This window comes from Talpa occidentalis, unplaced genomic scaffold (assembly GCF_014898055.3).
Source record: "Talpa occidentalis isolate TD23 unplaced genomic scaffold, MPIMG_talOcc4v2.1 talOcc4.14, whole genome shotgun sequence".
Taxonomy (NCBI): domain Eukaryota; kingdom Metazoa; phylum Chordata; class Mammalia; order Eulipotyphla; family Talpidae; genus Talpa; species Talpa occidentalis.
In genome coordinates, this window is record NW_023601433.1 from 23,809,309 (window position 1) to 23,953,487 (window position 144,179).

At 43.0% G+C, this 144,179-nt stretch overlaps 1 protein-coding gene, 2 long non-coding RNA genes and 1 pseudogene across 5 annotated transcripts; all 4 read left to right on the forward strand.

Annotated features, from left to right (window-relative positions):
- Positions 1-12,865: 12,865 nt before the first annotated feature.
- On the forward strand, positions 12,866-48,762 carry LOC119243975 (patched domain-containing protein 3-like). Its single transcript, XM_054695464.1, has 5 exons — positions 12,866-13,936; positions 14,783-14,904; positions 19,158-19,224; positions 27,598-28,532; positions 48,702-48,762. The coding sequence occupies exons 1-5, from the start codon at positions 12,866-12,868 to the stop codon at positions 48,760-48,762; spliced, it is 2,256 nt and encodes a 751-aa protein (XP_054551439.1).
- Positions 48,763-48,770: 8 nt separating this feature from the next.
- Positions 48,771-55,436, forward strand: LOC119243976 (patched domain-containing protein 3-like; annotated as a pseudogene).
- An 18,939-nt stretch (positions 55,437-74,375) lies between these two features.
- Positions 74,376-81,730, forward strand: LOC129145734 (uncharacterized). 2 transcript variants are annotated; one of them, XR_008551728.1, is made up of 3 exons: positions 74,376-75,322; positions 77,312-77,394; positions 77,999-78,569. It is a non-coding gene; the product is annotated as an uncharacterized LOC129145734 (long non-coding RNA). The 2 variants fall into 2 exon arrangements; XR_008551729.1 differs by lacking the exon at positions 74,376-75,322 and adding an exon at positions 81,615-81,730 and having other exon boundaries at positions 76,361-77,394; positions 77,999-78,484.
- A 12,203-nt stretch (positions 81,731-93,933) lies between these two features.
- On the forward strand, positions 93,934-95,937 carry LOC119245218 (uncharacterized). Of its 2 annotated transcripts, none has more exons than XR_005125213.2 (4): positions 93,934-94,050; positions 94,145-94,280; positions 94,954-95,078; positions 95,367-95,937. It is a non-coding gene; the product is annotated as an uncharacterized LOC119245218 (long non-coding RNA). The 2 variants fall into 2 exon arrangements; XR_008551716.1 differs by having other exon boundaries at positions 93,934-94,001.
- Positions 95,938-144,179: the final 48,242 nt, after the last annotated feature.

Below are 144,179 nucleotides of genomic sequence, written 5' to 3' on the forward strand. Positions count from 1 at the left end.
ACGCATGGATGGCTGAAATTTTGCTTAAAGGAATAGGTATAGATTTTTTGCTTAAAGGACTAGGTATAGATTTTTTGCTTTTGTGGTCTGTCTGTCTCACATCACACTCCCCCATTACCCAAAAGGAGGTGAGTTCTTGATGTTTCAGGGACTGCAGACAGTCTGGAGAGGTAGAAAAAATATTCAATTAGAAAAGTACAAGATGTTAACAATAAATTAATGCTTACATCAAGAAAAAAAAAATGTCACTGAATGAAAGGAAAAATAAATGTCCTTGATGTCAATTTGGACATCAATTCATTGTTCCATGTAAAAATTACCTAAAATTATGAATCAATATTAGAATTCAAGTGATCTCCTTTTGTAGATAAGTTTTAAAGGGTAATATATAGTCAGATATCTCACATCAGCTAATGAGAAGATTCTTGTTGGTTTTGTGAGTCATCACTTTCCAATACTTTCATGATCTGGGAGAAAACAAGAGGAAGCTTCTTGAAAGCCAAAGTATTCCCTTAAAATCCTTTCAAGGGGGAACTCAAGTTCTAATCTACCTTAAAAGGGTGAGTTGTTCGCCATAAAATTGCACCCCCCTTATTTTGACTCCAATTCCTCCTCTCCTACCCCCACCCTAGTGTGTCTCTGGTTTATAGTTGCTTGTTGATTTTTTCTTTACTATAATTAGTCTGTATTGGGTATGTAACCAAAATGAAAATGCATACATTGTGCAAAAATGAAAAATGTTGTAATAGTTATATAAAATAAAATATATTAAACATAAAAAAGGGGAATTTGTAATATACCTCTAATTATATTCCCCCCTCTTTAGATAGCACTTTAATATCCCAGTCCTGAGGTCATAAAAGCAATTTTACTTTTATATAACAATTCCCTGCCTATTTTTTCTAAACTTGCATTTCCCTGGCACGCAGGACAAAGACGTTTTGCTAAGCATCAGAACCAAAAGCTTAGATGGAGCCAATGTTCATTTCATCTTGAATCACCCACCCACTCGGGCCTGACTCAGGTTGGCAGTCCAAAGGGAAAACACTGCCCGGGCACATTACAACTGGCGGTTCTGGCCCCCTGCTCAGGTGCACAGACCCAGATTCATCTTGAGAGTCGACGTGGCAAATGTGACTGGAGGGGAATTCGGGGAGGCAGAAAGGTTTAGGGTAATCCAAACCGTTTGCCAAGGAGTAAATAAAAGAGACTTTTGAGTGGAACAATTTGAGAAAGAACAAGGTTGTTCACGATTCCAAACTATTGCCAGAATTTGTTGAAGCTTTTTAGCTAGAAATGTTTTGCAGACCAGACTTTTCTTTCTGGAGAAGCTTAAGACCTGAAAGTCAACCGTCTTTTGCTATTAAGTAACATCACAATATCTAAAAATGTTAAAATCAAGACTTGTTTTCAAGAATTTGTTTTTAAACAAGGAAACTAGAATTCATTTGTTCTTTGCTTCTGGAGATCCCTTTCAACTCTCCGTTTTTATATACTAAAAGAAGCATCTTTTTTTCAGATTGACTTTCAGTTTTATTAGACAATTATTGTTCTTTCCTTTCACTCATTGACCACATTTACCCAGGTGAATAAACAGTGTTAGCTGTTTCTTTATGAGTCTTTCTAGCTTTGTGTCGCTTTATCTCCCTTAAGCTTCTAGGCTATTTCTCATTAAGGGCAAGTGTCCATTTACTCTCTACCCAAGTACCTAGCAATATGGTGGGTCTCCAGAAGAGTTGGTGAGGAGGTGTTGTATACTTTATCAGGGGCTAGTCATGTACCCAGGAATCTTGTAGACCACGGGTTATAGAGGTTTTGAAGGTTTTATAAATATGACTTTTCAGAGAACCATGAAAGTATTTCCAGCTGCTGTGTGTAGGGGCTAGGTAGTTGGGACAAATTCCTTAATCCCTAAGGCCCATTTCCTCATCTGTAAAATGGGGCTAATCATGCCTACATCACAGTTGTATTTTAACAGTTAAATAATATATAAAGAACACATAATAAATGCTAAACATATGTTAGCCATAGTTATCACATATGTGTGTGTGTGACTCATGTAACTGCACTCAACCAATTTTCATTTGTGCCAGTAGGATTTCATTGTCACTTTTAATCAGATACACCCTGCTTTTAAACTTCTTTTGTGATTGTGAGATTACACACACACCAAGGAGCAGTGAGCTGCCAGCTGAAGCAGAGGGGCAACAGTGATCCCCTGGAACTGTTGCTCCCAGTGCCCTTTTAGCTCTTTTCACCATTGAAAGCTACTTTTTTGGGCCAGGAATAGGTACTCTTGGGAGCCTTGGGAGCAGGCGTTGTGATTTTTAAAAGCTCCTCAACAATTACTCCAGGTTATACTTTGGGAATAGGTGTCATATATCCACAAAGAGAAATCAGTAGAAAGAAATACTGTGGACCTAAAAGCCATCATAAGAGACTCACTAATCTGAGCTACTTGATACTGCTACTGTTTATGAAGAGACCCTTGAAATCACCCACAAAAGGAGACCTAAATGGACACAATAAGAACGTGCTACAGTTTTATTTCAAATAAATTAGCAATAAATGGAATCCAAAAAAGCAGTTTCCCCAAAGAATGGTTTTATTGCTTTTGCATCAGTTTTCCTGAGTACATTTTCAGAGGACAGCCTGGTACACCTGTGATAGTAAATATAACTGCTGGCTATTAGGAAATGAGTTTCATTGAAAAATTCTGCTTTTTGGAAATTTTTGTTTCTTTTCCTCTATTGCTAGAAATATGGAAGGATTCTTCATTTCACTCCCAGTTGAAATATTTGTAATCTAACCCTCTGGATTTGGATGCCTGTGCAAACATCCTGAGCTGCAGGGGGGGGGGGTTTCTCCTCAAAAATATGTACATTCACAAATTGGCTGCTGACATGATAGGGAATTATTTTTATTGTTCCATTGGCCAAATAGGGAAAAATTCAGAACTTCGTTTACATTTTCTGAGATGTTGTTCCAGATACAAATGTCTCATAACATCATAGGTGTCTTAATTTTACTCCCAAAGGCATAAAACAGAAAGGATTTTGTGCAGCCATTGTTGTGAATTTCTCTCTCTAAATCCCTGCCAATCTAATATTAGACAGATGTTTTAACTCTACCATAATGTAGACACCTCAGAGAAATGACAACAGTAAGCCAGGAAAATTGTAAATCCTGAAATTATGACAAAAATTATTTTCATATTGAACATATCTGTCAAAAATAGAAGCCTTAGGGGGCCTCCCCGGTGGTGCAGCACTTGTGCACTGGGCTGGAAAGCTGCCCACAGACTCTGCAGCACTGGTTTGATCCCCGGCCACCAGAGAGGGTCCCACATGGCACGCAGACCTCTCCTGCCATGCCCGCTGCTCCCCTCAGCAGTGTACCTTGTCAGTGACTGTTCTGGCCCCCGCTCTGGTTGTGGTGAATTCTCTCACCCTTACTCATTTCTGACAGTATCCAGTGCTTGTATAAATAAATAAATCTTTAAAAAAATTAAAAAATATAAATATTGTCATAGTCATTTTGTCATTTAGCGAGCCTTTACTCAGTTCTTAGAAAGTGCCAGCACTTTCTTAAGTTCCTTTCAGGCAGATATTCTAATATCCCCATTTAACTTGCCCAAGGTTACAAACCTCAGACACTGCCAAGCTGGGACATGAATACAGGGGCCAGACCACAGAGCCCTAACCAGTGCACAATGTTACCTCCAAATAATCCATGAAAGGACTAGAGATCCAGGTACAAATGATACAACGTGGCTTCCTGTTTTGCTCTGGATGAGGCTTGATTATCAGCAATGTAAGTAAGCAATTTTTCTGGCCCCATATTTCTTTTTGTCTTGTGTTAAAGTTTACAAATCCAGGCCTCCATGGTGGTGCAGTAGCTTGAGCACAGCATTGTGTGTCTGTCAGCAGCCTCTGTTGCGCAGGTTCGATTCCCAGCTGGCCAGGGAGATTCTCACACGGCACAGCAGACCTCTCCTGTTTTGCCCTCTACTCCCCTCAACAGTGTTTTAGGTCGTCTACCTGTTCTGCTCCCCACTCTGCCTCTGGTGAATTCTCTTTCCCTCCCGTGCCTCTGGCCTGTACCCCAGTTCTTTTATAAAGAAATAAATCTTAAAAAATAATAAAGTTTACACATCCTCCCTTATCACAATTCATATCAAACGTGAAATTCCACACAATGAACATATAAAGAAAAAACAAATCTTAAATCATATAGCTGTGTCATTTGTATTATTGGCAGCATAAATATTACTGGATTTGCTCTGCTTGCCCCTCATCAAACCATGAAATCAAGACTGAACTCCAGGGGAGCCAGAGAATCCTTAAAACAAGCACAAACTTGACAAGCAAACACAAACATTTTGCCTGGGAAAAGATCACATGCTTTTTTTAAAATCAGATATTCATATCCTCAAATATGTAGAATCACAGCAATAAAGAAATTAAAAATGTGAAATCTGATGCATAACTTTACTACATATAAAGAATATTAATCGATAAAAGAAAACCTGACCTGCTTGTTCTACTTCTCATGATAAAGTAATAATTTGTAAAATGATTTATGCAAAAGCAATGTTAGAAAAAAATCTAAAATGTTCCACTAAGGTTTACAATGTGCACTTAACACAGCTATGTGAAAGGATAAAAGCAAGATAACACAGAAAACACAAAATAGTATAATAGAAATAAATCCCAAAATATGTGATATAGAAGTTCAAATGGGTTGAACACACCTATTATGAGACAAATTTTCAGATTAGATTTTTTTAAATCTTGTATGTCACTAATAAGAGACATACCTAAAACAAATGAATACCAAAGTTTAAAAATAGACTTAACAAAATTACAAAAAAAATAATAAATCAAGATGAGGTAGTGATATTTTTAAGTATCAAATATTTAATGAGGCAAAGAGATATGTGATATATAAAAAAGGAGCAAGCTTGTAAACAAAGCAAACTTATAAGCAGGATTGTAACCAAAATAGCTTCTATCTATAAAGAAAACAAACAGAATTACAAGGTTAATTTGGCAAATTCAGACTTAGGGTAGGAGGTACATCTTTCCTGCTCAGAATCAGATAAGACAATCAGATAAAATTATTAAGATACACAAATGTGCAATGTACTTAGGAATAAAGAATCTTACACTCAACACAATAACTACTATTTTCATATACAAAAAAAATTACACAAATAACCATGTATCAGCCTCCCCAGGGGCCCAGGGGGTTGAGTGCAGAGCTATGAAACTGTCCACAGCCTCTGCAGTGAGGGTTCAATTCCGGGCCCGCCAGGGAGATAGTCACTTGGCATGGCAGACCTCTCCTGTCTCATCCCCTGCTCCCCTCAGCAGTGTATTTCGGTAGATCTGCCTGTTTTGCACGCCACTCTGTCTCTGGTGAATTGTCTCACCCTCCCGTGCCTCTGGCCAGTACCCCAGCTCTTGTGTAACTAAATAAATTAAAAGAAAACATATATCCAGAAAATACACCTCACCAAATTGAAAAGAATTGATATTATACAGAACATTCTCTGGCAATATAATGATAATATACATAATATATGAAACATGTAAACCAAATAGATTTGGAAACAATCCCACTTTTAATAATTCAAGATTTAAAAAAGTAAGGAAATGATTAGATTTTTGAAAATTTATAATTAGAACACTACCCATCAAAACCTGGAGAGTACGTAGCCCAACACTTAAGTAAAAGTTAATAGTTTTAAGTGCACTTATTGGAAAATAAGAAACTGTCAACCCAACAAGTCAGAAAAAGAAGAAAGCTGGAAGAAGGAAGTAAAGGCATAGGTAGAAATGAAAGAAACAGAGTGATCAAAGATTTTTAAAACAGAGTTAAACATATGATCAAAACCTGGTTCTTTTAAAGGGGTTGTAGATAGAGAGAGCTTTGAAAATCTGTTTAAAAAAAAAGAGAATAGGCACAATTAATGTTATGAATGGAAAAAAGAATCAAAAGTATAAATAAATAACAGATTTTTAAAAAAATCTTTCCAAACACATGAAAATGTTAATAATTTTAAAAGAAATGGCATAAACACATATTTAGAAAAATACAAATTATCATGTTTCCTGGAGAACAATTAAAAACCTGATTCACCCTCTGCTATTGAAGAAATTAAACTGAATGCTAAAAATGGCCATCTCCTAAAGTCACTAAACCCAGCTATTTCACAGAAGAAATTTAACTGCCTTTTCTGAAACAGGTTATTCCTCCCTTATATAATTTCTTGTATAATAGAAATTGTGGCCCTTTGATGCCTGGAAGGACCAAAGCATCTGCAATGTTTCTTCCCCCAAAAGGTGGCCACTAATCAGCCTTTGGATTTTTCATACCCTAAGTAACTTCACTTCAATGAAATGTCATGTCATTTTCAATGCTGGAGATCCATGGCAACTACCGCCCAGTCAATCCCATATAATTCATTCCCCTACTCCTTTCCAGAAGGTTCCCTTAGTTTTACAAATCTTATCTTGACCCCTACATCTTGGAAAAATCTATAAGCCAGCCATGATTTTTAGGACTGAGCTCTCTCCTTCCATTGCTTTAACTTGATTTGGGGATCAGATATGTTGTTGGTTTTTGTTTTTGTTTTTTTTTTTTTTTTTTTTAAACAAAGACCTATGTGTTTGTTTTGAGGCCAGAAATATTAAGTTCTGAATTATCAAACTATTCATTGTTTAATTAAGTCTTGTCCATCTTCACCTTACTAACTTAGATAAACTTATCCAAATTCCTTCTCAGGATCCTTGCCTCATGTACTTCAGGCATAGATTGATCAGTTTTTCCTTCTCAGTTCCTTCTGTGTGCTTCTTATTGGAGAAGATTTAACTCTAGAAATTCTTGGTCCACTAGAGCTCAGGTAAAACATGAATCTTTATGTAACTTTATCCCTCAAAATGTACTTACTAATACATGAAGTAGTCTAAACTAATGGTCCACAATCTTGGCTTAAACATCTATGGAATACTATACAGATGTGAAAAAGGATGAAATAGTGGCTTTGGGGACAAAATGGATGGTCCTCAAGGTAATTATGTTAAGTGAAACAAATCAGAAAGTGAAAGATAGCTATTGGATGGTTTCACTCATCTGAGAAGCATAAATAACCAAAAAACACTCAGACAAAATACAGCAGGAATAGATCTTAAACTCAGAGAAACAATTTAATGGTTACAGAGGAAACGGGGTGGGGGGAGTGAGAAGGAGGCCAGTGTAGAGAAGCCAAGGGGGTATTGACATGAGTGATTTGGTGGAGGGTGAGTGGAACATGTATAGATATGGAAAAATAAAATTAAAATAGAAATAGAAAAATCCATTGATTTTTTTTGTAACCGCTGACTGACTAGCTCTTCTATGCTTCCAGAGAACTTCTCCAACTATTCATTTACCTTCTGCACTTGGTTCCCCTTTGGGAGCATTACTACTATTTTCTCTGATAATTTTTTTCAGATTATAGTCACTCTCTGACCTAGTTAAATATTAAATTATTTCCCCCTTTCAAAGTCCTACCTCAACAATATTTCAGATCTCATTTCTTGTTTTACTTTTTGTGTACTGAGTACAACCTTCAATATCTCCTCTCTCCTTTTCTAATATTTCCATTAATGAAATCTCTATTTTTCTTTCCCTTAAGCAAGCTCCAGTTTGTTTTCTGCTATTTCTTTCTGGGTATCAATCTATTACAGAAAATGGGAAACTCACTTTGTTATATAAAAAGGAATTTAAGGTCAAGGTTAAAGCAACTACTTTAAAAATTTTACTATGAGTGCTGTGAAGCTGATCCCAATTCAGCAGGACCCTGTTTTCTCTTGTTTCAGAGCCAACAAGTTCCAAATGCACAAAAACTTGTCAGTCCTCTGATGTGTCAGTCTTACTAATGTCTCATTTGACCAAGTTAGCCAAACCCAGAGTCATTAAGGAAAGGGACCACGGAATATCACAATTACTGAGTCAAGATTCAATGGAGGCCTTTAATGTTAAGAGTTGACCACACTACCATGATATTGATACACAGCTTATCAATGTTTCCCCACATATTATATTCATGATCAGTTCTTGCTGTTGGCACTATTAATCCTGACTTCAGTTTCCTTCTGAATTATTCGTGTTTCAGCTTTAGAGCCCCTTCTCAATGTCTGGTGCAACTCCTATGATTTTAACCCAGAAAAAGAAAACTATGAGGAGTTCATAATGCCTAGGGGCAGCTTATTACACAAATTGGAACAACTCTACTGCTTAAATTCCTAACAAGGAAGAAAGAAGAAAGGAAAAAGTGCTCATAAGAAGATACAAGAAGATACCTCCTATCTCATTGAGCATAAAGGCATCTAAAAAAAATCCTAGAGGATCTACTTACTACAGAATCCATTTCAGTTAATGTGTCTACCACATATTAATTAAATAAAACTGCAGTACATAAAGCAGGAGGGCCATCTGAGTAGTGAGAATAAGCAGCTACATATTAGTCATTTGGAAGGTCCTTTCTTTGCTGCCACTGCTGTATTGTCACCCACTTTTGAATAACATTGGGTCTCCAATGGGTAACAAATGCAGGAATGAATAAGCCACAGTTCTTGTCTCCGAAGAGCTTATGGTCAAATGTAGGAAACAAATAATCACATTACTTACTAACACACAAATTTAGAAAGCCATGTTATAAATAGCAGTGGGCAATATCCCTTTTTTCCCCCCACCACACTAGCTCTAGCTAACCTGTTAGAGTGGGACTAAAAAGAAGGAGATGGGGACAGAGAATATGCAGTGCACATGTACAGTGTCCCCAGTTGAGGACAACTGGGGAACAGAAGGAGAATGAAACTACCTACTGATAAAGATAAGGATAGCAGGTGACTGAGCACTCGGTTATGCTTTGTCTGCTTGACTTGATCTAGACTGCTTATGCCTAAGAAGCAGACTATATAAAATGTTAAGTTCTAAACTATGTTCTTTAATATCCCAATTCCTTTCCTGTTATCACACAGATGGTATTTTCTAAATTATGGAGGATCCTCCCCTGGAAAAGTGTATTCCCATACTCAGATGAAAGGTCAGGGCGTTGTGTCAGTTGAAAGGAAGAAACCTAAGAAACAAACCAACTCCAATGCCATGTCATTTGCATGCCATCGTGTCTCAGTTAATATTTGGTGTGATCTCCAGCTCTGCAGCCAATACGAAAGAGTTTCACAAATCAAACATAGCAGGTAAACCCATAGAACAATTGGCCTGATCTTATTTCTTAGGAATTGTAAGAAAGCCAAATTCCTCTGCAGGTAAATGGTTTTTCAGGCTTTTCTGCCCTCCCACTATTGGGATAGCCCTGCCTGATGGGGCTCTGCCGTTGTTACATTGTTGCAAGCTGTCTCCTTTAATTCTGTGGGCCATGGGAGGAGTATTGGGATAGCCACCAAGAGAAGCAGCAGCAGAAGAGGCAGGAGAGAAAGACCTGGAGAAAGAAGGCAGAGAAGCCCAAAGTGAAGACTTGCTGGGGGCTTGGAGTCTTGCGGGACTCATGATTCCCAGCACGCTGCCTGCTGTGTACCTGTTTGCCATACTACATGTAAAGCTCAATAAAAGCCTGAGAAAGCCACGGAGGGCTCCAAGCCTCTCCTTTTCCCATCTGCTGTATCATAGACATTCTGCTCAGTGGCCCTACCTGCCACTATACTTCTTATAGTATAAAACAAAATTGGCAGGAGAAAAATTAAATAAAGACAGTCTTTTTTGACTGACATTCTAGACTCAAACAAATGTTAGTAATCTAGATAAGTAGATTAATAAAATAATCTAGAAGGCGAAGACAGGATAATATAGGATCCAGAAGCATATACTTGCTTTTCTATAAAAGTTAGTACTTACAGTGACTGATTTGTGAACTCTTGTGGACATTCAGTAGTTGTTTTCTGAGGGGAAAAATATGCTGACGTGATGCTAAAGAAATATCACAGAGATGGGCAGTGAGAGGCACTGTGCCTGGATTTGCTTCATGGTAGAGTACTTGTAAGCACCCTTTGACATTTCCTATTCAAATTTTAGGAAACCAAGCCATTCCCTCCATAATATGCATGTGGTATAACACATGGCATTCCCAAATCAGTAATTCCATCTACAGGCTAAATGTGATACAGATGCCAGTAGGTTTAAAGCATGTGAATAATAAATTCAAGAGGTGGCTATAATTAGGGGTTGAAACACAGAAGAAAAAGAAAAGGAGCCCTCCTGCTAATTTACTGTAACTTTTTTTTTTAATTTACAGTAACTTTTATTTATTTTTTATTTTTTTGAATGTTTTTAAAATTTTTTTTTAAAATAATAAATTTTATTTTTATATTCCCCATACAATTGCAACCCCCCATTCTGACCCCAATCCCTCCCCTCCCGCCCCCCACCCCCCAAAAAGTGTCTCTGGTTCATAGATTTTTGTTGATTTTGATTTTCACTTTCTTATAGTTATTCATTTTCCTGGTCCCTTATTTAAGTTTTCTAGATTCCTGCTATGAGTGAGACCATCCGGTATTTTTCTTTTTCTTTTTGGCTTATTTCACTGAGCATGATCCCTTCCAGCGCCATCCATGTTGCTGCAAATTGCATGTGTTTATCTTTTTTGAATGCTGAGTAATATTCCATGGTGTATATGTACCACATCTTCTTGATCCAGTCATCTGTTTTTGGGCATTTGGGCTGTTTCCAAAGCTTAGCTATTGTAAATAGTGCTGCTATAAACATAGGGGTGCAGGTGTTCTTTGGAATTGATGTTTCTGTGGCCTTTGGGTAAATACCTAGGAGTGGAATTGCTGGATCATATGGAAGCTCTATGTTTAGTAGGTCCAGAAATCTCCACACAGCTCTCCATAGTGGTTGGACCAGTTTGCACTCCCACCAACAGTGCAGAATAGTTCCTTTTTCTCCACAACCTCACCAACATTTGTTGTTGCTAGTTTTTTTAATATGTGCCATTCTCACTGGTGTAAGATGGTATCTCATGGTAGTTTTGATTTGCATTTCCCTGATTACAAGTGATGCTGAACATTTTTTCATATGCCTGTTGGCCATTTGCATTTCCTCTTCAGTTCAGCAAAGTGGCAGGATACAAAATCAACACGCAAAAGTCAGTAGCCTTCCTATACACAAACAATAAATCTGAAGAAGAAATCAAAAAAACCATCCCTTTTATTATTGAAACAAAAAAAAATCAAATATTTGGGAATAAATCTAACAGAAGAGGTAAAGTACCTATACAAATAAAACTATAAAACACTGTTAAAATAAATAGAAGAAGACACAAAGAAATGGAAAGACATCCCCTGCTCATGGATTGGAAGAATACAGTAACTTTTAAAATAGAAAACAGGTGCCATCTTGTGGTCTCCTTTCAACCATGACCTTATATAAAACCAATATTCAAAATCTATTTATCCTTTAAGAGATTGTGAAAGATATTCCCATAAACTCTTAGACAGAGTAGTCTTATAATCTGGAGATTTTATGAAAAATACTTTTTCTACTTACATTAAAAACATAATTGCTATTAATGCAAAGTGATTGCAACCATGGGAAAATGCCAGGCAAATTTCCTTATAAAAGGAACTGTACATCACCCGCCTTTCCAAAGCCCAGTTAAAGGCATGATCAAAGAGGCTTTTCTTTGAGTCATTCTCTTCCTAGAGAGAGGTCTGTCCATTTGGCCTTGGTACCGTTTCTATTCCAAGGAATTTGTCTGTTTCATCCACTGTGCACAATTTGTTGGCATGTCATTTTTCAGAGTAATTTCTTATAATTGTTTTAAATTTCAGAATGATCCATGGTAATCTTTCATTTTTGATTTTAGTCATTTGGATTACACTGATGTCTCTTTTTATCAAGTCTCTAATTTATGCACGTCCATTGTAATTTTCATTATTTTCTTCTGCTCTGGAATTTTGAAAACATGTTTTGAGACTACAATCTCCTCACATTTCAGGATTGTCCCATAAATCAAACTCTTTGTCACTATGTGGTCACCTGTTTATCTGCAATTTTTTTTTATTCTTCTGAATATCCACTTTTCGTGATTGTAATCTAACTACCTCAACTTTCATGACTAGCATTTTATTAGTATTCGATTTCTCTTCACTTTTAAATTGAAAAGTGGGGCCTCCCCAGTGGCGCAGCGGGTTGAGCCTCGCACTGTGGAGCTGTCCCCGGCCCTGGCCACCGGCGAGGGTCCCACATGGCGGGGCAGACGTCTCCTGTCTTGCCCACTGCTCCCCTCAGCAGTGTATTTCAGCCAGTCTGCTTCTTCTGCTCCCCGCTCTGTCTCTGGTGAAACCTCTCACCCTCCCGCGCATCTGGCCTGTACCCCAGTTCTTGAATAAAAATAAACAAATCTAAAAAAATAAATAAATAAAATGAAAAGCCCCCATAGGTCTTCACTCTGGGCTTCTCTAGCCTCCTTCTCCCTTTCTGTCCCAGCCTCTGCTTCTCTCCGCGGATATATCAACACCCCCGCAGGGCACAGGAGGGAACCCCACGACTGATAACAGTGTAGCAAATGCAGGCCCCTCAGGTGGGGGATCCTAAGGGCAGGAGCGCAGACCCGCCTGGAAACCACTTTCCCCAACTAGGCCAGCTGGAAAGACCCCGTTCTCCAGCAAAGTACCCCCCTGGCAGCCCCCCGCCGCATCCCAGCATGCACAGCGGAGGTCAAAGGTCGAGGGGCTGTGACCATTGGCACAGCCTCCCTGTGGATTCCTCCCGGAAGCTGCGGGGGAGGGGACTGGGTGCAACATCCAGTCACTGCTTTCTCGGTCTCCTGTTGAACAACTGGTTGGTCCTTCCGGAAATGGGTGTCCATTCCTCCAAGGCTGCACCCCAAGGAGGGTTCGAGCAAGGGGAGGCTTCAGGGGCTCAGAGGCCAGAGCAGGAGGACTGGCCCGAGCCAGAGTCTGAGAGCAGAGCAGATCCTGAGGCGGCAACTGGGCCCCAGCAGCTCCCCGCCTCCGCGGGGCAGCCAGAGCAGGTCCTGGAGGCCAGTGAGGGGCAGGAGCCCAACGAGAGCCAGGCTTCGGGGCCTTCCTCAGACCCACCCCGACAGCTGTCTGAGAGCGGGGATTCACCAGTCCCAGAAGCCCAGGGGCAGCAGCCACCCCCTGGGAGGCCCCGCTACCACACCAACTGCCTGGAGCAGCCCCTCGCCTGGGGATTCCAGAGGATGGGGCTAGCTGTGGGCTCGCACCCCTGGCTTTTCCTGCTGGCTCCCCTGGTGCTGACGGCTGTCCTGGGCACCGGTTTGATGTACCTGCCCAGGGAGACTGAAGAGAACCTGGGGGAGCACTACACCCCTTTGGGCAGCCCAGCCAAGGCCGAGCGGCACTTCGTGCAGGCACATTTCTCCACCAACGAGTCGCACCTCTTCTCCCCGTTGCGGTCCAGCATGGAGGTCAACTTTGCCTCCATCCTGGTGGTCTCCAACACTACCAATCTGCTGGATCAAGTCATCTTCTCAGAAATTAGTCAACTGGACAAGGCGGTGCAGATGCTGACCGCGCCCCTGGGAAATGGAACCTACGTCCTCTACCCTCAGGTGTGTGCCAGGTACCAGAGCACCTGCATGCCCTCCAACCCAGTCCTGTTCATCTGGCAGAAGAATAACAACATGGATCTGAAAAGCATCACCTTCCCTATTTACAACACCTCCACTTCTCCCGTCTACTTGGCCGGCCTCTTGGGAGGAACTGTCCTAGGTCCCGGCTCGGGGATAAGCCGGTTACTCCTGCAAGCCAAGGCCATGCTGCTGCAGTACTACCTGAAGACCGCGGACCCTGAGGACAGCGCGCGCAGCCAGAAGTGGCTGCTGGAGTTCCTGGACCAAATTCATGCCATTGAAAAGCGCCTGATCTTGAAGAACATCCAGGTGCCTTGGGCTGGGTTTAGAGGGAGGAGAAGGTGGGAGGGATAAGACCTGTCCAGGGATGTGTCCGCGCCTGGCTACTTGGTGGAGGCCTTGACGTGGAACCGGGTCTGCTCCACTCTCTTTGATGCTTAAGCCAGCTTTCTTCAAGGGACACCAAGGGAAGCCGCCAGCCTAGATACTGGGTCACATTCAAGTGGAAAACACTCATTTTACACCCCAGGGCTGGGTGTGTTCAGAGCAGACATTGATCTTCAGGGTTCCTTTTGGTTTTCTAGCCAGAATGCTCTCACTTCACGTCTGTACTGTTTCTGGAGCCCCCAAAAACTTGCTTGGTGTCCCTGGTGTTTTTGAAAAACATGGCTAGCTCATATTTCTCAAGTATTTTCTAGCATCCTGCCAGGCACCTTAGATGATGACCAAACCTGCTAACACTTTTGGCAAGGCCTGGTGAGAGACACCCGCTGGGAAAAGGCTTTGGATACCAGGCCTTGCTGAAATTATACTTTTTTATTAAATAGCAAAAGACAGCAACCTACTCGTCATTTACAAAAAGCCAAAATTTTGACAGTTATCAGTGATTACACAGTATTAGAGAAAATTGAGAATTTGTATACTCAGGAATATTAAAGATTGGATTTTTGAAAGAAATCTTAGAAAGCATGCCATGCATTGGTGGGGAACATTTTTTATTACCTTTATTCTAAAATCATAATTCACACTATTTTAATCTTTTACTGAACTGTAACATGTTTCAATCAATAAGCTATAATATTTTGATAGATCTTGTCACTCATACACAAATATTGGAATTAAAAGTTATTTTACCTGAATGTATTTTTACGACAGGTGGTCTACTTCACATCACTCTCTAAGAAACTGGAATTTGAGGCGACTGCTAGGTCAGTGGTCCCTTTGTTTTACACGGCATACCTTCTGATCATATTATTTGCAATCGTATCATGCTACAGGTAAAAAAAAAAAAAAAACTTTTATTAGTTTTTAAACTTAAAAATATTTGTTGTAAGATTTTTAACGTAACACGTGCCATTCTAACCATTTTAAGTGTACAGTTCACTGGCATCAATCACATCCCCTTGGCTGTGTACTGTCGTGACTGTTTCCAAATATCTTTCATAACCCAAAGGAGGAACTCTGTGACCAGTGAGCAGTGGCTCCTGCTGCCCTTCTCTCCTCCAGTCCTGATTAACCTTGACTCTATTCTTTCTATGAATTTCCCTTTCTTAGATTTTCATGTCAATGGAATCATACATTTTTTTGTGACTGACTTATTTCACTAATCATAATGCTTCCAGGGTTTGTCCTTGTGCACATGTGACATCTTCATTCCACTCGATGGCTCTGTGCTCCATTGTATGTGTGCTCCACAATTTGGTTACCCACGGTCTTTTGTGGGCACTTGGAATATTTCCTTCTCATGACAATCGTAACACTGCAAGGAACATGGTGTGCTCATGTTAAGAGAATCATTTACAGGTGGAATTGGTGGGTTGCATGAGAATTCCATAGTCAGCTATTTGAAGAACCATCACACTGTTTTCCAGAGTCTACACCATTTTCGATCCCACCAGCAGTAGATAGGGGCTCCAGTTTTTACACAGTCTCCCTATAAACCAACACTCATTCTTTTCCCTTTTATCGATTTTACCTGTCTTAGTTGGTGTCAAGTGGTATCTCATTGTGGTGATGATTCGCATTTCTGTAAATATCTGATCATGTTGATAGTCTTTTCAATTGTTTATTGGCTCTTGTATATCCTCTTTGGAGAAATGTCTATCCAAGTCCTTTGCCCTTCTTATAATTGGGTTGTTTGACCTTTTGTTGTAGATTCAAGTTTTTCCTTAGCACTTTGCATATTTCAGTTATTAAGCCACTTCTCAGCTATATGACTTGCTGATATTTTCTTACTCTTTATAGACTGTCTCTTCACTTTCTTGACAATGGCCTGTAACAATTAACTTTTTTTTTTATTTTTTTATGAAATCCAACATATCTAATTTTTTTGGTACTTGTATTTTTGGTATTATATCTAAGTGTACATTGACAAGTCCAAGGTCATGCACACTGAATCTGTGTTTCCCTCTACAAGTTTTTATGGTTTTAACTGTTTTATTTAGATCAATGATCAATGTCTAATTCAGTTCTGTTTATGGTATTTAGTTAAGGTCCCAGCATCATCCTTGTGTATGTGAAGATCTAGTTTTCCAAGAACCATTTATTTTTTTATTTTTTTTTTTAATAGAGGCATGTTCCATTTATTTATTTGTCTGCTTGTTTGTTTGTTTTGTTTATACAAGCACTGGGCACAGTCAGAAGCGCGGGAGGGTGAGAGAACTCACCAGAGCCAGAGCGGGGAGCAGAGCAGGCAGAAGGACCGAAGCACACCGCTGAGGGGAGCAGCGGGCAGCAGGAGAGGTCTGCGCACCATGTGGGACCCTCCTCCGGTGGCCGGGGAGCAGCCGGGGATCGAACCGGCGCCGCAGAGGCTGCGGGCAGCCTCGCAACCCAGCGCTCAACCGCTGCGCCACCGGGGAGGCCCCAAGAACCATTTATTGAAGAGACTTTTCCAGTTTGTTAGACTTACTACACTTGTCAATCAACTGTCTATATTTATGGATTATTTCTGGACTCCCAATTCTATACTGTTAGTCTGTATGTTTATTTGCATGCTAGTACCACATTGGGTTTGTTGTTTTTTTTTTAAGATTTATTTATTTTATTTATACCACCACTGTGTACAGTCAGAAGCGTGGGAGGGTGAGAGAATTCACCATCTGGTCAGCATCGCCAAGTTTCACTTGTTTGTGTTGTATATGTTTGTTGGTTGGTTTTTTAGCTTTTCAGCTCCAGAATTTCTGTTTGGTTCCTTTTAAATTTTTCGATGTATATTATTATTTCATTCATATATTGCTTTCCTTGTCAGTGTTCTCCTTTAGCATTCTGAGCATATTTAAGACGGTGCTTCTCATAGTATTTGTCTAGTATTCCTTCCTCCTTTCCATATTGCAAAACTACTTCCTGGGTTGGAGCACACACAAAGAAGAAAAGGACCAGGAAATTTCTGTCGGCACAGGTGCTGAGTATAGTCCTAATACTTGCCTTCCTTGGACTTGAATATATGTAACTGATTTTCCTGCTAGTGCTTTTGTGGATTCTTTTGACATCTTGCCCTCCCTCTCTCTGTTATCAATACGACTATCTTATGTTTGTTTAGCTCAGAGATTCAACACATTTGAGCATTCCATATTTTTTGGCTTGGAATGAAATCATTTGGACAACAGTAAGACCTTCCCAAGAGAGCATTGCCAAATTGAACACCATTCTATGGCAAGTAGTGGTATATTGAGTTTGTAGTCTATTTCAAATTTGGCATTTTAGAAATGACAAAACTTATTATGCCAACTATTAGATCAATTTCTGATAAAATCTGGAAAATCTTTCTCCTCTCAAATATACTTTAATTGTTCTTGTGTTTAATAGACATCGTTATCTTTTAGAAAGATGTGGCCTCCTCCCCGAACATACAGTTTTCTAAGTGTAATCATTTCCAATTCAGTCCGATGCTGTCAAGTTATTAGAATGTTCAGAAAATTGGCCATTTTGCTGCCAGGGATGCCTCAATTTGACTGACCATTGGAATCATGTGAGGAAAATTTTAGACACAATGATTCTGCAGCGTCATTGTAAAACTACTGAGTGAAGATCTGTTGATCCCGGGTCATAGGAAATCTAAAGTTTGATCATTCTCCGATCATTTTGATAAACTGCTTCTATCAAGTTACTTGTAGAGTTCTAGAATATCTGCAAGTGCATTCATCAGTCTCCTACAGTGTCCATTTTCATATCTTTCCTTCACTTACAATTATTAACAGTTGCTTAGAGAACATCAGCACAACTAGTCAAAGTAAAGTCACTGTAGACAACAATTTACCTTCCTACATCAGTGTCTAAAAAATTTACGTAAAAATGCAGAAACTTGTAAAAGGGATTGAGACTAAACATGTCCTGTGTAGCTCTGACTAATCTTTTTGCATTTGAAGTTTATCTTTGTTATGTTCTTATCTTAAATATTTATAAATATTGTTTTCAAGAAGTATTGCAAAAGGAAAATATTCATTACATTCAAATTTATTGTAACCAAGCGATTTACTTTTTCTCTGAAATTTGTGTATGTGTGTGTGTTTGTGTGTGTGTATTTGGGACACTACATTTAACTCAAGGCACCAGCAGTTTGAGAAAAAGTGAAACACATCACTGCAGAAACCTTTTAATAAAAACAAAGTTTTAGTATGTGAATATGGTCTGAAGAAGTCTTTTTGTCACATTCTGTTTTGGAATCAGTAGCTCCATTTCCTTAGTTGTCTCTCCTAGTCTTCAAACTTAGTTTCCTTTTCCTATAGAAGTCCAGAGAGACTTTTACAATCATTTGTTTTAAAACTGTTCACATAAAATTAAAATATAAAACCACAGATGTTTGTCAATATTTTAAAATGTAATGTAGTTATTGTGGAGGCAAAGTACTGCATACATGCTTTCAAATGCTCTCTCTATACTCCCATTTCTGGTTTTCCAACAGAGAAACAGAAAATTCTTGTGTTGATCCCAAAACCGTACATTTCAAAACATTTTTTTTTGGCAATTAATAGCAACTTTTCTAGAACCCACTTCATCAATAAAGGAGAATCTTGAAACTGTTTTAGCAGGATGCTTTCATGCATTTTATTAACCACACACTATCTCTGTTGTACGGGAACCCTTTAGGTTGGTGTTAATAGCTAGTTGGAATCAGGAAATGAGTGCAAAGATAATTGGATGTGGGTACTTTCTCAACTACAGCTGTGTGCCCTTTAGTGTTGTGTTCCATTCACACACAACTCCTTGAACACTAGAGTGGAATTAACCATCTGCTGTGCTCCAGTACATGTATGTGGTTCTGAAACACCATCAGGGAATTAGTGCTTGGCCTGCTGCATAAGACGATAGTTAAGTTAAAGCACAAAATGCCAACTTTTATTTTCCCTCTTTGAATTGGTGTAGTGGGTCTGGGATAGTGCATGGGAATTAAAGGTCTCCAGGAGACAGGTGTAGAATGGTTGCAGAAGAGATTTCAGAACAGGTCCTAATCAAGAATGTCATGAATTGATGGAATTTGAGTATGGAAGCTGCTGCCAAAAATTCATCATTTTCCCCTCCCTATTTACAGGTTTAGCTGTATACGAAACAAAATGTTTATTGCAGTCGTTGGAGTGATTTCTGTTGCCTTGGCAGTGGTGAGTGGCTTTGGCCTCATGTTGTATGTGGGGGTGCCATTTGTGACAATAGTTGCAAATGCACCATTTCTAATACTAGGTGAGTAAAGCAAATGTGAGGCTACACTATGTGTGTGTTTGGGAGAAAGTAGATAACAGAAAGAGTTTATGATAGATTAAGTAAAAGAACTGTGCTTAGATGACTACAGATCCAAAATATGGTGTCAGAAATTAAGATAAACATTAAATTGTGTCTTCAGAACTGGAAAAATTAAGGACCCCAAATGGAAAAGTAAAGAGAATGACATGAGCAGGCAGTTGTCTCTCTCTCTCTCTCTCTCTCTCTCTCTCTCTCTCTCTCACACACACACACACACACACACACACACACACACAGATCCCTGAAAAGGGAAAATACAATACACTGAAAATGTAAGGGGGAAAATATATGACCTCTCAATCAAGGGATGCAAATTAAACCAAAACTTAGATGCCTTGTCTTCTTATTAGAATAATAAATATTGCGAGACTGAAGCTTTTGGGGTGGTTGTATGTAATGAACACTGTCATCTGCTGCTAGGAGAAGATTATGAATTGGCTCATACTTAGTCCAATTTTTCTATCAAATCAAAAGGCTTACAAGGGGATTCAAGGTGCATGTCTTTCACCTCTCCATTCTACTTCTAGGAATTTGTCCTAATAATTGAAAAAAACACTCCAAAAAGTAGAGTAAGTATGTTCATTTCAGTGTGATTGAGAATTGAAAAAATAATTAAAAGCAATCTACCATATCCACATGAGATTGGTGAATTCAAACCTAGGAAACCTTTATATTCCCACCAAGAAAGTACTAGGGTTCTTTTTTCTCCTTATCCTAACCAACCTCTGTGGTTTCTGTTAGATACACATGTAGACCAATCTCACTGGAGTGAGGTGGTACATCCCTCTGCTTTTTTTTTTTTAAGATTTCTTTATTTATACAAGCACTGGGTACAGTCAGAAGCGCGGGAGGGTGAGAGAATTCACCAGAGCCAGAGCAGGAAGCAGAGCAGGCAGACGGACCGAAGTGCACTGCTGAGGGGGGCAGCGGGCGGCAGGAGAGGTCTGCGCGCCATGTGGGACCCTCCTCCGGTGGCCGGGGAGCAGCCAGGGATCGAGCTGGCGCTACAGAGGCTGCGGGCAGCTTTGCAACCCAGCGCTCAACCGCTGCGCCACCGGGGAGGCACATATCCTTCTGCTTTTGATTTGCCTTTCCATGATGATATGTGATGTTGAACATTTTCTTCATGTGCCTGCTGGCCATCTGTGTGTCGTCTTTGGAGAAGTGTCTATTTAGCTCTCCTGTGCATTTTTGATTGGCTTGTTTTCATTTGGTTGAGTTGTCTGAGTCCTTTGTAGATCTTAGATATTAGCTACTTGGCAGGTGTGTGATGTGCAAATGTATTCTCCCATTCAGTAGGGTGTCATTTCATTTTGATGAGACTTCCTTTCGCTGGGCAGAAGCCTTTTAGCTTGTGTAGTATCATTTGTTTATTTTTGCTTTTGTCTTCTTGAAGTTGGAGTCAAATCCCCAAAGACAACCATGAAGCCAATATTATGGCGTATTTTGCCTGGTTCCTTTTATGTATTATATGACTGCAGATCTTACATCCAAACCTTTAATCCACTTTGAGTTATTTTTTGTGTATGGTAGGAGAGAGTGGTCTAGTTCTTTTTTCTACTTGTGGCTACCCAGTTTTGCAGTACCGTTTGTTGAAGAGAACTTCGTTTTTCCATTGTGTACTCTTGACTCCTGTTTTGTACATTAACTGTCCATAAAATTATGGGTTTATTTCTGGGCTGTCATTTCTATACCATTGGTCTGTGTGTCTGTTTTAATTCCAATACGTTTTTTGGTCAATATCGCTTTGACTATTTGGGGTCTTTTCTGGCTCTATATAAATTTCAATTAAATTTGCTCTATTTCTTTGAAAAATTCCATTAGAACTTTGATAGGAATTCCATTTCATCTCTATCTGTCTTACTTTGGAGAAGGTGTACATGTTAACAATATTAATTCTTCCAATCCATGAGCGGGGAATATCTTTCTATTTTCTTGCATCTTCTTCTATTACTTTTAGCAATACCTTATCATTTTCATTGAATTGATCATTCACCTCTTAATTTTTTTTACTTTTATTTCTTATTTTTTAATTTTTTACATCATTGCTCATTTTTGAACAATATTTGCTTCCCCCCAGCCCCTCATGTGCAGTCCCCATAGAGTTTCCTTCCCCAATGCACTCGTGCACCATCACCTCAGTCCCCAGTGCTCCTCCCTCCCTCTGATCCCTCTCCTTCCTCCTCCCCTGCAGGATGTCTCTGATTTATAATATTGTCTTTATTGTGTTGTGTTTTGTGCTGTTATTATTTTTTTATGCTGATGTCTTATTGGGTTCCCCTATATTCCTGCTTTAAGTGAAACTATCCGATATTTTTCTTTTTCCTTCTGGCTCATTTCACTGAGCTAATTCCTTCTAGATCCATCCATGTCGCTGCAAATGGCATGAGTTTATCTATTTTGATTGCTGAGTAATATTCCATTGTGTATATTTGCCACCTCTTCTTAGATCATTCACCTCTTTTGTTAGGTTTATTTCTAGGTATTTAATACTTTTTGATGTTATTGTAAATGAGATTGTTTTCCTGAGGGCTTTCTCTTCTAGTTCATTATTTGCATACAGGAATTCAACAGAATTTTGCATGTTGATTTTGCAGTCTCTCACTTCCCTGATTGTTCGAATATTTTGTAAAATGTAGTGTTTAGGTTTTTCTATATGTATTATCATGTCATCTATAAATAGTGATAGTTTGACTTGTTTCCAGTTTGGGTTCCTTTTATATCCCTCTCTTGCCTAATAGCTCTAGTACCTCCAATACTATGTTGAACATAGGTGGTGATAGTGCACATCATTGTTGTGTATCTGAAATCTTATCCTATTCTCTCCCTGAGTATGTTACCTGTGGGTGTGGTATAGATGCCTTTTATTTGTGGAGATATGTTCCTTCTACCCCCTTATACTAAGAGTTTTTTTCTTACTGAGTCTAGCTAGAAGTTTTCTATCTTATTTTTTCCCTAAGTTCCAGCTACTCATTTCATTGATTTTTTAAATTAAAAGACTTTTTTTAACATTTATTTATTTATGCATACAAGGTGGGGAGTACAGGCCAGAGGTATGAGGGGATGAGAGGATTCACCAGAGAAAGAGCGGGGAACAGAACAGGCAAAATGACTGAAATACACTGCTGAGGGGAACAGCAGGCAAGTCAGGAGATATCTGCTGCAAAATGTGCGCAGCTCCCTGGTCAAGGATTGAACCCATGGCCCAGTGGCTGCAGATAACTTCATAGGTTGTGTCTTACCCTTGCACCACCAGGGAGGCCCTCAATGACTTTTTTAAACTGTCATTTTAAATCCTATGTCATTTATTTCCACTGTGATTTTTATTATTTCCTACCTTCAACTAGCTTTTTTGCTAATTCTTTCAGGTAATGTTAGCATATTTATTTGAGTTCTTTCTTATTTATTTGAGTTCTTTCTTATTTCTTGATGTGTGCCTGTGTTGCCGTGTTCTTCCCTTTTGGAACTGTTCTTGATCCTGGCCAGAGGTTCTGATAGGTTGTGTCTTCATTTTCCATTGTCTCCAGGTGTTTTTTAAATTTCTTCTTTGATTTCCTCATTAACCCAATAGTCATGAGTGTGGTGCTTTATAGTCACCACCTACTCAGGGTTTTTCCCACCTTCGTTTTGTGCTTGATTTCTATTTGATACCATTGTGATCAGAAAAGGTGCCTGACAATGATTTCAAACTTCATGAATTTATTCACACTTGTTTTATGATCCAAAATGTGATCCACTGTGGAAAATGTTCCATGTGACCTTCAGAAGAATGTGTGCTCAGCTTTTGGGGAGTGTCGTTCTCCGTAAATGTCTGGTGGGCTCAAGCGGTCTATTGCTCACTTAAGGCTATTGTTTCCTTGTCGATTTTCCCTCTGGTTGATCTGTCTTTGATGTAAGTGGGGTGTCAAAGTCTTCTACCATCATTGTGTTGTGGTCAATGTCTGTTTTTAGGTTTGTCAAATAGTTGTCTTATATATTTGGGTGCACCTTTGTTTGCTGCATGTATGCTGATGGAATATTGATCCTTTCCTGATGTGTTGCTCCATTAATCACTATGCAATGACCATTCTGCCTCTTGGTCCCCTTTTTAACTGCAAGGGTTTTTCTTTGTCTGATGATGAAATATGTCTGTCTCTGCCTTTTTGAGGGTCCCATTCACTTGCAGGATTTTTTCCCAGCTATTTGCTTTGAATCTGTTTATCTTCTGAACTCACATAGGTCTCCTGGAGACAACAAGAAGTTGGATTTGTTTTCAGATCCAACCATCATTTCTGTGCCTTTTGCTTGACAAGTTCATTCCATTCACACTTAAAGTGATTATTGATATAAAGGTATTAGCTACTGTAATTTTGTCTTTAGTTTTCTCTTCTATAGTTTAGTTTCTTGTGACTTTTCTCATGTGAAATTCAGATAGGAGTTCTCTTTTCAGTATTTCTTTTTTTTTTTTTTTTTTTATTTTTTTTTTTTTTTTTTTATATAGAGGCATGTTTTCTTTCTTTCTTTCTTTCTTTGTTTTTGTTTATACATGCACTGGGTACAGTCAGAAGCTCGGGAGGGTGAGAGAATTCACCAGAGCCAGAGCGGAGAGCAGAGCAGGCAGAAGGACCGAAGTACACTGCTGAGGGGAGCAGCGGGCGGCAGAGAGGTCTGCGCGCCATGTGGGACCCTCCTCCGGTGGCCAGGGAGCAGCCGGGGATCGAACCGGCGCCGCAGAGGCTGCGGGCAGCTTCGCAACCCAGCGCTCAACCGCTGCGCCACCGGGGAGGCCCCTCTTTTCAGTATTTCTTGAGGAGGAAGTCTAGTGATAGCAAACTCCTGCTTTCATTTGTCTGGGAAGTCCTTATTTTCTCCCTCACATCTGAACGAGAGTCTTGCAGGATATATATTCTTTGCTGGCAGTTTTGATCTTTGAGTGTTTCGAATACATTATTCCATTCTCTCCTCACTTGTTGAATTTCCTCAGAGAATTCAGACGTAAGCCTGAGGAGGGTACTTTTATAGGTTATCTGCTTTTTTCTGCCTGACTGCCTTCTTCGTTCTGTCTTTACCTTGAACTCTTTCTAGTTTCCTTACTGTGCATCTTAGGTCAACTTCTGTGCATAGGTCAACTTCATCAGGGGACCTACCTTGGTGGATTTGCTTCCAGGCCCTGAGGTCTGCCAAGGGCTACTTCCAGGACTGCCTCCCACCCCCCCCACTAGAGATCACTGATGTCTGCACCAATGCCTGCTGTGGCTGGTCTGCTTCCAGTCCTGCCCTGGCTCACTGAGAACTGCCAAGGCCTGCTGTCAATGGGGCTGCTTCCATGAGCCACTGCTGAGCTCACAGATCTGCACCACTGTCTGTGGGCCTGGGTGGTGGGTCTGCTTCAGGACCCAGTCTGGAGGCTTGCTGAGGTCTGCCAAATGTTTCTGTGTAAGCACATTGCCAGTTCTGCCAGGCCACTGGGGCTCACCTCACTGCCTAGGCAGGCTACCTGCTTGGCCTGTTCCACTGCTTGCTGGGGTCTCCCTCCTCTGGATGGGCACTTTACTTGTGCTGTAATTGTCTGTTTTTCCTTCAGGAGTCATTGGCCTTGTTCTGTTGCAATCTAGTTTGAACACATGGAGAGGGTGAGCCCAGCATCTTTACTCTGCTGCCATTTTGCCCCTTTGACATTGTTTTTTAAGTGAACTTTCTATGCCTTTATTTTTGTTACTTCTAGGACCCATATGAGATGGATGTGATTTCTCTCTGTTTTCCCAAAAGGAAAACATGATATCCTTTTTCAAATTCCTTTTTTCCTGCATTGCTCTATCGTGTGTTCGCCAACATGGTGTTTCTCGAGCTCATCGATTCTTTCCATTGCTTCTGTTTGTCTGCTACTGAGGCCCTCAATGAATGTTTTTCATTCAGTTATAGTGTTTCAGACTTCTGTGATTTCTAACTGTAGACACCTCATATTGCTTTGTTTGTATTCTCGTGCTGGCTCATGTTCTCTGTTATTGGAGTTCCATGGCTTTGTTAGAACTTTTGCCCTAAATCTATGTCAGTCATGTGCTGCAGTTTTGCTGGAATGGGGCTCCCATCTTCCGTTTTTCCCTCCAACATTTGTGATCTGTTCGTCTGTCCCCTCGTTTTTAATTTTGATGGGTTGTAGTAGGGACAGACTTTCAAATCGTTGTCTTTTCCCCTGTTGAAGTAACGAGAGAACTGGTGCTTATGAGGGGCAGAAGGTACAGTGAGTGCCAAGGCAGTGGGGCACCAAAGAATCACCCCAATGAATGCCAGGAATTCAAGCTTCCTACTGTGCTGTGGATACCAGAGGTGGTGCTGGGAAGTGCTCCCCACTTCTTTGCCCACTTCTCAGCCTTAATGTCCTTCATGGCTTCATGCTCACGCTAAGCTTTTCTTGAATGCTTGAGCTTGAGCTTGAGCACGGGGCACAGATTGCAGCTGACATGGGCTCACAGGCAGGGAGTTCTCTTCTCTTTTGACACTCAAAGCCTTATCCTGGGGTGTGAGTGCCTGTCATTAGCAGGCACTGAGCTCTAGTTTACCAGGATTCCTTTGTTGTTTTGGCTTTAGCCACATGTTGGGGTGGCGATTTCTCTGAATATCCCAGTCTCGAGTAGTAGCCTTTCCTATGGGGAGACGCATGTGACCTGACTCAGCTCTCCCTGTTGAGAGGTCAGGATCCAGCTGTTCTATACTGTGAGCCTCCACTCAAGCCAGTAATGCTCATGCTGAACTACCACCCCAAAGCTTTCCAGTTCCTGGCTGTCAACTTGCTGACTCCCTTATTCAGTGCATTGCCAGGTGTCAGGAGTCCCTGGTATTGCTGTGTGTCAAACCCACAACTGTAGGGGTTTCTTTTTTTTAAGATTTATTTATTTATGCATACAAGAGCTAGAGTAGAGGCCAGAGGAGAGGGGGCATGAGAGGATTCTCACTGACTGAAATACACAGGCAGACTGACTGAAATACACTGCTGAGGGGAGCAGCGAGTGAGTCAGGAGAAGTCTGCTCGCCATGTGGGTTGCTCCCTGGCCAGCCAGGGCATCAAACTCGTGCTGCAGAGTCTGCGGATTGCTTCACAGGCTGCGTCTCATCCCCTTGCACCACCAGGGAGGCCCAACTGTAGGGGTTGTTGCATAGCATGTGCCCACCAGCCACGAGTTTTGCTGCCCCAATCTCACTACACAGAGTTTGCTTCATGTTTTCCCTCCCTTGGGACTGCTGCTCCTCAGATATGCTGTGGAGGTCTGTTTTTCCTTCAGGGGTTTTGGGCCTTGCTCTATTGCAATCTAGTTGTGGGGTATCTGGAGAAGGTGAGGCCATCTTGCTAGATTCAGCTTGGGAAGTTCGAATGACATTATCTGGATATCAAAAACAGACTATCAGGAAAACTAGCGTGAGTGTGCATGTAAATGACGCTGTGCCTCACAAGTCATACTGCAAATATAGACTGATGCTGTTGGTGGTCAGATAGGTTCAGTAACAGAATGTTGGCTGAAAGAGTTTATGCATTTCTGTGAAATGGCTTATGAGAGAAAATGGTCTCTCAAGTAATCTAGTGGAATCAGAAACAGATTGCTAATCCTGCTTGAACTAACACATCCACCAGGTTTCCTGATCTCAACACTGAGGCACCACAAATGGAGAAGAGGAGTATACTGTGCTGTGTGGAAATAATAGGAATCCGTGCAAAGGACAAGCTTATTACAGAGAGAGTAGTGTGCTCTGCTGTGGACTCAGAGACAACCAAGGAGAGTGTTACCTAAGCACAGATTCTGCGAGATTAATAAAACCTGAAGGACCAAAGAATAAGACCTTAAGGGACAAAGGATCATTTCACTTAGATGTGGAATATAGGGAAACTAGACAAAGGGTCAGACAAAGACGATCTTTCAAAGCAACACTGGAAAGCTGACCTAGAGCTGAGACAGCCAGGAAGCAGAGGGAGGAGGGGGAGCGTGGCAAGAGGGACAGGGAGGAGAGCACAAGGACTCTGGTGGAGGACCACGGGTGCATTGGTGCTGGGAGAGTGAAGGTGGCCACACCTGAGGGGAGAAATCCTAGACTGTCAAAAACTCAACAAGGATGTAAAACAATGTTGCTTCATTCAAAGGAGAAAAAGGGGGAAACCTTTTGAATTATGCTATTTACACTTTTATGGATATGAATATGCATTAAGATTTTTCTTAACAGGTGTTGGCGTTGATGATATGTTTATCATGATTTCTGCCTAGCAGAAGAACAACGTCATGGACAGCGTACAACAGCGAATGTCTGACGTCTACTCCCACGTGGCGGTGTCCATCACCATCACCACTCTCACAAATGTCCTGGCCTTCTTTACAGGGGTGATGACCTCCTTTAAGTCCGTGCAGTACTTTTGCATTTACACGGGAACAACCTTGCTCTTCTGTTATTTTTATAACATCACCTGTTTTGGCGCCTCTATGGCCCTAGATGGTAGGAGAGAAGCGGCCTGTCAGCGCAGGCTGCAAAGCTCAGAGGGTAACCCGGACCAAAATTCTTCCTCGCTGATAAGATGCTGCTGCCTCCCATTTAGTTCTCTTCGAACTGATGAAGAATCGAGCATCCATCCAATGAACTTGTTCTTTAGAGATTATTTTGGCCCCTTTCTCACAAACACTAAGTCCAAGTTTGTGATAGTGGTTTTATACCTTCTGTACATCACATTCAGTATATATGGCTGTTTCCAAATGCAGGAAGGTTTAGACCTTCGACATCTGGCAAGTGACGATTCCTATATCACACCCTATTTTAACATCCATGAAGAGCATTTTTCAGATTATGGTCCCATAGTGATGGTTATCATGACTGAAGCAGTTGACTACTGGGATAAAGACACTAGGCAAACATTGGGGAAATGTCTGACCGCTTTTGAAAACAGTGATTATGTCATTCAAAATCTAACTCAGTTTTGGTTACAAGCATATATACAGTATATGGAAGCCAACAACTTAGCTGAAAATGACAAAGATAGTTTTATAAACAACATTCCTGGTTTTTTAGTGCATATTCCAATTTTTACATATGATATTAATATTTCATCATCACATGAGATTACTTCTTCCCGGGCCTTCATTCAGACCACGGGTGTTTCTTCTTCGCACAGTAAGAAGAACATGTTATTCCAATTACGAAGTATTGCCAAAAGGTGTGAGATTCCCCTAATGGTGTATAACCCAGCTTTTATCTATTTTGATCAATATTCTGCAATCTTAGAAAACACTATTCGAAGTGTCATTGTTGCAACCACAGCTATGTTCATTGTTTCTTTATTGTTAATTCCCCACCCATTGTGTTCCTTGTGGGTCACTTTTTCTATTGGCTCTGTGATTGTAGGAATAACAGGTTTCATGGGATTCTGGCATATCAACCTTGATTCCGTATCCATGATGAATCTTGTGATTTGTATAGGGTTTTCTTTTGATTTTTGTGCACATATTTCATATGCATTTGTTTCCAGTTCTAAACCCTCAGCAAACCAAAAAGCAATTGAGGCATTGTTTTTGCTAGGTTACGCAGTGTTACAAAGTGCACTGTCAACAATAATAGGAGTGTCTGTTTTATCTGCAGCTAACACATACATCTTCAGGACATGTTTTAAGATTATGTTTCTTGTCATGGTATTGGGGGCTATTCATGGCCTAGTTTTTATTCCAGTATTCTTAACTATTTTTTGAAGATTTGTTGGAATATCCACTAACAAATCAGAGGCCAATGATAGAATTCTTGACTGCCCCTACCCAGTCTGGTAAAAATGCTCTGTTAAGCACAGTTGATAAACTGAAAACAAATGCATGTTTCCTTGATTTGGAAATCTCATCCCAAGCTGTTCTTTATAATATCCCTAGAAAAATTAATTAGTCCTACATTAAAATATTTTTACTAAATTAGGAACTGTTGTCATCTTTATTTTAAACTATAAAAATTGGATGTAACCAGATATATGAAAAAAATGTTCAATGTCACTTGCAATCAGGGAAATGCAAATCAAAACTACAATAAAATACCATCTCAAACCAGTGAGATGGCACATATTAAAAAAGCTAGCAACAACAAAAGTTGGCGAGGATGTGGAAATAAAGGAACTCTCCTGCACTGCTTTTGGGAGTGTAAACTGGTCCAAACACTATGGAAAGCTGTGAGGAGATTCCTTAACCTACTAAAGATAGAGCTTCCATATGATCCAGCATTCCCACTCCTAGGTATTTACCCAAAGGCACAGAAACATCAATTCCAAAGAGCACCTGCACCCCTATGTTTATAGCAGCACTGTTTACAATAGCTAAGCTTTGGAAACAACCCAAATGCCCAAAAATAGATGACTGGATCAAGAAGATGTGGTACATATACACCATGGAATATTACTCAGCATTCAAAAAAGATAAACACATGCAATTTGCAGCAACATGAATGGCGCTGGAAGGGATCATGCTCAGCGAAATAAGCTGGAAAGAAAAAGAAAAATACCGGATGGCCTCACTCATAGCAAGAATCTAGAAAACTTAAATAAGGGACCAGGAAAATGAATAACTATAAGAAAGCAAAAATCAAAATCAATAAAAAACTATGAATGAGAGACACTCTATGGGGGTTGGGGGGCAGGGAGGGGAGGGATTGGGGTCAAAATAAGGGGGTTGCAATTGTATGGGGAATATAAGAATACAATTTATTTAAAAAATAAAAGACACATTTCCCTGTAGATTACTATGGTGATTCCAGGTTCAGCTCTGCTGGGAAGTCATTGTATGCACATTCTGAACAAAGTTTTGAAGTACCTAAATTATCTGTTCAGAAGAATAGAGACAATAACTCTACATGTGTCTTTTAAAAAGAGCAGAAGTAGTCGACCTCCCTTATATCATCCTCAAAGCTTACTCTCTCCCCATCACCTATTTTCTTGGCCATCTCCAGCCTCGGGCCTGCACAGACTATTGCCACTTCTTACAGAGACAGTGTCTATGAGTAAGAGATGAAATTATTTTATCTACTGCCACCGTAACCTGTTTTATTCCCTAAATACCTCAGACCATCTGGCCTAAAGACAAAACGGCAAAATCCAAAGGGAAGGACCCTCCTATGCTTATTCACAATCAGGAGGCATGGACCTCGACAGACTATGTGGTGTGATATTTAATCTGCAGTGTAAGAATCTCCTAAGGTGAGAGCTACTTTAAGCTAGACATGGGACATCTCAGTGGGTTTTAAGTGTCATTGGATATAGCTTTTTGAACACACATTATTACACTGAAGGTAACTGAAGATGAAGAAATGAGGAGCTATATGAAGATCAAAGCTTCTATGGCAGGAGCCTGACCTCCTTTTTGGTTTGGAAACCCATGGGGCCTGTTTGTGAAACACTGCATTTAAAATTAAAAGATGCCCTTTAGAGAACCATTCAGCACAAAGTTCGTTGTGAAAACAGAAGAAAATAAATGCTGATGCTGATAGCAGGAAAGGGGCGGGCTAGTGTCAGGACCCTTCTTTCCATAATGTCACACATTCCTTCCCAATGGGTCTGTTTGTACACTCCCCTCCTTCCTTGCTCTAGCAGAGGACTCCTCCTCAGGTTTCTTAAGGCAATAGTTATGAGCTCATCTTCCCACCAGGAGGAAAAGTCACCCCCTACTCACCATTCATCTCATCCGTGCATTGTCAGCACAATGTCAAAGAATGCATCAGAGTGAGATCAACATGGCAGAGGGGAAATGCTGCGAGTAAGTCCTCCCATTAAAAAAAAAAAAAAAGTTAATAGGGAGGAAAAATGGCTGGTCCCTGTGAGAACTGGGAAGCGGAAGATAAACTGTGATTGGCAAACTGCATGAAGAAGAAAGTTGTCATAAGAGGACAAGAAGGGAGGAAAGCTCAGAACCTGGCTACCCTCCCCCACCCAACAAAGTCAGCACTCTCCGACCAACAGAAAGGAGGAAAACAAACAAACAAGGAAAAACAACCAACAAGAACAAACTACACATCAAGCGGGACTGTGAGTGGAAAGGAACTATTTCAGGCACGGCACCCTGTGAACTGGAACTGTGGAAAACAGGGCAGGAATCACTGCGGAGGTGAGTGAATGGCTCTTGCGCCATTAGAGGAAGATAAGGACTCAGTGGAGACCTATAAATTGCCCAAGACCAGCCCATAAGCTTGTGCTGAAAAGCAGTGCACTTGAAAAGAATATGCAGAATGCGGATCCCAGCTGCCCAGGTCCCCATGCCTATGGGGAGATGCGCTGGAGCCCTCATTGAGGTGAATGTCCCTCACCGAGTAATCAGAAACCAAGCGCCTGGACATGGGAGCAGGGTGCAAAAGGCGCCATATCTGTGGATACTAAACTGGGCCACAGCCCGCATCCTGGATCTGAGGGCTTTGGAACTGAGGGCACAAAATTCGGGGTGCAGAATCTCCACGACAGTGGGGCACAGGTCAGACCCTGCACCCCCATGCCTTTGAGGCTCTCCACACCACTCTCACTCCTGTTCCCCTGGGCCCATGGGGGAGAAAGACAGTTCTGGAAGGACACTAGAAAAGATCTCTGGCGCCACCTAGTAACCAGAAAAAAAATCACCAACATTCTGAGAGTTGGAAACCAGGGATCCCAAAAACACCCCCAGGCTTCAAGAGAGGATGGGCAGCACAAACCGGGGTGAGGAGGGAAATAAGAGGTAGAGCAAGATCCCATCCTAAAACTGAGAGCCATCCGCAGGATCCGGGGCATGGGATGTGCCATAACAGCAGGCACTGCACAGGGTGACAGTCAGCATTTTGGATCTGATAGCCCTGCAACTGAGACCTAGAGTGCAGAAGTCAGGGATTGGAATCCATACACCTGTGGGCACAGCACCGGGTGAACACAGAGCAGACACAGCACCCAGCTTGAATAAGAGACCCTGTGTTGAGGTGCTCACCCTGGTAACCCCCCTCCCCCCATTTCTCAGAGAACCACTGGGAAAAAGCACAGGTAAGCAAGTACAGATCTCTGGCGCCATCTCCTGACCAGAACAAAATCACCAACTAGTTTATTCCTTGTTGGAACAGTAAATACAGACAGAGGGAACTGTAAGGGACAGAGCCCAGCAACACAGCATCAATACCCTGGTGGAGTTTTGGCCTACCAATGCTGGTCTCAGTCTGGTAAACAGTTTCCAGCAACCCTAAAGGAGCATTCCAGAGCGACGCCTGCCAACACCAGTGGCACAATGTCCCAATGCATAGAACTAATTAGAAAGCAAACAACAGGGAGAAGAAAACATATAAATAACCAAGTAAGCCCGCAGGAGAACACACCACACTCAACAATGACATGGAAGAACTCAGCCTATGAGATAGAGAATTAATGATCATCATGATTAAAAAGCAGAAAGAAAACAAAAAGAAAAAAAAATGATTTGAGAAAAATAATCACTGAACTTAAGAATGAAATTGAGATATTAAGAAAGGAAAGAAAAGAAATGCAGGAGATGAAGAGATTACTAGAGGAGCTAAATAACTCTGGGGAAAGCAATGAAAATGGAATCAATGAAATGGAAGAACAGATCAGTGGCATTGAAGATACAGAAATAAAAAAAAGCGAAAAGAGAAAAGGAGAGAGAAGTGCAAATGAAGCAGTATGAGGAGACTCTTAGACAATTATCAGGCTCCATGAAGAGAGGAAATGTAAGAGTCATATGCATTCCGGAAGGTGAAGAGAAAGACAAAGGAACTGAGAAATTATTCAAGAAGATAATTGAAGAAAACTTCCCAAGAATGAAAAAGGAGATGAGTATAAACATACAAGAAGTGAGAAGAACTCTCAATTACCACAATGAAAACTACAGCAAGACACCTAATAGTAAAGCTTGCAAGAGTCCAAGACAAGCCAAAAATAATGAAACTGGCAAGGGGGAAAAATCAGATAACTTATAAGGGAAAACCAATCAGGTTAACTTTAGACTTCTCTGAAAAATATTATGGGCAAGAAGAGGATGGAATAACATATTCAGCAAACTTCAAGACAGCAAATGCCAACCAAAAATACTTTACCCTGCAAAGCTCTCCTTCCTATATAAAGAAAAAATATGGACCTTCTCAGACAAACAGAAACTCCCGAAAGTCATTACAACTAAACCCCCCACTCCAAATAATTCTACAAGAAGTCCTAAAGCCAAAACCAACAGAGGAATTTACAAGAAGAACAGAGTAAAGCAAGGAATAAAATCACAAAAAGACAAACAAAATGACAAACACAGATGCCAACATACCAATATTAACTCTAAATGTAAAAGGATTGAACACATCCATAAAAAGACACAAAGTAGCAGGCTGGATTAAAAAACAAAATCCAACCTTCTGCTGTCTCCAGGAAACACATTTAGCCACAAAAGGTAAACATAGATTGCAAGTAAACGGTTGTAAAACAATCCTACAAGCAAATGGACCAAAAAAGAAGGCAGGAACAGCCATACTTATATCAGATGAAATAGACTTCAAATTAAAAAAGGTAAAAAGAGACATAGACAGACACTACATTATGATCAAGGGGACAATACATCAGGAAGATACAACACTTGTCAACATATACTCACCAAATGAAGGGGCACCAAAATTTATTAGACAATTATTAACTGCTCTGAAAACAGAATTAAATAAAATACAGATATACTGGGAGACTTCAACAGCCTACTCTCACCAATGGACAGATCAACAAATAAACAGACAATAAATAAACAAAAACACTAGAGCCCTAAATAAAGACATGGGACTCATGGACTGAACAGACATCTATAGGGCACTGCACCCAAAAAAATACAGGTACACCTTTTTCTCAAGTGCGCATAGATCATTCTCCAGAATCGATCACATACTGGGCCACAAGACAAACATCTGCAAATACATGAGGATCAAAATCATTCCAACTATCTTCTCCAATCATAAAGGCATCAAGGTAGAAATAAATCATGAAAAAAAACAAGGAACTCTCCCACTTCATGGACACTGAAATCCACACTAGTGGAAGAATACTGGACAAAAGAGGGGATCAAGGAAGAGATTAAAAAATACTTTGAGTTGAACGACAAGGAGGAGACCACTTTCCAGAATTTATGGGATGGAGCAAAAGCAGTAATAAGAGGAAAAGATATAGCAATACAGGCTCACATCAACAAACAAGAAAGAACTCAGAGAAACAACCAAATCTCACATCTCAAAGAGCTAGAAAAAGAACAACAAAAAAACCCTGAAGCCAGTAGAAGAAAGGAAATAATAAAAATTAAAGCAGAAATAAATGAATTGGGGATTAAAAAAACAATCCAAAAGATCAATGAAACCAAAAGTTGGTTCTTTGAAAAAATAAAACAAAAGAGACAAACCTCTAGCCAGACTCACAAAGAAAAAATGGGAGAAAACACACATAAATAGGATTACAAATGAAAGAGGAGAAATCACCACAGACTCAGTAGAAAACAAAAGAATAATCGAGATTACTATGAACACCTATATGCAAAAAATTCAACAACCTAGAAGAGATGGGTAAATTCCTAGAACGATATATCATCCAAAGCTGGACAAAGAAGAAATAGAACAACTAAACAGACCAATTACAAGCATAGAAATTGAGACAGTAATCAAAGCACTCCCCAAAAACAAAAGGCCAGGCCCAGACGGCTTCACAAATGAATCCTACCAAACGTTCAGCAGTGAATTAGTGCCTATCCTACACAAATTCTTTCAAAATATTGAAAAAGAAGGAATACTACCAAATACATTCTACGAAGCCAATATTACACTAATACTAAAACCAAACAAAGACAGCACAAAAAAAGAAAACTCCAGGCCAATCTCCCTAATGAACACTGATGCAAAAATCCTCAACAAAATCCTTGCCAACAGAATCCAACAATGCATCAAAGGGACAGTACACCACGATCAATTGGGATTCATCCCAGGGGTACAAGGATGGTTCAACATACGAAAATCAGTAAGTGTAATCCAACACAACAACAAAAAGAAAAAGAAAAACCATATGATCATATCAACAGATGCTGAGAAAGCATTGGACAAAGTCCAGCATCCATTTATGATGAAGGCCCTTGAAGTTTTCGGGATAGAAGGAACATACCTTAACATGATAAAAGCCATATGCGATAAACCCACTGCCACTATTATTCTCAATGGCGAAAAGCTGAAGGCCTTTCCTCTAAGATCAGGGATAAGACAAGGATGTCCTCTCTCACCACTGCTCTTCAATATAATACTGGAGGTCCTAGCCAGGGCAATAAGACAAGAGAAAGACATACAAGGAATCCAAATAGGCAAGGAAGAAGTCAAACTATCACTATTTGCAGAAAATATGATAATATACATAGAGAACCCTAAAAACTCCTCAGAAAAACTTCTCAAAATAATCAACCAGTTCAGTAAAGTAGCAGGATACAAAATCAACACGCAAAAATCAGTAGCCTTCCTATACACAAACAATCAATCAGAAGAAGAAGAAATCAAGAAAACCATCCCTTTTATAACTGAAACCGAAAAAATCAAATAATTGGGACTACACCTGACAAAAGAGGTGAAAGACCTATACAAAGAAAATTATAAAACACCATTAAAAGAAATTGAATACGGCACAAAGAAATGGAAAGACATCCCCTGCTCATGGATTGGAAGAATCAACATTATTAAAATGGCCATCTTCCCAAAAGCAATATACAGATTCACTGCTATTCCAATAAAAATCTCAATGACATTCTTCAAAGAAATAGAACAAATACTGATGAAATTCATATGGAACCACAAAAAGCATGAATAGCCAAAGCCCTACTGATGAAAACAAAGGAGAAAGGAGGTGTCACACTTCCAAACTTCAAGCTATACTACAAAGCCATAATAATTAAAACAGTTTGGTATTGAAACAAAAACAGACACACAGACCAATGGAACTGAATAGAGAGCCCAAAAGTAAAACCACACTGATATGGACAACTAATCTTTGACAAAGGAGCAAAGACTATGCAGTGGAACATGGAAAGTTTGTAGCGCTATACCTCCACATGCAAAAAAATGAAACTAGACCACTACCTCTCACTGTGCACAAAAATCAACTCAAAATGGATAAAAGAACTGGACATAAGACCTGAAACCATGAAATATATAGATGAAAATATAGGTATAACACTACAAGACATACATCTCAGAAACTTCTTTATTTTTTTATGATTTTTTTAGTATTTTATTTTTATATTAACCATACAATTGCGACCCCTTATTTTGACCCCAATCCCTCCCCTCCCCGCCCCCACCCCCCAGAGTGTCTCTGGTATATAGTTGTTTGTTGATTTTGATTTTTACTTTCTTATAGTTATTATTTTTCCTGGTCCCTTATTTAAGTTTTCTAGATTCCTGCTATGAGTGAGACCATCCGGTATTTTTCTTTATTTTTTCTGGCTTATTTCGCTGAGCACGTTCCCTTCCAGCTCCATCCATGTTGCTGCAAATTGCATGTGTTTATCTTTTTTGAATGCTGAGTAATATTCCATGGTGTATATGTACCACATCTTCTTGATCCAGTCATCTATTTTTGGGCATTTGGGTTGTTTCCAAAGCTTAGCTATTGTTAACAGTGCTGCTAAAAACACCCAAAGCAGTGATAGTGAAGGCAAAGATGAACACCTGGGATTACATCAAACTGAAAGGCTTCTGCACAGCAAAAGAGACATTAACCAAAACAGAGAGACACCCCACTGATTGGGAAAATATATTTGCACTCCATCCCACTGATAAGGGACTGATCACAATAATATACAAGGAACTCACATGTCTCAACAAAAACAAAATAAACAATCCAGTAAAGAAATGGGCAGAAGAACTCAAAAGACATTTCTCCAAATAGGAAATGCAAACGGCCAACAGGCATATGAAAAATGTCCAACATCCCTGATAATCAGGGAAATGCAAATCAAACCCACACTGAGGTACCACCTTACACCAGTAAGAATGGCACATATCAAAAAAACAGGCAACAACAAATGTTGGCGAGAATGTGGTGAAAAAGGAACTCTTCTACATTGCTGGTGGGAGTGCAAACTGGTCCAATCATTGTGGAAAGCTGTCTGGAGGTTCCTCGGTCTACAAAAAATGGAGCTACCATACGAGCCGGCAATTCCACTCCTAGGGATCTACCCAAAGGACACAAAAACAGTGATTCAAAAGAGCACCTGTACACCTATGTTTATTGCAGCACTATTTACAATAGGTAAAACCTGGAATCAACCCAAATGCCCAGAAATAGATGACTGGATCAGGGAGAGGTGGTGTATATATACATGATGGAATATTACTCAGCAATCAAAAAATATAAGCTCATGCCATTCACAGCAACGTGGATGGAGCTAGAAGGAATTATGCTCAGTGAAATAAGCCAGAAGGAAAAAGAAAAATATCGGATGGTTACACTTATAACAGGAATATAGGGGAACCAAATAAGACATCAGTGTAAAAAAATAATAATAACAGAACAAAACACAACAAGGCAACAACAGACAATTATAAACCAGAGACATACTGCAGGGGAGGAGGAGGGAGAGGGGTGAGAGGGAGGGAGGAAGGAGCACTGGGGACTGTGGTGATGGTGCAAGGGTGCCTTAGGGAAGGAAATTCTATGGGGACTCAATCTTAGGGGTTGGGGGGAAGCAAATATTGTCCAAAAATGTAAAAAATGATAAATGTTAAAATAAAAAAATATCTGAAAATAAAGAGAATGATTCAGTAAATCTTCAACCTTCTCCTTTTTAGACTGTTGGAAGCATCCATTACCTTATGTAACCAGGTTTCTCTCACCCGATGTTCTCAGTTGAAATTATCAGCTGAAACATTAATATAACGTGGAAGCCCTGTGCACTCAGAGGGCTAGAGCAAGAGGGCCTGTGAGAACCAGCGAGGCTGAGAACAAATGGAAACAAAGACCATGTGACCAGGAATACTGGACCATGGTGGCAAAGGACACATGCACTTGTGAAGTCAGCAGTAAAGCTGTGGGCGTGGCCCTGAGAGCCATTCCCCACAGGGTGTGAAGGACACGTGTGTGGGGAGCCTGGACCTGAGGGGCCGGTGCCAATAATTTGACAAGTTTTCAACCGAAACTTCAAATCACATTAGGATAATGTCTTCTCTAATTTACATATTCCTGTACTTTAAAGAGTGTTTCCTTTTCTGATATTCATAGTTTTCTTTGTAAGTCATTCCTATTTTTTTAATTATTTGAAATGGATGCTCAGATTGCCAACATAAATGCTAACTTTTCAGATATTACTCCTCCTTGTCACACCAAAAATGGAGAACTCTCTCTCTCTCACTTCCTTAAGCCCCATAGGAAGATCAACAAGGTAGAAATTATGCTTAAAAGTCAGGCTTTCTACCTGATAGTTTGTTAGAGCTGAGTGAGAGCCCATGTTTCCATAGCTCTACCAGAATATGCATGCCGCTGGCTGTCCCAAAATAGGGTAGAAAATGTCAGTTGGAGTTTATAATAAACCAGACTGGATTCTTTCAAAGTTAAAGCTGATCCAGTTTACATAGTGGGGAAAAAAGCTGCTCATGGAGCCTGTTTTTCCCAAGAAAAGTACAGTCATTATGGCATAACAATTGGTTTGAGCTTTCAGAAAGAACCTTTGGAAATCAGGAAATCTATATGTATGTAAGTGAACTCAGCAAGATGCTGTTGCGCTCAGCACCTGGCATGAAGCACTTCCTCACGCAGGACACGCCTGTCTCCACAGTGCGAGCCACCTCCTGGGAGCTCCCAGCACACGTACAGCCCCTGGTGAGATGAAAGCTAATGAGAGTCAAGAATAAAGTCAACACCACATAGAAAGTTTTCTTCATCAGCACAACCATGTGACCACCCATCAGGATGAATGAGCAGCCCCACTTTGAGTACAAAGAGTTTTGTACTAAGATTTCTGTCAAATGCCCTAATTTCAGGCTTCAGCACCACAAGTGCATACAGTGAATTAAGGGAGATCCAGTCAAATCTCTTGGTAAAGAGAGAGAGGGAAAGAAGAAGGCAGAAAGAATAGAGAGGCGGGGCTGGGGGTGGGGGAAGAGGGAGAAACATACAGAGACTGACTCTCCATCTGGAAGTTAACCCACCCACCCTAGAGTTCGCCCATGGAAATGAATGGCTCCAAGAAGCAGAATGCTGGAGAAACAATGGGTCAAGCATGCAGTTACCTCCATGAGCCTCTCCTCCTAAGTTGAAGATCTCGATACTTATGTCTAGTCTTTGCCGATAGTTATTAGACTCTGCATTTTCACTGCATTTATTTAGTACAATATATCATCGCGTCAGGATCATTGGCTTGGTGCCATGTCATAGCCCTGATATTTCCCTGGGTAGATGTATGGACATGATTTATCACCTACGGACCTTTCAGGGATACCCACTTTTTTTTCTGTTGCAGTTTAGTTGTAATTATTGGAGGGTGCAAGCCTGGTTTCTTCTTTCTGCCGCCACCTTGCTGGACTTCTACTCACAAATCCCTATTTGCTGCAGTGATCGTGGTTTTATAATCTGAGTCCATACTTAAGGGAAGATGCTAACCAAACCTTCCTAATCCTTGTAATCTTGAAAAAGTTAAAAACAGAAATGTGCTAAACTGTGAAAAATAGGAAATTGATGTCCTCTTGTGGTTATGAAGTAAACATTTTTATCTTTTTTTATTAAAGAATCATTGTCAAAATCAGAACTACCTTAAACAATTTCCCCGTGTTCCTGAACACTCAAAAGTCACTTTCTCTTTTAGAATATTGCTAATGTGTAGTTACTTTTTTCTTTTTTTTTAGATTTATTAATTTATTTGTACAAGCATTGGGTACAGTCAGAAGCGCGGGAGGGTGAGAGAATTCACCAGAGCCAGAGCGGGGAGCAGAGCGGGCAGAAGGACTGAAGTACACTGCTGAGGGGAGCAGTGGGCGGCAGGAGAGGTCTGAGCGCCATGTGGGACCCTCACCTGGTGGCCGGGGATCGAACAGGTGCTGCAGAGGCTGCGGGCAGCTTTGCAACCCAGCGCTCAACAGCTGCGCCACCAGGGAGGCCCTGTAGATACTTCTTTCCTTGACAATCAGACTCGTTATTTCAACCAGGTAGTGCCAGTTTCCCGAAAAAAAAATGTTTTATGATTATACTTGATTTTTTTTTTTAATCAGGCGGATCGTAATTCTGAATGCTGGGGTAATGTATTCATGGAAAAAGATTCTAAAACATTTTCCAGGCATTAACATGACAATCAATAAATGTCTTTGAGAGATGGTCCAAAGCACTGGAAACAGCAGCGACTTGATTTTTGAGTCTTTGAAAGTGTAGATTGACTTCCAGAAAGCATAGGGCTATAGGAAGGTTGTTCTTCTTCCAAGGAAATTACTGATCACAGAAATAAGATTGATCAATTCTTATTGATCAAGAAATAGCATGATCCAAGATGTCGTACCAATTCCCACATTTTATAGACTAGACTGGAGGAATATGCCAACAACTTCCTGATGAGTATTCTTATGAATGCAAAATGGTAACATGGATTGGTGCCGTCCTTCCTCTGCATTGTACAGTCTGGGCAGGTCAATTCCTGATATTAAAGGGATTTCCCCACAAGTAATCATGTTTCAGTGGCATGCACTTAAACTAGTAGATAGGGCCTCTTCGTCTAACTTGATGTGGTATTTTTAGTTAAGCTTAGTAATGTACTTAATATTTACTAGGAATTATATACATAAATATGCATAGATAAATGAATTTGTACTACTTATTAACAGGAAGGATGAAAATACTAGAGAACTTGAAGGATATGTGGAGTTGGCCACAGCAAGGTGAAAAGGAAAAAGAGAAAAAATGAGTTGAAGAGGGGAGAGATAAAGACCAAGAAGGTATTACATAGGCACAGGCTTTGAGCGCCACAGGTGATGGCAGAAGGTTCAAGAGTTCTACCTGACCTAATACATCACCTCATGAGGGAGCAGGAGGCACCACCAGCGGTGCAGCAGTTGAACTCTGGGTTGACAAGCAGCCCGCAGCTTCTGCAGCGCCGGCTTGATCCCCGGCCACCGGGCAAGTGTCCCACATGGCACGCAGACCTCTCCTGCCACCCACTGGTCCCCTCAGCAGTGCACGTCTTCAGTCGGCCTGCTCTGCTCTCCCCTCTGGCTCTGGTGAATTCTCTCACCCTCCCGAGCTTCTGACTGTACCCAGTGCTTGTATAAATAAATAACAAAACAACAACAACAACAAAACATGTGCTGAGTGGGGTGAAAAAATAATCACAAAAGCCAGTATTTGCTGCATACTCACCACACTCTGGGTAGAATGCTATGATCTGATTGTACAGTATTTCATTTAATGCTCTTTGAAAAGAGAAAAAAAATAGGGGAACTTTCAATACTTTACATTTGGGTCTCTAGATGGGGATTTTTCATAGATTTTCCCCCCTTCAACTATAAATATCTAGATACAGTTTTGAATCTGTGCGGCGTTCTTCTCAGCAATACCTTTCATGATGCCATTCATTGACTAAACAAGTATGCCAGGCAGTTATTTATTTTTTTTGAGAGGCTGAAACATTAAGAAACAAAATGCTATGTAGACACAGATTCTTGATGTCACTCTTAAAAGTGAGTTGTCAGGGCCTCCCCGGTGGCGCAGCGGTTGAGCGCTGGGTTGCGAAGCTGCCCGCGGCCTCTGCGGCGCCGGTTCGATCCCCGGCTGCTCCCCGGCCACCAGAGGAGGGTCCCACATGGCGCGCAGACCTCTCCTGCCGCCCGCTGCTCCCCTCAGCAGTGTACTTCGGTCCTTCTGCCTGCTCTGCTCCCCGCTCTGGCTCTGGTGAATTCTCTCACCCTCCCGCGCTTCTGACTGTACCCAGTGCATGTATAAACAAAACAAACAAACAAACCAGCAAACAAATAAATAAAGCATGCCTCTATAAAAAAAAAAAAAAAAAAAAAAAGTGAGTTGTCAACTAAAAAAAAAACGGAAATCAGGATTATATCTTCTATGCTGAAGCTAGAAACAGGACAAATTTTATACTCCAAACCTTGCAGCAAATTAAATGCAGGAATGGAAAAGTGACTTACTTTCTAGAGATGAGCATGCAAAAATAACAGCAGTGGTGGGGGGAACCTCGAAGACCCTACTTAACTGTAGGCAGTTCAAGGGCCAGAAAATACCTTCTTTTGTGCTGAAGATTGTGAAATTATGTGTTTTCATAGGTCATGGATTAAACATGATGCTAGTTAAGTGTCAATGAACTATTTTTACTCTTTGAATATGAAATGTACAAATCTCCAGGGTGATGGTGGCAGTGGTGCCTCCTGCACCCTCATGTGGTAAGGTATTAGGTCAGGTAGAACTCTTGAACTTTCTGCCATCACCTGTTTAACCTCTTAGTGCATATCATAACCTCCCAGTGCAGGTAACTCAACTTATGTGACCTGACATAATTAATAATCAATAAAATATGAACTAGACACACACATAGAAATACTATACACATTTTCATGACACAAAAATATTTTAATATTCCTTTTGATTTAATTTTAATATTCCTTTAATGAAATGTAAGAAACAATTACAGTGTTATGTAAACAGCCCAGTGGAAATTTTTTCATTATTTAGCTTTCAGATCATATAAATTTTCTTCAAAATCTGTACATATTCTTGTGATGTTTTCCAAAGCAAATCTTGATTTGATTCATCAGTAGATCCTAGAGGAGAAGCTTGATAGGATACAGACTCAAATTCAGCAGCAGCTAGAAAAAAAAACAAGCCCAAAGAATTATATATTTTTTAATATTTTATTTTATATAATTCTTACACCATTTTTCATCTTTGTACAATGTATGCATTTTCATTTGGGTTATATTCCCCACACAATTGCACCCCCCCTTATTTTGATCCTAGTCCTTCCTCTCCACCCCTCCAAAGTGTGTCTCTGGTTTATAGTTGCTTGTTGATTTTGATATTTACTTTGTATTAATTAGTCTTTTTCCTGGTCCCTTATTTAGGTTTTTTAAATTCCTGTTATGAGTGAGACCATCCGGTATTTTTCTTTTTCTTTCTGACTTATTTCGCTGAGCACGATCCCTTTTAGTTCATGCATGTTGCTGCAAACTGCAAGTGTTTATCTTTTTTGATTGCTGACTAATATTCCATTGTGTATATGTACCACATCATCTTGATCCAGTCACCATTTTTGGGCATTTGGATTGTTTCCATAGCTTAGCTATTGTAAATAGTGCTGCTATAAACATAGGTATGCAGGTGCCCTTTGGGATTAATATTTCTGTGTTCTTTGGGTAAATACTTAGGAGTGGAATAGCTGGATCATAGGGAAGCTCCATCTTTAGTAGGTCAAGAAATCTCCACACAGCTCTCCATAGTGGTTAGCCCAGTTTGCACACCCAGCAATGCAGGAGATTTCCTTTTTCTCCACAACCTCGCCAACATTTGTTGTTGCTAGTTTTTTTTAATATGTGCCATCCTCACTGGTGTAAGATTGTATCTCATGGTAGTTTTGATTTCATTTCCCAGATTACAAGGGATGTTGAACATTTTTTCATATTCCTGTTGGCCATTTGCATTTCCTCTTTGGAAAAGTTTCTTTTTAGCTCTTCTGCCCATTTTTTCACTGGACTATTTTGTTTTTTTTGAGTCTCATCAGCTCTTTGTAGATATTTGTGATCACTCCTTTGTCATTAGTGTTGTGTGCAAAAATTTTCTCCCAGTCGTTGGGGTTTCTCTGGTTTTGGTTATTGCCTCTTTTGCTGTGCAGAAGCTCTTTGATTTGATGTAGTCCCAGCTGTTTATCTTAGCCTTCACTATCACTGCTTTGGGCGATGTGTCTGTAAAGATGTCTTTGAGGTGCATGTCATTTAGTGTTTTGCCTACATTTCTTTCTATGTATTTTATAGTTTCAGGTCGTATGTCTAGTTCTTTAATCCATTTTGATTTGGTTTTTGTGCATGGTGTGAGATAGTAGTCAAGCTTCATTCTTTTGCATGTAGTGACCCAGTTTTCCTAGCACCATTTATTGAACAAACTTTCCTTGCTCCAGTGCATATTTTTTTGCTCCTTTCTCAAAGATTAGTTGACCATAGATGTGTGGGTTTTTTTCTGGATTTTTATTTGGTTCCATTGATCCATGTGTCTGTTCCTGTTCTGACACCATGCAGTTTTGATGCTTATGTCTTTGTAGTATAGTTTGAAGTCTGGGAGTGTGATGCCTCCATTTCCTTCTTTTTTTTTTCAGTAGAGCTTTGGCTATTCGGGGTTTTCGGTGATTCCATATGAACTTCATCAATAATTGTCATATTTCTTTGAAGAATGTCATTGAAATTTTTATTGGAATAGCATTGAATCTGTAAATTGCTTTGGGTAGGATGGCCATTTTAATATTAATTCTTCCAATCCATGAGCAGTGGATGTCTTTCCAATTCTTTGTGTCTTCTATTTCTTTTAACAGTGTTTTATAGTTTTCTTTGTATAGGTACTTTACCTCTTTTGTTAGGTTTATTCCCAAGTATTTGATTTTTTTTTGTTTCAATAATAAAAGTGATTTTTTTTTTTTTTTTTTTTTACTTCTTCTTCAGATTTATTGTTTGTCTATAGGAAGGCTACTGATTTTCGCGTGTTGATTTTGTATCCTGCCACTTTACTCATCTGATTTAATTAGTTTTGTTGTTATTTTTCCCACTGTTGGTTGTGGCTTTAGGACTCCTTGTAGTATTTTTTGGAGTGGGGGTTTAGTCATATTGAAATTCCAGAGTTTCTGTTTGGGAAGGTCCTTAGTCTTTCCTCATAGAGTAAGGAAAGCTTTGCAGGATAGAGTATTCTTGGTTGGTATTTGTTGTCTTGGAGTCTGTTGACTATGTCCCTCCACTCTCTCCTTGCCTGTAGTGTTTCTTCAGAGAAGTCTGATGTCAGTCTGATTGGTTTTCCTTTGTATGTTATCTATTTCTTCCCTCTTGTCAGCTTCATTATTTTTTCCTTGTCTTGGATTCTTGGGAGCTTTACTATTATGTGTCTTGCTGTATTTTTCCTTTCATCATGGAAGTTTGGTTTTCTTCTTGTGCCTTGCATGTTTATTTTCAGCTCCTTCTTCATGTTTGGGAAGTTCTCTTCAATTATTACTTGAATATTTTCTCTGTTCCTACATCTCTATCCTCTCCTTCTGGGATTCCTGTAACTCTTATATTTCCTTTCCTCATGGAGTCAGATATTTCCTGAAGTCTTTCTTCAGTCTTTTTCATTCATAATTCTCTTTCCTTTTCTGTTTTGGATCTTTTTATTTCTGTGTCCTCGAGAGTGCTTAATTGTACTTTCATTTCATCTATTATGTTATCTGTTATCACTGCTTTTCCCAGCATTCTTTAGCAGAGGAGCCCGGAGCGCTCACCCAGGGAGAGGCGAGGGTTGGGGGGGACGCGCTGAGAGTCAGTGTCAGCAGAGCCAGGGTCAGGGTCTCCCGCTCAGGGACGGAGCCCGACATGTGCCGAGAAATGCCTCCTGGTTGCCCGGCTGGAGCCAACAGCCGCCCAGCGTCAGCGGCCCCAGGGAGAGGCGCCTGCTGGTGCTGCTCTGGGCTCTCCAGCCAGTGCCTCTGCCGCGGGCCCCGGGGTCACAGCGTGGGCGGTTCCGCAGGGACCCAGGGGCAGAGCTGGCCCCAGTGCCGCGGGGGGCGGGGGGCTGCCCCCCATGGGCTCATGTGGCATGGCCAGGCCCACAACCCTACCCCCATCTCCCCCCCCTCACACACACACGTGCACACACACTCACGTACACCCCGCCTCGCACACTCAGGGGCGCCCCAGAGCCCAAGTTTGCTCCAAAAAGTGCCCGGGCAGTCTCTGGCTCCTGGAGACACAGTGAGCCGCTGTGCGTGGGGGGCGCCTGGTCTCTGCTCGGTCCCACAGGCCTCCTCGGAGGGGGCTGACTCCAGCACGTTCTGTTTGGAGGAAGCTGCCATCCAGCTCTGTGAACACACAATGCTGGGGCGGGGGGCCCATCCCACGCACTTGTCTTATCTCTTACCTCCATCTGTCTGCCCAGAACGCCCAGTCTCACGCACAACATAGCGGGCGCCTCAGAGACACATTTGAGGATATTCCTGAGGCATGTGTGCTGGGCTGTCCTCATCACCAGTGGGGTGTCTGGATCCCACACTTGTTCTGATGGACCGCACGCTCACCCTCCTCGTCCGCGCTGTGTCATCTCGGTGTCTGCTGCCTCTGTCCCAAGGGATGACAGTTGCCTCCCTCAGAGGCCCCTCCCCCCTGACGAAACCAGAGCCCAGCTGTTGCTTCCAAAGGCTGGACATGGTGCCTTGCTGCCCCCGTGTGGAAACAGACGGTGGTATGGCCAGGGCAATCATATCCTACTGGCCAAGACAGCACACAAATGGGGTGTCGACGCTGCACCAGAGCCCCTTTCTGCTCTCCCAACTGCTTCGCTGGGATGCGACTTGACCTAAAGAACAAAACCAAACAATCTGGAGACCTCGGCCTCGAGGAACTGCATTTTTGGCAGGACATTTGAATGGATGGAAATCTTCTGTTCCATGGGAAGAATACTGATGCTTGTGAAAATGACAAGCCCAGGTGCTGTTCAGAAGACTCAGTGGATATGGGTGAGGATTGAATCCACATTGAAGGAATTGGACTGAAATCTCTGGGACACCGCAATACCTCTAGTGCTTGCTTGTCATCTACACAGCAGCTGCTCTAAATGACATGTCATCAGAGCCCTGGGTGTCCCCTTCCATGTGCAGACCACCGAGGACGTGGAAGGCAGCCAGGACTGTGGCCGCCCTGCCAACAGATAGGTTGCAGAGTGGGGTCCCACAGGACTGCCAGACATGGACAAATTGTAGGCGCTGTGGGCTGTATGCACAATGCCCACTTTCTCTAATTCTGATATCGTGCCCATAATTTCCTTGTGGCCTCCAGGCAGCCGAGATTGCTTGGTATTAGTCACTCACCTAGGGACTGGCAGTTGTATGGGCAGATGCTTAGCGTGTCCTCGCACCACTGCCTTTATCACACACACTCTAAGGAGAAACTCTCCACTGTGATCTCTATCCATAAGCCACGTAGTACATCCACTCCCAGGATGTACTCTGGGATGGGCGATCCATATACTTTATACTCCTTCAGGGGTATTCGCCCAAACCCCAGGGATAGTCTCACTTCTGTCACCTTGACACTCAGGCCTCCATAGCCATCAAATGTTTATAAGCAGGCCCTTGAAATTTTTCTGGATTTCCATAGAGCATAGTTCATTCTCCTTCTGTGTCTACCAGATCTAAAACCATTTGCACATTAGTTGGGGACCAGAGGATGGCTAGCTCCACATGTGGCCCCAGGTCCCTGCCCATCCCCTGTGTACAGGTTCCTTGGCCCTCAACCTATTTGAAAGTGATCAGGCCATCACCCAAGGATGGGGTCGGCAGCAGGTGGTCTTCTAGGTGGAGGGCTCATGCCTGAGGCCTGCAATCCTTCTCAACAGTGTGAGCCTCTGGTCTTCTTGAAGCTGTTTCCGTAATTCTAACAAGTATGCACTGAGCTTCGCATGTATTTTAGTGTGATCTACACCTGCTCTCACTAAATCTGTCCACATTTGATTCCGGGTAACTTTTACAGGTTGGGTGATGCGAAGAAGCTTCCTTGCCCTCCTCGGCATTCCTCTTGATTGTTCAACAATTATGCACATTCCTTTCTGAGTTTGAGAGTGCTGGCTCTTGACTTCACCCAAGCTAGCTATCGTTGTTGTGACATTGTGTATTTGACGTTCCACATAGGGTGCAAGAACTGCCATGAGGGTATCCAAATGAGGACATCAAGGCACTTGTTAATACCAAATCTCTCATCCCTGCTGTGAAATGCTCACCATTGGGACCACGAGTATTCACATTGAACAGGGCCTGCCACATCCCCAATTCCTGAAGTACATGTACAGCTCGACATACCTCTGCCATGTGCTCACTGTCTCTGGCACATCTCTTGCATCATCCCATACTGTTCGTATGGCAGCCATTATCCATTCCAGTAGGATATGATTGCCCTGGCCATACCACCGTCTGTTCTGCAGCCTCTGTCTCAAGGATGGGTGTAATTCCCTGAGGCCAGTCTCTCCATCTCTTGTGCCATACAAATAATCCATTCCATCCCCACATCCCTCAAATGTAGCAGCCACGATGCCAACGGTTGCCCTGCTTTCTGGCAGAATTGTTGCCCAAGTCCACCAGTTCCACCTGGGTGGATGGTCGGTATGCAGTAAATTCTGTCGTTTGTGCTGTTTTAGCAGCCTCAACCCCAGGGCCATGGACCATATTCGCTTTACTTTCTCAGACACCACCCGGTGAGCCGGAACATGGAGCCAGCCTTCTCCTACTCTCCAGAGGAGTCTGGAAACTCTGAGGTGGCAGCTTGGTTTGCCACTACTGGATGACACTTGGACAAAGGGCCACACTCCCTCTCATCCTCTCCTGAGAAGGAGTCGGGCGTCTTCATAAAGATGGGTTGGTTTCTCTGAACTTCTTACCCAAGAATCACCAAACACTGTTGCAGATCTTGCCTCTAATCCTGCAGTTGCTGGATTCTGGATCACTCTTTGCGTCTAGACTCTCACAGAGCTGTAGAACCACCCGCTTACAGCCCCTGCTGCCTCACAGGCGCTATATTACCTAAGGTCTCTTCTATTTCGTATATGGCCTGCACCAACTGCAATAGGGATTCATCAACTTCTGGCCATTCCTGGGGAGGTGCCCGCTGGGATAGGAGACTGGCCCTGAGTACCATCTACTTGTGGCCACCCACCCCTTCATCCCTGCCCAGTTTTCCAAGGATTAATTGACCCGTTTAAATTCAAACATCCTGCTTTCTACCCAAATGAAAGGCAAACCCCAACATGGGTAGATTCATCAGTGTTTGAAGCAGTTGGGTTGTTTTCCTAGCTGTTGTCATCACCTTCCTACATTCTGCCATAATCCACAGCACTCTACCCACTCCTGATACTCCAAAAATAGTCGCCCAACCCCAAAGCTTGCCCAAGAAATACACAGCACAAACTACACAGTGGCCGGCCAAAGGTGCACCCAGGGCCCACTGCCAGCCCCAGAACCAAAAAAATGAAACCCATGGCCCCCCAGTGGTACAGCCAGAACTAGCCTTCTCTCCTGGAGCCTGGCCGGCACCACCAGCCCACCAGTGTTTGGGTGCCCGCCCACAGTGCCCACCCGGGTCCTGGGTGCCCGGGTCGGCCCCAGCAGGGCCATGGGTGCTGGCGTCAGCTGGTTGGGGGCAGGCCGTGCCCTGGGCCAGGGGACCCCAGGCCGGTGAGGAGGGGGCCGCTTGTAGGTGCGGCGGCCAGCATCCATTCAGGCCCTGCGGGGCCGCTGGCCGGGTTGGGGACGCGGGTCTGCCGGTGCCTGGGCTGTCAGAGGCCGAGTACCGAGGTAGGCCACGCCAGCCTGTGGAGGCAGGGTGGTTGCCGAGCTGCCCGCCAGCTCCAAGGCCCGGAGTGCTGGGCTGCGCAGGCCGCCAACCCCAAGCTGGCCCTGTGTGTGCGCAAGGTGTGTGCGTGTGTCTTTGTGTGTGCCCGCGGGCAAGCGCGTTTATGTGTGCGTGTTGGGGGCAGCGGGGTCCCGCACAGACGGCCAGGTGCACTCGGGTGGGTTCGCTGGTCACCTGGGCTGGCAGGCAGGGGGCCCAGGTAGGAGGGCCCAGGGCCTTTGGGAGTGGGTGGAGAACCGGCGCAGGCCAGCGGCAGAGACCCCGGGGTCGGGCCAAAGGCCGCCAGCAAAGCGCAGAAGGCCCAGGGGCCGAGGGCCATCACGCCGGCAATGCCCCGGCCGGCCTGCAGAGACCGAAGGCGGGAGACAGAGGTGTGAGCACACACAGAGCGAGCCCATGACCCCGACGACAACCACGGGCTGGAGGCAGTGAATGCAGCCAGGATGGAGGTGGCCTTGCTCCCGGGGAAGCCAAAGGTCCACAGGCCACGAAAGCAACAGGCCAACACCCCCTCCCCCTTTCAACCATGACTTTATGGAAAACCAACTTTCAAAATCTATTTCTCCCTTAAGAGACTGTAAAAGATATTCCCATAAACTCTTGGATAGAGTAGTCTTATAATCTGGAGACTGTATGAAAAAGCTTTTTCTATTTACATTAAAAAAATTACTATTAATGCAAAGTGATGGCAAACATGGGAAAATGCCAGGCAGTTTTCCTTATAATAGGAACTGTTCATCACCCGCCTTTCCAAAGCCCAGTTAAAAGCATGCTCAAAGAGGCTTTTCTTTGACTGAGTCATTCTCTTCCTAGAGAGAGGTCTGTCCATTCGGCCTTGGTACCGTTGCTATTCCAAGGAATTTGTTTCATCCAGTGTGCACAATTTGTTGGCATGCCATTTTTCAGAGTAATTTCTTAAAATTGTTTTAAATTTCAGAATGATCCATGGTAATCTTTCATTTTTGATTTTAGTCATTTGGATTGCACTGATTTTCTCTATTTATCAAGTCTCTAATTAAGTCACGTGCAAGGTAATATTCATTATTTTCTTCTGCTCTGGAATGTTAAGAACATATTTTGAGACTACAATCACCGCACATTTAAGGATTGCCCCATTAATCAAACTATTTGTCACTATGTTGTCACCTCTTTTTCTACGATAATTTTTATTCTTCTGAATATCCACTTTTCTTGATTGTAATCTAACTACTTCAACTTTCATGACTAGCATTTTATTAGTATTTCGATTTCTCTTCACTTTTAAAATGGAAAGTGGGGCCTTCCCAGTGGCGCAGCGGGTTGAGCACCACACTGTGGAGCTGTCCCTGGCCCCGGCCACCAGCGAGGGTCCCACATGGCGCGGCACACGTCTCCTGTCTTGCCCGCTGCTCCCCTCAGCAGTGTATTTCAGTCAATCTGCCTTTTCCACTCCCGGCTCTGTCTCTGGTGAATCCTCTCACCCTTTGCGCATCTAGCCTGTACCCTAGTTCTTGAATAAAAATAAACAAATATAAAAAAATAAATAAATGAAATGAAAAGCCCCGGCAGGTCTTCACTCTGGGATTCTCTGGTGTCCTTCTCCCTTTCTGTCCCGGCCTCTGCTTCTCTCCGCGGATATATCAACACCCCCGCCAGGCCACAGGAGGGAACCCCAGGACTGATAACAGTGTAGCAAATAAAGGCCCCTCAGGTGGGGGATCCTAAGGGAGGGAGTGAAGAGACGCCTGGAACCACTTTCCCTCCACTAGGCCAGCAGGAAAGACCCGGCTCTCCAGCAAAGTACCCCCCTCGCAGCACCCCACTGCATGCAGCATGCACAGCAGAGGTCAAAGGTCGCAGGAGCTGTGACCATTGGCACAGCCTCCCTGGGGATTCCTGGAAGCTGCTGAGGGGAGGGGATTGGGTGCAACATCCAGTCACTTCTTTCTCTTTCTCCTGTTGAACAACTGGTCAGTCCTTCTGGAAATGGGTGTCCATTAATCCAAGGTAGCACCCCAAGGGGGGTTCGAGCAAGGGGAGGCTTCAGGGGCTCAGAGGCCAGAGCAGGAGGACTGGCCCGAGCCAGAGTCTGAGAGCAGAGCAGATCCTGAGGCGGCAACTGGGCCCCAGCAGCTCCCCGCCTCCGCGGGGCAGCCAGAGCAGGTCCTGGTGTCCAGTGAAGGGAGGAGCCCGACGTTAGCTGGGCTTCGGGGCCTTCCTCAAACCCACCCCACCAGCCGTCTGAGAGAGGGGATTCAACGGTCCTGGAAACCCAGGGGCAGCAGCCACCCCCTGGGTGGCCCCACTGCCATTCCAATGACCTGGAGCAGCCCCTCGCCCAGGGCTTCCGGAGGATCAGGCTGGCTGTGGGCTCACATCCATGGCTCCTCCTACTGGCTCCCCTGGTGCTGGCAGCTGTCCTGGGCACCAGGTGGATTTCCCTGCCCCGGGAGATGAAAGAAAACCTGGAGGAGCAGGACACCCCTTCGGGCAGCACGGGCAAAGCCGAGCGTCGCTTCGTGCAGGCACATTTCTCCACCAACGAGTCACACCTCTTCTCCCCATTTCAGTCCAGCACCGAGGTCAACTTCGCCTCCATACTGGTAGTCTGCAGCACTGCCAATCTGCTGGATTAAGTCATCTTCTCAGAAATCAGTCAACTGGACGAGGTGGTGCAGATGCAGACACTGACTGCGCCCTGGGGAGATGGAACCCTGGTACTCTACCCTCAGGTGTGTGCCAGGTACCAGAGCACCTGCATGCCCTCCAACCCAGTCCTGTTCATCTGGCAGAAGAATAACAACATGGACCTGAAAAGCATCACCTTCCCTATTTACAACACTTCCGCTGCTCCCCTCTACTTAGTCGGCTTCTTTGATCCTGGCTCGGGGATTAGCCGGTTACTCCTGCAAGCCAAGGCCATGCGGCTGCAGTATTACCTGAAGACCGCGGACCCCGAGGACAGCACACACAGCCAGAAGTGGCTGCTCGAGTTCCTGGACCAAATTCACTCCATTGAAAAGTGCCTGGCCTTGAAGAACATCCAGGTGCCTGGGGCTGGGTTTAGAGGGAGGAGAAGGTGGGAGGGTAAGACATGCCCAGGGATGTGTCCGCGCCTGGCTACTTGGTGGATGTCATGACTTGGAACCGGCTCTGCTCCACTCTCTTTGATGCTTAAGCCAGCTTTCTTCAAGGGACACCAAGGGAAGCCGCCAGCCTATATACTGGGTCGCATTCTAGTGGGAAACATTCATTCTACACCCCAGGGCTGGGCGTGTTCAGGGCAGACATTGATCTTCAGGGTTCCTTTTGGTTTTCTAGTCAGAATGCTCTCACTTCACGTCTGTGCTGTTTCTGGAGCTCCCGAAAAATTGCTTGGTGGCACTGGAAGAAAAAACAAACTTTAAGCTGATGTTCCTTAGTGTTTTTGAAAAGGACAACTAGCTCAGATTTCTCAAGTATTTTCTAGCATCCTGCAATGCACCTCAGATGATGAGCAAACCTGCTAATACTTTTGTCCAGGCCTGGTGAGAGACACCTGCTGGGAAAAGGCTTTGAATAGCAGACCTTGCTGAAATTATACTTTGTACTTAAATAGCAAAAGAGAGCAACCTACTTGTCATTTAGAAAAAGCCAAAATTTTGTCAGTTATTAATGATTACACAGTATTAGAGAAAATTGAGAATTTGTATACTCAGGAATGTTAAACATTGGCTTTTTTCAAAAAAAAAAGAGATATATTTATTTATACAAGCACTGGGCACAGTCAGATGCCGGGAGGGTCAGAGAATTCACCAGAGCCAGTGCGGGGAACAGAACAGGCAGACTGACGAAATACACTGCTTAGGGGAGCAGTGGGTGTGGCAGGAGAGGTTTGTTTCATCAGGTGAGACCCTCACTGGTGGCCTGGGATCTAACCAGCACTGCAGAGGCTGCCGACAGCTTCACAGCCCACCATTCAACCGCTGCAACACCACGGGAGGCCCAAACATTGGATTTTTGAAAGAAATCTTAGAAAGCATGGCATGGATTGGTGGGGAACATTTTTTATTACCTTTATTCTAAAATCATAATTCACATATTTTAAACTTTTACCAAACTGTAACATGTTTCAATCAATAAGCTATAATATATTGATACATCTTGTCACTCATACACAAATATTGAAATTAAATGTTATTTACCTGCGTGTATTTTTACGACAGGTGGTCTACTTTACATCACTCTCTAGGAAACTTGAATTTGAGGCGACTGCTAGGACAGTGATCCCTTTTTTTTTTACACGGCATACCTTCTGATCATATTATCTGCAATCGTGTCATGCTACAGGTAAAAAACTTTTATTAGTTTTTAAACTTGAAAATGTTTGTTGTAAGATATTTAACGTATCACATGCCATTCTAACCATTTTAAGTGTATAGTTCAGTGGCATTGACCACATCCCCAAGGCTGCGTACTCTCGTGACTGTTTCCAGTATCTTTCATAACCTGAAGGAGGAACTCTGTGACCAGTGAGCAGTGGCTGCTGCTGCTCTTCTCTCCTCCAGTCCTGAATAACCTTGACTCTATTCTTTCTATGAATTTGCGTTTCTTAGGTTTTCATGTCAATGGAATCATACATTTTTTTGTGACTGACTTATTTCACTTATCATAATGCTTCCAAGGTTTGTCCTTGTGCACATGTGACAACTTCATTCCACTCGATGGCTCTGTGCTCCATTGTATGTGTGCTCCACAATTTGGTTACCCACAGTCTTTTTACAATTTTTACATATATTAACATTTCATCATCACATGAGATTACTTCTTCCTGGGCCTTCATTCACACCACGGGTGTTTCTTCTTCATGCAGTAAGAAGAAAATGTTATTCCAATTGCAAAGTTTTGCCAAAAGATGTGAGATTCCCCTAATGGTGTATAACCCAGCATTTATCTATTTTGATCAATATTCTACCATCTTAGAAAACACTATTCGAAGTGTCATTTTTGCATCTGTAGCTATGTTCATTGTTTCTTTATTGTTAACTCCCCACCCATTGTGATCCTTGTGGGTCACTTTTTCTATTGGGTCTGTGATTGTAGGAATAACAGGTTTCATGGGATACTGGCATGTCAACCTTTATTCCGTATCCATGATGAATCTTGTGATTTGTACAGGGTTTTGTTTTGATTTTTGTGCACATATTTCATATGCATTTGTTTCCAGTTCTAAACCCTCAGCAAACCAAAAAGCAATTGAGGCATTGTTTTTGCTAGGTTATGCAGTGTTACAAAGTGCACTGTCAACAATAATAGGAGTGACTGTTTAATCTGTAGCTAACACATACATCTTCAGGACATGTTTTAAAATTATGTTGTTTGTCATGGCATTGGGGGCTATTCATGGCCCAGTTTTTATTTCAGTATTCTTAACCATTTTTTGAAGATTTGTTGGAATATCCACTAACAAATCAGTGCCCAATGATAGAATTCTTGACTGCCCCAACACAGTCTGGTAAAAACGCTCTATTAAGGATAGTTGATAAACTGAAAACAAGGCATGTTTTCCTTGATTTGGAAATCTCATTCGAAGCTGTTCTTTAAAAAATCCTGAGAAAAATTAATTAGTCCTACATTAAAATAGTTTTACTCAATTAGGAAGTGTTGTCTTCTTTAATGTAAACTATAAAAATTGCGTATAAGGTAAAACTTTCCATTTTTTTCTATTTTTTTCCTTCTTATCATTAGCCTTTCTGCCTGGAATTAAGAATTTTCTACATTATATATGCTATCAGTGGGATGTTATGTGTACTGTACTTCCTATATGCATTACTATATAACGGTTCAAATTATTATTACTTAATTTCCATACTGGGACTTTTCTATGCACTTTCTTAATCATATATTTGGATGAACTGAAGTTGCTATCAATAATTTTTTTTTAATTTTGAAGAATTAACCACTTTTGGGTCCTTCTGGGTGGCACGGCCAGTTGAGCGCCACAATGTTAAGATGTCCGCAGCCTCAGCAGCGCAGGTTCGATCCTAGCCGGCCGGGGAGAATCCCACATGGCGAAACAGACCTCTCCTGTCTCGCCAGCTGCTCCCCTCAGCAGTGTGTTTTGGTCGTCTGCCTGTTCTGCTCCCCACTCTGTCTCTGGTAAATCCTCTCATCCTTCCGTGCATCTGGTCTGTACCACTGTTCGTGTATAAATAAATATATCTGAAAAAAAAAAAAGAATTAACCACTGAAGCCATCAGGTGCTGGACTTTTGTTTTTTGGTAGGGGTTTGATTACTGATTCAATCTCCTTGCTAGTAATTGATCTGTTTGGATTTTCTTTATCAGTTAAATTTGATACCTAAATGAGACTTAAAGTATAATGGATATATATTTTATTTATAGATAAACAGATACAGATAATAAAAATAAGTATTACCTAATGCTGTAAAAAAAGGAAGTGATATTCCTTGTAATTGTAGGTTTAAAACTATTTTTTTTTTACCAATAGAAAATAATAATTTGATCTCTCTTATTATATAGAATTGGAAAGGATAAATTTTTTCTTTGAAAAGGAAAAGGTTTTGAGACTTCTCAAGTTCAAGATTTTCTCAAAGGGCATCTGACTGCTAAGGTTCTCATTCTCCAAAGTCTGCATGGATGATGCCCTAAACACACTCTTCCTGTCCAGACCATCTCTAGAGGCAGTTCAGGGATCGGAAATGACGTCACCCACAAGGAGGAGCCACTAAAACCAAGTCCTTTGTTAGCCATTTCAAACACTGTAGGGAGAACAGATTCAAAGAATGTCCTCCATTAGAAGAAGGAAGTGAGTTACAGAGGGTGGTTGGCAACACTTCTGCCCTTTTTTCTTGGTGAGAATATTTTTTTTTTAATTTAGACATCATTGTTCATTTTTAAACAACATTTGTTCCCTGCTTTCAGGTGTAGTCCCCATAGAATTTCCTTCACCAATTATGCTCAGTGAAATAAGCCAGATGGAAAGAGAAAAATATAGGATGGTTTCACTTATAGCAGGGATAAAGGGGAACCAAATAAGACATCAGTGTAAAAAAATAACAACAGTACAAAACAGAATAAAGAAACATGCAACTATTAATCAGAGATATCCTGCAGGGAAGGAGGAAGGACAGGTTGCAGAGGGAAGGAGGGAGGAGAACAGGGGACTAGGGTGGGGGTGCACTTGTCTTTTTTAACAGCCGTACTAATAGGCCTTTGTCCTGGTTTTACATCCCCAGTGTTAAAATTGCACAACTCATTTACTTCACAATTTGTTTTAAAGCACTTGCATTGTGGCAAACACTATTCCAGGCTTTTAGCATAAAACAATAAAGAAAGTGAACAGGGGTCTCTGCCCGTGGGCTGAGGAAGAAACACTCAAGGCAGATACTCAAATGCACATGTTAGGAAGTGATATCGGTCAAGGAGAAACCTGCCAATCACCGTGGAACACAAGCAAGGTCATATGAGCCCTCAGCACCACACAGGGAGCTGCATGCTTGTGCGCACCCTGATGGGAAGGCGGCTGCAATGTGTAAGGGACTGAGAAACGTGTGTTGTATGTATGTGTGTTAACATGCAGTGACTTGCAATTTGAAAAAGTGGGTAAAAAGAAGTACATTACTATGACATTATCAATCATAATTATTCTCTTTTGTAAAAAACTTAGCATCAATATCAATTTTGGGGTATTTAAAAGAAACTGATTTTGAATTAAAATTCAAACGACACTTAATTTTCTTAACAGTTTTTTAGATTTGAAGTTTCACTGTAAGGCTTTTAGATTTTCCTAAGTAGAATAGCCATAAAGTGAACTGACATTCTAGGGGGATTTCATAAGAAAGAGCCCACATCTCATTTCACTTTAACAAAGGTCATCACTCACTGGGGACTCCAGCCACGCCCTCCAGATATTCAGCACAAGCTGGCTGTGTTGAAGCAAAATCCCAAATGCAGGAACCATTCAATTTCTCTATGAGAGCTACCTTTTTGAAAGGCAGAGGAGGAAAAGGAATTCCATAATGTGACACAACCAAAACAACCAAAGGAAAATTGTTCCTCCAACTCAAAGTCTGTTCCCTAAGCATTTATGGAGAATCAGTTTATCAGACACTACAAACACATGGAGGTGGGCTTACTTCAGGGAAACACACAACTATATCAGCAACAGCAAAATAGAGTCAAGGAGCAAGTGCCTATGCTTGGCGTGAAAGCAGGTGATGGACAATGTTTTGTACAGCTTTGTCCAACACCTAAGGGTTTTCTTAATGAAATCCGAATGATGCCACTTTTTTCCTCCTCTGTTGCTGTGTTGTTCCAATAAAATGATTCTCATCCTCTCAAAGTTTTAGGTTGAATTAACCCATGTGACTATCCAATCATCCAAATAATAACTATCACCACTGAGATGATGAGTAAAATCATCAAGATAAGGATTTTAAAAGACCCTGAATGTAAAGAAATTTAATATATTTCTATTTTTTTCTCTCCAAGACAACGACAACAACAATAAAAACAACTATAATCCAGGAGTTAAACTAATGCACAATTCATCCATAAAATCATAAGCCAACTAAATCTTGAGCCAAGAATCAATTGTAGGCCATGAGAAGCTGTAAAGATTGATTTTTTGTCGTTTATTGAAGAAACAGATATTTGCATGAATGCAAGACATTCTTAGTAAGTACGCACAATTTTTAAAGAGATGTTACCAGTAGCGGTGACAGTGATTATCTCTCTTTCTCTCTCATAGGATGGAGAGAGGTGGAGAGGGAGAGACATTGCAAACTAGATTCCTGAATTTACTAATACGTCAAGGTTTTATTTTCTGTTTATTTTTCCCTTTTTACTGAATTATTTCTTCTTAAGACATATTTTATTCTCTGAGATGGGCGACTGATGAAATCATACAAATACATGAACAAACCTGGGCTCTCACCCTCATTTTCTATCTTCTTCCCATATTAATTGTCTCTCTAATGCAGTCTTTCAAAATGTTATTCAAATAACAGGCTACCAGATAATGTTCCCTGTAAAAGTGCACCTGCATCTTTCATCTCCTCTGATGATTCTGTGTGAGCGAGCACCTAAGCTAGGAGCCCGAGAGTCAAAGAGGAGGCAAAATATTACGAATTTTTCTGACTGTTGAACAACAAATACCATCCATTTCCTACATTATTTGTGCTGTTAAAGTGAAGATCATATCACTTCTGGAACATAAAATAACTTTAAAAGCAGGGCCTCCCCTGGTGGCACAGCGGTTAAGTGCTGGGCTGCAAAGCTGCCCGCAGCCTCTGCAGCACCGGTTCCATCCCCAGTATGAAACTGGCCAAAAAGAAAGGGGACAAAAAGGGCATTGGAGGGAAAGCAATTTGGATAATAGGTTTCTCTTACCCTTTCTGAAACACTTCGCTACTTTAGTTCACTATGCCTAGCCACAGAAGCAAAGAATTTGACATATTTAACATCAGATAGTGTTTGAGAGATTTCTATTCTACCCTCATTTGTGAAAGTGAAAAATGAAGGCCTTCAGTGTTCACATAAGGTCACATAAATGGAAGCATTAATTTCAAAATCCTGATCTCACACATAGTTTATTCTCCAACAGTCTGAAATTAACTTGAAAAATAACCCACAAATTTGAATTAAAGACACTTGTGCAATGATTTCTCAACAACACAAGTGATCTATCATTGACACACTGGGTTTCTGCAAAAACAGAAACCAACTACTGGCTAGAACACATTCAGATTATATCCATGACCTATGTTTTTATACTCACTCACTTTAAAAAGCATCTATTTCTAATTTAGTGTAAGTATTTATTTTCATCTTATACAGAAAAATAAGTATCACAGTTTATTTTCCATAGCATATCATAAATAATCTTTATCTTGCTAGAAAAATAAGGCAGTTTTTCACAAACGCCATCCTTCTTGAAAGAGGTATTAAAGGTGTTCAACTACTGCAGTGAGCATCTGACAACTCACTACTAAGTATGGAAGAAAAGTTTGGAACAGATAATATCCACATACCTTTGCGGGAGGGGAACAACAAACAAGAAATCACTTAAAAGACTGGTGTGTGGTGGAAGAACCTCAATCAAATCAACACTGTACTTCAAGTTCATCTTCAAAAAACCTCTTGCAGAGCCTTCCTAGGCAGTGATCCACCCAATACATTGAGAAAAAATGCCCTGCCATTTATTGGGTTGAATAAAATGAAATGATTTTCATCTTGACTTCAGATTTAGCAATATGATATGCCTTAACCGAAAAGACAGTCACATCTCAAGAAACAAAGAAAGGTCACAAGGCTATGGAGTTCTTATTGAGATAATGCTAGTATAAACCTATTAAACCATCAAAACAAATGGTGATCATTCTATCTAGCCTTTCTTTCTCCCTCCCACCCTCCTCTGCGCCCCCATACCCTATACTTTCCCTAACCCAGTGTTCCAGGACTGCAATCCTTGTTGAACACAAATCCTTCACTCCGGTGCAGAGGACATTAAAGGAGAAAAATATGAAAATAGATTACCATACTTAAAAAATATATAAACCTTCAGAACATATTAGAGAATAAGATTTCAAATCCTTAAGTCTCTAAAAATCCTTAACTAGGAAGCGATTAAGAAAGTGACTTGAAATATAAGCGTATCAGGAGCAAAAACAGGAAATATGGTGAGGATAAATTCACCCGGGGAACTGCTCCACAGACCTGGACGAAATCAGGACGCTCTTCCTACACCGCGAGCTCCATGTCTCCGCCACACACTCAAGTCTAACTATTGTCAGTATCACTCCCCTCGCGCCAAGAAAGAAAACACAACACTCTGTTATCTTCTGTGCTGCGGCAGAATGGAGCCATCATTTGTCAAGGTGGCTCACAGCTTCAGCAAAACTATCTCAGAGCACAGGGAGTGACTCAAGCAGCTGGAAGGCCAAAGAGATCTTTCAGGGCTGACTCATGAAACACGACAGCAGCAGCCGGGGCGGGCGTTGCAGCGCGGCCAGGACGGCGACCTGCGGCGCCACGAGGCTTCCCTGCGCGTCACGTCGTTAGAGAAAGTCCAACCTGAATCCCGAAGTGATAAAGTCCCGGCTCCAGCTCGCCGGGGCACAAGCGGCCTGAGCCCAGGGCTGCGGCCTCGCCCAGGCGAGCCTTGGGACCAGCGCGGCCCCGGGCGCCCAGGCCTCGCGCGGCGGGCGGCAGCCCAGCCGCGGGGCGCTCTCGCCACGACAGGGGGAGCAAGACCCGCCACTCTGGCCAGCGGGGGCTGCGGGCGCGGGGCGGGGCGGGCAGGGCGGGCAGCGAGGCCGCGGGAACCGGGGCCGCCCGGCCGCGAGGCGGAGGGGCCCGCGGCGCACAAGCGGGGACCCCGCGCGGCCACTCGGGGCGCGCCATTGACGGTTCCTGGCCGGCCCAGGAGACGCTGCCACGGCGGCCCCGTCTGCCGCCCCCGTCACGACCGCGGGGCCGCCTCACCTGGACTTGCCGACGCCGCTCTCGCCTATGATGAGGACCTTCAGGGCGGGCAGCACGTCCTCGTCCATCCTGACGCTGCTCTGCTCCAGCCCAGCTGGCCGCCCAGTCCGGCTCTCAACCCTTCACCCCGAGGACTGCCGCGCATGCGCACCGCTCCGCGTGCCACCACCTTTTCACACCGGGTGTGTTGGTCCCTGGAGCCGGTGACGCCCCAGTTCCGCCTGGAGGTTGCTCTGCGTCTGTGCCAACCCAGAGTTGCAGGCGGCTTCCACAAGCGGTTAGTCCTCTCACGGGCAAGCGCAGACCCGGAGGGCGGAAGTGTGTGACCTCACCCGCCTGCGCACTTCCTCCTTCCGGCCCTGGCCTCCGTTGGCCTTGGTTGTGCAGTTGGCGAAGGGAAGGGGCTGAGCCAGGGGAGTGTAACGCTTTTTTGGTTTAGTTGCTGCTCATAACAGCTGTGCGGCGTGGGGAAGCACTGTGCGGAAAGGCAAATTACGGTAAAAGTAGGTCCCAACTCTACCACATGGCCAGCTAATTTATCTAGCCTTCTGAACCTGTTAGCTCAGCTCAGAAATGGAGGCCATCATATGTCTTAGAATAATACCAGCTTCTTGGATTGCTGTGAAGACTAAGTGAGATCGTTTATGAACACACTTTGTAAACACAAGTAAACCATTTAAGTGTGACCAGGTATGAATTTCCGGATTTACCCTCCTTTAATGAAGAATTCCCTTCCTACATCTGTACCTCTTGAAAGGGAATTGTAGACTCTATTGATCTGGTGCATAGAAACTTCGGGTGGTGCAATTTCAAGCTAGCTATTTCTGTTCATAAAAACTACACAACTACAGGAATCGTGTACATGTGCTTTCTTTCGTTCACTAAGTTGTAAATCTTATTGAAAGTCCCAAATCTCATATGGAAGTGAAAGCTAATGAAATACTTGATACTTAGCAGACACTGAACAGTTCTTTCATCTTCTTACACTTGCAGCTAATGCCAGATACAATACATTTGATTACAGAAGGAATAGGGGGAAAATTAAAGAATTTTTTTTTAATTTGGGAAAGCACTTTTGCCACATATCCAATTGGTTCCTTCACTTCCTTCAGGTCTTTACTCAAATAATGCCTTCCCAAGGAGGCCTTCCTTTGCCCTGTGCACAGCCTTCCCATCTTCCCCATACCTCTTCACATTGTTTTTCTGCATTGAATTTGCCATCCTTACATATACATGATAAATAAATTCTACTTTATATTTATGCATGTTTTACTAGTTTATTTGTTCACTATTTAATCTGACCCAAAGAGAACAGAAAGAGCCCTGGTGTCTATTTCCTGGCATATAATGTAAAATTATAGTAAATATTTGATGAATGAACTGAGTGAACATTCTAGACTCCGTTCCCAACTTTGAAAAGTGATATCAACCAGACAACCTCTCATAAAATCATCTTTGAAATCTCAATTGGTCTATTCCAGTCTGATCCTGGCTGTGGCATAAAGAATGCATTTCTGAGATTCTCAGTATAGTCAAGCTCTCCTGTCGTGTGGCAGGGATTCTAAAAGTGTAGTCCCCCAAACCTAGGAGATCATTTCTGGGGATCTGCAAGATCCAACTCTTAATATTTAAGATGTTATTTAGTTTTTTTTTTCACTCTTATTGTTTTGTGATACCACAAAACCAAACGGGAGTTTTCCAAGGGCTGCATAAACCATGATAGCAAAACACAATGCTGGCAGAACCAGATAGGGTAATTCAGTTTTTTTCTATTAAGCCAGACATTAAAGAGATTTGAAAAAAGCATACTTTTAAATAATAATGTTACTCTGATCACTAATTTTTGTATTAAAATAGTTATTTTCATAAAATTAACTAGTAATACACTTGTTATTTAAAGTGAATTCATACATGTCTAAAATTTCTCTTTTTTTATTTCTAGTAGAATAAATGTTGATAGCTATAGCCATGTAATCAGCTTTCAATGATTTGAAAACGTAGACAATACATTATAGAACCAAAAATTGTGAGAACTGATGCACTGTACTATTCACATAAAATATAAATTTAAAAAAATGGAAGCTTGTCAATAATAGTCCTGGATATTGATATTCCATGAGGTGTTTGTTGACCTAATTCATCAATATCATTTCCTCCTATCTCTTCACCACTTTTGGGTTTTTTGCGAAATCTTCTTGCTCATCTTTTAAATATTATTGTACTTTAGGTAGGTCAGCAGACACAACTGCCAAGCCCTTTCCACAGGAGTGTGCCCAGATGGAGCACATCACTGACTGTGACCTCATTATGTTCTCTTCTGTACTTGCTATTTCTCCTTATATCCTTCAAGAGAATGACAGTGCCACCCATTGAACTTTCTTTCATTCCCCATGTTGAGTACTCAAAACTCTTATGTCCCTTAAGTAGCCGGGACTTTTTTTTTTTTAAGATTTATTTATGTATTCATACAAGAAATGGGATATTTCTTGTATTTCTTGTATGAATGGGATATTTCTTGTATGAATAGGTGCCAGAGGTGAGAGCATTCACCAGAGACAGAGTGGGGAGCAGAAGAGGCAGATGGACTGAAAAACATTGCTGAGAGGAGCAGCAGGTGAGACAGGAGAGGTCTGCTGAGCATGTGGGTCACCTCCTTGGCTGGGGATCGAATTCATGCTGCAGTGGCTGTGGATAGCTTCATAGCTTGCATCTTAACCCCTTGAGCCACCAGGGATGCCTAGTATCCCTGAAATTTTTCCATGTTTTTTGGTCTCTATTAATCACTACTTTGATTAGATCATCATCTTTTGGCTGAATGAGCTACATACAGATTGCCTAGTTTGGCGATCCTGCCTCCATTCTCCTCACCCTTCAGACTGTTCTCTATGCTGTAGCCAAAGTGCTGTTCCTAAAATGCAAACCACCTGAGTCATCCCACCTTCCAACTGTGAGAGTCATTTTCCCAAGAACTTCCCTTGTGGTGATCTTCCCAATGTTCTCTTAGTCGCCGTAGATCCTCTTCCCATTGCTCACCAGACAAAGACCGTAGTTAACTCTGGTTGCTGGAAATTTTCTCAAATAAGCCCAAGTCCATGGTCAAATGGTGGGAGAACTGGGAGAAAGAAAAACAGTAGTTTGGCTTCTACATCTTCAAACCAGAATTCCACTAAACAGAGAGGAAAGATCTCCAAAAGCAGTTTGCATCTTCTGTACCAACTGCTTTTGCTGACATTGAATTCTTGGAGGCGGAGGCACAGTAGAAGAAAGAAAAAGGGAAATGGTGCCAGATTTCCACACTCCCTGAGTATAGAAGTTGTTTTTCCATCCCCAAGCTACCACCACAGGACTTCCCAGGAGCTCACTCTTCTACTTGAAAAAGATTTGTTGGCCAGTTGTTTTGATTTTTGTAATGCATGACCCTGTATTTTCTCACTAGATCTATTGAATAATAAAGAATAATCTACTTTGTCATTAGCTCAAATTTAAGAAGAATGTCTTTCTTTAGTGCATTTAAAACATTCCATGCTCTGTCTCTGGTGAATCCTCTCACCCTCCCGCGCATCTGGTATGTATTCTGGTTCTTGTATAAATAAATAAACAAATCTTAAAAATAATAATCATTTATTGTATGAAATGCCACAGTCCTTGATACATATGGAGGATTTTGCCAGGGCTTGTTTCACGTCTTCTAAACCCAATTACTTTGTCAGAGGTTCATCCATTTTAGGAATAGGCTCCCTGCCCTCCTCTACCCTTGCTCACCTAAGGGTGCTTACGCTAAGTATGTCTATGGTTCCAGTACACCTAAAAGTATTGACAAATCCACAACATTGTAAGTCCAGGCTCTACCTGACTCTTCTACCTACAACATTTGAGGACTCATGAGTTAATACCCTTAGTGTTATGGCGTCAGTGCCTTTTGGATCGCAAGCCAGCTGGCTGGAAACTGCTTCCTTCTTCATTCCTGCCAGTCCCATTTCCGGGGGCTGGGTCTCGTTCTTTTGCTCTCCAGTTCTAAGATCATTCTTAGCAAGACCTGGCTCTGTATCCAACACTCCCGCTGTCCTGTTCCAAAGCAAGCCTATGTCCTCATGTTTTAGATCACATTTTCCCTGCTGATATATTGGACAGAATCATTCACTTTTGTTAGCTTCAGCTTTTCATTGGTAGAACGATTTTCCCACCTTTTATTTATGGTACAATTTTGCATCTGTTTTCTCCCTTAATATACTGACAAACATTTTGTTTTTAAAAATTAAGAAAAAAGGATAATAAGGATCTTCCAGCAAAGACATCCATTAGATGTATGAAGTTTGGAGCAAGTCACATAGTATACATGCATTCTACTAACAGGAAAATATTAGGTTGAAAGAAATGAGCAATTAAAGAGGAAAACTTATCTTTACAAAAGTCTGAAGAGAAGAGGTGGAATTTCCAATTACATTTTTTGAAACTTATGGACAAGGCTGTTAGAGGAGTAAGAGACATATCTGTGGATGAGGCCATGGTAAATAGCCATGTCACTTCTGGGATGCTTTCTCATGTCATCGGCCATTGTGTAAATACTGAATCATCCAGGTGAAGGCAGGGTAAAGTCCCAAAGAAGAGCTTTGAGACACAACTTCCTACTGGAGAGTCAGAGAAAGGAGGCATGTGGCAACATGAAAGGAAAAATGGGCTGAACTTCCTTCTGCAGGGAAAGACCTCCATAGTGCTGCCAAACATCTTTCTGGACTCATTCTGAACTGAGCTTGAACTTCCTCTGCCGTCTCTCTTGACTAGACAAGTCTTCTCAATTCACTTACCCCTTTCTATCACCAGCAGCTTAAAGCTGTCAGAATGTAGCTGTTAAGTGCTTATTGTTAACCTCAAAATTAAAACTAATTTTCAACCAGCAGTGATTTTGCCTCTCAAGGGTATTTTTCTCCCCAACAAACGTAGGTGTCATTTGGCAATGTGTGGAGACATTCTAGTTTGTCACAAGTGGGAGAGTGTTAATGGCATCTAGTGAGTGGAGGCCAAGGATGTTGTAAAATATGTTCCAATGCCCAGGACTGCCCCATAACGAAGAATTATCCAGCTCAAAATATCAGGAGCGTCCTTGTTGAGAAACCCTGTGTTGGTGGTAAGGCGTTAGTCTAGTTAGTTGTGGTTTCAGCTTTTTGATGCCTATGCACATATTAACATTCCTTAACCTTAAACTATTATTTATTTAGTCTGTGAACCTTCATATAGAATGACAAAATTTCCTTCTAAAGTGCCCCTTTTATTATGTGTTCAGACCTATAAATCATGCACCTATAATATAAATACCAAGTTTCTGCTCTGCCTCATATAAGTCAGTAGACATTCCTTTCCACACCCACTAAAATATGTACTTTATACATAACAATATGTGTATTTTGTAACATGCTGTCATTTTGAAAAACCCATCTTAAGCAAAACTCAGTAAACCAAGCCCCATCATACCCAACCCATAACTTAATAAAGTGGATGGAACTCTTTCTAGTACAGAAACAGTGACTTTCAGAGTAAGAAGCTTCTTCATACCAATCCTATGTCTTAATTTTAGAGATGAGAATGAGAGAACTCAGAACTAGAATAAATAATTGTTCAGAAACATTTCTGTTATTGCACAGTAATTATCAGAAATATTCTTCCAGGCTGTGAATCTTAGTGGGGGGTGTAGCTGGTAACCTGGGGCAACTGACCTCTTGGTGCCACTCTCTTGAGCTTCTTCATCTCACACAGTGCAGGGCACTGCCTCTGCCAACCTATCAGCAAGGGCAGAGTTGGGTTAGAGGCAAAAATGCTGGGAAAGTGGGGTGGAGCAAGCAGCACAGAATTACTTTAGAGTTAGTAATAATGAATCTATAATACACTTTGCATTTCCACAACATATTTGATCCCTGTTATAACCCAATGATGTCAGCAACATAACTCAGAGATGGGAAAAACGGAATTATGATGAACAGAACAGCTGGTTCTAAACCATGTAGCTATTGAGCGTCTGAGATTCGGAGCTTCCAGTTCTTAATCTAGAGTTCTGTGGACGATCGTACACATATACACAAACATAAAGTTTACCTGATGGTCCCTTCTTCCCAGTTCTTGTGATTTGAGTCTCCCTTCTCAGCTGCAGGAATATAAAAGAGAACTGGGTACTCCAAGCTGCAGCAGGTTTACAGATGGCAAGAAAAGAGTGGAAATCTTTCACCAGAGCAAAGCAGCCATAAATGGCTGGTGTTCTCCCACCCCTAAAAGACCAGCTCTATAGAAATCTTTAGCAAAATCATTCATTTCCCAAAAATTATTTTCACACCACCATCATTATCCCAGAAGGATTGTTCAAAATTGGTCTTCAAATAAAATAATTATTCCAGTCCTACTTAGTTTTACCACATTACTCTAATTTATGCCATATTACTAAGATTTAGTCTGCTTTTCTTTGGGATAATTTTTTGAACATTTGAAGACAGCTTGTTCTAAATTAATAGTGTCATGACCTGAATTCATTTATTTATTCATTCCCTTCATTAACTCACTTAGCTATTCATTCTTCCTTGAAAGGATCTTTCAGTTCCTGTAACTTCCTCTTACTTGAACACTCAGTGTTGTTGCTTCCACAAAGAAAATTCGGATCTTTTTTTCTTTCTAAGAATGTGGAACCACACTTGTTCCAGTTACATGAAGCTGTTTTGATGTGGACTTGTGTGTGAATGTAGGGAGGTCATTTTAGTTCTATTTTTGTTCATTTTCTGAGGAGTTAAAAGTTTCAACACTAGCTCTCAGTGCCATTTAATGGTAGGTTTTTTTTTTAAGACTACAAAATTATAGTCAGTCTTATAACTGTGGAGGAGAAAACTATGAAGATAGTACTGTGACAGTGTATAGGTCCTGAATTAGCATTATATACATTATGCATATGTAAGCTGTAGTATATTCAATGTATTCTACCTTCTACAAATGCAATTCATAGTTGTATTGTTATTCCCTTCCCTATTGTATTTTAAAAATTTAAAACTTCAAAGACAGCAAAACTCTGAGTGAGTAGAGATGACACATTCACTTCTGTCATAATAGCTTCAGCTAGGAAAAAAATAGAATTATTCTGTTCTGGCATCATCTACTTCTAGGAGAAAATGGGGAGACGTATTTCAGATGTCACTATGAGTTTACCAAAACACAGCATAGCTCAAGAGGGGTAAAAATGTCACTGAATGGGAGGGCGGAGCAACATGGCAGTGAGGAGACGCTGCGAGTAAGATCTCCCATTAAAAAATAAGTTAATAGGGAGGAAAAGCGGCAGGTCCCAGTGAGAACTGGGACACGGAAGATGAACGGGTGACTCCAGCAAACTTCCCGAAGAAGAAAGTTGCCATGAAAGAGGACAAGAAGGGAGGAAAGCGCAGAACCCTGCTCCCCTCCCCCACCCACAAAGTCGGCACTCTCGGACCAACAGAGAGGAGAAAAAAAAACAAACTAAAACGACCAACAAGAACAAACTACGCATCAAGCGGGACTGGGAGTGGAAAGGAACTATTGCAGCCACCACACCCCGTGAATGGGAGCTGTGGAGAACCCTGCAGGATTCGCCACGGAGGTGAGCAAACGGCTCCAGGCACCATTAGAGAACAACAAAGACCACCGGAGGAGACCTGCACACAGCCCCTGGCCGGCCAGTAAGCTTGCGCTATAAAGTGGCGCGCTTGGTGTGCTTGAAAAGCAAATGCGGACTGGGATCCCGGCTGCCCAGGTCGCTGCACCTGTGACCTAGGCTTGTGGGGAGATGCGCAGAGGCCCTCACTGGGGTGAAAGTCCCTCACTGAGTGAGCAGGAACCAGGCGCCCAGGCACGGGAGCGGGGTGCAAAAGGCGCCATTCCAGCGCCACTGAACTGGGCTACAGCCCCCTTCCTGGACCTGAGGGCTTTGGAACTGAGACCCGGGGCACGAAATTCGGGGCGTGGGTTTTCCACGACGGTGGGGCACAAGGCAGACACAGCACCCCAAAGCCGTTGAGGTTTACCCTAACATTCCTGTTCTGATCCCTGTCCCACGGGGTGGTGGGGGGTCGAAAAACAGCCCCCCAAGGACAATAGGAGAGATCTCTGGTGCCACCTAGCGACCAGAAAAAAAAGTCACTAACACCCCATAGAACAGGAAATTTATTTTTTGTTTTTTTATTTTATTTATTTTTATTTTATTTTTTAATAATGAATTTTATTTTTATATTCCCCATAAAATTGCAGCCCCCCCACTCAGACCCCAATCCCTCCCCTCCCGCCCCTCACCCCCCCAAAAGTGTCTCTGGTTCATAGTTTTTTGTTGATTTTGATTTTCACTTTCTTATAGTTATTCATTTTCCTGGTCCCTTATTTAAGTTTTCTAGATTCCTGCTATGAGTGAGACCATCCAGTATTTTTCTTTTTCTTTTTGGCTTATTTCGCTGAGCATGATCCCTTCCAGCGCCATCCATGTTGCTGCAAATTGCATGTGTTTATCTTTTTTGAATGCTGAGTAATATTCCATGGTATATATGTACCACATCTTCTTGATCCAGTCATCTATTTTTGGGCATTTGTGCTGTTTCCAAAGCTTAGCTATTGCAAATAGTGCTGCTATAAACATAGGGGTGCAGGTGTTCTTTGGAATGGATGTTTCTGTGTCTTTTGGGTAAAGACCTAGGAGTGGAATTGCTGGATCATATGGAAGCTCTATGTTTAGTAGGTCCAGAAATCTTCACACAGCTCTCCATAGTGGTTGGACCAGTTTGCACTCCCACCAACAGTGCAGAAGAGTTCCTTTTTCTCCACACCCTCACCAACATTTGTTGTTGCTAGATTTTTTAATATGTGCCATTCTCACTGGTGTCAGATGGTATCTCATGGTAGTTTTGATTTGCATTTCCCTGATGACAAGTGATGTTGAACATTTTTTCATAGGCCTGTTGGCCATTTGCATTTCCTCTTCAGAGAAGTTTCTTTTTAGCTCTTCTGCCCATTGTTTGACTAGGTTATTTTCTTTGTTGTTGCTGAGTCTCATCAGCTCTTTTCAGATTTTTGTGATTAGTCATTTATCATTAGTGTTGTGTGCAAAAATGTTCTCCCAGTTGGTGGGGTTTCTCTTTGTTTTTGTTATTGTCTCTTTTGCTGTGCAGAAGCTCTTTAATTTGATGTAGTCCCAGCTGTTTATCTTTGCCTTCACTATCACTGCTTTGGGTGATGTGTCTGTAAAGATGTCTTTGATGTGCAAATCCTGTAGTGTTTCGCCTATATTTCCTTCTATGTATTTTATGGTTTCAGGTCCTATGTCTAGTTCTTTAATCCATTTTGAGTTGATTTTTGTGTATGGTGTGAGGTAGTGGTCAAGCTTCATTCTTTTGCATGTAGCGACCCAGTTTTCCCAGCACCATTTATTGAACAAACTTTCTTTGCTCCAATGCATAGTCTTTGCTCCTTTGTCAAAGATTAGTTGACCATAAATCTGTGGGTTTATTTCTGGATTTTCTATTTGATTCCATTGGTCTGTATGTCTGTTCTTGTTCCAATACCATGCAGTTTTGATGATTATGACTTTGTAGTATAGTTTGAAGTCTGGGAGTATGATGCCTCCATTTCCTTCTTTTTTTTTTTTCAGTAGAGCTTTGACTATTCGGGGTTTTTGGTGATTCCATATGAATTTCATCAATAATTGTTCTATTTCTTTGAAGAATGACATTGAAATTTTGATTGGAATAGCATTGAATCTGTATATTGCTTTTGGTAGGATGGCCATTTTAATAATGTTTATTCTTCCAATCCATGAGCAGGGGATGTTTTTCCATTTCTTTGTGTCTTCTTCTATTTCTTTTAACAGTGTTTTACAGTTTTCTTTGTATAGGTCCTTTACCTCTTTTGTTAGATTTATTCCCAAATATTTGATTTTTTTTGTTTCGATAATAAAAGGGATGGTTTTTTGATTTTTTCTTCTTCAGATTTGTTGTTTGTGTATAGGAAGGCTACTGACTTTTGCGTGTTGATTTTGTATCCTGCCACTTTACTGAATTGATTGATGAGTTGAATTAGTTTTTCTGTGGAGATTTTGGGGTTCTCTATGTATATTATCATATCATCTGCAAATAGTGATAGTTTGACTTATTTTCCTATTTGGATTCCTTGGATGTCTTTCTCTTGTCTTATTGCTCTGGCTAGGACTTCCAATATTATATTGAAAAGCAGTGGTGAGAGTGGACATCCTTGGCTTGTTCCAGATCTTAATGGAATTGCTTTCAGCTTTTCACCATTGAGAATGATACTGGCTATGGGTTTGTCATAGATGGCCTTCATGATGTTGAGGTATGTTCCTTGTATGCCAAGAATTTCAAGAGCTTTTATCATGAATGGGTGTTGCACTTTGTCGAAAGCTTTCTCAGCATCTATTGATATTATCATATGGTTTTTATATTTCTTTTTGTTGATGTGTTGGATAACGTTGATTGATTTTCCGATTTTAAACCATCCTTGTGTCCCTGGAATGAATCCTCCTTGGTCGTGGTGAATTATCTTATGGATACATTGTTGGATTCTGATAGCTAAAATTTTATTGAGGATTTTTGCATCAGTGTTCATTAGGGAGATTGGCCTGTAGTTTTCCTTTTTTGTGTTGTCCTTGTTCGGTTTTGGTATTAGTGTAATGTTGGCTTCATAGAACGTGTTTGGTATTGTCCCTTCCTTCTCAATTTTTTGGAAGAGTTTGTGAAGGATAGGCACTAATTCGTATCTGAATTTTTGGTAGAATTCATTTGTAAATCCATCAGGTCCTGGGCTTTTGTTTTTGGGGAGGTTTTTGATTACCATTTCAATTTCGCTAATTGTAATTGGTCTGTTTAGGTGTTCTATTTCTTCTTTATCTAGCTTTGGGTGATTGTAGAGTTGTAGGAATTTGTCCATCTCCTCTAGATTGTTGAACTTGTTTCCATATAACTGTTCATAGTAGTTACTGATTATTCTTTTGATTTCTGCTGTGTCCGTTGTGATTTCTCCTCTTTCATTTATGATCCTGTGTATTTGTGCTTTCTCCCTTTTTTCCTTTGTGAGCCATGCTAGGGATTTGTCTATTTTATTGATTTTTTCGAAGAACCAGCTCTTGGTTTCATTGATCTTTTGGATTGTTTTTTTAGTTTCAATTTCATTTATTTCTGCTTTTGTTTTTATTATTTCTTTTCTTCTACTGGTTTTGGTTTTTTTTTTGTTGTTCTTTTTCTAGATCCTTGAGCTTCGAGATTAGGTTGTTTCTTTGAGTTCTTTCTTGTTTTTTGATGTGAGCTTCTATTGCTATATATTTTCCTCTTATTACTGCTTTTGCTGCATCCCATACATTTAGGATATTGGTGTCCTCGTTATTCAATTCAAAGAATTTTTTAATTTCTTCTTTGATCTCCTCGTTAGTCCAGTGGTCTTCCAGTAGTGTGGTTTTTAATCTCCATGAGGTAGGATAGTTCCTTGCCTTCTTTTTATGGTTTATTTCTAGTTTGATGCCTTCGTGGTCAGAAAAGATGGTTGGTATGATTTCAATCTTGGTGTATCTGTTGATGTTTGTCTTGTGCCCCAGTATGTGATTGATCCTGGAGAATGTTCCATGTGCACTTGAGGAAAATGTGTACTCCATTTTTTTTTGGGGGGGTTTAGTGTTCTATAGATGTCTGTTAATCCCAAATGCTCTAGGTCTTTATTTAGAGCTTTAGTTTCTTTACTTATTTTTTGTCTTGTTGATCTATCCATTGTTGATAGTGGTGTGTTGAAGTCTCCCACTACGTATGTGTTTTCTCTGATGTCTGTTTTCAGAGAGGACAACAGTTGTCTGATATATTTTGGTGCTCTTTCGTTTGGTGAGTATATGTTAATGAGTGTTATTTCTTCTTGAAGTATTGTCCCCTTGATCATAATGTAGTGACCATTGGGGTCTCTTTTTATTTTTTTGAGTTTGAAGTCTGTTTTATCTGATATAAGTATAGCTGTTCCTGCTTGCTTTTTTGGCCCATTTGCTTGTAGGATTGTTTTCCATCCTTTGACTTTGAGCCTATTTTTATCTTTTGTAGCTAAATGTGTTTCCTGGAGACAGCAAAAGGTTGGGTTTTGTTTCTTAAACCAGGCTGCGACTCTGTGTCTTTTTATTGAAGAGTTTAGTCCATTTACAATTAGAGTTAATATTGATATGTTAGCATCTGTATTTGCAATTATGTTTGTCTTTCCTTTGATTTTATTTATTTATTATTTTAATAACTTTTTTTTTTTTTTGGTCTTCTTTCGTTGTTATTCGTCCCTCTGAGGTTCTGGCTTTAGGACTCCTTGTAGTATTTTTTGGAGTGGGGGTTTAGTCGCAATGAAATTCCGGAGTTTCTCTTTGTCTGGGAAGGTCCATATTCTTTCTTCATGGAGGAAAGAGAGCTTTGCGGGATAGAGTATTCTTGGTTGGCATCTGTTTTCTTGGAGTCTGTTGACTATGTCCCTCCACTCTCTCCTTGCCCGTAGTGTTTCTTCGGAGAAGTCTGATGTCAGCCTGATTGGTTTTCCTTTGAATGTTATCTGTTTCTTCCCTCTTGTCAGCTTCATTATTTTTTCCTTGTCCTGGATTCTTGGGAGCTTTACTATTATGTGTCTTGCTGTGTTTTTCCTTTCGTCGTGGAAGTTTGGTGTTCTTCTTGCTTCTTGTATATCAATTTTCAGCTCCTTCTTCGCATTTGGGAAGTTCTCTTCAATTATCTCCTGGAATATTTTCTCTGTTCCTACATCTCTCTCCTCTCCTTCTGGTATTCCTATAACTCTTACATTTCCTTTCCTCATGGAGTCAGATAGTTTCCGAAGTCTTTCTTCATTCTTTTTCCTTCGTACTTCTCTTTCCTTTTCTGTTTTGGTTCTTTTTATTTCTGTGTCTTCAAGAGTACTTATTCGTTCTTCCATTTCATCTATTCTGCTTTCATTGCTTTTCCCAGAGTTCTTTAGTTCCTCCATTAATTCTTTGATCTCCTGCATTTCTTTTACTTCCCTCTTTAGGGACTCAATTTCATTCTTCTGACCATTGTTTTCCCTCTTTAGGGACTCAATTTCCTTCTTCTGATCTATCACTTTTTTAATCATGGCAATTTTAAATTCTCTTTCTGAAAGGCTCAGAAGTTCTTCCAAGCTGCTGTCGTTGCAATCTGGGGAGTGGTTTTCTTTTTGTGGTGTGCTTCTTTCCTGAGGAGTTGTTAGGTTGCGTGTGGTTCTTCTACTCCCTACTTTCTGTTTTCTAATTTGTCATATGCATTGGGACACTGTAGAGAGAAAGATCCAGAACATAAAAGTCAAACTTTGCAGGACGAAATCAGTATGCTAAAACTGGAAATAAATACAATGAAAAACCAAAACCAGAAAAAAGAGAAGACCATTGAAATTATAAAAGAAATGAATGATTTTCTGCGAAAAACAATACAACTGAATGAAGAAAGACTTGCAAAAACAATATCCCAACATTGTGAACAACTTCTTGTTCTAAAGAGTGAAAATAACTCGCTAAACACTCAATTGGAAAATGAAAAACTAAAAACCAAAACACTGAAAACAGAAGTTGAATCCTGCCGTGGTAGACTGGATGCTGCTGTACAAGATCGTGGTCAAAGTCACAAGTCCAAGAGGGACCTAGAATGCCATTTCCAAGATACAAGAGAGGAGAGAATACATTTAGAGGAGAGATTATCTCAACTACAAAGGGAAAACATGTAGCTTCAACAGCAACTAAATGTGTCTTACAACAAAGCTGACAATAAAGAGGAGACATTAGTGAATATTGGAGACCAGCTTCAGGACACTATAAAAAGGATTCAAACTGAAAATGAGAAACAATAAACAAACGATGAGTTAATTGATGAATGGCATTGTTTAAAAAAAAAGAATATATAAGTATGAAAAAGAGAAAGCAGCAAGAGAAGTAAGTATTCTATTCAGAAGAATATTTTTCAAACTTCGTGAAGGAAAACTCAAAGTAATAATTGGTTAGGGCTAAAGATTGAATCTAGTGAATATGAGAAATATACAGACTCTGATCATATTTGCTTTGTCAGCTTAGAACCATTTATTGTGTCCAGTAAATAAATATTAGGCCTGAGAGGTGCTTTACACTATGTAAAGACTTAGAGTACCTATGAAATTTTTAAAGGGTAAATAATAAGTTGTCAATAGGTACAGACTTATATCAATAACTTAGTCATACTGCTTATGTGGGGGGTGAGAGGATCCCCCAGAGACAGAGTAGGGAACCAAAGAGGCAGACCGACTGAAATACACTGCTGAGGGGAGCAGGGGGCGAGTCAGGAGTGCTCTGCTGTGCCATGTGGGTTTCTCCCTGGCCGGTCTGGGATCAAATCCATGCCTTAGAGGCTGTGGATTGCTTCACAGTGTGATGCCCAACCCCTTGTGCCACCAGGGAGGCCCAGTGAATATATCTTTTTTTTTTTTTTAGTAATTGTTTACTTTTTTAAAGATTTATTTATTTATTTATCTATTTATTTATTTATTTATCTGTTCATTCATTTATTTATTTATTTATTTATTTAGACAAGCACAGGGTATAGTCAGAAGTGCGGGAGGGTGAGAAAATTCACCAGAGCCAGAGCGGTGAGCAGAGCAGGCAGAAGGACCGAATTACACTGCTGAGGGGAGTAGTGGGCGGCAGGAGAGGTCTGCGAGCCATGCGGGACCCTCCTCTGGTTGTCGGGGAGCAGCTGGGGATCGAACCAGCGCCATGGAGGCTTCGGGCAACTTCGCAACCTAGCGCTCAACCGCTGCGCCACCGGGGAGGCCCACCAGTGAATATATCTTTAAAATGTTATTCCAGGACAGTTTGAATCTCCTCTCCTTTGTTGATTTCACGACTTAATTTGTATGCCTAAATAATTTCATCTAGTTAAGCTGATGTACTATATTTTAAGATAAGGATATTTGAAACTTTACAACTTAAATAGTGTTATTGTTATAAAAATTGCTTGTCATAATTCTCCCAGTAGAAATATTAATGAGTTTATTTTTTGGAAGATTACAATTTCAATTGAAGTGGTCTTCAAGTGTCACTACACTTGGCACAGTTTGGCTACTGGTGAATTCATTTTCTTGACGTGATCTTTGACACTATCACTGGAGGGCACCCTGAGACAAACTATCCTTCTCAGTTTTAGATTTTCTGCTCTCCAGAAAGGCATACACGTGAAATGAGGAAAGTTGCAGGAGGTGAAGGGTAGTATCATTCACAGACTGACTACAAATAAATATTGGGTTCTGCTTCTGCTTGAGGAGGTGTGTGAAAGCCCAAACAGGTAGATCTCAACACCAGTGCCTTTGTAACAGTGTTAAGGGCTTTCTTTTCCCTGGAGCTGTTTAGTTCTCTTTAGTCACCCACCAGGCAGCTGTCCTGTTCTCCCCTAGAAGTTGTTCTAAGTTAATCTTCAGCACCAAATGTTTCACTCTCAGAGGTAATGAGTGAAATGTGTAAGGATAGTGAAAGGAAATGCTTGACAATATCCCTAAAGCCCCCTCTGTCACTGCCCGCCCTCCCTGCTTTGAATTACTTATTAGAAACCCAGAAACATGGGCTTCTTTACCACAATTTTAAACCCCTAATTGTAAACAGTATGTATGCACCAACACAATTTGAGTGTTAAAACATTGTTTTATGGGAAATTCATGTTATGGCAACATTTGTTTTTAAAGTGCAAATTATTTAGGCAAAAATGAAATATTAAGGATTTGGGTTTGGCAATCTTCACATGACCATTGAGAAGCTAACAGAAGTCAATATCGAACGTCTTGAGGAGGAGACACATCACAAACATGTATTCAGCGCTCCTCCTCCGAGGCCACGCCTACTGCTATCTTGTGCAACAAGTCCACTCAATAGTCTTAATAATTGTTTTCTGCTTGACAGTTATCTTACAACAAGACAAAATTCAACAAGTTTTCCTACCTTCAACTCATGGCCTTAAAACGAAAGCATAGACACTTAACTAGGTTAGTTATATTACCTTTTGACAAATTTTATATCACCTTGTTTTCAAATCTCTGATGCAATTTTAATTTATACTTTGACAAAATTCTTAGTCATTCAACTGACTTATTTATACATGCTAAGTAAATGTCAATTACTTGTGCTAACAAAGTAGATAGAAAATTTAAAAATATAAGTCCCTGGGTCTTTCATTTTCAAAAATCACTGATGTAATTGAATTAGATGCAATGAAATCAACTCATTTAAAATTTCTTCAAAATCAGTGTTTAATCAGATCTTAGAAATTAAATATTATTGCTTGATAACCAGAAGTTTACTTTGAGATACTTTGAATTACTTTATGTTTGATTTCAGTTTGACTGTGGTTCATAAGAATTTGAAAGTTTCTCTGTACATTAACTGCCTCATTTTCTGCTAGAATAAGGTGCCAATCCAGATATTTTGACATCAGTGGCAAATCTGCGCTCCACTATGCAGTTGATAAAGTGAATCAGTCGATAATAACAAAGCTGCTTCTACACAAAGTAGATATTGAAGCATGAAACAAGGTATAGACCAAGTAACATAATATACAAAATATATGAACTGCATTTTTTTTTTTTATAGAAGCATGGAGTACAATCAGAAGCGCAGGAGGGTGAGAGAATTCAACAGGGCCAGAGCAGACAGCAGAATGGCAGATTGACAAAAAACACTGCCGAGGGGAGCAGCTAGCGGCAAGAAAGGTCTGTGCACCATGTGGGACCCTCCCACAGCGGCCAGGGATCGGACAGGTGCTCCAGAGGCTGTGCCAGCTTCGCACCCCACGCTCAACTGTTGTGCCACCGGGGAGGCCCTCAATTGCATTTCTTAAGCCACAAAACATTTTATTATCTACATCTCTCTAATATGTATGCATCCATACATTCATAGTGAAGACAATACACAAAGCCAGAAGGAGGAATATGTACGTTTTCTGCTACAACATGGTGTCAATCCAGATATTTTGGACATCAGTGGCAACTCTGTGCCCCACTATGCAGTTGATAACGAAATCAGTTGATAATAACTAAGCTACTTTTACACAAAACGAATATGGAAGCACAAAACAAGGTATAGACCAAGTAACACTATTTACAAATATATGACCCGCATTTTTTTTTTTTTTAATATAAGCACTGTGTACAGTCAGAAGCAGGGGAGGGTGAGAGAATTCACCAGAGCCAGAGCAGAGAGCTGAACAGGCAGACTGACAAATTACACTGCAGTGGGGAGCAGCGGGCTGCAGGAGAGGTCTGGCGACATGTGGGACCCTCGCTTGGAGGCTGGGGATTGAACCAGCGCTCCAGAGGTTGCGCCAGCTTTGAACCACAGCACTCAATTACTGTACCAACGGGGAGGTCCTGAATTGCATTTCTTTTGCCACAAAACATTTTATTATCTACATCTCTTTTATTTGTATGCATGCATACATTCATAGTGAAGACTATACACAAAGCCAGAAGGAGGAATATGTATGTTTTCTGCTAGAACATGGTGCCAATTCAGATATTTAGGACATCAGTGGCAACTCTGCCCCCCACTATGAAGTTGATAACGAGAGTAAGTTGATAACATCTAAGCTGCTTTTACACAAAGCAAATATTGAAGCACGAAACAAGGTAAGGACCCAGTAACATTAGTCACAAAATAAAAATATATGAACTGCATTATATATATATATATATATATATATATATATATATATACACAAGCACTGGGTACAGTCAAAAGCACGGGAGGGTGAGAGAATTCACTAGCATCAGAGTGGAGAACAGAACAGGCTGACTCACACAATACACTACTGCTGGGAGCAGCTGGTGAAAGGAGAGGTCTGTGTGCCATGTGGGACCCTCTCCCATACGCCGGGAATGGAACCTGCGATGCAGAGTTTGCGGGCAGCTTTGCAACCCAGTACTCAAATGCTGTGCCACCAGGGAGGCCCAAACTGCATTTCTTAAGCCACAAAACATTTGATTATCTGCATCTCTCTCATATGACTGCATGCATACATTCATACTGAAGACAATGCACAAAGCCAGAAGGAGGAATATGTATGTTTTCTCCTAGAACATGGTGCCTATCCAGATACTTTGGATATAAGTGGCAACTCTGCCCTCCACTATGCAGTGGATAATGAGAATCAGTAGATAAAAACTAAGCTAATTTTACACAAAGCAAATATTGAAGCACGAAACAAGGTATAGACCCAGTAACATTATTCACAAAATATATGAACTGCTTTTTTTTTTTTTGTTTTTTATACAAGCATTGGTTACAGTCAGAAGCACGGGAGGGTAGGTGAGAGAATTCACCAGAGTCAGAGTGGAGAGTACAACACGCAGATTGACGAAGTACAGTGCTGAGGGGATCAAGGGGTGACTGGAGAGGTCGGGGAGACATGTGAGACTCTTGCCAGGCGGCCAGGGATGGAACCAGTGCTACAGAGGCTGTGCCAGCTTCCCACCCCAGGGCTCAAATGCTCTGCCACAGGGGATGCCCTTCTTTGCATTTCTGAATCCACAAAACATTTTATTATCTACATCATCTCTCATATGTATGCATGCATACATTCATACTGAAGACAATATGCAAAGCCAGGAGGAGGAATATGTATGTTTTCTCCTACAACATGGTGCCGATCCAGATACAATTGGCGTAAGTCAGCAAGATATCCATATAGACGGGTATGGAGCCCTCTGAAGACCTGGAGGGACTAAAGAGTAACAGACTGCTTGTGACAATGCTGGAAGCATCATGGTGGCACAGGAGATGGACAAGATCCGGGAGCTGCGGGACAAGACCTCACCTGCAGGAGACACCCGAGAGGACCAGCCCAAGGCCACTGAGGCAGCAGAATCATTGGAGAAAGAAAGAGGATCATGATTCAGAGCTCACCAGTGCTGACACAAGGAAGAAGCCTATGAACTTGGGACTAATGGACTTGGACTGACAATCCCGGCAGAAGGCGGAGGACCTTGGCATGTTATTTTTTTTGGGAATCTGGGGGTGGCCAGTGGGTGTCAATGGCCAAAAGCAGCCTGTGTATGCCCAGCAGCTAGGCAGAGGAAAAAAGCCAAATTTGAGAAGCAAAAGCTGGTGCTAAGTTGAAAAGCCCTGAGCGGCTGTTAAGCAGCCTGAGTATGCTGAAGACAAGTGAGTCTCTTAAAATCACCTGTGGATGATGCACTGCTCGTTCTTGCCTGAGGGTGAATTGCTGAGGAACCCGTTCTTGGGGGAAGGGTGGGGAACGTGGCTTGGGGTGGAGCCCAAGCTGAAGAGAGGCCCAAGATAGGCCGCATGTAGAGTTTGGATCCCTGATCCATGCGCTTGTGCAGTGGGCTGGCCTGAGTGCAGGGGTCTGTGAGTTACATTGGTGGCTATGAAAGCCGAGTGTTGGAGCGACCTCAGACAGAAACCGTGAGGGTTGGCGATTAACCCCAACAGTAGAATAGAATCGCCAATCCCAGAGTGAGTGCATCCTGGGGGTGGATGTGGTGTGTGGCTTGTAGCCGAGACTACAGCCAGAGAAGGCCAAGAAGCCTGACGGCTCCTGGTGTGTTACAGTAGAGGCCATGAGTGGTTTCCCTGCCTCATATGAGAAAGATGTGGTAATTGTTGTCTTCCTGCCTTAATGCATATGCTTATGCACTCCCAAGGTTTTCTTGAAATGCATAAATAAAGAGCTGCTGAGACCCTCAGCAGGATGATGTCTGCACCCTGATCAGGTGTCTGCATCTCCTCACTCCCCCTCCCCATCATTCTGCAATGGAGCTGACGCAGTCCCATCCTTCAGGAAGCCCTGACACCCATTCTGCTGTGGCTGGCTCGCGACATTCACATAAGTATTATATAGCAAGTATTATATAGCAGTTGAAAAATAATACTTGACTATCAAAGTAAAAAGAACAAAAAGGATGAAAAGAAGGACAATGATAAAAAGAAGGAAGAGAATGATCTAGGTAGCCTGGCCCCGGCCAGTTCACCTTTCTGAGTCCATTTATTATAAAGCATATGTGGGTAAATTTCCTTTTTTTAAAGATAGGATTTCTGTCATGCCAAGGAAGGAAGGGAGGGGGATATGCAGGATCTCAGTGTCTAGCCAGTACAAAAGGTAGTGCTAGACTTTCAGCGAAAGTAGAGGACAAGCAATTTGAAACACATGGTGATGTCACAAGGTAAAATCTGTAATTCTTCCTTTCAGATCGAAGAACTATTAGCAGTCATTGCTTTTCTGCAAATCAAACAGGATGAGTAGTGTTCAGACCAAGGCAAGTAAAATCTCACCCTTATCAGACAAATACTGCTAAGAGGTGAATGATGTGGACAATTCAGCTTTGGTTTCTTCACAAAAGGAACGGGTTCACAAGCCTTTGTGTATGACTTGGAACATCGGTTCACACTTCATCAGATGTATGTTCCCTCACACACCCACACCAATGCATCCATGTCTTTTTCCCAGACCCCTGGGCCCCCTCCCTGTTGTGTGCAACCACTCCTACTCCCCCATCCAGTAGCACAAATTCTGTAGTACAATATCCTGGGTTTGTTTTGCTTAGGGTTGCCAGTTTTTGTTTAGTGACATTGTGGTGGAACTGTATTGCAGCAAAATACATTAATTTGTATTCATAGATGTGTACACATGGAGGGAGGTTCTGGGAGAACACAACCTTTCTGGGATTAGTCTGGGAGAGCCCTGACCTCTAGTCATGGAGAGCGAGCACTGAGCCCTCTTCCCTGGCAAGGGGTTGCAGCCCCTGGTGCTGGGGTCAAGCTCCCAGCTAGCTTGGTGTACAGCAGAAACAGAGGGTGGCTGTCTAGGGGCTTGCCCCAAATTAGCCCTGTGGAGGGCGTTACTGATAAGCATGAAAGGATGTAACTTTACTTTTGTTTTTTATTAATGAAAATTTCCCTGAGTTACCATTTCTTTTACCTACATTTATCACCACTGATTTGGGGGTTCTATCTTTCCCATGTTCCTCTTGTGTGAATGTCCCAGAGACTGCCCTGACAAACTCTGGTCTTGGGGTCTCAGTGTTCTAATATCCTAAGGGGCAGCCCTTTTAGGGCTGGGAGGCACAGGGGTCAGGGAATTGAGCTCCTGAGGGTTGCTTTCCAAGGGCACATCCTGAAGTTGTCCCATGGGGTCTGGCCGTTACCCTGGGGCATTATTAGGATGATGAGTCATGATCATCATGACTCATTTTTTTAAATAAATTATAAAATCTTCCCTATTTTGGGAAAGCCCACCTAAGTCCCTCTCTTTTACAAATAATCCACCTCCTCTCCCCTCAGTAAAGTGTTAGATACTTAGTATTGCCTCATATTCTGGACATGGAGTTGGGGAAATATGTAAACCTATTTGTTTCCATATTTGAAACTTGCTAAACATCTCTGCCCAGATCCACCCCTTGGCTTCACATGCCAGCAGCCCTAAGATTCGGCAACTCTCCTCTCACAACACAACTCTTTGGTATCTCACTTCCTTATGCTTTATCTTTACCAAAGCCTCAGAAAAAGATCAATTCTTTCTCCATTTTTAATTCCCTATAATGTATTCCCTCTTTAAGTATCAAGATAAGTGACTTTCAAATCACATACACTGAAACAGCAATCTTGGTGGTTGCCTCAGAGAGTAAACAGACATGTCTACATCCAACGTGTCAAAAAAAGAAGGGGAAGAGTGATTGTGCTCATGTATTGATTCAGCAAACATAACTGAGCATCTACAATGTACCAAGAAGTTCTCTAATGCCTGAAAATGAGTAAACAAGATGGAATCCTTGCCCTCAAGGAATTTACAGTGTTTTTATTTATTTTGGATAGACCAAAGACAAGTAAGCAGGCAATGATGCACTGACATCTGAGCCTCAGAGATAAATGGGGGGCATAGGAGTCTTTGGGGTGAGCCCCCTTCCTAGTCTGGGGGAGAGTCCAGAGACATTCAGAAGACAAATCGAAGGATCTTGGGGTGAGGGGAACAGCGGGAAGATGCATACTCTGGCAGTCAGAACATGCAGCAGGGCCGCACAGCTGGAGAAACCAGCATCATTTCAGAACATCCAAAGGGATTCAGCCTAGCTGGACAGTCCTGCAGGACCTGTCTGCAGGGAAGGCTGTGAGGGGAAAGGGAGGGGTGTGGGAAGCCCATCTCGCCTCCTCCACCACCCAGCCATTCAAAAGGAACTACCAATGCATATCTGTGCTCTGAGGCTACTTCCTGCCCTCCATTTTTTTTTTTGGTGAAAGCTCAGGCAGGATCCATTATTTTTTTTTTTTTCAGAAAATCTCAAGTAATCACCAAAGCCTCCAGTTTTAGAAGTTAGACACATTCATTTCAGCAACTAAAATGCCTAATACTGGTAGTCAGAGAACTTCATTTAAACTCCCTGACCCACCTCAAAGTGGGTGTGGTCAGCTTCTCCCAAATGCCCAGCCTTGAGCTTTTCCTCATATGCTCACCCTCCTGGCCTTGCTTCCACCCTAGCATCCAGGACAGGGACCTGGCAGAGGGGAGCTCTGACCTCAGTGCATGTTCAGGGCTGACTCTTCTTGGGGTGCTCTTGAGTGTCCCTCAGATTTCCCCACTGACCACATCTATGTGAGTGTCCCTCCAGTCAAGAGCAAAACATCTCTTCAGGCCAGCAGTGGCCTCTTCCTTTTCAGTCCAACTCCCCTCCCCACACACAGACTGCCAGGAAACTCCTGGACAGGATTTAAGATGACTTCCAGCCAGCTTCACGCCTCACCCGAAAATCTGGTCACCACAGCACAACCAGGCAGCTGGGCCCACTGCTGCGGCCCCACCCAAGGCAGCTGAGTGTGCCACTGCCCCAGCCCCCCAAAGTGGTGTCGCCCGTGGGTTGGCACCAAAACACAGCACATTGCAGACTCCCAAGGACACAACTCCAGAGCCCCATGTGGTCCTGGGTGATGGGGAACATCCTTTTTTTCTCCTCAATGTAGGGAAGGAAAGGCCATAACACTTCAAGAACTTTAAAATAAAAATAGCACCTCTGGGGCCTTTGAGAACCTCAATGATAATGTGAGTCCTTTTTAATGTCCTGGTTTGCATTTATATAAAGAGTTTGAGCTTTGACCTCAGTAAGGCAGAGATCCTGAAATTTAATAGCCCAAAATGAGGTAAGGAGTAAGAATGAGGTCCAGCATTCACACCCAGGACCCCAGAACCTGTCTGTCATGCCTCACCCCACTGCCTTGCGCAGCAGCCCCCCGAGAGAGGACAGGATGAATTTCTGGCTGCCAGCTTCCCAAAGGTTCCCCAAGAATAAGAGGCAGTACAGCTGCTGGGACCCTCAGCTGCTCCTCTCATGGTCTGTGATAGCTCCTCTTCCCCAAACCACATCCCTTTTTCCTTTTCAGGAACTGTGAAACAAAGCCGCCAGCAGGGGAAGGAAGCCTTGGTGTGGCTGAGAGTTCCCAAGTAGCTCCCACCTGCTGTCTCAGTGCCTCCATTTGCCTATGATTCTCCCTTCTTGTACATTCCCTTCTGACCACATATCTGTCCCTTGCTTCCCACTCCCCCATTTTTAGTTTTCTTCAAATCTCTATTATATGTTGGCCATTAAACCTCTACATTTCTCTTTCTAGACATAATTTTGTATCAGCGTGTGTCTACTTATTCCTTCCTAGTTTGCCAGTCAGGATCTCATTGTCTTTTATCTTGACCATCAAATCTGTGGTTTAGACAAATGTGATGGCTGAAACCTGAATCAGCCTCAGGGCCGTTGAGGATTCAGAGGAAAGAGGTAGAGCACCTTTTACCACCCAAGAGGTGACAATCAGAATCACGGCGCCCTGGAGAACTGTCTGGACAGCCCATCCCCACACTCTTCCGTAGCTGCCCTGGCCCCTGTCATTTCTTCTCTCTCCATCCCTTCAGCTATTAGCTCTGAGAAGAATGACCACTCAGGTGACTGCCCTCCTTACTCATCATCCTCAGCATCTGACTTGTTTCATTCTCCAACTGGGAACAGCAAGAAATCACCCTTTGTATTTTCTTGGAACCCCAGCATTTGTAAATGCCCAAAGGGTAAGTCTTCAGAGGATCCTCTGCCCCGCCCACCTGACCCAGCTCCCTTGTGACATCCTCCCTTCTCAATAATAGCTTTCTGGGGGCGGGGTCGGTGGGGAGTAAAGAGGGGGAAAACCCACTCTCACTTGATTTTGAATTTTCAATACTTCCAGAATTCTGGCATAAATTAAAGCTCAATAAATGTTTGTAAAAGTGATAGATATTAGGTAATCAGAGGAATAATAATCCTAAAGTATTTTTATATCTCTATTATATTAGTCAGGGGGGAGAGCCAACTTATCTGAAGGCAGGATGAGAGAGTCTGAAGGGAAAGAGGAGAAAAAGGCTACATGAATACTGAACCATGAACCCTAAAGCTGAGGAAGCTTCTCTCAATAGTTGCCGAGACTGCGCAGGTCCTCGACCACTAAGTCTGCGCCTTGAAGAGCCCTACAGAACAGCATGTTTCATGTTCATGGCGTTTATCATGGATTGAGACCATTTATTATGAGTTGAGACCAACCCCAAATCCCAGCAGATGGAAAATTGAGGCCCTGCTTTTAGATTGGCTCTTGCCAAATCCCTTTTGTCCTTGGCTAAAAATAATGTACGCATTAAATGTCTGTGCTTCGTTTCTGATATCAGTAATGTTCAAAATTGCATGGCCATAGGTTTTGTGGAAAAGTAGAGAGTCCACAAACGCTCCCATTGTAACAGGGTGGTCCCAAGGAAAGGGGGAGGTTCCCTGCCCCACCCAAGGGAGGGTGGAGCTGAGCAGGGAGAGGAGAATCTGCAGAGGAGACTGAGGAAGGAAGGAAGCAGGATGTAGCCAGGAGACCTGGAAGAGGCGCATGGAGCCTAGAGACACGTGAAGAAACTGCGCTTGTCTTTTGGTCGTGGACTGGGTGACACAGATGAGGGTGAGACCCATGGGGCGGTGACAATGGCAGCTTTTATCTTGATGTTGATTTTGCTCTTTTCCTTCTGGGTTTGTCTGGTTGTTTCTGACCCTTTTCTGTGGGTCCCCACTGGAAGATGCTTTAGACTCGTGGCAGGCCTTGGGGCCTTGCTCTGGGCCATTCCCATATGGATGGACTTTTACCCACGAGGGGACGGGTAACTTTGGGTTCTACATTTAGAAACTAGACTCTTTGCCTTACCTGCATTGTTTCCTAGTTTTATTAAAGTTCCTTCCCATTAAAGTCTCATATGTTTTGTGTTGATGCGGCATATGGCAGAACCCATTTAGAATAGGCAGGTTTGCGGGGTTTGGGCTGCCCCTCCCTGTCCTATAACACCTTCACAATGGACATTCAAAAGTTCCCATTAGCTGGAGATGTAGGAATCCAGAGTTGCAGGAGGGAGGCTGAACAAGGCTAGTGGGGGCAGAGCCTTGATGGAAAAGCCAGCCCAAAGGCATCTGCTAGGAATGAAGTGGGTACCGTCAAAACCAAGGACCAGGATAAGGGTGCTGGTGGTGGAAATAATCCCTTGCACACTAAAGGACAATGTAAAAGAGGAATTGTTTGTAGAGCATTGGAACCTCCTCTTTCCTGGGGGCCACCTTGTTACATTTGGAATCTAGTAGCCAGTCAGCCCCTCGCCTTTGTGAGGCACTCTGTTTCTACCCTCCCTTCTCTGGCAGACTAAGCAGGCTCAGGGTATTTTCTTCTTTCTCAGAAACTTATGCTGAGACTCAGGAGGCAGCTCAGACATCTCTCTGGGGGGCCTAGCCGTGCCCTGCCCTCTGTGTCTGCCCCAGCTCTCTATCTAAAGCAAGGCTGGAGCCTGGCATGAGCTCCCTGAGGCTCCTTGGCACTCCCAGTATTGGGGACTGCTCAGCCTTCTCAGGTCCTGTGCCCTCTGTGCTCGTTTCTCCACATGCCTGCCCTTCTCTATTTCCTTCTTCACTTTTCTTGTTCCAGGATGTACATTCTACATTCCTGTTGATCTGTTTTTAAAAAAAGAAAGGAAAAATTGCTTCCAGGGGGACAAAATTGGGACTGCAAGCAAAGGCAAGGCCATAGAGACTCTGTTACCTCCTGGATCCCCCGGCCTGGCTGCGGAGACTCACTAGCCGGGTTGCTGCCCCTTTGTTTCTGACATGGCTGCACCAAAGCTCCCAGGAATGGGACAGACAGTCTCTAAGGGCCCAGCTTCGGGTGCAGCTCCTGACCCACCCCGCTCGCGCCATTCCTTGCTTCCTAGAAACACCGGAGAGCTTCTGATGTAGTCAATAAATACTGTCTCCCACGCCTGGGCCCTGAGAAACCCCTCTTCCGCCCTGGACTGAGCCCCTGCCTCATTGACCCTGGGCTGGTCAGAGGAAAGATCAGGGCCCCTCTGGGATGCATTTTCATTGAAGGGGTTGGGTTGCTAGGTCTCGTCATCTGTTACGGCTGACTAGGTGAACCTGGGGTTCTTATATGTTAGAGCCTGGCAAGCGCTCTGGTGCCCAGAACACAGGGTGCTAATTTTAGGCTTTCAGGCCTAGTCTTCCAGCCAGAAACAGACCCCAGGCTGCGGGGTCAGCCCTGAGCCCCAGTCACTAGACCACCAGGGATTGGTGTCTCACAAAGCTGCCTTAGGAAATTTGCTGATGCTCAGACAAGAAAGAAGAGGCAGATTTGTTTAGAGAAAGAAAAAAGTTTATTAAGAAGAAAAGGAACAGAAATAAATTGGGACTCCCAGGGCCATGAAACCAGGCCAGGGAGGGTCAAGGAAGGCGAAGTGGAGTTGTGTCTCCGGGAACACAGACCTTCCCTCCCTGGTTATTCTAAAGCCCACCAGTCTCTGTGGGACTGGTTAGTCCTCAGTAGTCTCACTCACTCTGCCTTAATTAATGTCTCTGTGCCCAGAATTAAGTCTCTGTGCCCCAGCATTTAGAGTTCTTTTTCTTTATTGCGCTTGTCCCAGAACATACCTGTCCCTGGTCCTGGGGTGTCTGATGAACTCCCTTTGGAAGTTGTTGCCCTCATCTCTGGAGCTACCCTGGAGGACCAAGCAGGTAAAAGTCCTTTTTTAGATCATCAGGCCTCCGTGACCCCCACCTCAGAGCCGGCTTAGCAGAACACCTTGTCTACACCATCGGATCTCCAGGATGTCCAGGTTACAAGTGACACAGCTTGGTCATCTGGAGAATCTTCTGAATCCAAGGATGATAGAAAAGTGAGGAATCAGTGATAGGACTTTCTGACATTCTGACATTCTGACTGTGACCCTTTGGAAGTCTCTGCCCTTATTTCAGGAGCTTCCCTTATTCCTTTTGTTTCTTTTATCTCAAAAGCCTCTAAATCTCCCCAAGCCCCTGCTTGCACTGTCCCTGAAGCTAATTAACCCCAACTTGCCCTAAGACTCACTAGGACTGTGCCATGGCTCTCTGTCTCCCCTCCTCAGATGGAGTGGGATGAAGGCCAAGGACTTGGATCCTCTTCTAAATTTCAGCAAACAGATCCATGAGCTCTATATTGAATATGCGAGAGGAACAGGACTTTTAGAGATTACCTGTTTTGAAAAATTGGTAAAGCTCATCTCCAGCTTGGCCAAGCCTGGTGGCATCTCCAGACCTGGTGAAATCCTTGCCAGGCCAGTCCTAAGCTATATGGGAGACACCTCGCTTTACTAGAATCAGAATCTAGCTTTACTAGAATCAGATTGAACTGTGGCTTAGTCTCAAGACCTCAGGTCAGGACACCTTGCTTATTTATTTGTGAACTGGGCATTTTCTAACTAATCCACTCCCTCCCCCTGGGGACCTGTGCCTGTGACTCAAAGCTTTCACTAGTTCTTGGCCTCTTGAGGCTGCCTAGGTTTTTGGAAGGAGAGTAAAATGGGAGGGCTTTAGGCTTGGATTCCATGGAAACCAGACCAGAACCTGGTTCTTTTGCAAATAACCAGCCACCAGCTAAAGGTATCCATCCTTGACCTATATCTCCACCATTTGGGGTTCAGATGAAATGTTCTCTGCAAAAAAACTCCATTCAAATGCCACCGCCCTCCTGCTTCTGAGGAGCAGGGGACTTAACATTATTTATGCAGGATATTGAGAAAAGAGCTTGGGGTGGGAGGAAGAAAGCAAACACACTTCCTTAGGACTCTTTGGAAAGAAGAGCCAGTTAGGAGGAGGAAGGATCGAGGGAGGAAAGTGAGGTGTCTCCCATCCAGCTTAGGACTGGCTCAGCAAGGATTTCACCAGGTCTGGAGGTGCCACCAGGCTTGGCCAAGCTGGAGATGAGCTTTACCAAAGGTGCCCAGGAGCCTGGGGCACAGGTCTGTGGGTCTCTGGCTCCAGAAAGGCAGCTCCAGCAAGCAGTAGCGAGGGCAGGGTGACTCTTAAGTTCCATCCACAACAGACTTCTTCCACATAGGACCCCCGGCATGGGGTGCAGGGGCCATGGCTACCTGGGAGACGTGGTGCCTAGTTCCACTCAAAGGGCAGTGATCTGCTGTTTCTTTTGTCCTGTTCTCAGTCTTAGGTCAGATATAGCAGGACAATTAGTCATCAGAGAGATGAGCCACTAAATAAGAAGCAAGTACCGAGCCTATCTCTGAATCACCAGAAACTTGCAGATTTCCAGCCCTTTTCCATTATCCCCTGAAAGATGCTCATTTCTCATTCTTTATCTACTTGAACCATGAAATGCACAAGGGCAGCCAGTCCTGGGACATGGGCATCCTGGGGCACAGTATAGCCAGCTGTTTCCATTTCGGTGTCTGTCCCTGTCTTTCCCCCTCTAGGACCAGGGCGCTCGGTATTGGGGGCCCGGTTCACACCTTCACTGTCTTGGCCTTTGGACTGTATCTCCCTCTCATGTGTGGGTTTCTTCTCTCTCCACGGTGCTTTCCTTCCCCTTTGTCTGTAGGTGTAACCACGGAATTTGTATCCCTGTCTCTCCAGAGACCCATGTCCTCTGGGTGTTTGAGTCAGATCCAGTGCCCCTCCTTTGCTTTCCTCCTCAAGGACTGGACTGGGGACTGGGCAAAATGTGGAGGCATCAAGAAAGTCACAGCCCACCTCCGCCCATCCATCCTTCAAGCTCAGGGGCAAAGGTTTGTGGACACCTTTCTTCCTCTCAATGTCCCTTTATTTTTTTAAATGTGTTTGAATATAAGCCACAATTTTTTTTTTTTTCACGGAGGCATTTCTTATTTTGAGAAAGCACCCTCTTGGTGCTTCCCCACTTCTTCCTGACCTCCTCTGGAAGCCTCCTATGCCTCCCACATTGTCATCTGTGCTGTCACCTGCTTGGGACCAGCCCCTGGCCCCTGTCCTATGACTAGGAACACCAAAGAGTCAGCTTCCAGACACAATCCCAGTCCTGTGAGTGTCCACCTTCCACATTTCCAACGCCTAGCTATTTGGGGTGACGCTGCTCCCTTTTCCCCAGTCTTGTGCTGGCCTCAAGAAGCATCTGACTCTCATCCCTGATAAACCCATATGGCACGCCCAGACCCCCTTATAAGCCTGCAGTACCCAGCATTTTAGGGGTACTCCCCACTATCAACACACAGCCCCAAGATTTTTCCTGGTCCCCACCAATCATTGTAGCATAAAGGAATATAGGGATCAGGCACCCTAAATAATATCTACTTTAAAACTATGATATCTTGAGAAGATACCTAGCTTATTGTGACCCCCAAAATATCTCACACTAGGGTTTTGGGGGCATTTTAGTGTTTCTCTGCCATATAAAGTGGTTTAGTTCTCCGTGAGGACCAAGGTGGGGAAAGACTAGGGTGTGTGGCCATCAGAGGGCTCCCTTTACAAAGGGCATTGCGCCCCCATGACCACCCCCCCTGGCATCCAGGCCACCCTTCCCTTGGATGCAGTGGGCAACTTGAGAGCAGGAACCAGTCCTGCTCCTTGCTGTATCCCTGGCTCCGTTCAAGTTTATAGTTGTCTGGCAAGAAGTACAAGCCTGGATGAAGGGCCTGTGGAGTATGGTGGGCCAAGGAGAGAGACTGAGCAGGTGACAAGCGCTTATTTGGGTACCATGGACACTGGACTCGGGTGTGTCACAGGGCAAGCTCTGCAGGATCCCCTGGAAGTCGAGCCAAGGGGAACACATGACTGCTGCTAGGAAGAGATAAAAATAGTAAAGACCCCAAGGGGGCGCATCTGCAACAATTGCACAAGTCAAGTATCTGATTCAAAAGAAACCACTGTGGGGATATGAGGGAAGAATCCCCAGCTCTGGGGGCCCAACCCTACCCAGGGCCCAGGCTGCTGCTCCTTCTTGAACTTTGACCCTTTTCCCAGAGCCCAAATCTCCTCCTGGGAACTTTTCCTAGTGCAATGCCACAGGGAGCTTGGACCTTGACCTTCTCCAGTCTAGTTTGCATTTAGGAATCTGTAATCTATGGAGCTTGGGGCCATAGTTGCTTAAGAAGGTGTCCCTTAGGTCACAAATGGCACTTCTTGGGAGGGGCAGAAGGACCGAAGTACACTGCTGAGGGGAGCAGCGGGCGGCAGGAGAGGTCTGAGCACCATGTTGTACCCTCGCGGCAGCCAGGGATCGAACCAGCGCTGCAGAGGCCGCGGGCGGCTTCTCAGCCCAGCGCTCAACCGCTGCGCCACCGGAGGCGGCCCTGGAATATATTTTGAATGTTCAACTTCCCCTGAGTGGGTTTACCGGTCTCTGCGTGGTGGGGGTGGGGGTGGGGGGCCGGCAGAGGCCGTGTCCCGCCAGCACAAGCCCCAGGCCCTAATTTCTGCTGTCGCCTCAGCACGCCCATCTGCCGGTCCTCACTGGGGAGGAAGGCACTTGAATGCAGGAACTGGGCCTCGTTCATCTTTGTGGCCCCAGTGCCAAGCAAAGATCCACACATATGATAAAGCAGTGGGCTTAGGGGTGGGTGAACCCCTGAAGAAACTCCAGAGCAGAGCTGCAGCAGGAAGTCAGCAGGGGAGGGGAGTCTCCGGGCCCCACCCACCCGCGGGCCCGGCCGCTGGGCCCCTGGGAGCGGGACCGTCTTCTGTCTTCTGCCGGGGGCTGTGCCCCCAGGCTTCCTCCCAGCTCTGCTGGCCCCCACGCCGCTGGGCTTGCTCCCACCGCAGCAAGAGTTAGAGGTGCCGAGGCCCTGACAGCTCCATCCAGCTCCATCGGCCCTGACAACGCGGAGACCCATGGACTGTCTTTCAATAATCCCCTTCCCCAGGGCTCTGATTCCAGTTCCCGTTCCTATCTGCCATGGCCCTTGAGGCAGCAGTTCTGAGCCCTGAAGTACGACCTGACCTCCCTGGCGAAGGAGGGAAAAGGGGCGGTTGCTCCCGCGGGGGCTTCCAGGCAAGTCTGGCAGGGGCTCCCAGACCTGGGAGGAGGCCTGTGGCCCCTCACCTGGCTCCTCCCAGTCCTGTCTGCACCTGCCACCCTTGGGGTGGGGGAGGCGGCCTTCCTGGAGGACTCCCCCTCCCCACCCCTCCAGGCTGGGGTTTGAGGGCTTCCAGCCTGCAGCTCTGCCAACCCTGCCCGCCTGAGCTCCCCCGCCCTCAGGGCTCCCTCCTGGGCGCTTAACTCCACACCAGTGGGGGGTTCGCCTGGTCCCTGATGCCTGAGAAGCACTTTCCTCCTGGACAGGACACCCACCTGCTAGACGCCCACCCCGCCTCCTTAGCCTGCCCCTCCCCGTGTCGTGTCCAGAGCTGCGCGTCCAGGAGGCGGGGAAAGTGGGGACCAGGAAGTAAGGAAGAGGGGGCGCTCCTGGGCCTGTCCCCCCACCCTGCCCTCTGTCCGCCCAGCCTGACCCCCTTGGGAGAGGCGGGGTCAGTCCATCGGCTTCTGCTGCTCCCACTGCCCCCCTTCAGGCCCCAAGTTCTGTTCCCTCTGCTTGTCTTCCTCACCTGCCCCTACTATGTCTCCTGTGTCTTTTGGTCTCATGTCCCCCTTTAGCGTCACCGTCCTGCAGCCCAGTGATCTTTCCTCTTTCTGGCTTTCCCATCCCGCGTCCTTCCCGGTCACCTTCCCTTTGGATCCCTCCTCCTGAGCGCCTGCTCCCAGGCGCCCGCCCGCCCGCCGGTCACCAGAACCGGGGCTCAGAGGGGTCGGGCCGGGGGGTGCTCTGGGCGGACACAGCCCTGTCGGCCCGGCCCCCTCAGTCAGGTTTCTGGCTGCTTCTAGGCTGCCGGGCCCGAGCTCGGCTCCGGCTCCGGGCGGTCAGCGGACAGGGTGTCCCCCGCTGCGCGGCCACTACCGGGGCCCCCTTTTTGCTCGCAAACCTGCGCTGCTCACCCCCGCGCCTTACACCTCATTTTTCAGGAACGGCACATATTTGAGCGCCATCCTTTTCCTCATTATGGACTTATGCATTGAGGAGGATGCTCGTCAGGCCCCCTCTGGGGGAGACGGGAACCCCAAGGCGCCCCTCGCTGGTCCCAGAGCCACTGCGCCCCCGGGAGCTCGTCCACGAGTGGCCGCTGCGAGCCCCGCCCCCATGGCCGTTGCTGCCATTGGGGCTTCCCGGGCAGCCTGGCAGGGCTACGATGCGCCTTGGCGCTTGGGCTGTGGAACACCCTCTTCCCCCATGTAGCTCCTGGTGCAGAACTCCCCAGCAGCCAGGGTGCTGCTTTTGTGCCGTCCTGGGATGCTGGCGCCCCCGGCAGCCTGGGGTGCGGGAAGGCAGGGCATGAGGAGCTGCTTGTCTGGGGTCTCGGGGGCCGGGCTAAGTTCCTGCCAGGCTGACATACTTTCCCTTCCTTCCAGGTGCTGCCTGGTCCCAGATGCCCGGGGTGCCCCTTTAAAGTTCCCGTTCCTGGACAGAGGACTGGCTCCTCTTAAATTGCCGATTCCTTGAGGGAAAGACATGCTGCAGGAGGCCGGTTTTATTTTGTCTTTTACTGTGAGTTATCCTCGAGTGTGTGTCCGTCAATGTGGGGTCCAGCTGGAAAGGAGGGTGGATGGCGCAAAGGACTCTTCCCAATGTCCCTGAGTGTGCTGGGAGGGCGGGAGAAAGCACCTGAAAACAGCCCATGTTTCCCTAATTGCCTGGAGGGATCCTGGCCAAGGTGTGTCCCCCAGCTGGGGGAGAGCTGCTGCCAGCAGGGGCAGCCTGAGGCTGTGCAGGTACCTGAGGCTGGGCCCCAGGGCTGGTCCCAGGTGGGATCCTGATACTGAGATGTCTTGATGCCCCTGTTTTCTCCCCCCAAACCCACCCAGCAACAGTTCCCAGAAGCCATGACATGTACCTGCAGCTGGGGGCCTCCCAGGGTCTCTCTGGAGGCCCTCTGGGTCCTGTCTTGCCTGGGAAGGAAAGAACGTAGGTGGGCCTGCAGAGGAAGCCCCAGAAGCAGTCCTCAAGTCTCCTTTCCCGCTTTCCATTGCCTGCATCTGGCTGCTGTCTGGGTTGGGGGCGTGGGGTGGTGGGTGTGCCTAGTGGTTGAAGACACTTGTTAGGAGGTCCTGAGTGGGTTCCCTGAGGCACTTAGGAGTCCGTCTCCCTTCTTGCCAGGAGCTGCTCCTGCCACCTCACTTGATCTTGCTTTTTCCCGAGATGACTTGTTTGTTCCCTGTAGGAAATGTGAGTCCGGGGAGACCCTTCGGCTGAGCCCACAAGGCACCATCAGCTTCTCACCTCTGGGGCCTTCTCCTCTCTTCAGTGTCCACCTTCAGAGGCTCTCCCTGGTCCTCCTTGTCCTAGGTAGTCTCCCACCCCTGAGTGCCTCTTGTAGTCCCTGGTCACTGTCCATAAAAAATGTGTCCCACAGCTTCCTAATCAGCGTGGGACACATGTTGGCCACCGTGGTGGTGCATGCTGTCCCCAGGGTGACTGGGAGGGTCTTGGCGGGCACCCCTTTCCTGGGATGTGGTGTTGAGAGCATCTTCCTGTGGAAAAAATTCTGCTCTGCGCTTGCTTGGTCTTTCCTTCCCTCCACCTGGATGTCTCTGTACCTTCCTACTCTGATCATCCCTTTTCTTTTCTTCACAGAGGAGATTGGATGCCAAGTCAAGGAAGGAGCCCAAAGACTCACAGGGGAGGAAGCCATCTGAGTTTTTCGGTGCAGAACCCATTGGCTCCGGTGGTGAGGAGGGACATAATTTCACCTCCAGCAGTGCTCCTGAGTCCAGGAATTGCCACCCCCACCCCAAAGATCCTCCTCTGGCCAGCATAAAGGGGTGAATAGTGACTGGCACCAGTAATTTTCCCTTTCCCCTTACCACCAGTCCCTCAACTGGAAATGGCGCCCCATGGGACACCCTAACTTTGTCCCCTGCCAGAGGCCTCAGCTTCCTCCCCTACTTCTGAGCTCACACTAACAGCCCCTCCTGCTATCCAGTGGGTGAGGTCAGAGGGATGGTTTTTCACCCATATGAACTCAGAAGGGGCACCCAACTTCCTCACTCCCTGGGCCCTCGTTAACTCTCCAACCAGGCCAAGACACTGTCTCTGTTGTCCAGATGCTGGGGCCCCTGTGCTCAGCCCAAAACATGCTCAGCTTTCTGAATAAAATAATTTCAAAATGGTGTCTACAAATATTGGAACCCCCCTCCACTAAAATTATAGCTACAGTACATGGGAGAAGCTTGGGTTGATCTTGGTGTGCTCAGGAGGAAGTATCAGTGGTGGAGGGGACAGTGGGGTGGCCACACATGTGCTCAGGTTGGGGTTCAGGGATCTCCATTTTCTCCTGTGGAGATGAGCCTGAAATTGCTGCCTCATCATTCTGTACTCTTGTATAAGGTTCTAGGGAAAAAAACTTTTAAATTTCCTATTAGGAAAAACTTCTGTGAACTGGAGGCTACTTCTATAATAACCATTAACTTTATCACATTGATCTGGAAGCTTACTTACAATGTCTCCTATAGTTTCTATTTCATATTTGCTTCCAGAACTGTATTTTTTTCTTAAACATTTTTATCTATCTTAGCTATTTTGTTACATATGTTTTTATTAGGAAAAGTGTGCAATAAAGAGCAGAGGTTGGTTGGCCTTGAGTCTCAAGGCTTGGTTTTGGGAACACATGAATTCCTGAGCCTCTCCCTGTCCCTTGAAGGAGGTACTAGAAGGCCCTGTTTCACTTCTCTCTGTAAATGAGAAGTCTTAGCAGAAATCCTTTTAAAAATTACTGTTGTTGGGCCTCCCCGGTGGCTCAGCGGTTGAGCGCTTGGTTGCGAATTTGCCTGCGCCCTCTGCGGCACAGGTTCGATCCCCTGCTGCTCCCCAGCCACCGGAGGAGGGTCCCACATGGCGTGCAGACCTCTCCTGCCGCCCGCTGCTCCCCTCAGCAGTGTACTTCGGTCCTTCTGCCTGCTCTGCTACCCACTCTGGCTCTGGTGAATTCTCTCACCCTCCCGCGCTTCTGACTGTACCAAGTGCATGTATAAACAAAAACAAACAAATAAAATAAATAAATAAATAAAAAACATGCCTCTAAAAAAAAAAAAAAAACACTGTTCTCAATATTTCAAAAACATTCATCCAAATAAATTTTAAAAACTAATTCTTAGTTTTGGTTTAGGTGAAGGTGGGTTTTAGAGAACAGGTAATAATGGGCATCATGACTTGGACATGGACAGACATGATCTGAAAAATATGGTATTTATGTAGGTTCAAAGCTCACCAGCACTCTGACTTTTGGAAAGGCACATGGGAAATACATGTGGCTATTGTACAAGTGTTCTGTGGTAAGCACTAAGAGGTCATAACAGCCACTTGATGCTGAGTTGACAGTTTACAAAGAGTTCTCAGTGAGTCACAGAGACACTTATGGGGGCTGCAAATCTCCCAGCACAGAGCTTGGCACATGCCCTTCTCCTTACTAGGACCCGTAGCCTGAGGTCTGTCTGTCAGTGCAGACAGCCACTCAGTGTGCCTTTCAATTAATGAATGGCAGTCATGATAAGCCACAATAGTATTAAACTAGTTGAATTTAGTCACTATTAGAAGTAATAGATTTTTTTTTTATGACTTTAGAGTTACAGATATCTCAAAATATTGCTCATGCTCTCTATGAACTCAAATTATGGTGGTTCTTTTCCATCTGAGACAAAGGTTTTCTTTGGCATCAGGTTTGGGACAAGTGTCAACACTCCTGAGATTTAAGTGTGGGCAGACCCTTTAGACCCCAGAAGCAGGCTTCCTCTTGCTACGCTATCACTCCCTTTTGCTCCCCTGATCAATACTCCAGCTACAAAAAGCATCAAACATCTCAAAGACATCCCAAAGGCACAGGCACCAAAGGCAATACAAGAAAAGCCACATATATTCAGGTTCTCCTTAGGCTGCGAGAAGCTCCTTGTAGGCCTGAGGCTTACTACAGACTGGTGGTGATTGGGATGCTTAAAATTAGAGAGCTTGAAAAACATTTCTTTATGAAATAGCTTTTTGAGCCTCTAGAGAAAGGATTTCTAGTTCAGAGAGTGACAGTTTCTAGTTTCACCACCTGCATTTTCTCACCAAGTAGGTGAGAAAGGACAAAAATAGAAAAAAAAAGAGAGAGACAATGATATGCAGGAAACGTAAAAAATATAATAATAATGAAAACATCTTATTAAGGCTGAAAGTAATGCAAATGTCTGTTGTTGACAAGGGTGTGGGGGAGCCAACTCGTGCTCAAAGATAGCGCAAATTGGAAAAATCTTTCTTGAGGGCAATTTGGAAATAAGCGGCAACATCCAAAAAGTTGTGCATGCCCTTTCACTTAGCAATTTTACTATCTTAAAAAAAATAATCAGATATGTCTAAAGGTATATTTACACTGATTGTCATCATATCATTAGTTGTAACAGTGAAATAATAGAATAAGCTGAATATATAATAAGAGGTTCGATTAAGTAACTTTGATATGAGAAATGCTGATAAGCCAATGAAAATCACGCACATGGATCTATTTCTACGCAAGAAGAGGAAACAGAGTGGAGGGAAACAACAAATCCTGTAGAAGTGCAATGTCAGATGTGGCTCATTTGCTTTGTTGTTTCTGTTTGTTTTGCATGTATACATAATTTTAAAAAGATAAAGACAAAACGAAGCAACTAACACCAAATCTCTGCTAAGTGTTCAAAATTCTCCAGCTGCCATGCTTTTAATTTTTTACCATTCTAATTAAAATGCAAATTAAATTTATAATTAGCATCAGCGCTTTCTAAAGAAACATTTGTGTGCACTGCACAAACATATGGGCGATGCTGTAGTGTAAAGTTTGTGAAACAGAAGTAACAGCATAAAGTGGGGCATTGTGGGGTGGATTTTTCCCTTCCCTGGGAAGTAAGTTTTCTGCAGAGGCCAGTTGGCAGAAGGCAGCAGTATTTCTCAGAGGCAGGCAAAAGGGGGTGAATGTCCCGTGGTAACCAAGGATTGCTGAAGATGGCAGATCACCAGCCAGAGTGTGACTCTGTGTCGGATCAGGTGTCAAGGGTTACCCGGCTTGTCATCGGATTGTATAGGAGTTGCCAAAAGGCAAAAGGGGGTCAGAACTTCTAATCAAAAAGTCTATGGCCAAAATTAACGGCTGCTTGATTCCAGATAATTAATTTAAAAATTGGTGGGGAACGAAGTGCCAAAATTACCTCATGATTCGCACATGTATCATGTTTTCAAAGTAAACTTCCCAAATTCCCCTGCAAAGCTGAGGGTGGGTGGAGAGCTGAAGGGCATGTGAACCCAAAGGGGGATGTGGTGGCTTCTGTGGCGGGGTGTTCCCAGAGCTCATCACCATCACCCTTTACACAGACATCAGTGGCTCTGGTATGTCTGATACTTTCCTCGGAATAGGTCTGTGTTTGGTGAGGCTCTCAGGGCAGAAACAGGGAGCTGACAATGGCCGTGGGGGAAGAAAAAATACCCACCATGGTCTCCATTTTTGGGTTCCAGGGAGCCTTTATGAATTTAAAAAATCAGAATTCAAATGTGTGATCCCCATGGTAATTGTCGTTAACTTTCCAGCGAGGACCCTACCTGCTTCTAAGGGTCCTTAATATTCCAGGGACTCTCCTTTATCTATTAACCAGGCTCTCCATCAGATATTTTAAAATATGAATGTAACAGAAATAAATATTTCATAGATGTGTGTTAAGCTGTTATTAAACTATAATGTAAAGCAGGATTGTAGGGATATTTTTATATGCCAAAAAGTCAATTAAAATGATAAGCCTGTAGGGCCTCCCCGGTGGCGCAGCGGTTGAGCGCTGGGTTGCGAAGCTGCCCGCGGACTCTGTGGTGCCGGTTCGATCCCCAGCTGCTCCCCAGCCACCTAAGGAGGGTCCCACATGGCGCGCAGACCTCTCCTGCCGCCCGCTGCTCCCCTCAGCAGTGTACTTCGGTCCTTCTGCCTGCTCTGCTCCCCGCTCTGGCTCTAGTGAATTCTCTTACCCTCCCACGCTTCTGACTGTACCCAGTGCATGTATAAACAAAAGCGAACAAACAAACAAATAAATAAATAAAACATGCCTCTATAAAAAAAAAATGATAAGCCTGTAATATTACCATTGTGGAGCCCTACAAAACTTCATTTCATATGCAAGGGAGTGCCCTCCCCACTACCCCCTCCCCCGCCCCAGCACTGGGTGGTAGGCAGGCCTGTCACATATTCAGAGGCCTGTGTGCTTCCATCTCATTAGTAACACATAGGTCCATTTTCGGCAGAGATTAAATGGAGAGTAGTGGGGGATAAAGCTTACCTGTCTTGATTTTTATTTAGTCTCTCAAAAAACCAGCATCAGGTGTTCTTCAAGGTAGGCACTTTCCTCAAACGCACCATGGAATCATTGGAGATAAATGTCAATCCCCAGGAGAGTGGGGTGTTTGGACTATAATCTCTAGAGTGCAGGTCACCATTGTCTTGAATAAAGGCCACGTGGTGACTTTTGGAGAAAATCTCCCACAAAACTGAAGTTGGAGAAGAAAGTTAAAAATGCTGTGGGTCATGTAAAAATAGCACTTTCAAAAAGACAGATTCCTATGAGAAGGCTTGAAACTAAAAATAAGCTTTTCGAAAATAAAAAATAAGCTTTTTGCAGGGGAGGATTTTCAAGTTGGGCTTGTATCCTTTGGAGGGAATGTTTACAAATATGACTGGTCGAATGGATCACTTCACCATGCTTTACAAACAGTGAAATGCAGTCCCGAACTTCCTCTGATCATCAATTCTTCCCTGGGAAACAGCCATTGTCAAAACGGGGATGCTAAAAGGTGATCTGGTGGACAGGTCTGACATAGCTCAATTAATCAAGACTTCAGTAGAGAAAGAAAAATAATTCTAGTCATGTGATGCTGAAAAAGTGTCTTCTTATATTCACAGAGTAGAAGTTCCTTACTTTTTCCTGGTATCTAAGGGGAACACAGGCCTCTTAAATAAGTCTTCTGTGTGAAGGACAAAAGGTAAGAACGGTGGCATAAAAGCATTTCTTTGTTGAATTTCTAATTGTTGTCCTTCTCTTATTCAGAAAATGAAGTCAGCTTTGTTGTGATTTCATGAACCACTGGGTAATCAAAATTATTATGCGGCCACCTGTTGTGTTAATTATTCTGAGAAGATACTCATAAATCATAATCAAACTGTCAGCTCCCAGGTCAAAGGTGACCCATGAAAAGTGATAGGTCACCCACAGGGTGTGAAAGAGCAGGGCTTGAGAGCATCACTCATTGTCAAGCACCACAGGGAGACGTGCCATCTGGACAAAAGGGAAACTGGAGGAAAGAGAATTCCAGCCAGGGCAGCTCAGGCCACCAGCACAAGTGGCCTCCGCCCATGTGACGAGGAAGGATGGCCAGAGATTCCGGCCAGGGCCCATCTGAGACAGGCCTCGTCGACCCTCTGGAGCCTTCCTGCAAACAGCGGTGCTTGGGGTGAGTCTGAGGAGCAGCAGATTTGGGACCTTGTCTTCCCTCTTAAGTGCACTGGGGAATGTGCTGGAGAACCCGGCCCACTGCAGGAGCTCACGAGGAGCATCCTGAGGTGTCCAGCTGCAGTCGACGGGAGGGCTTTTGAGAAAGTCTCACTTCCTAAACGAATCGGATTTGAAATGTGTCTTCCTCCTGGAAGAAAGTTAAAAATTCAGGACAAGAACCTGAATTACATTTAACATCTCCATGCATTTCTTTTTGTCCCCTGCATTTAAAACAATATCATCACTGCAAAGTAGTGTGCACTGGTGGATATCCTTGATTTAAAACCTGACTCAGGGTAAATTATTTCTTTTTTTTAAGATTTGTTTATTTATTTATACAAGCACTGGGTACAGACAGAAGCAAGGGAGGGAGAGAGAATCCACCAGAGCCAGAGCAGGGAGCAGAGCAGGCAGAAGGACCGAAGTACACTGCTGAGGGGAGCAGAGGGCGGCAGGAGAGGTCTGCACGCCATGTGGGACCCTCCTCTGGTGGCCGGGGAGCAGCCGGGGATCGAACCGGCGCTGCAGAAGCTGTGGGCAGCTTCGCAACCCTGCGCTCAACCACAGCGCCATGGGGGAGGCCCTAAATTATTTCTGATGGGCTGGAAGCAACTTGAGGACGAGACATAATAGAGACATACTGATGAAGCAGCTGTGAACAGACCTGATGTTTCACTTAGAAGCTACCTTGACTGTCATTTGAAATAAATTGTGTAAAATGGATGCCATCATGAAAAATTTCTCTCTAAAATATTAATTTTTCCCCTTTGTGTTAATGTGTTACTTTCTGCTCCAGTAATTTGGCTTTCCTCATGAGGAATAGGAATGAATGCAGAATGCCAACTTGGGTTTGCATTTTACTTTTGTAATGACACTGTATTTTCGTGTTCAAGTCATCGGTCTCAGCTGGCCCTCAGAAGGATTAAACTCCAAGATGCAATCTTCCCAGCTTCCCCCTTTAGTCTCTAAAATCAGTATCACCTTCTAAAAAGACGGTAAGTGAGACAAGTGAGTCAACATTCATAAATGGTTTGCCTGGTAGCACTGGAGGTCAACTGGTTGTGTGAGTCGACCTTTGCCCATGGCTGCAGATTTTTATACTTTGGTCAACAGTTTAATTTCAAAACCATGACAGGGTGACTTGCAGGTCGTGAAGCCCTCATGGTGTGAATTCAGCAGCTAGCACACTGGCAACTTGGCATACTGACAATACCGTGAACTATGAAAGTCAGGTTATTTGGCAGTTCTCTCATCACAATGGAGTTGGTTGAAGCATTTCTGAAAACTTTTGAGATTTCACTGTGTGGACATTTGGATGTGTCCTCCTGGGTTGCTGAACAGAAATTTTGAGCAGTGGCTTTTCAGTTTCCTCTTTGCCCAAAGCTGGGAGCTTTCATTTATTTGACACAGATTCCCCGAGGGACCTGCTAGAAGCCAGGTGTACATTTGGTACAGTGTTTAGAACACATGACCTCCTGGTGAAGAATCAACTAGACATCTCTGTCCAGCAAAGTTCTTTCCTTGGGAAAAGAGTAGTTTGGTTGATTCACCTTAGAAGGGGTTCTCTGGTGCCTACACTGAAAATGGGCATTCTGTGCCTGGTGTGTGCCCTGGTTATCCTGCACATAATGGAGGTGTGTGTAGTCACTGCAAAGGAGCACCCGTTCCTTCCTCCAGATAGTTGAAGTCATGGACCATTAAGTCCTTGTGTGAACTTAATTGAATGCCTTCAAAATTCATGTGAAAGCCCTAACCCCAGGACCTTAGAATGTGACTATGTTTGGAGACTTAAGTGGTAGTGATAGGTTAAAATGAGTCTGTTAGCATGAGCCCTAATCCAATTGGACTGGCATCCTACTAAAAAGAGCAAATTTAAACACATAGCCATCAGGGCTTCCCACAGGAAGGAGATGTGTGGGCACAGTAGGGAGGGGTGCTGCAGCCCATTGTGCTTTGATTTGGTGGTTCTAGGAAACCAACAAAGTCCCCTTCCTGATGCAAAGGGAAATGCCTATATGAGTGAATAGCTAAAGAAGAAGACAATTCTGAGGGTGAGGAGTGAGGGAGTACAGGAATCCTGTACTCTTTGGCGGAACCCTGATGTGATAGATGAAGAGAGAACAGGATGGAGAGTGTGGTTGACCTGGCAAACGGCTGCAGGAATTGGAGAGATTTCCCAAGAGCAACTCAGACAGGGGACACCCCAGTTCCCAGGCTTGAGCTTCAGTTTTACTCACTAATCTTGAGGGTCCCTAATTTCCCCACTGTTCCTAACCTGTGGCCTCTACTCATACTCCTCACACAGCCTGGAAAGGGCTTCTTCGGATGACCCCTTGCTGGCTTGCTAATGTCACCGGGGGCTGTATTTGAAGGAGTACTTCCCCAGCCATCTTCCTCTCCCATCGCACACTCTCTCCTTAGAGTTCTTTCTTTCTTTCTTTCTTTCTTTTTAAGATTTGTTTGTTTATGCATACAAGAGCTGGGGTGTAGCCAATGGGCGGGGTACAGGGGAGTGAGAATATTCACCAGCAACAGAGTGGGGAGCAGAACAGGTAGATTGACTGAAATACACTGCTGAGGGGAACAGTGAGAAGTCAGGAGTGGTCTGCTGAAATATTTTAAGCTATTTTTACTTGTGATGTACTAAAGTAGAAACACTGAAAATTTGATCCATTTTGATGTAGTATTTTTCTCAAAGATAATTTTTCACTAAGAATACAATTTTGAAAGCACAATTTGAAACATTTTACTTTAATCTGTTGTTTCATCAGGCAATTTATTTTGCAGTTGTTACATCCAAGAGAGACAATAATCCTCACATAAAAATCTCAGTGTTGCAGTCACATAGACATGAATGCTTGAAGGCAATTGGCTAAAATTGTCAAAGTTGTCAAGACAATTCTCGCTTACAGGTTCCAGTGACTTTTGCTGTCTGTTGCATGGACTCTACAGCAAGCTGACTTGCCAGAGTTGGATGTGGACTGAGGCACAGCTGTGACCTGTAAGGACTCCCCACAAGCCATTTTGACACTAAGTACAGTATATTGCAATCAGCATGACCTGGTAGGAGAAGGAAATGTGAATTTCTTCTTCTTTCATGCTTTCTCAGCTGCGTTGAAATGGCCATTTTCTGTCTCTTAAAGTTCACCAGGCAATCCCAGTTTAGTTACAGGTTCCCAGTTAAAGTGTCCTAAGGTTCTAGAATCATAAGAGAAGTGACAAAAGCAAAGCTTTCTATTTGATTCAAATAAGTTGATGATTCTTAAGGTAATACCACTAAGAGAGACACAAAATAATAGACAACTAACATGTAACTAGTAAGCTAAGAGGGGGAAAGAAAGAGGGAGTATTGGGCCTCGATGGTGGTGCAAGGGGTTAAGACACAACCTATGAAGCTATCCTCAGCCTCCGCAGCACGAATTTGATCCCCCAGCTGGCCAGGGAGCAACCCACATGGTGCAGCAGACTTCTCCCGACTCACCTGCTGCTCTTCTCAGCAGTGTACTTCCGTCAATCTACCTGTTCTGTTCCCCACTCTGTCTCTGGTGAATCCTCTCACCCCCACACCTCTGGCCTTTGTCCTGGCTCTTGCATGCATAAAATAAAATAAATCTTAAAAAAAGAAAAAAAAACAGAAAGAGGGAGTATTAATGGTGATGATAATTATGATGAAAATAATAATAATAAATGATTGATAAGGAAGAAAGGAGTCAGAGACATGAGCTTATAATGAAGTTGAGGAAAAAATAGTTAAATACAAATCTGAATATAATTTCATTATATGTAAATGTACACCATGCAGTGAAATAGAGTCCATAAAGGCATAAATTCTATAAGAAATACCGTAAATATAAGGACACAAAAACGTTGCAAACAAAAGAATCATAAAAGAAATACCATATGTATGTTAAATGAAAGTTAAATATGCATAGACTAATAAAGACCAGACTCTAAGGCAGGAACATTATTAGAAACAAAGAGGACATTTTTATGTGAAAAATAGTGTAAAAAATACAATAATTTTCAATGTTTGTATGATAATAACATCAAAATGTATAGAGAAAATTTGACAGAATTATGAGAAATAAGACAATTCCTAACTTGATAAACACCTCGATATTTGATAGAACAAACAGATAAAAATTTAGTGAAGTTATGATATTTCTAAAACATACAGCTAACAACTGTGACCGATTTACATATTATGACATTTATATAGGAAGTGTAGATTAAATATCATATATTAAAATGCATAGCCACTGCATCATACAGCTATATGGAATATTAAAACCTACACCATGCTAATGATTCCAAATGCATACAGGTTATTATATGACCTCGCACTTCTCTTTGGGTAACTTGGACCAGCCTCCCTTTTGAGAGCAGATATTTTTTGCCCTTTGGGCGTTCCTTCTTGGCTGTTCCTTCCCTTGTCTTAGGGGTATGGGGATATATGTCCTTTGAGACCAAGAGAGACTTTCTATGTCCAGTTCCCTACTGCTGGATATCAAAGGGCTGGGGATTTGGTCTCAAACAGTCATCTGGTGCTTTGATCTCAGGCTTGTAGATTTTCAAGCAGCCAAACTCTAAAGCTTAGTCTGTGGTTACAGACAAAGTTTTCCAGCCTGAAATATTGATTCGCTCTTACCTCTACCTTCATCCTAATGGCATCAGCAATGGAAAAGGTTTGGTCAATCCCACCAGGGATGAGGATTTTATCACTGACTTGGCATAGAATTAGTGGCACATGAAGATCATAAAATATCAGGCTGACTGTTTTAAAGCTCCTTATTGCAGTGTACCCCCTAATTACCTTCACATGGGGGAGACTGCACCCTTGGCCAAAAAAAAATAAAAATAAACCTTGCTACATCCCATTAGCTTGTGCTTCCACATCAAGTGGGGGCTGCCTCTTCAAGGCAGCCACACTTCTGTCTGGAACCACATCCTTAATTTTGCCTTTACCCTCAGTGATGAGACCCTTTGACAATATGTAGGAATATTATTCTTTCATAAACCTTTGTCCCTTAAAATCTTTTAAACTTTTATCTCTGTTTGGTATCTAAATGCAAATGTTGTTTCAACATTGAAAATCTGACATTTCTTGGATTTCTCTCTCTCATTTTTTTGGTAAAGATTTATTTATGCTTACCAGAGCTACGGAGCAGGCCAGAGATACAGGGGGTAGGAGGATTCACCAGAGACAGAGTGGGAAACAGAATAGGCAGATCTACTGAAATACACTGCTGAGGGGAGCAGCGGGCATATCAGGAGAGTTCCACTGTGCCATGTGCGTGGCTCCCTGGCCAGGGATTGAACTTGCATTGCAGTGCCTGTGGATAGCTTCACAGTGCTGTGTGTAAACCCTTGTGCCACCAGGGAGGCCCTCTCTCTTTTCTTATTATGGCTTGCAAACAATTTTTTTCCAGACTCATCTCTTTCTTGTAATACCTTATCAAATGTTGTTATTCACCTGTAACACCAACAGCTAACACTGTCTTCCCATCACTCCCCAGAGCTACATATTCCTTCCTGAGTAGTCTGTCTTCCAAGAACCCACATGTTTGCCAGGTATGTCACTACTGATCATTAATTCACATCCATTTTCTCAACACCCTTACTTTTTAGCATCTGACTTAACTTTCTTACTTTATGTCAGGTCAGGCTGCACTTGGGCCCTGTGACAAAAAATGGCAAACCCTTAGAGGCTTAAAATTAAGCTTTTCATCACTCTCACAAAGTCCAAGGCTGATGGGGGCATATCATGTTACCAACACTTCTTCAATATGGTGAGTTTGTCCCACTAATAGGGACCTCGATTCTTTGAGAGAAGGCAAAAGAGAGCAAAGTGAAAAAGAGAAAGAGCCAGTGGGAAACTTTGAAGGCTGCAAAAGTGCTTTCCTCTGCCTCAGAACCCATCACTCTGCACTGTGGACCCTCTCACTATGAGGGAGGAAGTTATACAGACGCAACGTGTTTGACAATGAGAGAAGAACCAGGGACTAGGGAGCACTAGAAATATTTCTCTGAGTAGGTATTACAGTCTCCAGGTTAGAGAAGGGGAAACTGAGCCTCAGGAGTAGTAAGATGATCTCCCCAAGATTAAGATTGCCACTTAGTCAGTGACAAAACCCAAAATCAAACCCAGGTCAGTCTTTTATTCTCCCCTGTGACCTAGTTCTCCCAATACACTTACTTATTATATCATTTCAAATATTCTAACACCCATGTATATTATCTCTATGTATATAATACATAGAGAACCCCAAAAACTCCACAGAAAAACTAATTAAACTAATCAAACAGTTTACTAAAGTGGCAGGATACAAAATTAACACGCAAAAATCAGTAGCCTTCCTATATACAAACAATAAATCTGAAGAAGAAGAAATCAAGAAAACCATTCCTTTTATTATTGAAACAAAAAAAAATACTTGGGAATAAACCTAACAAAAGAGGTAAAGGACCGATACAAAGAAAACTGTAAAACACTGTTAAAAGAAATAGAAGTAGATGCAAAGAAATGGAAAAACATCCCCTGCTCATGGATCGGAAGAATTAACATTATCAAAATGGCCATGCTACCAAAAGCAATGTACAGATTCAATGTTATTCCAGTTAAAATTTCAATGTCATTCTTCAGAAAAATAGATAAAAAAATGATGAAATTCTTATGGAGCCACCAAAAACCCTGAATAGCCAAAACCCTCCTGAAAAAAAAAAAAAAAAAAAAAGAGGGAATGGAGGCATCACACTCCCAGAATTCAAACTATACTACAAAGCCATAATAATCAAAATTGCATGGTAATGGAACCAGAACAGACACACAGACCAGTGGAACTGAACAGAAAACCCAGAAATAAACCCACAGATTTATAGTCAACTAATCTTTGAAAAAGGAGCAAAGAATATACACTGGAGCAAAGAAAGTTTGTTCAATAAATGGTGCTGGTAAAACTGGGTCACAACATGCAAAAGAATGAAGCTTGACCACTACCTCGCCATGCACAAAAACTAACTAAAAATGGATTAAAGAACTAGACATAATACCTGAAACCATAAAATATATAGAAGGAAATATAGGTGAAACACTACAGGACATGCACCTCAAAGACATCTTTACAGGCACATCACCCGAAGCAGTGATAGTGAAGGCAAAGATAAACAGCTGGGATTACATCAAATTAAAGAGCTTCTGCACAGCAAAAGAGACAATAACCAAAACAAAGAGAAACCCCACCGACTGGGAGAACATTTTTGCACACAACACGAATGATAAAGGACTGATCAAAAAAATCTACAAAGAGCTGATGAGACTCAACAACAACAAAGAAAATAATTCAATTAAAAAATGGGCAGAATAGCTAAAAAGAAACTTCTCCAAAGAGGAAATGCAAATGGCCAATAGGCATATGGAAAAATGTTCAACATCACTTGCAATCAGGGAAATGCAAATCAAAACTAGTGGTGTGATACCATTTCACACCAGTGAGAATGGCACATATTAAAAAAAACTAGCAACAACAAATGTTGGCAAGGATGTGGGGAAAAAGGAACTCTCCTTCACTGCTGGTGGGAGTGCAAACTGGTCCAACACCTATGGAGAGCTATGTGGAGATTCCTCACCTACTAAAGATAGAACTTCCATATGATCCAGCAATTCCACTCCTAGGTATTTACCCAAAGGACGCAGAAACATTAATTCCAAAGAGCACCTGCACCCCTATGTTTATAGCAGCACTATTTACAATAGCTAAACTATGGAAACAACCCAAATGCCCAAAAACAGATGACTGGATCAAGAAGATGTGGTACATATACACAATGGAATATTACTCACCAATCAAAAAAGATAAACACATGCAATTTGCAGCAATATGGATGGAGTTGGGAGGGATCATGCTCAGCAAAATAAGCCAGAAAGAAAAAGAAAAATACTGGATGGTATCACTCATAGCAGGAATCTAGAAAACCTAAATAAGGAGCATTGGGGTGCTTTGTACCTTAGAGGCTACAATGCAATGATTTGGAAGAACCCATGCTTGAAACAAAAACCAGGATTTCTCTCGCAAGAATAATTCTCCTGAAACCCTGAATGAAGAAGGGGTCGATGTAGGGGATTCCTTGGTTTGAATGGAAGTTTTGGGAGAAACAAGAAAGTTATTTGATGGAACATTAGTTGAGAAGATGAAAATTACCAGTTGATCTTAAAATACCAGCTGCATAAAAATTTGCAGCAGTATAAAAAGAGCCAGAAGCATTGTGTGTCTGGGTACACCTCCCTTAAAATTCAGGGGTTTAAAATAATTTGAAATCTTTAAAATATAAAGACATCAAGTAAAATTCAGAAGTTTTTGCCTAAATTCTTATATATCTTTTCATTACTAATAAGTTCTTCATTTTTTTTTAAAACACCTCAAACTCATTTTCATGATTCAAGTCATATTTAAAAGTACCAAAAATGTTTGAAAAACTCACTCCAAATTTATCCTGTAGAAATTACGATAATTGTATTAGGTGAATATTATTTCAAGTATGTATGCATCAGATGCATAGTATCTAGAACGAAGTAATTAAAAGAAATGATTTCACACTGCTTGAAATATAAACATTAATAACATTATATATATTTTAAAGTATATATTTATAGCTAAATCCATCTCCCAGAAATGCTTAATATATTAATATATATTTATAAAATTTTATATAAATATATCATATTTACATAATATATTTATATGATATAATATTATATAATATATATCCACAATATATTTGATTAATCATATATGATATATTGATACATATCATATATAAATATATATTGATATATTTATATGTAATATATAAAATATATAATATCAATATAGTATATATTAATGTAGTTTGTGTGTATATATGTGTGTGTGTGTATATATATATTCTAAGTATTTCGGGGAGATGGGTTTAGCTAGAACCACCCTTTTCAAACTGCATTAGAACTTTCTGCTTCTGGACCTCCCCTGGTGGCGCAGGCAGTTGAGCACAGCGCTGTGAAGCTGTCAGCAGCCTCAGCAGTGCAGGTTCAATCCTGGCCGGCAAGGGTCCCACATGGCGCAGCAGACCTCTCCTGTCTCGCCAGCTGCTCCCCTCAGCAGTGTATTTCGTCAGTCTGCCTGTTTTGTTGCCCACTCTGTCTCTGGTGAATCCTCTCACACCCTCACCCCTGCCCCTCCGCTCCATCGCATCTGGCCTGTACCCCAATTCTTGTATAAATAAATAAAAAAAAAGAACTTTCTGGTTCTTTTATTACTTTACCCTTTGAGGTTTTGCTATGGATTGATGGTCTTTCCCTGCTTTGGTTATTGTTATTACTATTACTATTTAGGTATCAGTAGGAGAGAAATGTAGTCATGCTTTTCAAGTTGCTATCTGTTCTCAACAATTCTTTCTCTGGCTTGCAAAGAGAATAAGATAATTTGTCTTGTTGGGGCATATGGTCAGTATATCTCATATTTGGAGAAAATGGAACCATTTGTGATTACTATAAAATGATTCCTTGGTTACTAATTTGCAATGCCACATAGATGGATGGACAGATCTGTATCAACATTTCTTAGGTAAATTTTGGCTTCTCTGGTCAAATTATCTAAATAGGAGATACTCCGGAGAAAGAGAACCCCAAAGAAACCATAATAGTTTACAATGAATGAGGGTGTGTTTGATGTGCTTTGGGGTGGCCTTCAAGGTCTGGGATGCCTGAAGAATGATGAGGAGTCAGGCACTTTCAAGGGACAGGATGGGATGCCTTATTAAGGCGAACTGTTTGAGTTTGTTCATCTCCTCCTGAATGGATTCCCAGGTGGGCCAACACTAAAATGTGAATTAATCTGGAAGACTCAACTATGAGGAATACAGATTGATGCAAATACAGCCAGGTGAGGAGACATAGCATTAAAAGTCAAAATCCTAACATATCAATTTGATCCGTTCATGTTTAATGAGACTTACTGTGGAGAGACTTTCTGTCTTCAGATATTCTCACTTTTATTAATCTTGCTACATGAATTTTTAAAATCTTATTTTATATAATTCTTACATCATTTTTCATTTTTTGCACAGTGTATGCATTTGTACAGGGAATATAACCAAAATGAAAATGCTACATGAATGTTTTTAAACTGTCTCAAATCTTCATTGGCTGAGGTGAGGTAGAAATGAACATATATTGTAACATTATGCCATTGCTTGCTCATAATGTGTTTTTAAGAAGCAAGTCCTCTAACTTTGGTAAGTGCCAATGTGTTTGAGTGTTAGCTGGGGGCCCACACAGATCGTCCCTTCTTCCAATAACAAATCTTTTTGACCATTGATTGACACCACCGTGTTACTTTTGGTGCTCTTTTTGAAAAAAAGGAAATTTGGACTCAACTTTGAAAAAGTTGTTAGCAAAATGTCATTTAATCTTGGTGGTGGGGCAATGAGGCAGAACGTTTTGCATGTTTGCAAAATAAGCTTCATTTTGATGCAATTGGCTTTACTGATTATATTAATTAACAGCAAGTGTGAAGATTATTTATGATACATTAAAAACGAGCGATCCTTAATTGATTCTCTGGTAGAACAAGGGACTTGAATATCAGAGTAAGGTCTATAAAAAAAGTTAGCTTTCTGGTATGCAAATTCACATATTAGAAATGGTCCTCTGAAAACAAATGAAATTTCATGATGAGGTATAGTGATGCATATTTCCCTCAGAAAGCAGAATTCAAATGTTTTTTATAAATCAGACTTTGTTTTTCAGTTTTAGTTTATAAGCTATCTATTTTTTTAGATATTCATTCATTTTAAGATATCCATTCATTTAGTAAAAATATACCAAAATTAATTTTTCTACCTAAGATATTTAAGTTAGACATATGAAACATTAAAGGAGTCACATATTAAATACTGGTCTTCAAGATTTCTTTTCTTAGAACATCCTCAGCTATTTTTTTTTTCAAAACTGTAATATCTTCAATGATATTTTACAGTCAATATAAAATGTATTCTAATACATTTGTAGACTTTTTCCACTACCCATACAAATTGAAGTCTAAGCACTTTTATGTAATTTTTTTAAAGATTTTTATTTATTTATTTATACAAGCACTGGGTACAGTCAGAAGCGTGGGAGGGTGAGAGAATTCACCAGAGCCAGAGAGGGGAGCACGGCGCAGGCAGACAGATGAAGTACACTGCTGAGGGGAGCAGTGGGTGTCAGGAGAGGTCTGCGCGCCATGTGGGACACTTGCCGGTGGCTGGGGATAGAACCGGCGCTGCAGAAGCTGCGGACAGCCTTGCAACCCAGCGCTCAACCGCTGCACAATCAGGGAAGCCCTGTTATTCTATTTTTTTATTATTTTTTATTTTCCTGCTTGGCTAATCATGCACCATGGGGCAGCACTGAATACCTAGATGGACGTTTTTGTGGATTGTTCAATTTTATTAACCCCGAGGAACTTGCATTACCTATTACCAACAGTCAATTTATCACACAGGGAAATGTGCAAATTTCCAACAAGGAATAAACAAAGAGTGTATCATATGGAGCATGTCACATATAAAATTTAGTTGACTAGTAAAAGTCAGGTGAATAGTGATTTGGGGTTGTCTTCCAGACATTACATAGAAGGTTTTTTGTTTTGTTTTCTTCTGTTGTGAATATTTTATTTTTGTCGGTAGGAGGCAGGTGTGCACTAGATCAAAAGTTAGAGGGAGCAGTAATCTACATATCTTATCCAACATAGCTACTTCAGGCCATAATTATGAGAGCCACACAGAATAGGTTTACACCTGTTTCTTGGTCCTTAATGCATCTAAAATAGGGTCTAAGGCTGCATAGTTTCTATGAATGCATGTGTAATGTCTGTTGATAAGTGTCTTCCTCCACCCTGAGGACTTTTATAGGCAATTTGCATTTCACAATAAGAGAAATCAGCTGGAGAGGAGTGTGAAAATATCCCTGTTCTACAGATGGCACTTCTCGTTAGTCTTGAACATACACATGTGCAAGGATTCTTTTATCTTAACTAATACAGCCACCAAAAATGCTATTTTTAGAGGTGAATTCACAGTTTGGTTGGTTGCAATAATTAGCAGAATTTCTCTGATGTTAGATGAAGTACTCATTTGAACTCCTGGTTGCACAGTGAACTCCTGGTTGAACTCCTGGCTGCACAGACTTTAAGATACTGGGAAGGAAATTTCCTTTTGCACTGAACTTTCTGCAAAAGTGAATTGTAATGATTCTATAATGTGATCAGTCTGATTTTTAAATAACTTAAAAGACATATCAAGGGGTGTGGAGCCAGAGCTGTGTGTGTACTTCTCATCCGTGGAACACCTCCTTTGCAATAATATGTAGATGAAAGAACCTGTGTATGAGATCCAGAAGAGCTGTGGGTATAAAACAAAAGCCTCCAAAGAGAAAAGAAACTAACTATGCTTAAGAAAACAATGGATTGGGCCTCCCTGGTTGTGCAAGGGGCTAAGCACAGCACTGTGAAGCACTGCGCAGCAGGAGTTCAATCCCTGGAAGGCCAGGGAGCCACCCACATGGCACAGCAGACCTCTCCTGTCTTACCCACTGCTCCCCTCAGCAGTGTATTTTACAGTCTGCCTGTTCCGTTCCCCCTCTGTCTCTGGTGAATCCTCTCAATCCCCGCACCTCTGGCCTGTACCCCAGTTCTTGTATGCATAAATAAATAAAATCTTAAAGGAAAAAAAAGCGATGGATAATGGTGGAGGACTACAGATGCCATGGTGGGGTTGTGGAGTGGAAACACATACCTGAAGAGGTGTGACTCTGTACCTCTGAATCATGTGCAGTGTTGGATACCAATTAACTTAATAAAAATAAAACAATTAAAAACCCAAAAATGCATATATTGCTATCAAAAATAAAATCTTGTCAGAAAATGTCAAGAGCCTCACAATAAACTTAGTCTGAATTTTATAAGTCTAACTTCAAGTTGAATATTAATTTCTCAATCTGTCAGAAAGGTAAATGAAAAAAAATATTCCTATTGAATAATTGGTGGTATAAGAAACATTTATATTTTAGGGGGTCTCCCTGGCAGCTCAGAGTTAAGGTCTCAGTGCTATCAAGCTATTGTCAGCCTCTGCAGGATAAGTTCGATCCCCTGCCTGGGAGCTGACCCACATGGTGCAGTAGACCTCTCCTGACTCACCTGCTGATCTCCCCAGCAGTGTATTTCAGTAGATCCACTTGTTCTGCTCCCCACTCTGTCTCTGGTAAATTCTCTCACCCTCCATACCTCTGGCTTACACCTCAGTTCTTGTGTGCATAAATAAATAAAACAAATCTTTAAAAAAAAAAAGAAACATTTATATTTCAGATTTCATGGAGAAGCAACTCCAGATCTCAGCATTTCTCAAATCTTTGGTCTTCCTGCCCCTTCACAGTCTTAAAAGTTGTTGAGGATATCAGAGAGCTTTTGTGTGTGAGGGTTGTATCTATAGATATTTACCCAATTGAAAATTAAAGCTGGTAATCGGTTTTAAATGATTATTAAATAATTTAAAAATAACTATAACAAACCCATACAGACATACATAATATTTTAAATAGAAAAAGAAAAAATAGTAAAATAATGTAACTTACCTTCATTTTTGCAAATCTCTTTAATGAATGATGTGACAGAAGACAGCTGCTTTTGGAATTTATGGAATTTGCACAATGTCAAAGAATGCATCAGAGAGAGATCAACATGGCAGAGGAAAAATGCTGTGAGTAAGTCCTCCCATAAAAAAAAAAATAGTTAATAGGGAGGAAAAATGGCAGGTCCCTGCGAGAACTTGGAAGCGGAAGATAAACGGGTGACTCTGGCAAAATGCACGAAGAAGAAATTTGCCATAAGAGGACAAGAAGGGAGGAAAGCTCAGAACCTGGCTACCCTGCCCCACCCACAAAGTCAGCACTCTCCGACAACAGAAAGGAGGAAAACAAACAAACAAGCAAAACAACCAACAAGAACAAACAACACATAAAGCGGGACTGTGAGTGGAAAGGAACTATTTCAGGCACTGCACCCTGTGAACTGGAACTGTGGAGAACTGGGCAGGAATCACTGCGGAGGTGAGTGAACGGCTCTTGCGCTATTAGAGGAAGATAAAAACTCAGTGGAGACCTACAAATAGCCCAAGACCAGCCAGTAAGCTTGTGCAGAAAAGCAGTGCACTTGAAAAGCATACACAGATTGCATCCCAGCTGCCCAGGTCCCCGCGCCTGTGGGGAGATGCGTGGGAGCCCTCATTGAGGTGAATGTCCCTCACTGAGTAATCAGAAACCAGGCTCCCTGACAAGGGAGCAGGGTGCAAAAGGCGCCATTTCTGTGGACACTGAACTGGGCTACAGCCTGCATCCTGGATCTGAGGACTTTGGAACTAAAAGCACAAAATTCGGGGTGCAGGATCTTCAAAACAGTGGGGCACAGGGCAGACCCAGCACCCTCATGCCATTGAGGCTTTCCACACCACTCCCACTCTGTTCCCCTGGGCCCGTGGGGGAAAAAGACAGTTCTGGAAGGACACTAGAAAAGATCTCTGGCGCCACCTAGTGAGCAGAAAAAATCACCAACATCCTGAGAGCTGGAAACCAGGGATCCCAAAAACACCCTCAGGCTCTGAGAGAGGGTGGGCAGCACAAACAGGGATAAGGAGAGAAATAAGGCGTGGAGCAAGACCCCATCCTAAAACTGAGAGCCAGCCGCAGGATCCGGGATATGGGACGTGCCATAACAGCGGGAACTGCACAGGGTGACAGCCAGCATTTTGGATCTGATAGCCCTGCAACTGAGACCTAGAGTGCAGAAGTCAGGACATGGAATCCATACACCTGTGGGCAGAGCACCTGGTGAACACGGAGCAGACACAGCACCCAGCTTGAATAAGGACCCCTGTGTTGAGGTGCTCACCCTGGTAACCCCTCCCCCCATTTCTCAGAGAACCACTGGGAAATAGCACAGGTCAGCAAGTATGGATCTCTGGTGCCACCTCGTGACCAGAACAAAATCACCAAGTAGTTGATTCCTTGCTGGAACAGTAAATACAGAGAGAGGGAACTGTAAGGGACAGTGCCCAGCAACACAGCATCAACAACCTGGTGGAGTTTTGGCCTACCAGTGCTGGTCTCAGTCTGGTAAACAGTTTCTAGCACCCCTAAAGGAGCACTCCAGAGAGACGCCTGCCAACACCAGTGTCACAACGTCCCAACACATAGAACTAATTAGAAAGCTAACAACAGGGAGAAGAAAACATATAAATAACCAAGTAAGCCCGCAGGAGAACACACCACAAAAAGAAATAAGGTCACCAGAGCTCAACAATGACATGGAAGATCTCAGCCTATCAGATAGAGAATTAATGATCTTCATGATTAAAAAGCAGAAAGAAAACAAAAAGGAAAAAAAAATGATTTGAGACAAATAATCACTGAACTTAAGAATGAAATTGAGACATTAAGAAAGGAAAGGAAAGAAATGAAGGAGATTAAAAGATTACTAGAGGAGCTAAAGAACTCTGGGGAAAGCAATGAAAACAGAATCAATGAAATGGAAGAACAGGTTAGAGGCATTGAAGATACAAAAATAAAAAAGAGCCAAAAGAGAAAAGGAGAGAGAAGTGCAAATGAAGTAGTATGAGGAGATCTTAGACAATTGTCAGGCTCCATGAAGAGAGGAAATGTAAGAGTCATATGCATTCTGGAAGGTGAGGAGAAAGGCAATGGAACTGAGAAATTATTCAAGAAGATAATTGAAGAAAACTTCCCAAGAATGAAAAAGGAGATGAGTATAGACATACAAGAAGTGAGAACTCCCAATTACCACAATGAAAAGAAAACTACAGCAAGACACCTAACAGTAAAGCTTGCAAAAGTCCAAGACATGTCAAAAATAATGAAACTGGCAAGTGGGAAGAAACAGATAACTTATAAGGGAAAACCAATCAGGTTGACTTCAGACTTCTCTGAAAAAAATTATGGGCAAGAAGAAACGTCAAGACAGCAAATGCCAACCAAGAATACTTTACCTGCAAAGCTCTCCTTCCTCTATAAAGAGAAAATACGGACCTTCTCAGAAAAACAAAAACTCCAGAAATTCATTACAATTAAATCCCCCACTCCAAAATAATGTACAAGAAGTCCTAAAGCCAAAACCAACAGAGGAATGAAGAAGAAGAACAGAATAAAGCAAGGAATGAAATCACAAAAAAAAGACAAACAAAATGACAAACACAGATGCCAACATACCAATATTAACTCTAAATGTAAATGGATTAAACTCATCAATAAAAAGAAACAAAGTAGCAGGATGGGTTCAAAAACAAAATCCAACCTTCTGCTGTCTCCAGGAAACACATTTAGCCACAAAAGGTAAACATACATTGAAAGTAAAAGGCTAGAAACAATCCTACAAGCAAATGGACTAAAAAAGAATGCAGGAACAGCCATACTTATATCAGATGAAATAGACTTCAAATTAAAAGAGGTATAAAGAGACATAGACGGACACTACATTATGATCAAGGGGACAATACATCAGGAAGATACAACACTTGTCAACATATACTCACCAAATGAAGGGGCACCAAAATTTATAAGACAATTATTACCAGCTCTTAAAACAGACATTAAAGAAAATAAATATATATTGGGAGACTTCAACACCCCACTCTCACCAATGGACAGATCAATGAATAAACAGACACAAATAAACAAAAACACTAGAGCCCTAAATAAATACATAGAACTCATGGACTTAACAGACATCTATAGGACACTGCACCCAAAAAAATACGGGTGCACATTTTTCTCAAGTGCACGAGGATCATTCTCCAGAATCGATCACATACAGGGCCACAAGAAAAACATCTACAGATACATGAGGATCAAAATCATTCCAACTATCTTTTCTGATCATAAAGGCATCAAGCTAGAAATAAATCATGAAAAGTAAACAAGGATTCCTCCCACTTCATGGAGATTGAAATCCACACTAGTGGAAGAACACTGGACTAATGAGGGGATCAAGGAAGAGATTAAAAAATACTTTGAGTTGAACGACAAGGAGGGGACCACTTTGCAGAATTTATGGAATGGAGCAAAAGCAGTAATAAGAGGAAAATATATAGCAATACAGGCTCACATCAACAAACAAGAAAAAACTCAAAGAAACAACCAAATCTCACATCTCAAAGAGCTAGAAAAAGAACAACAAAAAACCCTACAGCCAGTAGGTGAATGGAAATAATAAAAATTAAAGCAGAAACAAACAAATTGGGGATTAAAAAAAAAACAATCCAAAAGATCAATGAAACCAAAAGTTGGTTCTTTAAAAAAATAAAACAAAATAGACAAATCTCTAGCCAGGCTCACGAAGAAAAAATGGGAGAAAACACATATAAATTGGACTACAAATGAAAGAGGTGAAATCACCACAGACTCAGTAGAAATCAAAAGAATAATCAGAGATTACTATGAACACCTATATGCAAAAAACTCAACAACCTAGAAGAGATGGACAAATTCCTAGAACGATATAATCATCCAACGCTGGACAAAGAAGAAATAGAACAACTAAACAGACCAATTACAAGCAGAACAATTGAGGCAGTAATCAAAGCACTCCCCAAAAACAAAAGGCCAGGCCCAGATGGCATCACAAATGAATCCTACCAAACGTTCTGCAGTGAATTACTGCCTGTCCTACACAAACTCTTTCAAAAAATTGAAAAAGAAGGAATACTACCAAATACATTCTACGAAGCCAATATTACACTAATACTAAAACCAAACAAAGACAGCACAAAAAAAAGAAAACTCCAGGCCAATCTCCCTAATGAACACTGATGCAAAAATCCTCAACAAAATCCTTGCCAACAGAATCCAACAATGCATCAAATGGACATTACACCATGATCAAGTGGGATTCATCCCAGGGTCACAAGGATGGTTCAACATACGAAAATCAGTAAGTGTAATGCAACACAACAACAAAAAGATAAATAAAAACCATATGATCATATCAATAGATGCTGAGAAAGCATTGGACAAAGTCCAACATCCATTTATTATGAAGGCCCTTGAAGTTCTCGGGATAGAAGGAACATACCTTAACATGATAAATGTCATATGCGATAAACCCACTGCCAATATTATTCTCAATGGCAATAAGCTGAAGGCCTTTCCTCTAAGATCAGAGATAAGACAAGGATGTCCTCTCTCACCACTGCTCTTCAATATAATACTGGTGGTCCTAGCCAGGGCAATAAGACAAGAGAAAGACATACAAGGAATCCAAATAGGCAAGGAAGAATTCAAACTATCACTATTTGCAGAAAATATGATAATATACATAGAGAACCCTAAAAACTTCTCAGTAAAACTACTCAAAATAATCAACCAGTTCAGTAAAGTAGCAGGCTACAAAACCAACACTCAAAAATCAGTAGCCTTCCTATACACAATCAATCGGAAGAAGGAGAAATCAAGAAAGCCATCCCTTTTATAATTAAAACCAAAAAAAATCAAATAATTGGGACTACACCTGACAAAAGAGGTGAAAGACCTATACAAAGAAAATTATAAAACACTGTTAAAATAAATTAAAGATGACACAAAGAAATGGAAAGACATCCCCTGCTCATGGATTGGAAGAATCAACATTATTAAAATGGCCATCCTACCAAAGGCAATATACATATTCACTGCTATTCCAATAAAAATCTCAATGACATTCTTCAAAGAAATAGAACAAATACTGATGAAATTCATATGGAACCACAAAAAAACATGAATAGCCAAAGCCCTACTGATGAATACAAAGGAGAAAGGAGGTGTCACACTTCCAAACTTCAAGCTATACTACAAATCCATAATAATTAAAACAGTTTGGTATTGGAACAAAAACAGACACACAGACCAACGGAACCAAATAGAGAGCCCAGAAATAAAACCACACTTATATGGACAACTAATCTTTGACAAAGGAGTAAAGACTATGCAGTGGAACACGGACAGTTTGCAGCACTATACCTCCACATGCAAAAAAAAAAAAAATGAAACTAGACCACTACCTCGCACCGTGCACAAAAATCAACTCAAAATGGATAAAAGAACTGGACATAAGACTTGAAACCATAAAATATATAGAAAAATATAGGTAAACACTACAAGACATATGTCTCAGAAACTTCTTTGAAGACTCATCACCCAAAGCAGTGATAGTGAAGGCAAAGATAAACACTTGGGATTACATCAAACTGAAAAGCTTCTGCACAGCAAAAGAGACATTAACCAAAACAGAGAGATACCCCACTGACTGGGAAAAAAATCTTTGCACTCCACCCAACTGATAAGGGACTAATCACTATGGTATACAAAGAACTCACACTGCTCAACAAAAACAAAATAAACAATCCATTCAAGAAATGGCAGAAGAACTCAAAAGACATTTCTCCAAAGAGGAAATGCAAATGGCCAATAGGCATATGGAAAAATGTCCAACATCCCTGATAATCAGGGGAATGCAAATCAAAACCAAACTGAGATACCACCTTTTACTAGTGAGAATGGCACATATCAAAAAAACAAGCAACAACAAATATTGGCCAGGATGTGGTGAAAAAGGAACTCTTCTACATTGCTGGTGGGAGTGCAAACTGGTCCAACCATTGTGGAAAGCTCTGTGGAGGTTCCTCAGTCTACTAAAAATGGAGCTACCATACGATCCGGCAACTCCACTCCTAGGGATCTACTCAAAGGACACAAATACAGTGATTCAAAAGAGCACCTGTTGGGCCTCCCCGGTGGCGCAGCGGTTGAGCGCTGGATTGTGAAGCTGCCCGCAGCCTCTGCAGCGCCGGTTCGATTCCCGGCTGCTCCCCGGCCACCGGAAGGAGGGTCCCACATGGCGCGCAGACCTCTCCTGCCGCCCGCTGCTCCCCTCAACAGTGTACTGCGGTCCTTCTGCCTGCTCTGCTCCCCGCTCTGGCTCTGGTGAATTCTCTCACCCTCCCATGCTTCTGACTGTACCAAGTGCTTGTATAAATAAAAAAAAAATAGCACCTGTACACCTATGTTTATTGCAGCACTATTTACAATAGGTAAAACCTGGAAACAACCCAAATGCCCAGAAATAGATGACTGGATCAGGGAGAGGTGGTATATATACACGATGGAATATTACTCAGCAATCAAAAAAGATAAGCTCATGTCATTCCCAGCAATGTGGATGGAGCTAGAAGTATTTATGCTCAGTGAAAGAAGCCAGAAGGAAAAAGAAAAAAAAAATATCGGATGGCTTCACTTATAACAGGAATATAGGGGAACCAAATAAGACTTCAGTGTAAAAAAATAATAATAACAGTACAAAACACAACAAAGCAAAATCAGACAATTATAAACCAGAGACATCCTGCAGGGGAGGAGGAGTGAGAGGGGTGAGAGGGAGGGAGGTAGGAGCACAGCGGACTGTGGTGATGGTGCATGGGTGCCTTAAAGGAAGGGAATTCTACGGGGACTCAACCTGAGGGGGTGGGGGGAAGCAAATATTGTCCAAAAATGTAAAAATTGATAAATGTTAAAATAAAAAATCTGAAAATAAAAAAGATAATGCATCAGTAAATCTTCAACCTTCTCCTTTTTAGACTGTTGGAAGCGTCAATTACCTTATGTAACCAGGTTTCTCTCACTCGTTGTTCTCAGTTGAAATTATCAGCTGAAACATTAATATAACGTGGAAGCCCTGTGCACTCAGAGGGCTAGAGCAAGAGGGCCTGTGAGAACCAGCGAGTCTGAGAACAAATAGAAACAAAGACCACGGGACCAGGAATACTGGACCATGGTGGCAAAGGACACATGCACTTGTGAGGTCAGCAGTAAAGCTGTGGGTGTGGCTCTGAGAGCCATTCCCCCAGAGGGTGTGTAGGACACGTGTATGGGGAGCCCTGGACCCGAGAGGCTGGTGCCAATAATTTGACAAGTTTCCTTTATTTATTTTTAAAATTTAAATATTTTATTTAATATAATTCTTACATATTTTTCATCTTTGCACAATGTATGCATTTTCATTTTGGTTATATTCCCCATACAAATGCACTCCCCCTTTATTTTGGCACTAGTTCTTCCTTTTCCCACCCTTCCCTCCCTCTGCCCCCCAACCCCATAGTGTGTCTCTGGTTTATAGTTGCTTGTTGATTTTGATTTTTACTTTGTATTGATTGGTCTTTTTCCTGGTCTCTTATTTAGGTTATCTAAATTCCTGCTATGAGTGAGAGCATCCGGTATTTTTTTTTTCTTTTTGACTTATTTCGCTGAGCATGATCCCTTCTAGCTCCATCCATGTTCCTGAAAACTGCATGTGTTTATCTTTTTAGATTGCTGAGTAATATTCCATGGTGTATATGTCCCACATCTTCTTGATCCAGTCATCTATTTTTGGGCATTTGGGTTGTTTCCAAAGCTTAGCTATTGTAAATTGTGCTGCTATAAACATAGGGGTGCAGGTGCCCTTTGGAATTACTGATTCTGTGTCATTTGGGTAAATACCTAGGAGTGGGATTGCTGGATCATATGGAAGCTCTATGTTTAGTAGTTCAAGAAATCTCCACACAGCTCTCCATAGTGGTTGGACCAGTTTGCACTCCCACCAGCAGTGCAGGAGAGTTCCTTTTTCTCCACACCCTCGCCAACATTTGCTGTTGCTAGTGTTTTTTTTAATATAAGCCATACTCAATGGTGTGAGATGGTATCTCATTGTAGTTTTGCTTTGCATTTCCCTGATTACAAATGATATTGAGCATTTTTTCATATTCCTGTTGGCCATTTGCATTTCTTCTTCAGAGAAGTTTCTTTTTAGCTCTTCTGCCCATTTTTTTTAAAAAAGAATATTTTATGGTTCCACTGTTTGTTTGTTTGTTTATTTATTTATTTATTTATACAAGCACTGGGTACAGTCAGAAGTGTGGGAGGGTGAGAGAATTCACCAGAACCAGCACAGAACAGGCAGACTGACAAAGTACAGAGCTGAGGGGAGCAGCGGGCGTCAGTTTGGTCTGCGCATCATGTGAGACCCTCTCCCGTGGCCTGGGATCGAACCAGCGCTGTAGAGGCTACGGGCAGCTTCGCAGCCCAGCACTCAACCGCTGCACCACTGGGGAGGCCCACTTCTGCCCATTTTTTGACTGGATTCTTTTCTTTGTTGTTGTTGAGTCTCATCAGCTCTTTGCAGATTTTTGTGATCAGTCCTTTATCATTAGTGTTGGGTGCAAAAATGTTCTCCCATTCGGTGGGGTTTCTCTTTGTTTTATTTATTGACTCTTTTGCTGTGCAGAAGCTCTTTAATTTGATGTAGTCTCAGCTGTTTATCTTTGCCTTCACTATCACTGCTTTGGGTGATGTGTCTGTAAAGATGTCTTTAAGGTGCATGTCATGTAGTGTTTCACCTATATTTCCTTCTATGTATTTTATGGTTTCAGGTCTTATGTCTAGTTCTTTAATCCATTTTGAGTTGTTTTTGTGCATGGTGTGAGGTAGTGGTCAAGCTTCATTCTTTTTCATGTAGCGACCCAGTTTTCCCAGCACCATTTATTGAACAATCTTTCTTTGCTCCAGTGCATATTCTTTGCTCCTTTGTCAAATATATGTTGACCATAAATCTGTGGGTTTATTTCTGGATTTTTTATTCGATTCCATTGGTCTGTGTATTTGTTCTTGTTCCAATACCATGCAGTTTTGATGATTATGGCTTTGTAGTATATTTTGAAGTCTAGGAGTGTGATGCCTCCATTTCCTTCTTTTTTTATTTTTTTTTAATTTTTTTCAGGAGAGCTTTGGCTATTTGGGGGTTTTGGTGATTCCATATGAATTTCATCAGTAATTGTTCTATTTTTTTGAAGAATGTCATCGAAATTTTTATTGGAATAGCATTGAATATACATATTGCTTTCGGTAGGATGGCCATTTTGGTGATGTTAATTCTTCCAATCCATGAGCGAGCAGGGGCTGTCTTTCCATTTTTTTGTATCTTCTTCTATTTCTTTTAACAGTGTTTTATAGTTTTCTTTGTATGGGTCCTTTACCTCTTTTGTTAGATTTATTCCCAACTATTTGATTTTTTTTTTTGGATCGATAGTAAAGGGGATTTGTTTTAAATTTCTTCTTCTTCAGATTTATTGTTTTTGTATAGGAAGTCTACTCATTTTTGTGTGTTGATTTTGTATCCTGCCAGTTTACTAAATTGATTAGTTTAATTAGTTTTTCTGTGGAGTTTTTGGGGTTCTCTGTGCATATTATCATATCATCTGCAAATAGTAATATTTTGACTTCTTCTTTTCCTATTTGGATTCCTTGTATGTCTTTCTATTGTCTTGTTGCTCTGTCTAGGACTTCCAGTATTATATTGAAAATCAGTGGTGAGGTGAGTGTGGACATCCTTATCTTATTCCAGATCTTAATGGAAATGCTTTCAGCTTTTCACCATTGAGAATGATACTGGCAGTTGACTTGTCATATATGGCCTTTATGATATTGAGGGATGTTCCTTGTATCCCGATAATTTCAAGGACTTTTATTATGAATGGGTGTTGTTCTTTGTTGAAAACTTTCTCAGCATCTATCGATATTATCATATGTTTTTTATTTATTTTTGTTGATGTGTTGGATGACATTGATTGATTTTCGGATGTTGAACCATTCTTGTGTCACTGGAATGAATCCTACTTTGTCGTGGTGAATTATCTTATGGATACATTGTTGGATTCTGATAGCTAAAATATTATATCAGATTTTTGCATCAGTGTTCATTAGTGAGATTGGCCTGTAATTTTCGTTTTCTTTTATGTGTGTTGTCCTTGTTCAGTTTTGGTATTAGTGTAATGTTGACTTCATAACTGTAGGCAGTTCCAGGGCTGGAAAATACCTTGTTTTGTGCTGAATACTGTGAAATTATTTCTTTTTTTTCATAGGTCATGGATTAAAAATGATGCTAGTTAAGTGTGAATGAACTATTTTTACTCTTTGAATATGAAATGTACAAATCTCCAGGGTGATGGTGGCAGTGGTGCCTCCTGTGCCCTCATGTGGTGAGGTATTAGGTCAGGTAGAATGTTTGAACCTTCTGCCATCACCTGTTTAACCTCCCAGTGCATTTCATAACTCTGTTTACTCAACTTATGTGACCTGACATAATTAATAATCAATAAAATATGAACTAGACACACACATAAAAATACTATACACATTTTCATGACACAACCATATTTTAATATTCCTTTTGATTTAATTTTAATATTTCTTTAATAAAATGTAAGAAACTATTGCAGTGTTATGTAAACAGCCCAGGGGAAATTTTTTCATTATTTAGCATTCAGATTTTCTTCAAAATCTGTACATATACTTGTGATGTTTTCCAAAGCAGATCTTGATTTGATTCATCAGTAGATCCTAGAGGAGAAGCTCTATAGGATACAGACTCAAATTCAGCAGCAGCTCGAAAAAAAAAAAAGCCCAAAGTATTATATTATTTTTAATACTTTATTTTATATAATTCTTACATCATTTTTCATTTTTGCAAATTGTATGAATTTTCATTTGGGTTATATTCCACATACAATTGCACCCCCTTATTTTACCCTGGTCCTTCCTCTCCCTGCCCTTTCCCCCCTACTACTGTTTCCCCCCTACAACTGTTCATAGTAGTTTCTGAATATTCTTTTGATTTCTGCTATGTCTGTTGTGCTTTCTCATCTTTCATTTGTGATCCTATTTATTTGTGCTTTCTCCTGTTTTTCCTTTTTGTGTCAGGCTAGGAGATTGCATATTTCATTTATTTATTTATTTATTTTTAAGAACGAGCTTTTGAATTTTTTTTTTTTTTAGTTTCAATTTCATTTATTTCTTCTTTGATTTTTTTAATTTCTTTTCTTCTACTGGTTTTGGGTTTTTTTTTGTTGTCCTTTTTCTAGTTCTTTGAGCTTTGAGCTTAGGTTGTTTCTTTGAGTTCTTTCTTGTTTCTTGATGTGAGCCTCTATTGCTATATATTTCCTCTTATTACTGCTTTTGCTGTGTCCCATATGTTTAGGAAATAGGTGTCCTCCTTGTTATTCAACTCAAAGTATTTTTTAATTTCTTCTTTGATCTCTTTAGTCCAGTGGTCTTCCAGTAGTGTGGGTTTCAATCTCCTTGAGGTAGGAGAGTCCCTTGCCTTTTATTATGATTTATTGATAGTTTGATGCCTTTGTGGTCAGAGAAGATGTTTCGTATCATTTCAATCTTGGTGTATCTGTAGATGTTTGTCTTGTGTCCCAGTATGTGATCAATCCTGGAGAATGATCCATGTGTGCTTGAGAAAAATATGTACTCAGATTTTTTGGGGTTTAGTGTTCTATAGATGTCTGCTATGCCCATGAGATCTAGATCCTTATTTAGCGCTTAAGTGTGCTTGCTTATTTTTTTGTCTCATTGATCTATCCATTGTTGATAGTGGTGCATTGAACTCTCCTACTACATATGTGTTTTCTCTGATGTCTGTTTTCAGAGATGATAATAGTTGTCTGATATATTTTGGTGCTCCTTCATTGGGTGAGTATATGTTAATGAGTGTTATTTCTCCTTGATGTATTGTCCCTTTGATCATAATGTAGTGACCGTTGGGGTCTCTTTTTACCTTTTGAGTTTGAAATCTGGTTCATCTGATATAAGTAGAGTTGTTCCTGCCTTCTTTTTTGGTCCATTTGATTATAGGATTGTTTTCCATCCTTTACCTTTGAGTCTATTTTTATCTTTTGTAGTTAAATGTGTTTCCTGGAGACAGCAAAAGGTTGGGTTTTGGTTCTTAATCCAGGCTGCAACTCTGTGTCTTGTAATTGAGGAGTTTAGTCCATTTACATTTAGAGTTAATATTGATATGTTAACATCAGTATTTGCCATTGTGTTTGTCTTTCCTCTGATTTTATTTATTTATTCTTTTAATAACTTTTTTGGCATTGTTTTGTTGTTATTCATCCCTCTGTTGATTGTGGCTTTAGGACTCCTTGTAGTATTTTTTTGGAGTGGGGGTTTAGTCATAATGAAATTCCAGAGTTTCTCTTTGGGTGGTCCTTATTCTTTCCTCATAGAGGAAGGAAAGCTTTGCAGAATAAAGTATTCTTGTTTGGTATTTGTTGTCTTAGAGTCTGTTGACTATGTCCCTCTACTCTCTCCTTGCCTGTAGTGTTTCTTCAGAGAAGTCTGATGTCAGTCTGATTGGTTTTCCTTTGTATGTTATCTATTTCTTCCCTCTTGTCAGCTTCATTATTTTTTCCTTGTCTTGGATTCTTGGGAGCTTTACTATTATGTGTCTTGATGCATTTTTCCTTTCATCATGGAAGTTTGGTGTTCTTGCTTCTTGTATGTTTATTTTCAGCTCCTTCTTCATGTTTGGTAAGTTCTCTTCAATTATTTCCTTGAGTATTTTCTCTTTTCCTTGGTCTCTCTCCTCTCCTTTTGGGATTCCTATAACTCTTATATTTTCTTTCCTCATGGAGTCAGGTAGTTCCCAAAGTCTTTCTTCAGTATTTTTCATACCTCTCTTTCCTTTTCTCTTTTCTCCGTTTCTCTTCTCTTTCCTTTTCTGTTTTAATTCTTTTTATTTCTGTGTCTTCAAGAGTGCTTAATCATTCTTCCATTTCACCCTTCTGTTATCACTGCTTTTCCCAGCATTCTTTAGCTCTCTGTTAATCCTTTTCTCTCCTGCATTTCCTTTCTCTCTTTACAGACTCAATTTTATTCTTCCGAGTTTATTTTCCTTAATAACTTCTGTCAGTTTTTTCATCACAACAATTTTACATTCTCTTTGGAAGGCTCAGAAGTTCTTCCAAGTCATTGTCGTTGAAATCTGGTGACTAGTTTTCTTTTTGTGGTGTGTCTTTTTCTTGAGGAGCTGCTAGTTTGAATGCAGTTTTTTTTTTTTTTCCCCTGCTGCCTGTTTCCTTATTCGCCCTATGTGTTGGGGCACTGTGTTGCTGGTACTGTCCAGCATCTTTTTGGTGTGCTCTCTCTGGGATTTCGGATACTGGCAGTCTAATTGAGTCAAATACTGTTATGCCAGAAGTCCAGTGAGGCAGTGGTATTTTGAGTATGTTAATGGTTGCCGTCACAGAATATCTCCTCCTTCTGTGTTTGTTTAATTCCAAAGGTGTGTCTTGAAGTCCCACAGACTTCCCTGGAGGTGGGGCAGCTGGATTGCACTCTGGGCTCTAAATCAGTGGATCCCCCTCTGGGCTCCATCTCCCTGCCAGGTGGGACCAGGCTTGTGGGGGCCTTCAGCTCACCTCTGGCGGTGCAGGGAGCCGTCTTCCAGTTTCAAGCAGTCTTTATTGAAGGAAGGTCCCTGTTTTAAAATGGTGAGTTGGAGGCACACTTTCCTGCACATGCGGTCTGCCTGGCCTTGGATGCCCGTTCCCCCTCTGGGCTCACTCAAGTATTATATTCTTTAGCTAAAAGGCTTTGTAATTAAGTAACTTGACAAGACACAGCCCACCCTCAACAGACATACACTGTCAACTAGAATAAGAAACAAACAGGCAATTGCCATGAATCATATATACCAACATAGATGCAATACAGGGCACTACTGGAATACACAGAAGGGTCATTCCTGTTTATTGTCAATATTATGGCTTTGACGGTGATACCTCACTGATACAAAGAGTATGCGAGGTACAGGGAAGATGCATTTGCAAACATCTAATATATGTGGTGTTATAAGTGGTGTTTGTTTAAAGATTTACTTCTATATTACTTTTCTCAAGAAACATAAGTGAAATACAAAGACATCTTACATCTGTTTTTTACATTCTCTTGTTATGAGAATAAATACTTGTCCTCCAAATGCCTCCAAGGAGTGCTTTTTGGTAAAAATGTTGAATCACACTGGAAAAAATGCACTGTTATGAAAGTCAATGATGAGTTATTTTTATGTTATTTTTCTCAAGAAAGTAATTAAAATGCACAGATATCTCACTTGTGTGTATCAGCATTCTCTTGTTGTGAGAAAAACACTTGTGCTCAAAATTACTCCTAAAGTGCTTTTGAGCACAAGAGGTGTTTGTTCCAAAGGAAACCTGTCTAACTCTAAAAGTTCGATATTTCATTGAAAGAATTACTTGTTTGTTACTTTTCTCAGGAAAGTAGGTTAAATACACAGATGTCTTGCTTGTGTGTTTTATATTTTCTTGTTGTGAGAAAAAAGAACCTTTTTGTTCCAAATACCTCCAAAGCGTGCTGTTGGGTCAAGAGGTGTTTTTCAAAGAAAAACTGTTCTAACTCTGTAAATTCAATATTTAGTTAAAAGAGTTAATTTTATGAAATTTTTCTCAAGAGTGAGTAAAACACACAGATATTTCACTTCTCAGTTTTTACATTTTCTTGTTATAAAGGACAAACACTTGTTCTCCAAATGCTTCCCATTAGTACTTTTGGAGGACAATGTTAAATCACACTGACAAAAAATGCACTAACTCTGAAAGTTCAATATTTAGCTGACAGAGGTCCTTTTATGTTACTCTTCCCATCTGCAATCTACAGACAGGTGGTCTCCAGGAAGCTTTCATTTTGTGTCAAACCAGATGCCTCCCTAAATGTTCTCTTGGGTGTCATGAAATAATTAACTGTTTTCAGCAGCTTTCTGACAGTATGAACCCATTGCAGCTGGATTCCTCTGTACAGAACAAATTTGAAACAAACTGTAAAGTCTTTATTGTCTGTGTCAGTTCATGCCCAGTGTCTATGACTGTCCTGTTGCACCATCAAGAGGTCCACATGACCATCTTGTGGTGTCCAGGACAATAAATTGTCTCCCACTGTCAAGTGGGCCAAATTGTTTAATAACTAATTTCTAAACGGATAATTTTCCGTGCCATTTGCTTACAGTATACTGATACATATAATTTATTGCCTAATGTACTTTCTGAGAATTTTTTCTCTTTTTATGACCAAGAACAAAAAAAAACGAAGGGATGTTAAATCTTCAGCCCCATGGTGTGAGGCTCTTTATCTTAGCTGCTTGCCAGTGTCTTTTCTGGCTGGGGCATCAAGGCCCCCTGCAACAATATCCATCCTCAATATCTTGACCTATAGCACGCTTTTATTTTCTGTCTCATCCTAGAACTCCAATCCTGATTATGTTAGCAGAAATTCCACAGTCAACATGAGAGATGGCGGTGACAAAATATATGTTTACACTTTTGTGGAAGTTCAGCATTGGTCTTATTTTTATTTTATTTTTTTTTTTTGCTTGAAAATGGTTTTTAATTTATTTTTTTATTTTTTTAATTTTTTTTAAATAATAAATTTTATTTTTATATTCCCCATACAATTGCAGCCCCCCCATTCTGACCCCAATCCCTCCCCTCCCGCCCCCGCTCACCAAAAAGTGTCTCTGGTTCATAGTTTTTTGTTGATTTTGATTTTCACTTTCTTATAGTTATTCATTTTCCTGGTCCCTTACTTAAGTTTTCTAGATTCCTGCTATGAGTGAGATCATCCGGTATTTTTCTTTTTCTTTTTGGCTTATTTCGCTGAGCATGATCCCTTCCAGCGCCATCCATGTTGCTGCAAATTGCATGTGTTTATCTTTTTTGAATGCTGAGTAATATTCCATGGTATATATGTACCACATCTTCTTGATCCAATCATCTATTTTTGGGCATGCAGGTTTGCCAACCATCCAACATCAGAAGCATGCTAACTTATTTGTGTGCTAACACTTAAATTAAGAAATGAGGAAGGATTAAAAAAAAAAAAAAAAAAACTCTGGGAATAACCAGAGTCATTTCAAGAAATCTTGAGAATGACAACAATGTCTAAAGCCTCTTTTTTAAAAAAAAAGGAATTTTATCTTTAGCTGAAAACATTTCACTCGAAATGAACTGATGTCAGCCGTCAATGAAAGAACATCACAAATACAATGTAGACACCTGTTGCAATGTCCATCAGGGCCCGTTATTGTTTTTTACAATTGGTGACTTTCAAGGTAGCAATGATGACAACCAATGTTCTAATCTAAAGCTCAACCCATTTGAGCAATTTTGAAATGGAATTGCACACAGACCACACAAAATTGATATCCTAACCAACATTTCCACCAAAGATTGTAAGAACACTTTCTTGCCCATTTATCTTAGAATTTTTAGATAGTCACTATCTTTGGAGAAGACAGAGGCTATTTACCTCTATTTCACTTTGAATTTCCACACTGCCATGATGCAGCGGGACTGTCAGGTGGATGTTGCCACCATGAGTGAGTCCCATCCTCCCGATAGGAGCCCCCCAAGAATTGGAGAGAAGTCCCAGCCCGGGCCTGTGGGCAGGGATTGGGGGAGGGGATGAACCTGGTCCAGCAGGATCCAGTGGGGCAGAACCCTCTGTGATTTCATCTGGGGAGAAAGTTGAGACCCCAGAGGGAAGGCAAAGTGAGGAGTATCTCCCTGTGGGTGGCCTATGGCAGCGTTGGGGAGTACCGTTCAGGAGGACTCGGGGGAGAGAGGGCTGGATGTGGAAAACTGTCAGGCTTTGGCGTGTTGCTTTATGGGCATGGAGGAGCACAGAGGTCCGGCTTCATGCATTCCTGAACAGCCGAGTGGGTCAGAACCTGCACTGATTGGGGATCCCCAGGAGACCCATGGACACCCTGGAAACTGCCCTACACTGTGAAGTCAATGAAGAAGACACACATAGGCTGCAAGATCTTCTGTGGTCACGGCTGTCAGGAAGGGCTGAAGGTGTCCAGTCCACCCAGAAGGAGGAAAAGCCAAGGCACCTGGAGCGAGCACCGCCTGCCCACATGGTCACAGAGCTGCGGGGTAAGGACGTGCAGTGTGGGGAGCAGCCATGCCAGGTAGGGAGGAGAAGGTGTGATGGAGAGAGGGCTGAAAAGAGGTGAAGGTGACAGAAAGGGGTGTGTTTGAGCAAAGTGTCCTGGGAAGGCCCCTCTGAGGATGAGAAGGAAGTGAGGGAACAGGCCCTTCAAGCAGACAGAACCTCAGGGGCCAAAGCACTGTGGCTGACAGGCTTTGTCTTCAGCGTACACTGTCAATACAGCCAGTGTATAACTGACATAAATAAAAGGTAGAAAGAAAAGGAGGCCTAGACGTGAAGACCTCCTGACTGAAAGAGGCCACCCAGAAAAGGCCACCCATGCAGGAGTCGTCCTTGTTCTTCATCCCTGTGAAAGTGAGGAAAGGTCTCAGGAGCAGTGACAAAAGAGGATCGGAATGGAATTAAGACCTGATCACATGGGCAGGGCAGGTGATGGGAGCTGAAATGGGACCGTGGGTTGGTTGAGCATGTGGACACCATGATCACCACTCATTGCGTCCTAGGTGGTAGCCCCCTGGGATAGTTTGGTGAAAATGCACAATGGTATATATGTACCACATCTTATATACCATGGACTATAACTCAGCATTCAAAAAAGATAAACACATGCAATTTGCAGCAACATGGATGGCGCTGGCAGGGATCATGCTCAGCGAAATAAGCCAGAAAGAAAAAGAAAAAAAAATACCGGATGGTCTCACTCATAGCAGGAATCTAGAAAACTTAAATAAGGGACCAGGAAAATGAATAACTTTAAGAAAGTGAAAATCAAAATCAACAAAAAACTATGAACCAGAGACACTCTATGGGGGGTAGGGGGCAGGAGGGGAGGGATTGGAGTCAAAATAAGGGGGTTGCAATTGTATGGGGAATATAAAAATAAAATTTATTATTTAAAAAAAAGAAAATGCACAATGGAATGATGTGAAGAAAGCACAATGCAATGTGGGTGAGTTCAAATCTGCGCTGGAGGAAGGCTGCTGGGAATCCCTGTGTAGAGATAGTGTGCTCTGCTATGAAAGATTTCTGTGTGTGTGAAGGAAAGGACAGTCAATTCCTTGTCAGGAGGCCTCTCCAGAACAGAGAAGAAACTGACAAGGGTGGTGGAGGCCCAAGGTGAGGGGCCCAGGCTGCAGATGAGAAAAAAGGCACTGCCCACGGCTTAGGAATCTGCACAGGCACCCCTCCTCTGACGCGTAACTCATTTACTCTGAGTTCAATTCCAACTCCAGGAGGTTCCTGGAAGAGGCACGGAAGGATGCCATTTCTGTCAGAGACTGAGCCACCCCAGGAGGGTGAGGGGAGCTGAATCCAGAGGCCAGGGGAGGGGGAGTTGCCAGGGAGACAGGCCTGAAGGGTCTGCCGTGAAGGCCATTCAGGGATCACTCCCGTCTAGGCTGAGCTCCATCAGATGCCTGTGAGAGAGCAGGTGGCCACGGCTCTCTCTGGAGCATGCTGATCTGATCAAAGCGCATATCAGAGTCAATCCCTGATTGTCTTCACTGGGCAACAGGAGGGTGGCAGGAAGAAAGGCAGCCGGCATTTCCCAGGAAGTCACCGCCAGGGCCGAGGTTGCATCCCTCCAGGGCCATGTTGCTGAGGGTTCCGGTCTCAGGAAGAGGCTGTGTGTGGAGATTCCACCAATAGACCTGCTGCCTCGGGTGTGGCGGACAACCCGGGCTGTGGTAGAAACAGCAGCAATCTTTCATTCCAAGTCTCTGTCACTGCACAAAAAAAAAAAAAAAAAAAAAAAAAAAAAACAACAACAACAAAAAAAAACATAACTTGGAGAAGATGAAATCAGGAAGGTGGCAGGACACAAAATCAACAGCGAAGCTCAGCTGTGTTTCTCTCCCCTGACAGCGACCAGACAGAAAGAGTCTTCAGGGAAACGACCCCACTAACGAGCGTCTGGAACTGCGCTGAGGCCAGAGGAGGGTGGACGATGGCGCCTGTCCCTGCCCTGCCCAGGAAGCCAATGCCCTACTCTGCTTCCGCCGCTCGCCCCGCCCCCAGGCGTGGGATGGGGGTGCTGCGCCACAGGGGCGGGCCAGGGCTGGCCATGGTGGGTTGCGGCAGCCCTAGGAAGGCGGGCATGGCAAGTGGAGCTCGGCAGGAAGATCGAGCAGCACCGTCTGTGGCCTCAGAGGAGCCTGGAGCCCGCACCCCGGGAGAGGCGAGGTGGGGGGAGACGCGCTCAGGGTCAGCATCAGCAGAGCCAGGGACAGGGTCTCCCGCTCAGGGACGGAGCCGGGTCCCTGCGTCGCTTCGCGCCCGACATGCACCGAGAAAAGCCTCCTGGTTGCCAGCCCGGAGCCAAGGGCCGCCCAGCGTCAGCGGCCCCAGGGAGAGGCGCTGCTCGCGCCGCTCTGGGCACTCCAGCCCGGGCCTCAGCCGCGGGCCCCGGGGTCACAGCGCGGGCGGTTCCACAGGGACCCAGGGGCGGAGCTGGCCCCAGTGTGGCGGGAGGCGGGGGGCTGCCCCCCATGGGCTCACGTGGCATGGCCAGGCCCACAACCCCAACCCCATTTCCCCCCCCTCACACACACGTGCACACACACTCACGCACACCCCGCCTCGCACACGCAGGGGCGCCCCAGAGCCCAAGTTTGCTCCAAAAAGGGCCCGGGCAGTCTCTGGCTCCTGGAGACACAGTGAGCCGCTGTGCGTGGGGGGCGCCTGGTCTCTGCTCCTCGGCCCCACAGGCCGCTCGGAGGGGGCTGACTCCAGCACGTTCTGTTCGGAGGAAGCGGCATCCAGCTCTGTGAACAGACAGCGCCGTGGGGGCCCCTGTCCCACGCAGATGTCTCAGATCTCTTCCCTCCGTCTGTCTGCCCAGAACGCCCAGTCTCACGCACAACAGAGCGGGCGCCTCAGCCCCGACCCCGCCCCTGTCTCAGGAGTCCCCTTCCAGAGGGCCGCCCTGAGCCCACGCTGTTTGCTGTGGCTTCTGTAGGGTGTCCCGTGTCCTGAGGAGGAACCATTTTCTTGATAAATGCATGATAGAGGGGCCTCCCGGGTGGCGCAGGGGTAAAGAGAGTGCCATCAAGCTATCGCCAGCCACTGCAGCACGGGATGAGTTTGGTTGCGCTGCCTGCCTGGGAGTGACCCACATGGTGCAGCGGACTTCTCCTGGCTCACCAGGTGCTCCCCTCAATTTCAGTAGATCCACCTGTTCTGCTCCCCACTCTGTCTCTGGTGAATCCTCTCACGCCCCAGCTCCTCTGGCCTACACCTCAGCTCTTGTATGCAAAAATAAACAGATCTTAAAAGATAAATAAATGAACAGATGCTAAATAGAGATAGAACTCTGTCTCTATCTCTAAATCTACCTCCATCCAAGAGGGCAGGTTTACTCCAAAGAGGGAGTTGAGAGTACTGGACATCGGCCCAGACACTGTCACGCCGAGAGAACTGTGGCTGGAAGGTGCAGGACTGTGGAGAGCAAGGGCTGCCTAGTCACATGTGGGTGGCCTGGGAGGGAAGAGCACCGCCTCAGCGGCTTGGCACAAGGTGGGCTGAGAGAAGCATGGGCTCAGTTGGGCAGGAAGGTGGCTCGGAAGAAATTTTTTTTTCTTACTTTCTGAACATTTTTTCTTGCTTTCTAAATCTGTTCTTGGCTTTTTTTTTTTATGGGGGGGTCACACGAGATTCCTGGGAACAAGGGAAGGGCAAACTCTGTTTGGCCATCCGTTCGTCCACCCCAGGATGTGACCATGGAGATAGCAGTGCCCACGGGTCTATGCTTTACTTTTTTGTCCCAGGACAGTAAGTGTGGGTTTTTGTAACCTCTTGGATTGCTTTGTTTTGGCTTCCCTGACATGTTCACTTGCACTGAGACACATTTGAGGATGTTCCTGAGGCAGGTGTGCTGGGTTGTCCTCATCACCGGTGGGGTGTCTGGAACCCACACTTGTTCTGATGGAGCCCACGCTGACCCTCCTCATCCCCGCTGTGTCATCTCGGTGTCTGCTGCCTCTGTCCCAAGGGATGAGTGTTGCCTTCCTCAGAGGCCCCCCCCCTGACAAAACCACAGCCCAGCTGTTGCTTCGCAAAGGCTGGACACGGTGTCTTGCTGCCCCCGTGTGAAAAGAGTCTCCCCTCACTGGCCAAGACAGCACACAAATGGGGGGTCGACGCCACACCAGACCCCTTTTCTGCTCTCCCAACTGCTTCACTGACATGTGACTTGACCTAAAAAAAAAAAAAAAAAAAAAAAAACTGGATACCTCGGCCTCGAGGAACTACATTTTTGGCAGGACTTTGAATGGATGGAAATCTTCTGTTCCATAGGAAGAATATTGATGCTTGTGAAAAAGACAAGCCCAGCCGCCGTTCAGAAGACTCCAGTGGATATGGGTGGGGATTGAATCCACATTGAAGGAATTGGACTGAAATCTCTGGAACACCGCAATACCTCTAGTGCTTGCTTGTCATCTACACAGCAGCTGCTCTAAATGACATGTCATCTGAGCCCCGGGTGTCCCCGTCCATGCACAGACCACCGATGACATGGAAAGCAGCCAGAACTGTGGCTGCCCTGCCAAGAGACAGGTTGCAGAGTGGGGTCCCACAAGACTGCCGGACATGGACAAAAAGTAGGGGCTGTAGGCAGTATGCACAATGCCCACTTTCTCTAATTCTGATATCTTGCCCATAATTTCCTTGTGGCCTCCAGGCAGCCGAGATTGCTTGGTATTAGTCACTCACCTAGGGACTGGCAGTTGTATGGGCGGATGCTTAGCGTGTCCTCACACCACTACCTTTATCACACACACTCTAAGGAGAAACTCTCCACTGTGATTTCTAACCATAAGTCACGTAGTACATCCACTCCCATGATGTACTCTGGGATGGGCGATACATATACTTTATACTCCTTCAGGGGTAATCGCCCAATCCCCAGGGATAGTCTCACTGATGTCACCTTGACACTCTGGCCTCCATAGCCATCAAATGTTTATAAGCAGACCCTTGAAATTTTTCTGGATTTCCACAGAGCAGAGTACATTCTGCTCCTGTGTCTACTAGAGCTAAAACCCTTTGCACATTAGTGGGGAACCAGAGGATGCTAAGCTCCACATGTGTCCTCCGGTCCCTGCCCATCCCCTGAGGACAGGTTCCATGGCCCTCAACCTATTCGAAAGTGATCAGGACATCGCCCAAGAATGGGGTCGGCAGCAGGTGGTCTTCTAGGTGGAGGGCTTGTGCCTGAGGCCTGGAGCTTGCAGGCTCCCCCTTAGCGGCAGTCCTCACCAGTGTGATCCTCTGGTCTTCTTGAAGCTGTTTCCGCAATTCTAACAAGTATGCACTGGACTTCGCATGTATTTTAGTGTTATCTACACCTGCTCTCATGAAATCTGTCCACATTTGATTATGGGTAACTTTAACAGGTTGTGTGATGCCAAGAATCTCCCTTGCCCTCCTCGGCATTCCTCTTGATTGTTCAACAATTATGCATATTCCTTTCTGAGTTTGAGAGTGCTGGCTCTTGACTAACCCAAGCTAGCTATCGTTGTTGTGACATTGTGTATTTGACGTTCCACACAGGGTGCAAGAACTGCCATGAGGGAATCCAAATGAGGACAACAGGGCACTTGTTAATACCAAATCTCTCATCTCTGCTGTGAAATGCTCACCATTGGGACCACGAGTATTCACAATGAACAGGGCCTGCCACATCCCCAATACCCGAAGTACATGTACCAGCTCAACATACGTCTGCCATCTGCTCACTGTCTCTGGCACATCTCTTGCATCAGCCCATACTGTTCGTATGGCAGCCATTATCCTTTCCAGCAGGATATGATTGCCCTGGCCATACCACCCGCTGTTGTGCAGCCTCTGTCTCAAGGATGAGTGTAGTTCCCTGAGGCCAGTCTCTCCATCTCTTGTGCCATGCAAATAATCCATTCCACCCCCACATCCCTCAAATGTAGCAGCAAGGATGCCAACGGTTGCCCTGCTTTCTGGCAGAATTGTTGCCCAAGTCCACCAGTTCCACCTGGGTGTATGGTCGGTATGCAGTAAATTCTGTCATTTGTGCTGTTTTAGCAGCCTCAACCCCGGGGCCATGGACCGTATTCGCTTTACTTTCTGAGACACCACCAGGCGAGCCGGAACATGGAGCCAACCTTCTCCTACTCTCCAGAGGAGTCTGGAAACTCTGTGGTGGCAGCTTGGTTTGCCACTCCTGGATGACACTCGGACAAAGGGCCAGACTCCCTCTCCTCCTCTCCTGAGGAGTCTGGCGTCTTCATAACGGTGGGTTGGTTTCTCTGAACTTCTTACCCAAGAATCACCAAACACTGTTAAAGATCTTGCTTCTAATCCTTCAGTTGCTGGATTCTGGATCACTCTTTGTGCCTAGACTCTCACAGAGCTGTGAGAACCACCCATCATACAGCCCCTGCTGCCTCACAGGCACTATATTATCTAAAGTCTCTTCTATTTCGTATATGGCCTGCACCAACTGCAATAGTGATTCATCAAATTCTGGCCATTCCTGGGGAGGTGCCCTCTGGGATAGGAGGCTGGCCCTGAGTACCATCTAGTTGTGGCCCCCCACCCCTTCATCCCTGCCCAGGTTTCCAAGGATTAATTTACCTGTTTAAATTCAATCATCCTGCTTTCTACCCAAATGAAAGGCAAACCCCAAAATGGGTAGATTCATCACTGTTTGAAACAGTTGGGTTGTTTTCCTGGCTGTTGCAATCACCCTCCTATATTCTGCCATAATCCACAGCACTCTACCCTCTCCTGATACTCCAAAAAAATTCGCCCAACCCCAAAGCTTGCCCAAGAAATACACAGCACAAACCACACAGTGGCCAGCCAAAAGCATACCCAGGGCCCACTGCCAGCCCCAGAACCAAAAAAATGAAACCCATGGCCCCCCAGTGGTACAGCCTAGAAGCAGCCTTCTCTCCTGGAGCCTGGCTGGCACCTCCCACCCACAGGTGTTTGGGCGCCCGCCTGAACTACCCACGGGCGTCCCCGGTACCCGGGTCGGCCCGAGCAGGGCCATGGGGACTGGCGTCCGCTGGCTGGGGGCAGGCCATGTCCTGGGCCAGGCGACCCCAGGCCGGCGAGGAGGGGGCTGATTGTAGCTGCGGCGGCCAGTGTCCATTCGGGCCCTGCGGGGCCCCTGGCCGTATTGGGGATGCGCGCCTCCTGGCGCCTGGGCTGTCAGAGGCCACGCCAGCCTGTGGAGGCTGCCCGCCAGCTTCAAGGCCCGGGGTGATGGGCTGCACCGGCTGCCCACCCCGAGCTGGCCCTGTGTGTGTGTGCGGGCCTGTGTTGTGTGTCTGTGTGAGTATTTGTGTTTGCCAGTGGGCAAGCCTGTGTATGTATGCCTATTGGGCATGCCGGGGCCCCGCGCAGATGACCAGGAGCCCTCGGGTGGGGCCGGTGGTCAGCTGGGCTGGCAGGCAGGGGGCCCAGTCAGGAGGGGCCTGGGGCCTGTGGAAGTGGGTGGAGCCCCGGCACAGGCCAGTGGCAGAGACCCCAGGGTCCGGCCGAAGGCCGACAGCAAAGGGCCAGGGCCATCTCGCCGTTGATGCCCTGGCCGGCCTGCAGAGACCGAAGGCAGGAGACAGGGGTGTGGGCACACACAGAGGCGAGACCATGACCCCGACGACGACCATGGGGCGGACACCGTGAATGCACCCAAGGATAGAGGTGGCCTTGCTCCCGGGGACACAAAAGGTCCACAGGCCCCAAAGGCAACAGGCCAGCAGCCCCTCCCCCTTTCAACCATGACTTTATGGAAAACCAACATTCAAAATCTATTTCTCCTTTAAGAGACTGTAAAAGATATTCCCATAAACTCTTGGACAGAGTAGTCTTATAATCTGGAGATTTTATGAAAATGCTTTTTCTACTTAAATTAAAAAAAATAATTACTATTAATGCAAAGTGATTGCAATCATGGGAAAATGCCAGGCAAATGTCCTTATAATAGGAACTGTATATCACCTGCCTTTCCAAAGCCCAGTTAAAAGCATGCTCAAAGAGGCTTTTCTTTGACTGAGTCATTCCCTTACTAGAGAGAGGTCTGTCCATTTGGCCTTGGTACCGTTGCTATTGCAAGGATTTTTGCCTGTTTCCACTGTGCACAATTTGTTGGCATGTCATTTTTCAGAGTAATTTCTTCCAATTGTTTAAATTTCAGAGTGATCCATGGTAATCTTTCATTTCTCACTTTAGTCATTTGGATTGCACTGATTGTCTCTATTTATCAAGTCTCTAATTTATGCATGTCCATTGTAATTTTCATTATTTTCTTCTGCTCTGGAATTTCAAAAACATATTTTGAGACTACAATCACCTCACATTTTAGGATTGTCCCATAAATCAAACTCATTTTCACTATGTGGTCACCTGTTTATCTGCAATATTTTTTATTCTTCTGAATATCCACTTTTCGTGATTGTAATCTAACTACTTCAGATTTCATAACTAGCATTTCATTAGTATTTTGATTTCTCTTCACTTTTAAAATGAAAAGTGGGGCCTTCCCAGTGGCGCAGCAGGTTGAGCCCCACACTGTGGAGCTGTCCCTGGCCCCGGCCACCAGCGAGGCTCCCACATTGCGTAGCAGACGTCTCCTGTCTCACCCGCTGCTCCCCTCAGCAGTGTATTTCAGCCAGTCTGCGTGTTCCACTCCCCGCTCTGTCTCTGGTGAATCCTGTCACTCTCCTGCGCATCTGGCCTGTACCCCAGTTCTTGAGTAAAAATAAACAAATCTAAAAAAAAATAAATCAATGAAATGAAAAGCCCCGGCAGGTCTTCACTCGGGGCTTCTCTGACTTCCTTCTCCCTTTCTGTCTCTGTTTCTCTCCAGGGATATATCAACACTGCCATCAGGCCATGACTGATAACAGTGTAGCAAATGCAGGCCCCTCAGGCAGCGGAATCCTAAGGGCAGGAGCACAGACCCGCCTGGAAACCACTTCCCCTCCACTAGGCCAGCTGGAAAGAGCCGGCTCTCAAGAAAAATACCCTCCTCGCTCCTGCCACCACATCCCAGCATGCACAGCAGTTGTCAAAGTTTGCAGGAGCAGTGACCATTGGCACAGCCTCCCTGTTGATTCCTCACAGAAGCCGCTGGGGGCGGGTTGGGGGGGACTGAGCCCGCCATCCAGTCATGGTTATCCAGGTCTCCTATTGAACAACTGGTTGGTCCTTCTGGAAATGGGTGTCCATTCCTCCAAGGTTGCACCCCAAGAGGGTTCGAGCAAGGGGAGGCTTCAGAGGCTCAGAGTCCAGAGCAGGAGGACTGGCCTGAGCCAGAGTCTGAGAGCAGAGCAGAGCCTGGGGTGGCGTCTGGGCCCCAGCAGCTCCCAGCCTCCGCATGGCAGCTAGAGTAGGTCCTGGTGTCCAGTGAGGGACAGGAGCCCGACGTTAGCTGGGCTTCGGGGCCTTCCTCAGACCCACCCAACCAGCCATCTCAGAGAGGGGATTCACTGGTCCCGGAAGTCCAGGGGCAGCAGCCACCCGTGGGAGGCCCCGCTGCCACACCAACTGCCTGGAGCAGCCCCTCGCCCGGGGTTTCCAGAGGATGGGGCTGGCTGTGGGCTCGCACCCCTGGCTCTTCCTGCTGGTGCCCCTGGTGCTGACGGCTGTCCTGTGCTCCAGGTGGATTTACCTGCCAGGCAAGATGGAAGAGAGCCTGGAGGAGCATTACACCCCTTTGGGCAGCCCGGGCAAAGCCGAGCAGCGCTTCGTGCAGGCACATTTCTCCACCAATGAGTCCCACCTCTTCACCCCATTTCGGTCCAGCGCCGAGGTCAACTTTGCCTCCATCCTGGTGGTCTCCAACACTGCCAATCTGCTGGATCAAGTCATCTCAGAAATTAGTATTCTGGACGAGGCGGTGCAGATGCTAACCGTGCCCTGGGGAGACGGAACCCAGGTCTTCTACCCTCAGGTGTGTGCCAGATATCAGAGAACCTGCATGCCCTCCAACCCACTCCTGTTCATCTGGCAGAAGAATAACAACATGGACCTGAAAAGCATCACCTTCCCTATTTACAACACCTCCGCTGCACCCCTCTACTTGGCCAGATTATTGGGAGGAACCGTCCTAGGTCCCGGCGCGGGAACAAGCAGATTACCCCTGCAAGCCAAGGCCGTGTGGCTGCAGTACTACCTGAAGACCGTGGACCCCAAGGACAGCGAGCACAGCCAGTAGTGGCTGCTCGAGTTCCTGGACCAAATTCATGCCATTGAAAAGCGCCTGGCCTTGAAGAACATCGGGTGCCTGGGGCTGGGTTTAGAGGGAGGACAAGTTGGGAGGGATAAGACCTGTCCAGGGATGTCTCCACACCTGGCTACTTGGTGGAGGCCTTGACTTAAAACCGGCTGTGCTCCAATCTCTTTGATGCTTAAGCCAGCTTTCTTCAAGAGACACCAAGGGAAGCTGCCAGCCTAGATACTGGGTCGCATTCTAGTGGAAAACACTCATTCTACACCCCAGGGGTGGGCATGTTCAGGGAAGACATTGATCTTCAGGGTTCCTTTCGGTTTTCTAGTCAAAATGCACTCACTTCATGTCTGTGCTGTTTCTGGAGCCCCCAAAAACTTGCTTGGTGGCACTAGAAGAAAAAACAAACATTTAAGCTGATGTTCCCTAGTGTTTTTGATAAACACAACTGGCTCAGCTTTCTCAAGTATTTTCTAGCATCCTGCCAGGCACCTCAGATGATGAGCAAACCTGCTAATACTTTTGTCCAGGCTTGGAAGAGACACCTGCTGGGAAAAGGCTTTGAATACAAGGCCTTGCTGAAATTATACTTTGTATTTAAACAGCAAAAGATAGCAACATACTCCTCATTTAAAAAAGCCAAAATTTTGACAGTTATTAATGATTACACAGTATTAGAGAAAATTGAGAATTTGTAGTCATGAATGTTAAGCATTGGCTTATTTTTTTTAACAAAAGATATATTTATTTATTTATACAAGCACTGGGCAAGTCAGATGCCGGGAGTGTTAGAGAATTCACCAGAGCCTGAGCGGGGAACAGATCAGGGAGACTGACGGAATACACTGCTGAGGGGAGCAGCGGGTGTGGCAGGAGAGGTCTGTTGCGTCATGTGGGACCCTCACTGGTGGCCTGGGATCTAACCAGCGCTTCAGAGGCTGCCAACAGCTTCACAGCCCACCATTCAACCGCTGCGCCACCAAGGGAGGCACAAACATTGGATTTTTTAAAGAAATCTTAGAAAGTATGGCATAGATTGGTGGGGAAAATTTTTATTACCTTTATTCTAAAATCATAATTCACATATTTTAATCTTTTACCAAACTGTAACATGTTTCAATCAATAAACTATAATATTTTGATACATCTCGTCACTCATTCATAAATATTAGAATTAAAAGTTATTTACCTGCATGTATTTTTACGACAGGTGGTCTACTTTACATCACTTACTAAGAAACTTGAATTTGAGGCAACCGCTAGGACAGTGGTCCCTTTCCTTTACACGGCATACCTTCTGATCATATTATCTGCAATCATATCATGCTACAGGTAAAAAACTCTTATTAGATTTTAAACTTAAAAATATTTGTTCTAAGATATTTAACATAACACATGCCATTCTAACCATTTTAAGTCTACAGTTCACTGGCATCGACCACATCCCCACGGCTGCATACAGTCGTGACTGTTTCCAAATATCTTTTATAACCCGAAGGAGGAACTCTGTGACCAGTGAGCAGTGGCTCCTGCTTCCCTTCTCTCCTCCAGTCCTGATTAACCTTGACTCTATTCATTCTATGAATTTGCCTTTCTTAGATTTTCATGTCAATGGAATCATACACATTTTTTTGTGACTGACTTATTTCACTTATCATAATGCTTCCAGGGTTTGTCCTTGTGCACATGTGACAACTTCATTCCACTTGACGGCTCTGTGCTCCATTGTATGTGTGCTCCACAATTTTGTTATCCACGGTCTTTTGTGGGCATGGAATATTTCCTTCTATTGACAATCGTAACACTGC

Bases quoted from the DNA above. Each gene is read 5' to 3' on its own strand.
- LOC119243975 (XM_054695464.1), top strand. From the start codon at position 12,866: ATGGGTGTCCATTCCTCCAAGGCTGCACCCCAAGGAGGGTTCGAGCAA. The intron at 14,905-19,157 runs GTAAAAAAAAAA...CCCTATTTACAG, and splicing joins GCAATCGTATCATGCTACAG to GTTTAGCTGTATACGAAACA. The intron at 28,533-48,701 runs GTGTGAGATTCC...GTGCTGTTTTAG, and splicing joins TTACGAAGTATTGCCAAAAG to CAGCCTCAACCCCAGGGCCA.